Source organism: Somniosus microcephalus, chromosome 14 (genome assembly GCF_052327205.1).
Source record: "Somniosus microcephalus isolate GS21.2 chromosome 14, FLI_Smic_1.0, whole genome shotgun sequence".
NCBI classification, from domain to species: domain Eukaryota; kingdom Metazoa; phylum Chordata; class Chondrichthyes; order Squaliformes; family Somniosidae; genus Somniosus; species Somniosus microcephalus.
In genome coordinates this window covers 64,384,348-64,528,526 of record NC_141000.1, presented here as the reverse complement: position 1 = coordinate 64,528,526, position 144,179 = coordinate 64,384,348, and the positions used below count along the sequence as shown (strand labels likewise).

At 44.2% G+C, this 144,179-nt stretch overlaps 2 protein-coding genes across 5 annotated transcripts in view; one reads left to right on the top strand and one right to left on the bottom strand.

Annotated features, from left to right (window-relative positions):
- Window positions 1–38,475: 38,475 nt before the first annotated feature.
- On the top strand, window positions 38,476–88,972 carry LOC147107514 (T-cell immunoreceptor with Ig and ITIM domains-like). Its single transcript, XM_086006590.1, has 4 exons — window positions 38,476–38,600; window positions 58,257–58,586; window positions 83,832–83,944; window positions 87,148–88,972. The coding sequence occupies exons 1-4, from the start codon at window positions 38,561–38,563 to the stop codon at window positions 87,325–87,327; spliced, it is 663 nt and encodes a 220-aa protein (XP_085862716.1). The 5' UTR covers window positions 38,476–38,560; the 3' UTR covers window positions 87,328–88,972.
- Window positions 88,973–129,680: 40,708 nt separating this feature from the next.
- zbtb20 (zinc finger and BTB domain containing 20) overlaps window positions 129,681–144,179 on the bottom strand; it is a 374,550-nt gene continuing 360,051 nt past the window's right edge. For all 4 annotated transcript variants that reach the window (XM_086006585.1, XM_086006588.1, XM_086006587.1 and 1 more), the window contains one exon: window positions 129,681–144,179. This exon is cut by the window's right edge and continues 662 nt beyond it. The gene's annotated coding sequence lies outside the window, so the exon portion shown is untranslated.

The window sequence follows — 144,179 nt, the reverse complement described above, 5'->3', positions numbered from 1 at the left end:
AGGTCGTGGTTCACATTGGGACCAATGACATGGGTAGGAAGAGGGATGAGGTCCTGCAGCAAGAATTTAGGGAGCTAGGTAGCAGATTAAAGAGCAGGACCTCAAAGGTTGTAATCTCTGGATTACTCCCGGTGCCACGTGCTAGTGAGTATAGGAATAGGAGGGTAGAGCAGATGAATGCGTGGCTAAAGAGTTGGTGCAGGAGGGAGGGCTTTAGTTTCCTGGATCACTGGGCCTGCTTCTGGGGAAGGTGGGACTTGTACAAGTCGGACGGGTGGCACCTGAACCAGAGCGGGACAAATATCCTTGCGGGGAGGTTTGCTAGCACTGTTCGGGGGGGTTTAAACTAAAATGGCAGGGGGTTGGGAACCTGAGCAGGGAGACAGAGGAAAGGGAAACAGGGATAAAAGCAAAAGATAGGAAGGAGAAAAACAAAAGTGGCAGTCAGAGAAATCAATGGTTTAAATCAAACGTGGCCACAGTAAATAATAATTCTAATAGGTCTAAGAGCGTTAAAAAAACAAGCCTGAAGGCTTTGTGTCGCAATGCGAGGAGCATTTGTAATAAGGTGTACGAATTGGCTGCACAAATAGAGGTAAACAAATATGATTTGGTTGGGATTACGGAAACGTGGCTCAAGGATGGCCAAGACTGGGAACTCAACATCCAGGGGTATTCGATATTCAGGAAAGATAGGCAAAAAGGAAAGGGAGGTGGGGTAGCATTACTGGTTAAAGAAGGGATTAATACAATTGTAATGAAGGATATTAGCTCTGATGAGGTGGAATCTGTATGGGTAGAATTGAGAAATACTAAGGGGAAAAAAACATTAGTGGGAGTGGTATATAGACCTCCCAACAGTAAGGCGGAGGTTGGGGATGGCATGAAAAGGGAAATTAAAGAAGTGTGCAATAAGGGCACAGCAGTCATCATGGGTGACTTTAATCTACATATAGATTGGGCCAACCAAATTAGTAACAATACTGTGGAGGAGGAATTCCTGGAGAGTTTACGGGATGGTTTCCTGGACCAATATGTCGAGGAACCAACCAGAGATCAGGCCATCTTAGACTGGGTATTATGTAATGAGAAAGGATTAATTAGCAATCTTGTTGTACGAGGCCCCTTGGGTCTGAGCGATCATAATATGATCGAATTCTTCATTAAGATGGAGAATGAAGTAGTTGACTCAGAGACTAGGGTCCTCAATTTAAATAAAGGAAACTACGATGGTCTGAGGAGCGAGTTGGGTAGGATTGATTGGGGAATGGCACTCAAAGGGTTGACGGTGGATAGGCAATGGCAAACATTCAAAGACCGAATGGATGAGCTACAGAATTTGTTCATCTCGGTTTGGCATAAAAATAAAACAAAACCGTGGCTAACAAGGGAAATTAGGGATAGCATAAGATCCAAGGAGACGACATATAAATTGGCCAGAAAAAGCAATAATCCTGAGGATTGGGAGCAGTTTAGGATTCAACAAAGGAGGACAAAGGGATTAATTAATAAAGGGAAAATAGAATATGAGAATAAGCTTGCAGGGAACATAAAAACTGACTGTAAAAGCTTTTATAGATATGTGAAGAGAAAAAGATTGGTGAAGTCAAGCGTAGGTCCCTTGCAGTCAGAATCAGGGGAATTTATAATGGGAAACAGAAATGGCAGACCAACTAAATTCATACTTTGGTTCTGTCTTCACAAAGGAGGACACAAATAACCTCCCAGAGATGCCGGGGAACATAGGGCCTGATGAAAGGGTGGAACTGAAAGAAATCAGTATTTGTAGGGAAATGGTGTTAGGAAAATTGATGGGACTGAAGGCCGATAAATCCCCAGGGCCTGATAATCTACATCCCAGGGTACTTAAGGAAGTGGCCCTAGAAATAGTAGATGCATTGCTGGTCATCTTCCAGAACTCGATAGACCCTGGAACAGTGCCCATGGATTGGAGGGTAGCTAATGTTACTCCACTATTCAAAAAAGGTGGTAGAGAAAAAGCGGGGAATTATAGACCGGTAAGCCTGACATCAGTAGTGGGGAAAATGCTAGAATCTATTGTAAAAGATGTAATAGCAGAGCACTTGGTAAGCAGTGACAGGATCGGACAAAGTCAACATGGATTTACAAAAGGTAAATCATGCTTGACTAATCTACTGGAATTTTTTGAGGATGTAACTGGTAAAATAGATAAGGGAGAACCAGTGGATGTGGTGTATTTGGACGACACAAAGCTGGGTGGGAGGGTAAGCTGTGAGGAGGATGTCGAGAAACTCCAGTACGATTTGGACAGATTGGGTGATTGGGCAGAAACATGGCAAATGCACTATAATGTGGATAAATGTGAGGTTATCCACTTTGGTGGCAAAAAAAGGCAGATTATTATTTGAATGGCAATTGATTAGGAGAAGGGGAAGTGCAAAGAGACCTGGGTGTTCTTGTGCACCAGTCGCTGAAGGTAAGCATGCAGGTGCAGCAGGCGATTAAGGAGGCAAATGGTATGTTGGCCTTCGTAGCAAGAGGGTTTGAGTACAGGAACAAGGATGTCTTGCTACAGTTGTACAGGGCCTTGGTGAGACCGCACCTTGAGTATTGTGTGCAGTTTTGGTCGCCTTACCTGAGGAAGGACGTTCTTGCCATGGAAGGAGTGCAGCGAAGATTCACCAGGCTGATACCTGGGATGGCAGGAATGACGTATGAGGAGAGATTGTGTTGATTGGGCTTATACTCACTGGAGTTTAAAAGATTGAGAGGGGATCTCATCGAAACCTATAAAATTCTGTCAGGCCTGGACAGACTAGATGCAGGAAGGATGTTTATGATGGCCGGGGAGTCCAGAACCAGGGGTCATAGTCTAAGGATAAGGGGTAAGCCATTTAGGACTGAAATGAGGAGGAATTTCTTTACCCAGAGAGTGGTGAACCTGTGGAATTCTCTGCCACAGAGGGCGGTGGAGGCCAGTTCATTAAATATATTCAAGAAAGAGTTGGATATATTTCTTGAGGCTAAAGGGATCAAGGGATATGGGGAGAAGGCAGGGACCGGGTACTGAATTTGGATGATCAGCCATGATCTCATTGAATGGCGGAGCAGGCTCGAAGGGTCGAATGGCCTACTCCTGCTCCTATCTTCTATGTTTCTATGAGTGACTGATATGGCATCTCATGTTCATACAGATTGAGTTTTGATCATCTGCACAATGGGATGTGTCTGCTATGTTAATATCACATGTCTAACTCATGCCTTTACTCCCCCACAGGACCATCAACAGCCCCCCTCCCCACTGTCCATGAGGAAGACTCCTCTGAAGGTGCAGTGTCAGCAGAATTGAGCGCACCCAGCACCAGCGCAGAGCCGCACACCTCTGTGGGTAATTCGCAAGATAGAGTAAGTAGTGTTGTCACCTGGTGTATCACAACTCACAAGTGAACATCGGCAGATGGTGAAGACAGGGACAGCAGTGGAGAGTCCTCGTCGGAGGCTGCAGGGCGCTCCCACCTCTGCTCAGCTGCATGTGGACCCTGTGCCTCTAGGGCCATCCAGAAAGAGAGCGGTGCTGGAACTCCAGGAACAAGTGCAGGAGTCTCTGACAGGTTTTGCATCCAGAGTAACTGCGAGTGTGCATAGAATTAAGGAGTCCATCTCAAACATAAGCCATGTTGGAGGCAATGGCGCATGAACGTTCCGCCATGGAGGACATAAGTCACCAGACTAACAAAAACATGGTCACTCTTCAAAATAGATTGTCTGCTATGGAGGAGAGATGGGCATCAATTGAGGAGAGACACCAGAGCTTGTTATGAGGACTGTCAGTACAGAGACGGGTCCTCATGGCACCCCTGGTGTGCAGCAAGGTGCTGTCCAGCCACTTGCTAGCACTGAAGTGCGGCTGACCCATGAGAGGGATGTTGGTGGCAGGCAACAAGGATGTGTGGGCTCCTCTCCAAGCACTCACACTCCCATGCCACTGCGGAGCCCTAGGTCAGAGCCCCACTAGATTCCACACCCAACTCAGATGGCCGCCTCAGCCCCTGCACAGCCGCAGGAGGAGCAGACTGTTGCCAAGCCCTCCCAGGCTCGCAAACCCAGAGGATGCCTGCCAAAGGTGTCGAAGCAGGAGCAGCATGAAAGTGAGCAAGGTGCCTCCACATCTGCTGAAGCCACAGGGGAAGCACCGCATAGAAGCACGCGTAAGAGAAAGTTAACACACAAATAGTCACAAGGGTAGTCACTTGGGTGTTTTGATGTATTACATATTTAAGATTATGATTGGCATTTCAATTGTAATAAAGAAATGCGATGGCAAACATTCAAAGAGTTGGCCTATGTGTGCCCAGAAATGGAAGTGTCACAGTGAGGTGTCAGGGCGCCTTTCATCTGTAATAATGGTGGTGAGTGTGATAGGAACCCACAGTTTATTGTACAGATTGTGTATGGTGTGTTAACAAGGTGGCAGCCACATGTGTTTGCTTCGTTAACTTAAGCGAATCTGGCATGGATTAGTGCATCCCTTGCATCACGGCCAGCAATGTGCTCACGTGCTGGTGGAACTGGCGCATGCGCCTCCACAAGGTCCTCCTCTGAGGAGGAGGAGGAGGCTGTGCGCTGAGCCACTTGTTCCTCAGGCAGCGGTAAGCCATGCTGCTGTGTGATGTTGTGTAGGGCACAGCAGACCACGATGATTCTGGAGACCCTGGCTGGTGCATACTGTAGGGCTCCACCTGATCTGTCGAGGCATCGGAATCGCATTTTGAGCTAGCCGATGGTTTGCTCGATGATGGCTCTGGTGGAAATGTAGCGCTCCTCAGCTTCGTTTCATGGCCCCCTCATCGGTGTCATTAGCCACGTCTTCAGGGGATAGCCCTCGTCTCCAAGGAGCCATCCAGAAAGTTGGGTTGGCGGATTGAAGAGCTGAGGCACAGTAGACTGCTGCAGGATGAACGAGTCATGGCAACCGCCAGGGAACTTGCCGCAAACATGCATAATGTTCTTCCTGTGGTTACACACCAGCTGGACGTTAAGGGAGTGGAAGACAATGCAGTTCACAAATATAGCTGGGTTGTGATGGGGTGCCCTAATGGCCACATATGTGCAGTCTATGATGCCCTGCACCCTTGGCAAGCCTGCCATATTTGCAAATCCAACCGCACGCACGGTTACACTTGCCTCATCCGTGGAGAAGTGGATGTAATTGTGCACCTTTGCAAAGAGGGTATCGGTAATGCGTGATGCAGGTGTGTGCAGCCGACTGGGAGATGCCGCTGATGTCTGCTGCTGATCCCTGGAAGGACCCCAAAGCAAAAACATTAAGGGCAGTGGTGACTTTGACAGCCACTGGTAAGGAATGTCCACTCGCTCCTCTGGGCTCCAGGTGTTGGTGCAGCATTGTGCAGATGTCAGCGACTACGTCTCTTGAAAGTCTCAGCCTCCTTTGGCACTGCTGCTCAGTCATGTTGAGGAAGCTCATCCTTGGCCTGTAAACCCGGTGTTGAGGGGTATCTCCTGCGGTGAGGTGCAGGCCTGCACTGATGCCTTCTGTCCTGTGCAGCATCAGGTGGGTGAGCAGCAGGTTGGCGCTCCTGTTGTTGCTGCTGCTGTTGTGCCTGGTTCTGCTGCTGCTGCGGCTGCTCTTCCTCCGAATCTGAGGACCAGGATGAGAGGATATAAATGGTTCCCATCCTGCTGGTATATATCTCAGTTGAGAACAAGAAGTTATAAGCATTCAGTCAATGTGGGGAAAGGGTTTTCCAAGGAGGTCTCAGTGGATATGGATCTCAGCTTCACCACTTACAAGCTCAGTGGACCTGCAAGAAGTGTTCCAACACCTCAGAAAACAAAGTTCTGTCATCTGAAAGTCAGCCATGTCAGAGGTCTGCTTTTATGCTGCAGCTGCAACTGTCAAGAATTCAGTTACTTGCTGAACCCGGCACAATCAGCTGACGTATTTTGCGAACGGCGTGGAACACGCTGAAAATGTACTAAAATGTCAAGAGCCTGCTGCAAGCTGTTAACTGCCTTAAGTGCCTCTTCTGCCGCTTGTGGTGGGTCCGATCGGGACTCCCAGAGCCGGCACTTGGCAAAGTTGCGTGGAGGCAGGGTCAGAATCCTCCGTCAATCAAAATGAATTTAACCTCTGACCTGCCTCCAAACCCGCCCTCTGAGCGCCGGTAAAATCGCAGCCCATATATGGGCTCCTGGCTTTCTGAACAAAAAAGGTTTGCCAAACATTTTTTCACCATCACTGTGCCCCTTTAAATGGTATGTTATATCGGTCAAACAAACTGGTACAGAAACATTGAACAATGGTCACTCGTATGCAGCTTCCTGGCAAAAGCCACACAGTGGTTTATGAAACAGGTCAGGAAACAATGTTTCAGAGGTTGTGACGTACGAGGCTGAGCTCAGTTGATAACCGCAAAGACAACGGGCTACAGGAAATTAGCAAACTAGTATAGGACATTTTTTAACCAATGATTGCATCAAAATAACCTTATTTGTTCCTTAAGCTATATAAAATACAGCCACAATCTGGAAAACCACCATGTACAAAAGCTATGGCATTTTCAAAGGCCCTTCTGAAGACAATCAGCATTTTGAATAGTTCCCTCACTCACATGCATCATGCACAGACTTCATTCTAGAGGTTACCTGAAAAGCGACGGGATAACATTCTTATACGCTATGTTTTCATCTTCATCACTTTAGTTCATTCCTCCAAGAACAGGCAAGAGCAAAAGGAAGAAAATGTTAGTGTTGATTGAGCTGAGGCAAATGGCACTTTAGGCTCAAAAAGACGAATCACAAAAGAAGTAGCAGCCGAGTATGGTGTCAGGGAGAGCTCCGTTTCAGACTGGAAGCAAACACACCCAAAATCCAGGGTTATGTAGTAAAATTAACTTAAATGATGTACGCATCTCGGGGAATCTGTGAATGCCCAATAAGAATGCATAGCTTGACAAGCCACTCTTCCTGTTGTTTACAGCAGGAAAGGTGCATTCCCAATAGTGACTGCTACTTTTACCAATGTACCAACAGTTGGTTCCATCAGCAATTAGTCAAATAGCTGGCTCGCTTTAAAACTTCAAACTAAATTCAGCTAAAATTTTCTCTCTAAGTAAATAGAATTTGGGTATTCTCAATTCAGTTCCTAATGGGTATGAGTCCACAATGCAAAACATACTGTAAAATGGTAATCTCACGTAGAAAGACTACAGAGGACTGCTATTACAAAATGGAAATATCGTTGCTGCAGTGTGAGATGCTCATCTCAGACTACAGTACAGTACAGCTCACCCAAGCTATTACCTGGAAGCATTTCATTTGCACTAAAAATAAGTGTTCCATTTCCCAGCACTAACATCCCTCAAGCTGATGACTACAAAAGACACCAAAGGGGGGAAAAAATCAGTTTGAAGATTACAAAGTAATTGTTGTGAAAATGGTAACCGGTTTGCGCAACATTACTGCTATTAAGGCCATTTAAAATATTGCACTTTGGAATCTAGTTGTTCAGTGGATTGGTTTGGAGATTCTAAAAGATGGTGATGAGCTTCCATACATGTCTCCTAGTAAAATTGAAGTCAATGGGAATCAAGGGGAAAACTCTCGACTGGCTGGAGTTGTAACGTCCGTGTGTAATTGAGACACGAACTGCAGAAGTTGGTTATAACAGGTGTTTACTGAATGGAGACAAAACTGGAACTACTATACAAAGTTACTGCACAGGCTTATATACAGGGGTGGTCACTACTGGTACTGCAGTATACAGGGGCTGCAGAATATAGTTCCTTCTTCAAGGTACATACACTACAATTCCTCCCCTTTTAGCTAAACAGTACATAACATTCAATTAATAATTAAATAACATATTTACAATTACAGTTGCTATATACATTAGCTGAAGTTAATCAATTATAAATTCAGTCTTTGAGGAGGCTTCCTGATTCTGTCCGGATAACGCCTCTTTGGGGTATCAGGTTCTTCTGGCAAAGTTGATTTGGGATCAACGTCGTTGTTTGGTTCGTCTGCTTCCAATATCACCGATTCTGAGGTAGATGCAATTGGTACTTCGGTTTCATCACCAGGTGTATAGGATCGTGGTGTAGATTTGACGTTTTCCAGTGACTCTAGAATCTGGTCAGCATGGCGTCTTACAATGCTCTCTCCAACGTCCACGATATACATTAGAGGTCCTTGCCGTGTGCAGATCGTTCCTGGCTGCCATTTCTCTGTGCGGTAGTCCCGGGGCAAAACTGGTTGACCTATCTTAAAACTCCTGGTTGGCCTTTCATTCATATTCTGAAACTGCCTGTTCTCCACATCTCTTCTGATGTTTGGCTTAACCAAATCCAAGCGGCATCTTAGTCTTCGATTGAAGAACATCATGGCTGGAGTTTGGTTGGTAACCGCATGTGTCGCATTCCGGTAAGCAAACAAGAAGTTATCCACCTTGTGTTGTAGGGGCATGTCTTCATTACACATTACCTTGATAGCCTTCTTGAATGTTTGAACGAACCTCTCAGCCAATCCATTGGTGGCTGGATGTTATGGGGCGGATGTGTAATGCTTAACACCATTGTTCTTTAAGAACCTCCGTGTTGTGTATGTAACCTGTTCCACCTTAAGAGAGCTTAAGCCTGTTCCACCTTAAGAGATGTACTACTTTCTCAGGCTGCTGTAGACGTAATACCGGGGGTGAACACACCGGTATATAAGCACTGTGCAGTAATCTTGTATTCAGAATAGTCCCTACCTCCAACCAGTAAAGACCTGTTTTTGATTGTTATTAATTAGTCTGTGTCTTAATTAACTAGATAACTCACAGATTTAACACTGGCGACGAGTCTGATTCGGACCCTGCGGCAGTCACTCCATGGCAGCTTCGTCCACAGCCAGGACGTTGCAGAGAGGTTTCCACCCTCTCCACCCCACTGGAAGACATCCTGACCTCGGAGCCTCCATCGGCGACCGTCAGCTTCTTCTCCAGCTTGGTGGTGGGTAAGCCGTTGTCTGAGCCGGGCAGCGACGCGACAGGCAGTCGACCGCGTTGGCCGCACGAACGGGGCTGGGGGAGCCGGAGGAGTAGGGCGCGAGAGCCGCTTCGAGCGGGAGGTGTTTCAACAGAGCGATCGCATCTCCTGATAAGGGCCGAGAGCCGCGAGAGCGATCGCATCTCCAGATAAGGGCCGAGAGCCGCTTCGGTCGGGAGCCACTTCGCAATCCAGTGATCGCATCCGCTGATAAGGGCCGCACTCGGGCGATCGCGGCGAAGATAAGGGCCGCACTCGGGGGCTGAAGGGAGACGGCGTCGGGGGACGGGTGAAGACCGCCAAGCGCGGGAAAACCGCCATTTTGTGGGCGGAGGACGACGGCAAGAGTGGGAAGCCGCCATCTTGGATAGCAGTAAAAAAAAAAAATCTGAGAAATTGCAAATCTGATAAAGTACTACAATGCCTAAACACGGGAATATTAGCAACTTTGATAGTGACATCGAAGATTGGGCCATATATGTTGAACGAGTTAAAAATTATTGTAAGGCCAATAAAATTCGTGAGGCTGATAAAGCACTAACATTATTAAATTTAATGGGTGCGAAGACATACGGGCAATTGAAACACTTGTTATCACCAGATGAACCGGCGGATAAGACGTTCGATGAGATTGTTACTGTCCTGAAAGATCATCTAAACCCCACGCCGCTGATGCTAGCGGAACGATTTAAATTTTACGACAGAAGGCAGCTACAGCATGAAAGCAATGCTGAATATTTGCTGGAATTGCGTAAATTAGCGAAATATTGCCAGTTTGGAACGGGACTGACAGATGCACTACGAGACAAATTTGTGTGTGGTTTATTTAAACAGGATACACAAAAGCGACTGCTCGAGGAGAATGAGCTGACGCTTGAGAAGGCGGTCACTATGGCAGCAGCACACGAAGCCGCAGCGAGAGGCACGGCAGTAATGCAGCTACGGTCACCGGAGCTCAGTGCACACAAATTGGGTGTGAGTTCTGGCAAATGTTATCGTTGTGGAAAGACAACGCATGATCAGAACCAGTGTTGGTTTAAAAACCAAGAATGTAGAACTTGTGGTAGGCTTGGACATATAGCTAGAGTATGCAGGTCAGCGAAGAAGACCAGCAACAAGAAGTCACCGCAAGGGAAATACACAAAGGTACACAAGGTGGCTGAACAGGAGTCCGATTCAGACGCAAGCAGTATTGAACTGGCTAGCTTAAGGGTACTCAACGTTGGTAAGGGTGCAGACCTCCAGACAATTTGGGTTACTCTTCAGATAGAAGGAGTCCAAGTAAAAATGGAATTGGACACTGGATCGGCATTGTCGGTCATGAATAAGAAAGATTACAGAAGGTTATTCCAACATATTCCCCTACAGGATACGGAGATTATATTGACAACCTACACGGGGCAGAGAGTGTACCCCATCGGGACAATAAAGGTTGCAGTGGCCAACAAGGGCGAAGGAAGTCAAATAATGGACTTATATGTGCTACCGGAGGGAGGTCCACCACTACTAGGCCGGGAGTGGTTTAGAAACATAAATATGGACTGGCATTCGCTAAAAGCCATAAAGAGTGAGAACTCGGTGCAGATAATCAGCCCAGACTCTAGAACTGATGATGGTAAGACCAACCCATGTGCAAAAGACAAAGTTTCAGCACAGAATTCCACTGAACAACAACAACATAGTTTAACAGAGAATTCTGAGTCTGTCAAGTCTACTGATATGCACATTTTTGAGGGACACTGGGCTCGAACTCAACTCCATTTCAAACTACAACAGCAATTAGAACAAATGATTCGCCGTTTTGAGCAAGAGATGAATGAAATAAAAAAGTTCTTTGTTACAGAGTGGGAGAATCTGGAAAGGCAACAGAAGCAACTGATGGAGAAAATGGAGCAGGAGCACACCAACCATCTGCGCGAGGAGGCCGAACGAATCAAAGCTGATTCAGGTTCTGAAGGTGCGTGCCATAATCTGGTGTCAGAAGAGTTAACAGTCAGCCAACTCCTTCATATGCTGAGGGACAAGACTCTGAAATGGGAAAAACTTGAACACGAGCTGCGATCTTCAAAGGAAAAGGGTTCGGAGCTCTCAAAAGTCATTGAGATGGCTGATGTGATGACACAGACTGAAACGACTGCAACAGAGCAGCCATTGGATGCCAAAAGTACGCTGACTCACGTCAATGTAGAACAACAGACCGCTGAAACAGCTGCTCCGGTAGAGGGATTGCATAGTCCGATCAATCAATCTCCAAAGGAAGTTGAAGTATTAAAATCACAAATGAGGTCACTAGTAAACGACTTGCTGAAAGCCCAGAAAAAGCTGGAGGCAGAGGTACACATGAAGAAGTCTCTTCAGGAAAGATGTCTGGATTTGGAACAAGAGCTGGCTAACGTCCAGCTGGGTATGGAGGAAATAGACAACCCTCTCGCTGACCTGTCGGACGACTCCGAATATTACTATGTCCTGTCCTGCCCAACTTGTAACTTCGACTCCCACCATACAGAAATCATGGAGGAGCACCGAAAGTCTACGGAACATCAGGAGAAGGTGGCTCTACTACAAAAAAAGGAGGAAGAGAAGGAGGAACTGCGCATGCAGCTGGCAGCTGTGGCAGCTGACAATGGAGCCCAGAGAGCCTCCAAGAAGCAGAAAAGGAAAAGTAAAAACAGAAGATGACCCATCTGAACCATTATCACCTCTACCAGATCACACACGTGGTCCCTCCGAACGGAGCCAAATCAGTTCGGAAGTTCAAGCTGTTAAATCCATGAAAGGACTATTGAATGAGTAACGTGAACCGACTACACCACAGAGATTGAATCTGTGAACTGTTTTCCGCAGAGACTGAATCTGTGATATGTTACGTTAAACATGAAGTTATATATGTATATATGTTATTACGTTATGTTAAATGGGGGGGATGACTATAAAGCTAAGAAGGGAGGAGTGTTGTGTATGTAACCTGTTCCACCTTAAGAGAGCTTAAGCCTGTTCCACCTTAAGAGATGTACTACTTTCTCAGGCTGCTGTAGACGTAATACCGGGGGTGAACACACCGGTATATAAGCACTGTGCAGTAATCTTGTATTCAGAATAGTCCCTACCTCCAACCAGTAAAGACCTGTTTTTGATTGTTATTAATTAGTCTGTGTCTTAATTAACTAGATAACTCACAGATTTAACACTCCGGAACTCTTCAGACACAAACTGTGGTCCATTGTCGGAGCAAATCTGTTCAGGCAGCCCATTTCTGGCAAATATGGTTCGTAAGACTGTGATAGTTTTTTCTGTGGTGGTTGAGGACATTTTTATTACCTCTGGCCACTTTGAATGTGCATCCACCGCAATTAAAAACATCGAGTCCATAAATGGACCAGCAAAATCAATGTGTACCCTTTGCCATGGAGATGAGGGCCACTCCCATGGATGTAGAGGGGCTTGTGGTGGGGCGTTGTGGACCTTCTGGCATCCTGTACAGCTCTTGGTCATCTCTTCGATTTCTCTATCGATTCCCGGCCACCACACAAACGCTCTGGCTAAGTTCTTCATTTTTACCCCTCCCAGATGAACCTCATGAAGCTCATTGAGCACTCTATCCTTCAATTTGGGTGGAATTACTACTCTGGATCCACACATCAAGGTTCCTCGGCACACTGACAGCTGTTCTCTTCTCGGCGAGAATGCTGGCAACAGTGGTTCGCCATGTGCTGGCCATCCCTTCACCGTTAAATCATAGACCCTGGAGAGTGTCAGGTCATTTCGTGTTTCCTTTTCTATGTTTGCATTCGTCACAGGTAGACATTCGACTATGGTCGAGTGGAATATCTCCACAGGATCCACTGCAGGTGCTTCTTCCACCGTCGGCAACGGTAGGCGCGACAATCCATCAGCATTCCCATGCTGTTTAGTTCCTTTTGTACTCGATGTCATATTGGTGTGCCCCTAGGAAAAGGGACCACCTCTGTAGCTGTTGTGCTGTCATTATCGGGACGCCCTTCTTAGGGTTGAAAATGGAGACAAGAGGTTGATGATCAGTTAGTAGAGTAAATTTCTGTCTGTGCAGGTAGTGATTGAACTTCTTCACCCCCCACACCAGGCTGAGGGCCTCTCTGTCAACCTGGGCGTAGTTACGCTCGGCTGCAGTTAACGAGCATGATGCAAAAGCTATCGGCCTCTCTGAACCATCAAGGGATTTATGTGACAGTACCGCTCCAACGCCATAGAGAGACGCATCACACGCCAGTCTTATCGGTAGTGATGGGTTGTAGTGAGCCAATACTTCTCTTGAAGTGATCAGGCCTTTACACTTCTGAAAGGCCCGCTTACATTCATCGCTCCATTTCCATGCTTCTCCAGTTTGTAGCAGGGCGTTCAGTGGGTGCAGAATTGTGGACAAATTCGGCAAAAACTTATGGTAGTAATTCACCAATCCGAGGAATGACCTCAGTTGCGACACATTTTCAAGCGCTGGAGCCTTAACTACCGCTTCAATTTTGTCAGGGGACTTATGTAACCCCTCTTCATCAATCACGTGGCCACAATACGATATTTGTTTCTTAAAAAACTCGCACTTGGGGCGATTGGCTCATAGCCCATGTTCTCTTAGTCTAGTGAGCACCTGCTCTAGGTTGGCAAGGTGTTCACTGTCATTTTCACCCGTCACTAGGATGTCGTCCAAGTAACACTGAGTCCCCGGAATCCCTTGCAGGACTTGTTCCATCGCTCTTTGCCATATAGCCGGAGCTGATGCAACTCCGAATACCAGTCGATTATACTGGTAAAGACCTTTGCGAGTGTTTATCGTGAGATATTTCCTAAAGGATTCTTCAACCTCCATCTGCAAATATGCTTGCGCTAGGTCAATTTTTGTAAAACGTTTCCCTCCAGATAGTGAGGCGAAAATATCTTCTATCCTCGGAAGAGGATACTGTACTGTGTGAAGGACTGGGTTCACAGTGACCTTGAAGTCCCCACAGATGCGAACCTTCCTTGGCTCCTCAGACTTATTGTTTAACGTTTTCTTCATGACAGGAGCGATGGGTGTCGCCCACTCGCTCCAGTCTACCTTAGTTAACACGCCTGCATTCTCCAGCTCTGCCTCGACGGCTGGGCGAATTGCATACAGTACCGGTCTTGCTTTGAAAAACTTGGGAATTGCATTCTCTTCTATTTTTATCGAGGCGGTTATGCCTTTAAGAGTTCCCAGTTCTTGTTGAAATACCTCTTTAGCGTTAGCCAAGATTTCTGACAATCGTCCAGGTGTGACGTCGTCATCCTTTTTACCAGCCACCGTCAGTGCCTGAATGGAGTGCCAGTCTAAACTTATCTTTCTGATCCATTCACGTCCCAATAACGGTGGTCCACCATCTTCCAGTATGTACAGATACAATTTCTGTATTTCCTTGCCGTTGTATTCGACAGGCACCCTTATTTTCCCTCTGGGGTATACTTTCTGCCCCGTATATGTCTTCAAGACAATGGATGTGTCTTTCAAGGGTATGTGTGAGAATAGCCACTCGTAGTCTCGTCGATTCATGACGGTCAGGGCTGATCCTGTATCCAATTCCATTTTGACTTGGGACCCTGCTATCGTGAGAGTGACCCAAATGGTTCGGTGATCCTCTTTTGTGATTACGTTGTGTAGTTTGAGACAGCTTAGTCTCTTGTTCCCGGATTCACTATCGCTCTTCTGGTCTTCGGAACTACTGTCCGTCATCTTTTGTACTTTCCTGTACTTTTCCTTAGTAGTCTTTTTGTTGTCATTAGTCTTCTTCCTGGACCTGCAAACTCGTGCAATGTGTCCCATCTTTCCGCATTGCCTGCATGTTTTGTCCTTGGACCGGCAGTCCTTCTGGTCATGGGTTGTTCTGCCGCAGCGATAACATTTTTCAAATCCCCATGTCATTTCATGGGTGCCGTATTCCTGTGGCTTTTGCTGTATTTCCGCAGCTCCCCTTGCTGCTGCTTCGTACGATACTGCCATGCTGAAAGCCTTATCTAGCGTCAGCTCTTTCTCTGAGAGTAACCTCTTCTGGGTTCCTTCACTCAGGAGTCCACAGACAAATTTGTCCCGTAGGGTATCTGCCAGTCCTGCTCCGAACTGGCAGTGCTTTGATAGCTTGCGTAGTTCCGTAAGGTAATCAGCATTGCTCTCATCTTTATGCTGATTTCTCTTGTGGAATTTAAATCTTTCTGCTATCAGCAGCGGTGTAGGATTTAGGTGTTCCTGTAGGATATCAACAATTTCGTTAAAACTCTTCGCCATCAGTTTGACTGGAGTGATCAGGTTCCGCAATAGGCCATACGTTCTTGCGCCCATTAAGTTTAGTAGTACCGATGCCTTTTTCTCATCGGCTACTTCATTTGCCTTGCAATATACTTCGACTACTTCCACATACGTGGTCCAGTCTTCTATTGCATTATCGAAGGCAGTGATATTGCCAGTCTTCGGCATCTTGGAGCTCTAAGATGGCACCTCCCGCGCTTTGCCTTCTTCCCCGATTGAACAAAATGGTGCCTCCCGCGCTTTGCCTTCTTCCCCGCTGGATTAAGATGGCACCTCCCGCGCTTTGTCTTTTCCGCTGCTGCTAGCGCTGTTGCTGGTGTTTTTATGCCTTGATGGCGATGCCCTATGGTCTTCGCGCGCTTCCCCCCCGCGCTGCTGCCAACGCCGCTCTCCGCGGTCCCCGTGGCAAACTGCAGCTCCTCGCGGCTTTCTGCGCTTCTAATTTCTTTTATTTTAGTTACTGTTCCTGTCATCAGAGCAGACCCTATGGGACACTTTCCTCCCTCTTCTCGGGTCTGTACGCTGCCCGGCTTCGTAGCACCCTGTGTGCTCCACCCTCTCTCTCTCTCTCTCCTCTTCCTGACAACGCTGCTCGGCCCCGTTGAAAAGCCACCCGATCGAGCTCTAGCCCGCCGCAGCCCAGGAAGGATCAGTGTACTACCTGCCACCAGCCCGATTAGCTGGAACACCATAGACTGGATAACCAAGCCCAGCTCTCGACAGCCTCTCCTGCAAATCTTCGAATCCGATGAATCAGAGGGCGGTTGCCCACGGTCGACGCCCGTTTCTTCTGTTTGTTTTTTTTTTCTTTTTGGATTTCTCCCTTCTGGCCTCGACCTCTAACAACTTCGCTTCAGGGATGGATCCCCGTGAGGTGGTGCAGAACTGTAGGTAAGTTCGGATCTGTTCGTCGCCAGTGTAACGTCCGTGTGTAATTGAGACACGGACTGCAGAAATTGGTTATAACAGGTGTTTACTGAATGGAGACAAAACTGGAACTACTATACAAAGTTACTGCACAGGCTTATACACAGGGGTGGTCACTACTGGTACTGCAGTATACAGGGGCTGCAGAATATAGTTCCTTCTTTAAGGTACATACACTACAGGAGTCATACCTAACACAAAGGAAGATGGTTGTGGTGGTTGGAGGCCAATCATCTCAGCCTCAGTGCATCGTTGCAGGAGTTCCTCAGGGCAGTGTCCTAGGCCCAACCATCTTCAGCTGCTTCATCAATGACCTTCCCTCCATCATAAGGTCAGAAGTGGGGATGTTCGCTGATAATTGCACAGTGTTCAGTGCCATTCCCAACTCCTCAGGTAATGAGGCAGTCTGTGCCCACATGCAGCAAGTCCTGGACAAAATTCAGGCTTGGGCTCATAAGCAGCAAATAACATTAGTGGCACACAAGTGCCAGGCAATGACTATTTCCAACAAGAGAAAGTTTAACCACCTCCCTATGACATTCAACGGCATTACCATCATCAAATCTCCCACAACCAACATCCTGGGGGGGGTCACCATTGACCAGAAACTTAACTGGACCAGCCACATAAGTACTGTGGCTACAAAAGCAGGTTGAGGCTAGGTATATTGTGGTGAGTGTCTCACCTCCTGACTCACCAAAGCCTTTCCACCATCTACAAGGCACAAGTCAGGAGTGTGATGGAATATTCTCCACTTGCCTGGATGAGTGAAGCTCCAACAACACTCAAGAAGCTCAACACCATCCAGGACAAAGCAGCCCCATCCACCACCTTAAGCATTCACTCCCTCCACCATCGGTGCACTGTGGCTGAAGTGTGTACCATCTACAAGATGCACTGCAGCAACTCGCCAAGACTTCGTCAGCACCTCCCAAACCCTCGACCTCTACCACCTAGAAGGACAAGGGCAGCAGGCACATGGGAACATCACCACCTCAAGTTCCCCACCAAGTCACACACCATCCTGACTTGGAAATATATCACCATTCCTTCATTGTCACTGGGTCAAAATCCTGGAACTCCCTCCCTAACAGCACTGTGGGAGTACCTTCACCACATGGACAACAGCGGTTCAAGAAGGTGGCTCACCACCACCTTCTCAAGGGCAATTAGGGATGGGCAATAAATGCTGACCTTGCCAGCAATGCCCACATCCGATAAATGAATAATAAAAAAGAAAAACGGCCATTATATAAAGAGGAACGGAAGATAGATTTTTATGAATTAGAAGGGAGAAATAATCTAGAATCTTCAATACATTTGGTTCTGTTTGACTAAATTATCCAATTGTTTTGATTGTTTTCTCTCTCAAGATTTTGGTCACTTTATTTTTCTCCTCTTCTATTGGTTCCATTCTTTGCCTGAAAGGGAGGCCAGTCGCCATCTCCAGACTCCTGCCAATCCAACTCTTTAACTGGCCATTAAGAAATCTACAGAAATGAGTCACTGATTGTGGAAAAACACCCAATCTATGTTTTCTACCTTTCATGACAGCTTAGCTGAGATCAGGAATTCATCATATGGAGATATACAGGCATGAACATCACAGCACTACAAAACATGGTACTGTGGCGTACCGACCACAGAAAGGACACAATCCGCTTTTTGGTCCGTAGACTATAAATCAGGCGTCATGCCTTTAAGAAGGATCACACCTTTAAGAAACTCGATCTGCAACATAGTTAAGCCCAGAGCAGGGGAGGGGCAGTCGAAGCTGTGGACTGATGAAAGGCAGTTATGCTTGGTGTAGGCTCTGACGCCATTTTGTGTTCAACATGTAGTCTCAAGAATTAAACCTTTTCTGTTGAACCTCTCCGAGTTCAGTATTTTTTGCTAGGAGGACGTAGACTCCTACATTGGTGACCCCGACGCTCAGGACGACTCCTAAGCGTATCCATGGCTGACACAAACACAGTTTCTGTGAAGCTGCCGGAGTTCTGGGAGAACCTAGCCACCGCCTGGTTCCTTCAAGCCGAATCGCAATTCCGACTCTGCGGCATCACCGCCGACGCAACGATGTACGACTACCTCCTCGCCTCCCTGGGCAGCTCCACAATCACAAAAGTCTGGACAACACTACAAAACCCTTCGGAGGAAGGCAAGTACGCAGATCTCAAGGCCGCGCTCCTTAAAAAATTCACAGCCTCCCAATTTTTGCGCAACTGCCACCTCCTCGACCTCCCGGGCCTTGGTGACTCCACGCCATCAGACTTGCTCTCACACATGCTTGCTCTGACCGACGAGAAACCGCCCGGCTCCCTCTTCCGCACGCTCTTTATCCGCCAACTACCCCCCAGCATCCGCCCGGCGATCGTGGCGTCCAGCCTCACGGACCTCGAGGTCCTGGCCGATGAAGCCGATAAGCTCCTGTCCGCCGGCTCCAACCACGCCGTCACCCCCGACCTGGCCTCCGCAGCGTCGGCGCGCGCTCCACCCTCTATCGTGCGGCCACACAGCTCGGCCACGAGGCCCCCCAGGTCCCCCAAGCCCTCCGACCCAGGGCTACTGCTACTTCCATACCCGGTTCGGCGCACGGGCACACCGCTGCAGCCATCCCTGCACGTTTCCAACCGCCCCCACACCGGCCTACATGATGGCCGTGGGGCAAGCAGGCATGCTGCTGTACGTTACGGACAGCGCCTCCGGACGCCGTTTCATATGCGACACGGGCGCGCAGCGCAGCATCATCCCCGCGTCCGCCCTCGAGATCCAGTGAGGCGGCCGCGGCCCTGCGCTGGCTGCCGCCAACGGCACCAACATCCGGACGTACGGCACCCGCACCGTCGCCATTGACCTCGCAGGCCGCCGCTACCACTGGGAGTTTATCACCGCCAAGGTGCTCTCCCCGCTCCTCGGTGCGGATTTCCTGTGCGCCCACAGCCTGTTGGTCGACATGCCTCGGCGCCGCCTCGTGGACATGAACACCATGTCACCTATCCCGGGCGCCAGGGCACCCCCGAACCCGCCGAAATGGCATGGCAGTGCCGCGCCCGCTCAACGGACGACTACTCAGCACTCCTGGCTGAGTTCCCAGCCCTCACCAACCCGGCCCTCTCCGCGAAAGTTGCTAAGCACGGGGTAGAACACTTCATCCCCACCACAGGCCCACCGGTGTATGCCCACGCCCGCAGGCTGGACCCGGCCAAGCTGGAGATTGCGTGGGCCGAGTTCGCCACAATGGAACAGCTCGGCATCATCCGCCACTCCAACAGCCCCTGGGCCTCCCCACTCCACATCGTCACCAAACCCGACAGGGGATGGCGCCCCTGTGGGGACAACCGGCGCCTAAACGACGCCACCACGCCGGATCGGTACCCCATACCGCACATTCAAGACTTCTCGGCTAGACTGGCCGGCCGCTCAGTCTTCTCCAAAGTCGACCTGGTGCGCGGTTACCATCAGGTGCCAGTCCACCCCACGGACGTTCCCAAGACGGCCATAATCACCCCTTTTGGGCTATTCGAGTTCCTCCGATTGCCCTTTGGCCTCAAAAACGCAGCCCAGGCCTTCCAGCGGCTCATGGACTCGGTCCTCCGGGACCTGAAGTTACTCTTTGTCTACCTGGATGACATCTTGGTAGCTAGTTCCTCCAAGCAGGAACACATCGAGCACCTCCGCACCCTGTTCCAGCGGCTCAGTGAGCACGGGCTCATCATCAGCCCAGCCAAGTGCCAATTCGGCCTCAGCAGGATCGAATTCCTCGGCCACCACATCACGCAGGACTGAGCCATTCCCCTGCCCGCCAAGGTGCAAGCCGTCCAGCAGTTCCCCCGGCCTACCACCATCAAAGGCCTCCAGGAGTTCTTGGGGATGATCAACTTTTACAACCGCTTCATTCCCGGAGCGGCCTCCCTCATGCGGCCCCTATATGAAGCCCTCCGGGGTAAGAAAGACAGAATGGCGATCGAGTGGTCGGCGGACATGTTGACCGCTTTCGACTCGACCAAAAAGGCGCTCGCCGACGCCACCATGCTCGCTCACCCACAGCCCAACGCCAGGGTGGCCCTCACCACGGATGCCTCTGACCACGCGGTCGGCACCGTGTACGAACAGTGGGTCGACGGGGCCTGGCAACCGCTGGCCTTTTTCAGCCGCCAACTGCGCCCCCCGGAGGCCAAATACAGCGCCTTTGACCGCGAGCTCCTCACACTGTACCTGGCAGTCCGCCATTTTAGATTTCTTCTGGAGGGCCGCCACTTCACCGCGTTTGTCGACCACAAACCCCTGACATTCGCGATGGTGAAATCTGCGGACCCGTGGTCAGCCAGGCAACAACGCCAGCTCACCGCGGTGTCCGAATTCACCACGGACATCCGGCACGTCTCCGGTCGAGACAACGTGGTGGCCGACTGCCTATCCCGCCCCGCCGTCCACGGCGCCCACCTGTCAGTGGACTATGCTCAACTGGCAGCGGAGCAACGCACCGACCCCGATCTGCTCTCCGCGCCCACAACCCTCCCAGGGCTGCGACTGACTGACGTCGCCTGCGGCCCGTCCGCCGTCACAGTCAAATGCGACACCTCCTTGGCGCAACCCCGCCCCGTAGTCCCGGCGTCCTGGCGAAAACAGGTGTTCGGCATCGTCCACGGCCTCTCACACCCCAGCACCCGCGCGTCCATTAGGCTGGTGGCCAACTGATTTGTCTGGCGCGGCCTGCGCAAAGATGTGCGCGTCTGGTCCAGATCCTGCATAGCTTGCCAGCATGCCAAAATCCACCAGCACATCCAAGCCCCACTCGAGGAGTTCACCGTGCCAGAAAGAAGGTTGGACCACGTCCACATCGACCTCGTCGGCCCCCTGCCGCCATCACAAGGTCACACGCACCTGCTGACAATCGTGGACCGTACCACCCGCTGGCCCGAGGCCATTCCACTGACATCCACCACCACCGCCGACATCGTGAGGGCGTTCATCGGTACCTGGGTCGCTCGGTTCGGCGTCCCCTCCAACATGACGTCGGATAGAGGCCCGCAGTTCACCTCTGATCTGTGGGCCGCCATCGCCCGAAACCTCGGGGTGGCCATTCACCGCACCACGGCTTACCACCCCCAAGCCAACGGACTGTGCGAGCGATTCCACAGGTCCATGAAGGCGTCCCTCCATGCCAGCCTCGAGGACGAGGCTTGGATCGACCGCCTCCCGTGGGTGCTACTTGGCCTACGCTCCGCAGTCAAGGAAGACCTGCAAGCCTCGGCGGCGGAACTCGTGTACGGCCAGCCGCTGCGCGTACCTGGAGAGATCCTGCCCACCGCCACGACCCCCTGGTCGGCTGACCAGCAACGCCGTGCTTTCGCCAACCGAGCACAACAGTTCGCTCCGGTACCCACCGGCCGGCACGGCGAACCAGCAACCCGCGTACCACCTAGCCTGCACATGGCCAAATTTGTTTTCGTGCACCATGACGCCCACCGAGGACCTCTACGGCCCCCATACGACGGACCCTACAAGGTACCCCAGACGGGGAACAAGTTCTTCCTCCTCAAAGTGGGCGGCAGAACTGACAAGGTGTCGGTCGACCGGCTCAAGCTGGCGCACCTAGAGCCCGACGAACCCATTCAAGTGGGCCAACCCCCACCGCGGGGCAGACCGCCTAAGAGCCCGACGCGTCCGACCGCCCCGCTCCTGACACCAACCGCCAAGAGCCGTTCTGGCCGTGCCATCAAGCCGCCATGCCGGTTCGTACACTCCCTACTAGCGGATTCTGGGGGGAGCTGTGTGGCGTACCGACCACAGAAAGGACACAATCCGCTTTTCGGTCCGTAGACTATAAATCAGGCGTCATGCCTTTAAGAAGGATCACACCTTTAAGAAACTCGATCTGCAACATAGTTAAGCCCAGAGCGGGGGAGGGGCAGTCGAAGCTGTGGACTGATGAAAGGCAGTCATGCTTGGTGTAGGCTCTGACGCCATTTTGTGTTCAACATGCAGTCTCAAGAATTAAACCTTTTCTGTTGAACCTCTCAGAGTTCAGTATTTTTTGCTAGGAGTACGTAGACTCCTACAGTACTTTGATAAGCCATCAGTCTGGCTTTCCAGTCAAACTGTGGGTAAAATACTCCCGCTCAATAATTATTAGCAAAAAAGACATCAGAAGTACCATGACAATTTTGTCCACTAAAATTTTTGCTGTGAAGGAAGGGGAACCATTTTTTTCTTTGGAAGAATTTCACTCCAATGTTATTTAATTGTTTTTTTAACACCCATGATGTTTTATGGCAGACCCAACTTGAGGAATAACAATGAAAATATAGATAATCTCAGTTCAGTCTTTGCCTGAGATGGAAGCCAGTCCCTGCTCCCAGACTCAGCTTTGTAACTGTCCATTAAGAGTAACCATTTCAACTTGTGAAATCTCACAAGGCTGAGATCACTTTGATGCAACAGTTTCAGTTAACTGTGGCCACATGAACATAGGTGTGGGCTGCTGTTTGCATATGTGTACAAGTATCACCATCCCATGAGGAAGTGGAACACTTGCCTCTGGCAATTCTCACACTCATATCCTCTGAGTAAGTGACCCATTAGTTAACAAAGATATAAAATTAAGAGCCAAAGTGGCATTTCTCATGATTTTCAACAATTAAAGCTTTTGAATTATATTTGTCCTATTAGATATTTTCAACTGTTCAAGCAGTGAAGCCCCGATCTTAATTTGTTAATAGCATGGGGGAATTGCAGAGATGAGTATTCAATTTGAACCGAACCCGTCCGGTTCGGCTCGGACATTTGTTGAAGTTAATGGAGAGTAAAATGAGATCGGGTGTTGATGTAAAAAGACTACTGAGCACTTGGTTTGAGTATAAAACAAGGCAAGGCTTTAATCAACTGTTTCACAACCATGAGATTTCTAGTTACATCACTAGTTCCTGGTTACAGAAACATCCTGAGCAAGCTGGGCCCACGCCCGAGTATTTATACTCCTTGGACGGCGCCACCAGCTGGCCACCCAGTGTAACTTCATGAGTCATGATAAAATTCATGGCAGGTGTTAAATGGCAACAAAACCAAAGCCCTCTCATTCCCACTGTGCGGGTTAGGTTAAAATCAGGGCTGGTATGTCAACAGCCCAACTCACCACCACAAATACATAAACATGCACATTTTTCCAAAATCATAGCAAACGCCACTCTTTAAGTTACCAGAGACTTTCTAGAAGTTATATTCGCAATGTAGTAAGGGTAGCTTAGAATGGGAACTATCAGGCACAACCTGTTGTCAAGATCTTGAGCACAGAGTTGAGAGAACACAAAGGGAGTGGATCGCAAGCAGAGTGGAGGAATTTGGTGAGCGCAGGAATTCGACGGGAAGGAGGAAGGCGGGTGAGACGTCTAACTGAAAAGGAGGAGTGGAGCCACGGAACCCAAGGTCTCTAAGTTAATAGACACAAGAGCGGACCTGCAGGAGAGAGAGAGGAGCGGCCGCAGATAAAGGTAGGCCCAAGAGCCCAGAGCCAGGAGGGGGCACGAGCATCAGGGATCGAGGGAAGGAGCTGATTGGCGAGTAGCTGGTGATTTTTTTTTTCAAATCTTATATTTATTTTTGTTAAGTTACTTAATAGTTTATTAAGTAGAGGCATGGCAGGGCACCTCAGTCCTGTGGAATGAACATCTTGTGCCATGTGGGAACTCCAGGATGTTTCCCGTGTGTAAGAGCCATGAAAGCTTAAGAAAATACTTTAAAATAGTGGTTAAATGGCATAATACAGTTAATTTACCTGACCGACTTATTGTATTAAGAAACCCCCTATTTTCTTGCTCCAGTAGTATAGTCCGAGACACCCCCTTCATTCTTGCCACAATGGTACAGTCCCTAAGCCACACATGGTGTGCAGCCTTTTTACAGTTTAAACTGCACGTGGCTGAAGGAGGCAGAAGTTGTGAGGTTTGGAGCAATACAGTTTTTGACCGTGTTCGTTTATACGTGTTTGCTTTGTAATTCCATTTGTTAAGTGTTATAGTAAACAGTTTAAAAGACAAAGCTACGTTTGGGAACGTTTTATTTCGACACGCGTCTACTCGTTGTTAAAAGCCCCACAGCTCAGTGGCAGCCTGTTTGGAAACTAAGAAGCGCCACTACATTAGTCAAAAACTAGCTCCCTAAGAAGGAAAGGACGGAATCGTCGGCGAACGTATACATGAATGGTCACGGAGCCAGACGACAATATAAGAAAGCGAAGGTACAGTGACTGTTACTTGCTTTGTTCATTCTATTGAGAAGCTAAATAAGAGCTGCTGGTAAAATGGCCGTGGCCTTACGGAGCCAGGAGCTTCCATCAGCCAGAAGGATTGCTGGCCAAAAGAGGGAAATAAAGCTCACCCCAAAGGCAATGGAAGAGAAGTTACATAGAAGCATAGGTGCAAGGAAGGCTAAATTAGCTCAGATAACTGGAAAAATGAAGATAATTGATCGTCTCATGGAAGATAATGCTAATATTAAGAAAGCTGAAGACATAATGTATTACGATTTCTCCAAGCTGCATGAAGAATTTAATGTACACAATGAAGATGTATTAGCACTTCTGTCTGAAGAAGAGGGAAACGCTGATCAGCACAACTGGTTTGATCTTAAATCAACCAGCATTAAGGACTATATCAAGGTCACAGAACAGTGGATGTTAAAGATTCGTCAAGATGCTGATACAGCAGAGAAAGATAAAGTTGACGATGAAGTCGGACCAGACGATAGCATTTCAGAGACTTCCGCCAGACCGAGCAAAAATCGAAAAGAAGGTAGCTCTGTTTCTGGACGCAGGTCAGTCGCTTCTACCACAAGCTCGTCGCAACGCATGAGAGCGGAGGTTGAACGGGCGGCGTTGATGGCGCACGCAGCATCTTTAGCGGAGAAGCAAGCTCTTGAACGGGAAGAGGCCCAACTGCAGGTCCAAGAGGCCCAACTGCAGGCCCAACAGGCCCAATTGCAGGCCCAAGTGCAGGCCCAACAGGCCCAGGTGCAGGCAAAGAAAGAACAGCTGGAGATAAAAACAGCTATAGCGGTCTCAGACGCCCGGTTGAGTGCGTACAAAGATTATGAAGGCTCACGGGACGGCGGGAGCGAATACTGCCAGTCAATGTTGTCACATAAGAGTTGGATCCAGGGCACCTTCAAGAGTTACAAGAGAGCCCGAAGGCAATCCCCTGGCATTACAGCGTGGAAAAGTGGCCTCTCCACTAACAGGAGCACGTGATGCTACCCCAGACGTCAGACGGTCTAGACTAGACCCTGCTGATGACCACCAGAGGCCTGAAGACACAGGGAGAAGCCTATACTGAGTGATGCAACGTCAGAACGAAATTACAGAGATGCTTGTAAAACAACAGAATCTGTTTCGACTCCCTCAAAGAGACATACCAGTGTTCCAAGGCGACCCACTCAAGTATAAGCCCTTCATCAGATCCTTTGAACAAGCCATTGACTCGAAAACAGAGAGCAGCAGTGACAAGTTGTACTACCTGGGGCAGTACACCAGTGGTAAACCACAAGACCTGGTCAGAAGCTGTGAACACAAGACCGGACCGGGGATACATAGAAGCCAGGAAGTTGCTGCAGGAGCACTATGGTAATGAGCTGAAGATAGCCACTGCATATATTGAAAAGGCTACCAAGTGACCACAGATCAGATCGGAGGACGGAGAGGCATTGAACGCATATGTTCTTTTCCTCATAGGATGTCGCAACACCATGGAGGATGTTGAATTCATGGAAGAGATGGACAATCCTACGACTATGAGAATCATCATCTCTAAGCTTCCTTACAGGATGAGAGAACAATGGAGAAGAACAGCCTTTGAGATAATGGAGAGACGGAAAAGTAGAGCCAGGTTTGCAGACTTAGTGAATTTCATAGACAAACAGGCTAAAATTGCTAGGGACCCATTGTTTGGAAACATCCAGGATGTCAGCCCGACCTCCGATGGAAGAGTGAAAGCCAAGCCTGTTGAATCAAAGACTCTCAGGAAAGGTGGTCCCAGGGGAAGCAGCTTTGCAACTATCGTCACTCAGGCCGAGGAAGAAAGGCCCCAGAACTCATCTCCCAAAAGGAGCAGCACAGTGACGTCTGCTAATGCCTTTCAGAAGCCATGCTTATTCTGCCAGAAGAATCATACATTGGATTTCTGCAGCGACATCAAAGCACAGCCACATAAGGACAGAATCGAATTCCTGAAGTACAACGGCCTATGTTTTGGACGTCTCTCTGAGGGGCACCTGAGTAGAAACTGTAAGCAAAGAACAACATGCAGAGAGTGCACTCGGAAACATCCCAGTCTGCTGCATATCCATAAAGAAGAACAAGTCTCTAAGAAGAGTGAAGAAAACAATACCGACGAGAAGGTTGTTTCAAGTGCTCTGGTGTCGCTAGAACCAGAGACTTGTGGACTCACTGGGGCCGGTGACAGTGACTGTATTCTTGCCATCGTACCAGTAAAGATCAAGTCTAAGAGGAGTGAGAAGCTTGTGGAGACTTACGCCTTCATGGATCCAGGTAGCTCAGCAACGTTCTGCACAGAATCACTCATGCGACAGCTGAACGTTAGAGGCAGAAGAACAGAAATCCTATTACGCACCATGGGTCATGAGAAGTCAATGCAAAGTTATATCCTGTCAGACTTAGAAGTGTGTGGACTTGAAGAGAAGGACTTCATAGACCTGCCTAATGTTTTCACACAGAGGGAGATTCCTGTTAGAATAGGGAACTTAGCCCTGCAGAAGGACGTGGATAGATGGCCTTACCTAGAAAAGGTGCGTCTCCCATACATTGAAGCAGAAATTGGCCTATTAATTGGAACCAATGCCTACAAAACTATGGAGCCATGGCAGGTGATAAACAGCAAGGATGACGGACCCTACGCCGTCAGGACAGCCCTTGGATGGGTAGTCAATGGACCGGTAAGGAGAGATGATGGCAACAAGTCGAACAAGGAGGAACGACAAAATGTCACAGTTAATCGCATCTCTATCGCAAGCATTGAAGAGCTGCTGATACAGCAGTTCAACGCAGACTTCTCAGAACGCAGCTGTGAGGAAAAGACAGAGATGTCACAAGAAGACCATCAGTTCATGGATTTGATGACAAGGTCTACACAGTTCATTGATGGCCACTATCACATTGGTTTGCCACTGAGAAGACAGACCGCGAAGATGCCGAACAATCGCTGCATAGCAGAGCAACGCGCCATCAGTCTAAAGAGAAAGCTGAACAAGAACCCCGACTTTCACGAAGACTACAAAGGCTTCATGAGAAACATCATAGCGAAAGGCTATGCTGTAAAAGTGCCCGAGGAACAGTTGAACAGAGACGATGGAAGGGTCTGGTACATTCCTCATCACGGTGTGTATCACCCAAAGAAGAAAAAGATCCGTGTAGTGTTTGACTGCGCCGCCTCATTCAGAGGAACTTCACTGAATGACCAGCTGCTTCAAGGTCCTGATCTTACTAATACCCTCATTGGCGTCTTGACTAGGTTTAGACAAGAGCTCGTTGCCATGATGGCAGACATAGAATCAATGTTCTACCAAGTCAGAATCCCTGATGAAGATGCTGATCTTCTGCGTTTCCTTTGGTGGCCAGATGGCGACGTTAGTCAAGCGATGGTGGAATGTAGAATGGCCGTACACTTGTTCGGAGCCACATCATCTCCCAGCTGTGCAAGCTACGCTCTCAGAAAAACTGCAGAAGATGGCAAAGGCAAAGCACCATCAGAGGCCGTGGAGACAATCTTCAGAAACTTTTATGTCGATGACTGTCTGAAGTCCGTGTCAACAGAAGACGATGCCATCGCACTGTCAAGAGATCTTAGAACTCTGTGTTCGAATGGAGGATTCCATCTGACTAAGTGGATAAGCAACAGCAGAGCAGTTCTAGCTTCTATCCCAGAAAAGGAAAGAGCCACTGAAGTCAAAGACCTGGACCTGAGCCACGATGTCCTTCCTATCGAGAGAGCTCTTGGTGTACAATGGTGCATTGAGTCAGACACGTTCAACTTCAGGATAATGGTGAACGAAAGACCATCCACAAGACGAGGGATTCTCTCCGTGGTCAGTTCCATCTACGACCCTCTTGGATTCCTGGCACCACTCATTCTGCCGGTGAAGCTGATGCTACGAGAGCTGTGTAGAGACAAGAGAGGATGGGATGAAGATATCCCAGAAGGTCAAGCTCAGAGATGGCATAGATGGCTGACAGATTTGCAACAACTTTCTAGCTTCAACGTCAGTAGATGCATCAAGCCCGCGAGTTTTGGAGTTACAAAGACGGCTCAACTACATCATTTCTCGGACGCCAGTGAGGACGGCTATGGCACGGCTACTTACCTCTTGCTGACAAATCAACAGGGCCAGAAACATTGTGCCTCCCTCATGGGGAAATCCAGGGTGGCTCCGCTGAAGCAGGTCACCATCCCGAGACTGGAATTGACGGCAGCGGTTGTTGCAGTTAAAGTTGACCAGGTGATGCGGAAAGAGTTACAGCTCCCATTAGAAGAATCTGTCTTCTGGACGGATAGCACGACGGTGCTGAAGTATATAGAGAATGAGAAGATACGCTTCAAGACCTTCGTAGCAAACAGAATCTCATCCATTAGAGAAGCTACACAACCATCTCAATGGAGGTATGTAAACACCTCATTAAACCCAGCAGATCAAGCCTCACGGGGATTGAAGGCTGAAAACTTCATGAGGAGTGAAACTTGGATACAAGGCCCAAGTTATCTGCTGGAAACAGAGAGATCATGGCCAGAAAGACCAGATATGCCAAGTCAGAGTGCTGAAGACGACGTCGAAGTCAAGAGATCAGTCACAGTAAATCTCATAACTACGAAAGAGAACTTTGACACAGTGAACAAGCTTGTTAACCATTTCTCAGGATGGCACCAGTTGAGGAAAGCAGTTGCATGGTTTCTAAGGTTGAAAGAGTTGCTGCTACACCTGAGCGGTAAGAGAAAAGAGTACCGAGCCACTATCAGTCAGTCTGAAAGTAACCCTGATAAGCAGAGAATGCTTCTACAGCAGTATACGCATCAGCACAAGACCACATTGGGCAAGAATTCATTGACCGTGGAGGATTTGGCCAAGGCTGAGAAGGAGATAGTTTGCTTCAGTCAAAGACAAAGATACCCAGAAGAAATCGAAGCTCTACAGCGAAATACTCCAATCAATAAAGGTAGTCATATCTACAAGCTGGACCCTACACTGCAAGATGGAGTACTGAGGGTGGGAGGGAGACTAAACAAATCTGCTATGCCAGAGGAGGCCAAGCATCCTGCTATCCTTTCTAAGGACCTCCGGGTTGCTACTCTCATTCTTCAGCATATACACCAGAGTATTGGACACAGTGGGAGGAATCACGTGCTTGCGAAGCTAAGACAAAGATACTGGATTCCAGGAGCTAACTCCGTAATAAGAAAAATACTCTCTGAATGCATTGTTTGCAGACGGTTACACGCTAGAGCTGGGGAGCAGAAAATGGCAGACCATGCCAGACTCCAGAGGCGACGTTCGTCGCGTTTGTTTGCAAACCAAGACCAGTACCCTGGAAAGACCGATCACAAAGCTCTGCCTGCTACAAGAAGCAGCGTGAAAGGTTCCTGAACGAAAAAAGTGGACACTTATATTGTAAATATGTTGAACTCATTAGTTTATGACTCTTAATGTTTGAGTAATTGATATGCTTCATGTGCCTAGTCAATTAGGGGCCGGAATGTAAGAGCCATGAAAGCTTAAGAAAATACTTTAAAATAGTGGTTAAATGGCATAATACAATTAATTTACCTGACCGACTTATTGTATTAAGAAACCCCCTATTTTCTTGCTCCAGTAGTATAGTCCGAGACATCCCCTTCATTCTTGCCACAATGGTACAGTCCCTAAGCCACACATGGTGTGCAGCCATTTTACAGTTTAAACTGTATGTGGCTGAAGGAGGCAGAAGTTGTGAGGTTTGGAGCAATACAGTTTTTGACCGTGTTCGTTTATACGTGTTTGCTTTGTAATTCCGTTTGTTAAGTGTTATAGTAAACAGTTTAAAAGACAAAGCTACGTTTGGGAACGTTTTATTTCGACACGCGTCTACTCATTGTTAAAAGCCCCACAGCTCAGTGGCAGCCTGTTTGGAAACTAAGAAGCGCCACTACACCGTGTCCTGAACAACCACATGTGCAGGAAGTGGTGTCAGCTGGAGAAGCTCAAGCATCACTGTGGTGCATCTGTAAGGCTGAGAGCTACGTGGATAGCATGTTTCAGGAGGTGGTCACCCCGCAGCATAAGAGTGTGCAGGCAGAGAGGGAATGGGTGACCGGCAGACAGACAAGGAGGACCAGGCAGGTAGTGCAGGAGTCCCCTGAGTGCATCTCACTCTCTAACCAGTATTCAGGATTGAATACTGGTGAGGGCGATAGTTCCTCTGGGGAGTACAGCCAGAACCAAGTCCACAGCAACACGGGTGACTCAGCTGTACAGAGGGGGAGGAGGAAGATCAGAAAAGCAATAGTGATAGGAGATGCAATAGTTAGGGGAACAGACAGGCGTTTCTGTGGCTGCAGAGATGATTCCAGGATGGTATGTTGCCTTCCTGGTGCCAGGGTCAAGGATGTCACTGAGCGGCTGCTGAACACTCTGAAGGGGGAGGGTGAACAGCCAGAGGTCATGGTCCCTATCAGTATCACCGACAGAGGTAGAAAGAGGGATGAGGTCCTGCAGGCAGATTTTAGAGAGCGAGGAAAGAGATTAAAAAGCAGGACCTCAAAGGTAGTAATCTCCAGATTACTCCCGGTGCCATGAGCTAGTGAGTATAGAAATAGGAGGATAGAGCAGATGAATGAATGGCTGGAGAGATGGCGCAGGAAGGAGGGCTTCAGATTCCCGGGACATTGGGACCGGTTCTGGGGGAGGTGGGGCCTGTACAGGCCGGATGGGTGGCACCTCAACAGAGCTGGGACCAATGTTCTTGCCGGGAGGGGGGGGGGGGGGGGGGGGGGGGGAGGGGGTTGCTTGTGCTGTTGGGGAGGGAGAATGAGGAGAGGCAATATAAACTAAAGGGTACAATTTAAAGGGTGCGCATGGACAGAGAGAACTGGGGGTATATGTGCACAAATCATTGAAGGTGACGGGGCAGGTTGAGAAATCGGTTAAAAAAGCATACAGGATCCTGGGCTTCATAAATAGAGGCATAGAGTACAAAAGGAAGGAAGTTATGATGAACCTTTATAAAACATTGGTTCAGCTTCAACTGGAGTATTGTGTCCAATTCTGGGCACCGCACTTTAGGAAGGATGTGCAGGCCTTAGAGAGGGTGCAGAAAAGATTTACGAGAATGATTTTAGGGACGAGGGACTTCAGTTACATGGATAGACTGGAGAAGCTGGGGTTGTTCTCCTTGGAGCAGAGAATTTTGAGAGGAGATTTGATAGAGGTGTTCAAAATCATGAGGGGTCTAGACAGAGTAGATAGAGAGAAACTGTTCCCATTGGCGGAAGGGTCAAGAACCAGAGGACACAGATTTAAGGTGATTGGCAGAAGAACCAAATTTGACATGAGGAAAAACTTTTTTACGCAGCGAGTGGTTAGGATCTGGAATGCACTGCCTGAAAGGGTGGTGGAGGCAGATTCAATCGTGGCTTCCAAAAGGGAATTGGATAAGTACCTGAAGGAAAAAACTTTGCAGGGCTACGGGGAAAGGGCAAGGGAGTGGGACTGGCTTAAGGGCTCTTGCAGAGAGCCAGCACAGGCTCGACGGACTGAAAGGCCTCCTTCGGTGCTGTAACCATTCTATGATTCTATCTGGAGGAAGAGAGAAAGTTTTGATCCTGATGACTGCCAAAACTTTTGTCTGCCAATTAGCGGAGTTTGAAGCCAATTTTTCAGCAATTTACTTTTTAAACTTTGTCCCTAGACAGCACTGGTTTGACTGCTGAGAGGACCATAAGATCCCTGGGAAATGTTGGTCCCCAACCACAGTGAGAGCTTCTTAGGGACACATATGAGTTTACCAATGGGCACACCTTTGTTTGCCATTATGTTGGAAGAGGATGAGGAGGAGCAGGAGAAGATTGAAGCAAGGCAGCATTTAAGGAGGATGCATCTTTCAAGATATCACACTTCTCCAAAAGATATAGGAGCAACATAGATTCTATGATGAGCTTAGTGAGGAGCTCTGTGTTAGGTGAGTGCACTCCACTAAAGAGGCAATAGGGGAGCTGTACCAGCTTTTGCATTAGGACCTCCAGCCACAATCTTCTGCCAAGACAGAAGACTATAGAGGTCACAGCCTCAAATCAATCTTTATGGCACCTGATCATTTCAGGCAGCCAAGGGGTGTCTGAGCAATATCAGCTGGGCTATCATCTGGGCATATTTCTTTCTGGAGTTCGTCCAGCGTCATGGAGCAGAAAATCCATGGAACACAATCACAGTTGCCCAAGGCCCAATATTGAGTATGCCTCAGGCTTATCCGTTCTGTAAAGGGATCATTTCCAGCATCCAGACCAGTGCATTCCCATTTCTAGGCCTGTCCGTCTAGGTGCTGCTGGGCTCAGACTGCGCTACTGGGCACATATTGTACTTCTGCACTTTACAACACCAGCTCTCAGCTGGCCTTCTATCTCCAAATCCATGTGAAGACTGAATGGCAGTTTGCTGAAGAAGCTGTCTCATCTCGCTCTCAGCAAACACATTCATCTTTGTGAGGAACAAAAATAACCCAAACATTTTTTTTTGCCAGTAGCCCTACATCTGCGACCAACAGAAAACAAAATCCATTGTTCCACTTTTTATTGACAGGAAGTTTTTACTCTTTCTGGGTGAAATCGCACCTCCTATGAGCTTACAGTTATGTTAATGCGTTCATATGTTAATATCATGCAGTGTGATTTTATCTCATTTGAATTATACTATGTAAAAGAATACATTGCTTTCTACATCTAAACTGTAGTAGACAGATTCTACAAGGAGGCAGTGGAAAAGTTTTAGTCTTCACGACACAGTGTGGCATATCAAACTTAAAGCAGGATTGGATGGCACTGTACCAGGAGGGGATACTCACCACCCTCCCCAACCCCCACATCCCCTGCACTCCCCCACACATCCCAGAGACAGCATGATTCCCAGAAATATCAGGGGTTTGTCTGTGGGTCTCCATGAAAGGTAAAAGAAATGTAGGGAATATAACACTTACAGAAAGATAGAGAGAGGTAGTGACTGACAAGCAGACAGAATGCCAGACAGACAGAAAGAAAGAGGAAAAGAAGGACAGGGAGAGACAGAGATACAGGAGTATAAATTTGTTTGGGGGGGGGGGGGGGGTTAGCACAAGCCGGGCACTGGCGAATCAGTAGCCCATTTTGCACACTTCCCAATTTTCTTTTCCATTAAGTTCAAGACAAATTTATACCCCATAGAGAGAAAGACAAATGTTTAAGAAAGAGCAGAGATATTTACAGTCCTTTAAAAAAAGACGTGTTTATTCACAACACCAAAAGCTCTGATTGGTCCCCTTGGATGACAAATTCTGATTACTGCTTGGTCCCCTTGGAAGACAAGACACACCCAGCAGTTTCTCTGGAATGTGTAATTAGATCCTCCCTGCCTACGTAATCAGTTACTTTGCAAAGTGTAATTCGAGCCATTCTGACTGCCTACTCCATGTAGTGTATGTACCTTTAAGAGAGAACTACTTTTACAGCTCCTATATACTGTAGTACCGGCAGTGACCACACCTGTATATAAGCCTTGAGCATGCCTCTGTACTGTCAGTCTTTAGACTACCCTCCTCCAGTAAACACCTGTTGATTGTTAAGTTACAGCCTCCGTGTAGCTATTGGAAAACATCATACTTTAAGAATCACGGATTCAACAGTGGCGACGAGGTCGATTCGAATCTACTTGCAACTCTGCATTTCCCTTCAAGGATTCGCTCCGGGAGGGCGGTAGAAGAAAGTCGAGGCCAGAAGCACGGGCGTCGACCATGAGCAACCGCCCAGTCATCCGGCAGAGAGTGAACATCGCAGGGGAGGCTGTTGAGAGCCGGGCTTGGTTCCCCAGCCACGACGATCCAGCAACAGACTGGCAACAGGTACAGCACAGACCCTTCCCGGACAGCGGCGGCTGGAGCCGACCGACGGCAGAGAAAAAGCCAAGCAGCGTCGATGGGGTAAGAGAGAGGGTGAAGCGCACAGGGCGCAGCCGGGGGTTGAAAACCGAGCAGCGTCGAGGAAAAACAAAGAGAGAGAGAGAGAGGGTAAAGCAGCAGCCGGGTTCAGGACCGAGCGACGGCAACGGGAAAGGCGCACAGGAGAACGCGCAGAGCACAGCCGGGGCTCAAGGGCTGAACCGCGTCCGCGGGGAGAAGAAGGGAGAGCGTGGGAGATGCCATTTTAGAAGCCGCAGCGGAGAAGAAGAGCGAGCGCGGGAAGAAAGGAAAGCACGGGAGACGCCATTTTGTGCCAGCGGAGAAGAAGGGAGAGCGTGAGAGATGCCATTTTAGACAGTTAAATCACACCCAGGGATGCCGAAGAGTGGCAGTATCACAGAATCACAGAAACCCCACAGTGCAGATAGAGGCCATTTCGGCCCATCGAGCCTGCACCGACACATATCCCACACGATCCCCGTAACCCCTACACCAACACATATCCCACCCTATCCCCGTAACCCCACGTATTTAATCCCCCTAACACTAAGGGTCAATTTATCATAGCCAATCAACCTAACCTGCACATCTTTGGACTGTGGGAGGAAACCGGAGCACCCGGAGTAAACCCACGCAAACACGGGGAGAATGTGCAAACTCCACACAGTCGCCCAAGGCCGGATTCGAACCCGGGTCCCTGGCGCTGTGAGGCAACCACTGCGTTCGACAATGAAGTCGAAGATTGGCCGACATATGTGGAACGCATTGAGGTGTACTGCAGGGCGAATGAAGTGCCAGATGCTAGGAAAGCACTGGTTTTGTTAAATTCCATGGGTGCAAAAACTTATGGCTTACTGCGAAACCTACTAACCCCAGAGAAGCCCGTGGATAAGAATCTCGAAAGCATAGTAGAAATCCTACAGGACCACTTAAACCCCACACCGCTGCTGATAGCAGAAAGATTTAAGTTCCACAAAAGGAACCAGCATAAAGACGAAAGTAATGCTGAGTACTTAACGGAACTGCGCAAGCTATCGAAACACTGCCAGTTTGGAGTGGGACTAGCACATATGTTAAGGGACAAATTTGTGTGTGGGCTTCAAAGTGAAGGAACCCAGAAATGGCTTCTATCAGAAAAGGATCTTAAGCTGGACAAGGCTTTCAGCATGGCAGTATCACACGAAGCAGCCGCAAGGGGCGCTGCAGAGATACAACGGAGACCGCAAGAATATGGCACCAATGAAATGTCATATGGAGCAGGGAAGTGTTATCGCTGCAGAAGAACAACACACGACCAGAAGGATTGTTGGTTCAAGGACCAAGTGTGCAGTGTGGAAAAGCAGGACACATAGCAAGAGTCTGCAGGTCAGGGAAGAAAACCAACAGCAAGAAATCTCCACAGGAGAAGTACAAAAAGGTACATAAGGTGATGGACAGTAGTTCAGATGAACAGAAAAGTGACACAGACTCCGGAAGCAAGGAGCTGGGCTGTCTGAAACTACATAAGGTAACCAAAATGGAGGATCACCAGACTATCTGGGTCACACTCAAAGATAGATGGAGTCCAAATGAAAATGGAATTGGACACAGGATCAGCCCTAACAGTCATAAACCAAAGGGACTACAAGCGGCTATTTTCACATATACCCTTGAAAGCTACAGAGATTGTCTTGAAGACGTACACGGGGCAAAAAGTCTACCCCAAAGGAAAAATAAGGGTGAAAGTGATATACAAAGGCCAGGAAATACCTAAAATGGACCTCTATGTATTGCCAGATGGAGGACCACCACTACTAGGACATGAATGGATCTGGAAGATACAATTAGATTGGCATTCCATACAGGCACTGAAGGTTGAGGCCAAAAAGGATGACGACATCACACCTGGACGACTGTCAAAAATGCTAACTGACGCACAAGAAGTGTTCCAGGTGGGATTCGGAACACTAAAAGGCATAACAGCAACGATTAAAATAGAGGAAAATGCAAGCCCAAAGTTTTTTTAAGGCCAGACCGGTGCCTTATGCGATCCGACCAGCCGTCGAAGCAGAGCTGGAAGGGTTGGAATGTTCAGGAGTACTGTCCAAAGTAGACTGGAGCAAGTGGGCTACACCCATCGTTCCTGTAATGAAGAGGTTCGTACAAACCTTTAAAAAGGCGATAAAGGCCATGTGCGATGATGAAATTCCACTACAGCATAAGGTGGACAATTTCCTGTTAGCCTACAGAAATGCGACACATGCAGTTACCAACCAGACCCCGGCCATGATGTTCTTTAACCGAAGGTTGAGATCTCGTCTGGATTTGCTCAGACCAAATGTGCGAAGGAATGTTGAGGAAAAACAATTCCAGCACATCAATGAGAAGCCGACAAGGAGCTTCAATGTAGGACAACCAGTCTTGGCCCGTGACTACCGAACAGAGAAATGGCAACCCGGAACGATATGCACACGGCAGGGGCCATTAATGTACACAGTGGATGTCGGGGAGAACATTGTGAGACGCCACGTCGACCAGATCTTAGCATCACAGGAACGAGTCAACCCCATGTCTCACGTCCCTGGGGATGAACCCGACATACCGGTAGCATCTACCTCAGAAACAGTAGCAGTGGAAACTGATGAAATAACCGACGAAAAGGGGCCAGAATCGCCTCTGCACCAAGAACAAGAACCTCAGGAAAGGCGCTATCCAGAAAGGATCAGGAAGCCGCCCAAAAGACTGAATCTATAAATAGACTATTTCAGTTTAATGTGCATGTTAAAGTGTTAATTGTTATTTGAACATTATGGGTACTGCTAATCTAAATGGGGAGGAATTGTAGTGTATGTACCTTTAAGAGAGAACTACTTTTACAGCTCCTGTATACTGTATGTAGTACCGGCAGTGACCACACCTGTACATGCACTGTCAGTCTTTAGACTACCCTCCTCCAGTAAACACCTGTTGATTGTTAAGTTACAGCCTCCGTGTAGTTATTGGAAAACATCATACTTTAAGAATCACGGATTCAACACTCCAGACAGAACGGAGCTCATTTGGAACAGACAGGGCTCACCCTCATGGGTTAAGATCTTCTCCCACCCCCAAAACAAGTTCCTGACCTCCTCCCACACCAGTTCCTGAGCTACTCCCCTCTGCCCAAGTTCCTGATCTACTCCCCCCCCCACCCCCCCAAGTTTCTGACCTTCTCCCCCTGCCCAAGTGCCTGACCTTCTCCCCGCCTGAATTCCTGACCTTCTCCCCCAACAAGTTCCTGCCTTACTCACCCCTGCCCAAGTTCCTGCCCTACTCCCCGCCCCCCCCCCCAAATTCCTGATCTTCGCCCCCCAACAAGTTCCTGATCTTCCCCCACCCCCATAGATGGGGCATTGTGTGTGGTTCACAGATTGTTAATAGGTTTATTGGGTATGAAGTGAATAGTGACAGTATTCGTCCGGATTTCATCCCGTCCAATGATGTGACTTGTCCGAGAAATCAACCAGGTCTAGGGGGAGGAGAAGGAGAACGTGGTGCGGGTGTACAGGGGTTGGGTAAATGGAATCTGTCTTCCCATCTGGATCACGTTCTCGCTCTCCCTCCCTCCCCCCGTTCTTCCCCCATCCCTACTGTGCTCTCAGTACTCCTTACAACCCCGCCCAGTTCCTGACCTCTCTCTCTCTCCTCACTCTTCTCCCCCCGGCTAGCACGGATCCAGTGACGGGCCTTCTCCCACGGAGCTGAACAAAGCCCGATCCGCGATGCCCTGTAGCCGCATCTGTAGGGTGCTGCGCTTTCGCGACCCCAGTGACAGCGCCCATTCACAGAAGGACACAAAAATGTTCGTGCAGATAATCACTGTTTAAAAATGTTGTTCGAGTAATAGCACATGAGCCCAATTAGTATGAATTATAGTTTAAAATAAATAGTAAGCTAGGCTTCAGCATATCAATTAAGGAAAAAATGAACTCAGTTAACTTTAGACAGAATGTACCGGTGTAAATGTTAAGTTAGGGTTATTTTGAACAGTCAACACGTGCAAAGCTGTGGTTTCCTTTTAATCACAACTTCCTGGTACGGTTATTGTTTTACCGATTAAATGCCCAAGTCCAACATTTTGCTGTCAGAATAATACTGAGACCGTTTTTCACAAACATCATGATAAAAACAGTTGTTGTCTACTTGCTGATTGTGACTGGTAAGTCTGTCATTCTTACTGTGGGGATATTATTTAAAGTGGCAGAGGAGTTACTTAGTACAAAACTGAAAAGCTGTTCAGTGAAACCAGTTAGGACAAAACCGTTTGAATTCAAGAACATCTCAGAGACAGAAATTAATAAGAAACATAAATCTGTTTTCAAGCTAAGATATGGTTTGCAGTACAAAGGCATTTGGAAATGTAGTAAGACCACTCTAAAACATCATCTTTGGAAACTACCTGAAAAGTGTGTTATTGAGAGGCAGGTTTATATGGTTTCTCTAAATAGTCATTAGTGTGTGTGGAATAAGAGATATCAGTAAATATAAGTATTTATGATATTAACAAATGTTATAATCAGGGCCCAGTGTACCAACTCCTGTTTGCCATGAGTTCCTAAGTTCTAAGAAATATCCTTTCAAAATTTGAAGGCTTGATTTGTTTGTAAGTTTTGATGACCCAGGACACGAAGTAACTCTTTTATTTAAATTAGGCAGCACTTTTTTGCTGGAGGTTACAGAATCAATTGCAATTTTTTTTTCTTTGCACAAAACTAGTGAGACTGATATTGGGAGGACAAAATAAGAAGTGATTGAAAACCTCTGGTAAACTTTTAATAGTGCCTTGAATTCTGAGTTGCAAAACGGGAAAAAGATCCATTGGTACTTTGTCCGTCAACCAGCATTTTTAATTCAATTAATTCATTATTGTCTCTCAAGTTATATAATCTTAGTACTCGAGATTCAACTGCATTGATGGCACAGGCAAGATCTTGGGGTTTTTGAAGGCTAAAAACACATGCTGGTTTTACAACAGAGATCATTTTCTGCATCAAGGTACAAACGGACCCTGAGATTTCAATACTGTATTTTAATGTTAATACATACATGTCATATATAATGTAGGAGCTCAGTGCATTATGTGATATTTATTATAGGAGATTTGTGTTTAAACAGAGTATCTGGGGGATCATTTTGACTTTGGGCGTTAGTGTAGCACGGGCGATATCGATTCAGCTGCCCATTGAAGCCGACGGCTCCCCAGAACACTGAATTGTGTTGTGACAATACCTGCCGGCAACACAGTGATCAGCAATAATAATATTTGTGTACCAATGCAAAACACATGGGCAAAAAATGTACTTTGTATCACTGCAAACTGTGAGCTTGAACATTTATCTTAAGTCTTCATTATGATCTATTCATTGTCTCATGTCTATCTGTATTGTTGAACAGAATGGGGCAATAAAGAAAAAAATAAAGCAGAATCAATACCTAGAAGCAAGATGTTTATTCAGTGCAATTTGGACAATGGTCTATCCAGGGACAAATGGATGCAATTCAGACAAGTGCCCATAGCTGTTATTGTATAACCACATTAGAATATATACGTGGACAAAATGGGTATATAAATGATACACTTTTTATTTTTTAAGTTTATATTTGATGGTAAGCAGATTATTATTTTTATCAAGACTGCCTAAAGTGTACATTCTCAAAGATGAATAAAATAGCCATCTGCATCAATGAACTAATTAAGCAAACTAATTATAACTTAATTAAGCAGATCAATATTGGCATGACTTGAATCCTAGAATTCTGAATTTCAAATCCTTTCAGTATACTGAAATTGTTAGCGTTATGGACTCACTCAGCTGCTATATTCCATTTTCAGGAAAATTCTAAGTTACAGATTTTTTTTAACCATCCATTTAAAAGATGACATTAGTCATTTAAGCTCCCTGAACAACCGGGGGGGGGGCAAAATTGGACCTACTTTCGGCTGCTTCTTGGGTGGGAAATGGGAACACAATGATCTAGTTTGGCGGAGCTGTGTACCGCCGCCACCAAGGGCGCACGAAATACATCCAATACCATATTGGCTTGGGCAATATTCAGGCGTCCCTGGCAGCCACTTTACAGACATCAGGCCTCTTGAATGTTCCAATGAGTGGCCTAATACCTACTTAAGGACCGCTCTCTGAAATTGGTCTGCAACTGAGCAGAGTTTGTCTGGCTACTTCTGGTTTCAAATCCAGGCTCGTTGCAGTCTCCTGCTGCAATTAATTCTTTCATAGATTTCAAAATTGTGGAACTGCTCACCTCCCTTAATTTTCCCTTTCCAAATTCTACCAGTCTATAAACCTTAAAATTGGAGCCATCTAATCTTTACTTAATGAGTTATTTTGTCTTCTCCCCATCTCTTTTAAATCTTGCTAATGTTCTGGACTATGATCCTTGGCCCGTCGCCTATTTTTCCAAAGTAAAAATTGGCTAATTATCACAATTATAGACATGTAAAACAAACTTTATGCAGTGCTTTATGTACACCAGCATATACATATGTGTGCATTCATATTTTTTTTTATTCGTTCATGGGATGTGGGTGTCACTGGCAAGGCTAGCATTTATTGCCCATCCCTAGTTGCTCTTGAGAAGTTGGTGGTGAGCCGCCTTCTTGAACCGCTGCAGTCCATGTGGTGAAGGTACTCCCACACTGCTATTAAGGAGGGAGTTCCAGGATTTAGGAACAGCGATATACTTTCAAGCCAGGACGTTGTGTGACTTGGAGGGGAACTTGGAGGTGGTGGTGTTCCCATGTGCCTGCTGCCCTTGTCCTTCTAGGTGGTAGAGGTCGCGGATTTGGGAGGTGCTGCCAAAGAAGCCTTGATGAGCTGCTGCAGTGCATCTTGTAGATGGTACACACTGCAGCCATGGTACGCCAGTGGTGGAGGGAGTGAATGTTTAAGATGGTGGATGGGGTGCCAATCAAGCAGGCTGCTTTGTCTTGGATGGTGTCGAGCTACTTGAGTGTCTTGGAGTTGCACTCATGCAGGTAAGTGGAGAGTATTCCATCACACTCCTGACTTGTGCCTTGTAGATGGTGGAAAGGCTTTGAGGAGTCAGGAGGTGAGACACTCGCCGCAGAATACCCAGCCTCTGACTTGCTCTTGTTGCCACAGTATTTATGTGGCTGGTCCAGTTGAGTTTCTGGTCAATGGTGACTCCCAGGATATTGTTGGTGGGGGATTCAGCAATAGTAATGCCGTTGAATGTCAAGGGGCGGTGGTTAGACTCTCGCTTGTTGGAGATAGTCATTGCCTGGCACTTGCCCAAGCCTGAATATCATACAGGTCTTCCTGCATGCAGGCATGGACTGCTTTATTATCTGAGGAGTTGCAAATGGCACTGAACGATTTTACTAGGGTTTCTTGATGCCACACTCGGTCAAATGCTGCCTTGATGTCAAGGGCAGTCACTCTCACCCCACCTTTGGAATTCAGCTCTTTTGTCCATGTTTGGACCAAGACTGTAATTACATCTGCAGCCGAGTGGTCCTTGCGGAACCCAAACTGAGCATCGGTGAGCAGGTTATTGGTGAGTAAGTGCTGCTTGATAGCACTGTCGATGACACCTTCCATCACTTTGCTGATGATTGAGAGTAGACTGATAGGGTGGTAATTGGCCAGATTGGATTTGTCCTGCTTTTTGTAGACAGGACATACCTGGGCAGTTTTCCACATTGTCAGATAGATGCCAGTGTTATAGCTGCACTGGAACAGCTTGGCTAGAGGCGCGGCCAGTTCTGGAGCACAAGTCTTCAGCATGACAGCCGGGATGTTGTCCGGACCCACAGCCTTTGCTGTATCCAGTGCGCTCAGCCGTTTCTTGATATCACGCGGAGTGAATTGAATTGGTTGAAGACTGGCTTCTCTGGTGGTGGGGACCTCAGGAGGAGGCCGTTAAGGATCATCCACTCGGCACATCTGGCTGAAGATGGTTGCAAACGCTTCATCCTTGTCCTTTGCACTCACGTGCTGGGCTCCACCATCATTGAGGATGGGGATATTCATGGAGCCTCCTCCTCCTGTTAGTTGTTGAATGGTCCACCACCATTCATGACTGGATGTGGCAGGACTGCAGAGCTTTGATCTGATCTGTTGATTGTGGGATCGCTTAGCTCTGTCTATAGCATGCTGCTTCCGCTTTTTAGCATGCAAGTAGTTCTGTGTTGCAGTTTCCCCAGGTTGGCACCTCATTTTTAGGTACGCCTGGTGCTGCTCTTCTACACCCCTTATTGAACCAGGGTTGGTCCCTTGGCTTGATGGTAGTGGTAGAGTGAGGGATATGCCAGGCCATGAGGTAACAGATTGTGGTGGATTACAATTCTGCTGCTGCTGATGGCCCACAGCGCCTCATGGATGCCCAGTTTTGAGCTGTTAGATCTGTTCTGAATCTATCCCATTTAGCACGGTGGTAGTGCCACACAACATGATGGAGGGTGTCCTCAGTGTGAAGACGGGACTTCGTCTCCACAATGACTGTGCGGTGGTCACTGCTACCAATGCTGTCATAAACAGTTGCATCTGCCACAGATAGATTGGTGTGGACAAGGTCAAGTAGGTTTTTCCCTCATGTTGGTTCTCTCACCACCTGTCACAGGCCCAGACTGGCAGCTATGTCCTTCAGGACTCGGCCAGATGTGGTGTTACTGAGCCACTCTTGATGATGGACGTTGAAGTCCCCCACCCAGAGTACATTCTGTGCCCTTGTTACTCTCAGTGCTTCTTCCAAGTGGTGTTCAACATGTACTGATTCATCAGCTGAGGGAGGATGGTAGGTGGTAATCAGCAGGAGGTTTCCTTGCCCATGCTTGACCTGAAGCCATGAGATTTCATGGGGTCCAGAGTCAATGTTGAGAACTCCCAGGACTACTCCTTCCCGACTTTATACCACTGTGAGTATGACTGTGTCAGGCTGTTGCTTGACTAGACTGTGGGACAGCTCTCCCAATTTTGGCACAAGTCCGCAGATGTTGGGGAGGAGGACTTTGCAGGGTCGTGTCCGTAGCCGGTGCCAAGGTCAATGCTGGGTGGTCCGTCCGTTTTTATTCTTATTGTTTTTCATAGCTTTTCTTTTACAACTGAGTGGCTTGCTAGGCCATTTCAGAGGGCAGTTAAGAGTCAACCGCACTGCTGTGGATCTGGAGTCACATATTGGCCAGACCGGGTAAGGACGGCAGATTTCCTTTCCTGAAGGGCATTAGTGAACCAGAGGGGTTTCTACAACAATCCAATAGTTTCATGGTTACCATTATTGATACTAGATTTTTATTCGAGATTTATTTAATTAACTGAATTTAAATTCCCCAGCTGCCGTGGTGGGATTTGAACTCACGTCGCCAGATCATTAGTCCAGGCCTCTGGATTACTAGTCATGTAACATAACCACTATGCTACCGTTCCCGTTATATGGTCATATACAGGCATGTATCTGCTTCGTGTACACATGTAGCCTTTCTATTTGTGCGTGTTGGAGTGTGCACTGCTTTGTTTTATGTATGGTGTTGTGTGTTTGTACAATATGATCCTTTTAAGACATAAACTGCTAACTCACAACTCTGCATTAGTCACAATCCACCTCATTGAAAAATGTGAGAAAACAAATTAAGCACATTCAAGACCAAATCTCAGTTAAGGGAGCATACCATCAAAACACAATATGGTGTTAATTTGCCTGTCTCAAAAGTGTGAAGAAAAAAATAAAGAACATACCAGATTTGCTTTAACCCATAACCCCTGATTTTAATTGGTTCCTAAAAGGTGCTAGTTAAAAGAAATTTACGGTACAGGTGTGTTTGTGCCTTTTTTACACATGTATGATTGTTTTCTGCATGCATAGTTTTGTTTCATTTGCGCATGTATGTCTGTGTATATATATATATATCTCATATATATATTTACATATATATGTCCATAGCCAAGTAATTGCCAATACTCAAGCCTAGTACTAAGAGAATGCTGTATTGTCTGTAACTTTCAGGTGAGCTGTTGAACAGAGGTCTGGTCTGCATATTCCGATATTTCAGGTGGACATTAACGATAAGAACATAGGGTCATTTAGTTCGCCTTCTACCATTGTGGTAGTCGCATGATAGAATTATAATGTAGTTGTTGACTAATTATAGCAATCAATCTCAATCATTTCATCTACAACAGACCCAGAAATGAGGCGAGGAAAACCCCAATGGTGGATAGCTTTGGGAACCATAGGTCTAAAGTCACTGTTCCTCACAAGCAAGCATTTCCTACCCAAGAAACCGGTGAAAGAATTTCCAATTTTGTTCCCTGGTTGTTTAGGCAGCTTAAATCACTAATGTCATCTTCTAAATAGATGGTAAAAAAAACAAACTTACCATACATCATAAAGAATCAAAGGAGAGCAACAAGTCTTCCCTCAATCAATACCAGCAAAAACAGCTTAACTAGTCAGTCAGCTCATTATTTACTGGACATTACTGGTGCAGAATGATTGCTGTGGCTGAACCTCAAAATAATGACTTGTGTGTGAAACACAAGATGTTTTGATACAATAAATGCAAGTATTATTATAAAAACAAAAGCAAGATACTGCGGATGCTGGAAATCTGAAATAAAAACAGAAAATGCAGGTCAGGCAGCATCTGTGGAAAGAGGATCTGATTTAACGTTTCAGGTCGATGCCCTTCTGTCAGAAGTTCTATATCAATAGCACAATCTTGAAAAAAAACTACTTTTCAAGAGTTGCTGATATGTTTACAGATAACGGATAATCTTCGAAAGGTGCAACCCCAGGATCCAAGCAACATCTACTTAACATAAATAAAATCCCTTCAATATCCAGCTCCGATCATCAGTTAAGATAAAATGAGAAAAATGATTCAGTGCAAGATATTGGAGGAGTGTCTGATTTTTTTTTTTTTTATAAAAAGGTTTGGATTTGTTGCTTTCCTTTAAACTGAATCTTTTCTTCTCTTAAAATACTAAATTGGTCCAGTATTTTGGAAAAGTACCATCAGAAATAGAGAAAATATGATTGTGTTTGTCCAATGACAATAGCTTATATTATAATCAATTTTAATAATTAAAAAAAATCACAGGAGTTGCCATCAAAATATAAATTAAAAAGTGTTAACATATTTGTTCAGAAATCTAACCAGTTTTGAATATAATAGATTTTTTTAAATATTAATTTATTAGTTAATATTATTTTAATAGAAAGTCTTAGAGTTCTTTCAGTGTTCCTGTAATTATTGTTTTTATTTTTAAAATGTGGCCAATGAGGCCACAATATAAAGACTTATCTGTGGCACAACCAGAAGAATTCAGAATTTATTCTATGTACATAAAATAATGACCCAATCAGAACAACTTTGCCACAAGCTGATGCTGGTTGATATAAATTCAAATAGTAGCACACTGGGGTTCATCAGCATCAAGTGCCAGCTGTAACCATAGCAACTCACACCTACCAACAGCCAGTGAGCTTTTTGTGGCATCAGTATCGCAGACAAAGCATATTGGTACCACACAGCTGACACAGTGCAACAATAAAAACACGCCGGCTCTCAGTACCTATAAGCATCTTGTCTGTCACTAAGACAACCATGGAAATAATTTATAACACTGTAATCCTCTCCATGAAATGAAATACACCATACAGGGCCAAAACTCGCATGGTAAAAGATAAGTTTATTTAACGTTTTTAACAAAGTAATGTGAAGCTGGAACACATACACTGTCTGTAGAATACTGCACTGGAAACTGCTCAATATCATGTTTATCACATTCATAAAGGAGATTTGTATAACACACTCAAGACTCCATTAGTAGTGAGTTACATTTTTTTCCCTTTTTGAATTTACCACCAGTCACCCACCTTAACTCCAGCAGGGGCCCAGCAGTACCCTCAGGGAAGTGCAGAGAGCTGGTTACAGAAGCCTCTGCTCCTTCCAGGAGTCTCCTTAGTGCCTTGTAAGGGTCATAACTTCCATCCAACCCTTACAAAGAGAGTGACTGGATGGGGCCAGTAGCAGGGACTCTGAGGCCGCGATTTTGCCAGCGTTCAGTGGACTCAATTAGTGGCAGGTCAGCTGTGAAACTTTAAATGATTGACAGCGGGTCGGGCACCTGCTGTCAAAACGCGAATACCTGCATTTCCTGATGTCGGGTCTGCCAGCGCTGAGCAGACCCGACAAGCAGTGGCGGGTGACCCAATTCAAATCATTAGTGGCTTGTTTACAGCCACTTAACAATGCTTTTTTCCCCAGCTTTTTAACTTTCACAGGTCTCCGACGATCAGCCCCAACACCAGCAGCACCAGGCACACCAGCAGCACCAACAACCACACCAACCTTCTCCGCAATCCCCTAATGCTGCACAGGACAGAGGGCATCAACACCCGACCACCTTGCTGCCTGGGACGTCAGGGATGGCCTCACCATGGCCACATTTACTTGATACTGCACACCCTAGTTGCCATATGATGTGCCAGGTTGGCACCACCCCACACCAACAACATAAAGCATCCCTACAATGCCCATGCCATTCCTTTCACACTCATCAGCATTGCGGTGCTGTCATTTCTCACCATTCACTGCAACTCACTAAGCCACTTCCAATGGCGCACGCAAATCTGTCCAAGAAAGCAAAGTGTTGAAAATAAAGATTTCAATATTTGACAGCACATTAACAGAAACGTCACATGAACATTGGCTAAAACACAGTGCCTACCCTTGTGTGTTGTTAGTTGGTATGATTGCACTAGGATGAGGGTGAGTGTGAGGGGCGGCTAGTGAGATGGGGATATGATAATGTAGATAGAGAGGGATGGGTGGAGGTGCAAAGTAAATGTAAGGATATACAGGAGCAGGGTAGGGAAGGCAGAGTGATGGGGATGTGATGAGTGGCACAGCAGGATGAGGTTGAGTGTGGCTTTGCAGTAATGTTTTGTGATCTACTGAGATCATTGAAAGGTTTGCGCCACTGCAGCCTGGTCCTCCTGACCACATCCCTGCTTGTGCCCTCCTCTGCAATGTGCAAACAGGCTGCGATGGTCTCCTGGGGAGGTTTCTTCCGCCCATTGGAAGGGAAGAGAACCTCCCTGCGTGCTGTGACTCCCTTCATAAGCATATGAAACTCCAGCCATGGGCTGGAGCTGGAGATATTTGCAACATCTCAGAGTTTGCCATCTACTGTTACGTAAGGGAGATCACTGAGGCTCTCTTTTCAAAGAGAAATAACTACATTTCATTCTCGCTTGCCAGAGACAAGCAGGTGGAGCGAGCACACGGCTTCGCTAGGATTGCAGGTTTTTCCCGGTGCAGGGTGCCATTGACTGCACGCACATCACTTTGCAGGCGCCGCATGTCATCTCTGTCCTATACCAGAACCGAAAGGGATTCCACCCCCTCAACGTCCAGCTGGTGTGTGATCATAGGCAGCGAATCATGCAGGTCAATGCCTGGCAACGATCCCACTAAGCTGCGCTTATAGGAAAAAAACACGCATGCGCGAACATTTGAATCGTCCACACAGCCAGTTAAAGGGACGGCGCGCAAAAAAAGGGAACATTGATGGCCGGTATCCTGGCAGCAGTCATGATGCCTTCATTCTGTGGCATTCCCTGTGCCAGCTGTATTTCAGCCACCACGGCAAACTAAAGGGCGGCTACTGGGCGACGAGGGCTATCCGCTGATAACATGGCCGATGACTCTGGTGCGCAACCCATGCACACGTGCCCAGCATGCATACAATAAAAGCCATGCTGCCACATGAAATGTGATAGAGCAGACCATTGGCGTGCTGAAATAATGCTTCCGCTGCCTCAGCCGTTCTGGAGCAGCCATGCAGTACTCGGCAGAGCGGGTGTGAAGTTTTGTGGTGGTCTGCTGCATACTGCACAACCTCGCCATCATGAAGGCTGTCCATGAGGAACTCATCAGAGTGTGATACCAGTAACTGCAACCCTAATTCCCCATTCCCCAACAGTCCCACACCTGACCTTTCCTCTGTCACAGCATCCACCTGGCCACAATGCAAAAATAAAAGCCAACACAAAATAAACATTCCAAACATTATAAATGAAATCATGCCATATTGCATAAGTTAACTAATCACCCTTGTGTATTCAATTAGTGCCCGTCTTCCGTATGCCTTTGCCTGTCCTAGTGCTCCTACGCAGTGCTACCCCAGTGGCTGCAGCATGGCTGGTGGAAGGCTACTGATTTTCAGTGGAGGAAACTGCAGATGGCCTTGGAGGACGACCTCAAGCAGCTCTGGGACGACCTCAAGCAGCTCTGGGCCTAGAAGGCCCGGTTGCGGACTGCACCATCTCAGTCTGGGCTGGATGGCTGACAAGAACCAGCAAGGGCACTGGCGGAGTGACAGGGGTGGGAGAACAAATGCTTTCTTCCTGAAAGAGGACAGCAGATTTGTGCTCCATGAAGTTACTGCCATTCACCTGGGGCTGCACCTCAGCAATCTTAGTAAACTGTTAGAGGACAGATTGCTGGACTGATGTGATACCCTGCAAGCCCCTTTCTACACTGTAATCTACAGCCATGATGGCAGCATTCTGTGCTTCCACTGCAGCACTCAGATGTTGGGTGACTTCTGCGTGTGCTGCAATAGAAGCTGCGACATCGGCCATCAGATGCTGCACCTTGGTTAGGTCCACAAGTGTGCTAATGGAGTTGGCCACCACTTCCATGCTGGGAAGGATGGGCTTCAAGCTCTGCGCTAAGCCCTGTGCAAAGTTCCTCCTTTGCTCCTCCATGCTTCTTGACATTGACCGGAGGTTTTCTGGCAGGCTTCCCAATGCACCAAGCATTTCATTGTGCATACCCATCAGTGTACTTCTGTAGGCTGCCCCGTCAAAGTCCTCATCTGAGTCTTCTGCAGTGGAACCCGTGTACGACCTGGCCCTCCGGCAAGCTGGCACCTGTGTTATCCTTGCCCACTGCCCTGGCTGCAGCGCACTCGTGCCTGGTGTCTCACCACACACAGATCCCGCCTCTAATCTATCCTCTAAATACGCAGTGTCAGTATCTGAGCTGGTGGCTGCGAGTGTGAAATCAAGTGATGGTGCTGTGTCTTCATCATCACTCACTTGGTGGTGTTCCTCCACTGCCTGGTCAGGATGCACCGCTTAGGTATCTGAAAGTAAAAAGGCACAAGTGTAAGGTTGTGGTGCTGGGAGGGGGGAAAGTAAGAGGTGCATGAGAAGAGATTATGGGAGAAGGGGGAAGTGGGATGTGAGAAGGAGGATTAGGTATGTGGATACCATCTTCTTCGATGGTTTCAGTCCTGCCGCTGGCCATGGCCTCAGCAATGCCCATCCCAATAATGGCCAGCACCATCACCTCCATGGTGGTTAGGACATGCAGGCGCACCTGTCCCCCTCCAGTTAGCTCCTGTTGCCTCCGGTTGTGCGCCACCTTGTCCTGCAAGAGAGAGGGAAGTGTGTCAGTGAGTGTGGTGCAATCCGTTTGGCTGATCTGAATGTCATGGTTGAATAGCTGGCAGTGTGTGCAAGCTGCGAGATGTGGGTTTGAGGCTTGCAGCAGTGCTATGGGTGTGAGGGTGAGGTGAAGCATATGAATGTTCGGTATGAGGCCTGATTGATAGAGATTGCTGGTAGGTGTGGTGTGGTGATTTTAGCAGTGGCTGAGGCTACTGGTGCATTTGGTGGGATATGGCATTTAAAGATGCATTCACTGACCTTGACCACTCGTGTGAGATCATTAAACTTCTTGCGGCACTGCATCCAGGTCCTCGGGGCTAGACTCCTGGCATTGAGATCTACTGCACTGCCTTTTAACCTTGTGTCTGGAGGGCCTCCTTTCCCTCAGTGGATACAGCACATCTCTCCTCCTTTCCACCTCCTCCACCATGACCTCCAGTGCAGCGTCCAAAAACCTTGGAGCACGCTCTCTCTCCTGTTGTGCCATTTCTCAATCTTTCCCAGATCAGAATCGCTTAAACCACTACTCCCAGCACCTGCTCCAGCCACAATGCACCTCCCCTTTAAGGGTGCAGGCTAGCTTTATGTGGTGCTAGGCTCTCATAATATTGGTCGCCTGCTGATGTGTCCAGCCACTGAACAGTGCAGTTAGCGCTGGCTGGACGCACAGATCATTTAAATGAGGAGGCAGCATAAAGTTGTCATGCTGTCTGCATTGCAAACAACGGGCGCTGGTTAATCGCTCATCACGATCTCCATGCCCATTTTCAGGCGCTATCCAATTCAGCCCCCTTAGCGTCCATAAGGCATTCAGCCCTGAGAAGCATGACATGAATTCCCCACTTGGCCTCACCTGATATCTATATGTGTGCACTTTGCAGCTGGAATCACAAGTTAGTGATCAGAAGTGTTGATGTTTTCCCTCCCTAGCCCTAGCGTGCTGAGGTAAATTTTAGTACAGTACCCCAATTGTTCCTTAACTTTGACCAATTAAATCAGCACACAGTGGGTATTGAAATTGGGACTTTCTTGATCAGTACCATGCTTTTACCAATGGAACCATTGCGAGCGCTCACTGACTGATGAGGTACATGGTCACATTCACGCATGAAATAAATATTGCATTCCACAATTTCCAATACTATATCCTCTATATAGTCATCTACTCTCTAAGTATTAACCTGGCTCAGTGGTAGCACGTTTGCCTCTCTGTCACAAGGTTATAGGTTGAAGTCCCAGGACTTCAGAGGACATAATCTAGGCTGAAATTTCAGTGGAGTATTGAGGGAGTGCTGCACTGTTGAAGGTGCTATATTCTGAATGAGGTATTAACCTGAGGCCCCATGTTTGATGTGAAAAATCCAGTGGTAGTTTTTCCAAAGAGCAGTAAATTATCCTGGTGTTTTGGACAACATTCATTGCACAGCCAAAACTTTTTTCATCTCATTACTATTTGTGGAAACTTTGGGCTGAATTTTGCCGGCGCTCAGAGGGCGGGTTTGGAGGCGGGTCCGCTGTCAAAATCAAAAAGCTTGACAACGGGCTGGTATCCTGCTCTGAACCCGCCTCCTTGTCAGTTTCCCAAGTGTCGTTTCTGCCTGTGCTTTGCAGACACGGCACTGAGCGGTGGGTCATTCAATTGTGCTTGTTAGGAGGGTGTTTAAAGTAATTAAATCCCCATTTTCCCAGCTCCAAAGCATTTTGCCAAGTTTTCCATGAGGTTCCTGTCGCTCGGGGATCATGGCAGGTAAGTATGTCGGGTTCTAAACAACTCTCTATTTCTTTCAATAGGTGACAGCTGCAAAAATGGTTTAAAACCTGCCATTTTACAGCTGGTCACTTTCCAATCTCAGAAGCATCAGCCTTCAGTATTTAGAATCTGTTGTGTCTGTGTGTTGATAGAGACACTGAAGACAGGAGTTGGTTTCATAGGTGTTTACTAAACAAAATCTGGAGGGGAACTAACTGATACAACACAATATACAGGCTTATATAGCCCGAGTGGCCATTACCGGCATTACAGTACACATGGGGCTCTTAAAGGCACATACACTACAATTCCTCCCCTTTTAGCCAACCAGTACATAATATTTTAAGTAATTATTAATTACATGTTACAAGAAAAATAATCTACACATTGCTGCAGTTAATTAATTATAAGTCAGTCTCTCTGGAGGCTTCCTGACTCGGTCCGGATAACGCCTCGGTGGTGTAGTAGTTTCTGGTGGTGTAGTAGGTTCTTTTGGCAAGGCTGATTCGGCTTGAATGCCAGTGTCGGGTTCATCGGGTTCCAGTATCACCGGATCGGAGGTAGATATGGGTATCTCTACTTCATCGTTAGGCGTATAGAGTTGTGGTGTAGGTTGTCCCTTTTCAGATGACTATGATTTGGTCAGCATGGCACCTTATTATGCTTTCTCCGATGTCCACGGTATACATCAGCGGTCCTAGTCGTGTGCAGATAGTTCCAGGCTGCCATTTCTCAGTACGGTAGTCCCGGGCCAAAACTTGTTGACCTATCTGGAAGGTTCTAGTTGGCCTTTCATTCATGCCTTGAAATTGCCGGTTCTCCACGTCCCTTCTGATGTTGGGCTTGATCAAATCCAGCCGGCATCTTAGGCTTCTATTGAAGAACATCATGGCGGGAGTTTGGTTTGTAACCATATGTGTTGCATTCCTGTATGCGAACAAGAAGTTATCCACCTTGTGCTGAAGTTTTATGTCTTCATTACCCATGGCCTTTATGGCCTTCTTGAAGGTCTGGACAAACCTTTCAGCCAATCCATTGGTGGCGGGATGGTATGGGGCGGACATGTAGTGCTTAACCCCATTGTTTTTTTTAAGAACCTCCTGAATTCTTCGGACACAAATTGTGGTCCATTATCAGAACAGATCTGTTCCAGCAGCCCATTCCTGGCAAATATGGTCCTTAATACTGTGATGTTTTTTTCCGTGGTGGTGGAGGACATCTTTATTACCTCCGGCCACTTGGAGTGTGCATCAACCGCGATTAAGAACATCGAGTCCATAAATGGACCAGCAAAGTCAATGTGTACCCTTTGCCAGGGAGATGAGGGCCACTCCCATGGATGTAGAGGGGCTTGGGGTGGAGCGTTTTGGACCTTCTGGCATCCTAGGCAGCTCTTGGTCATTTCTTCGATGTCTCCATCGATACCTGGCCACCCTACAAACGCCCTGGCTAGGTTCTTCATTTTCACTCCGCCCAGATGCCCCTCGTGAAGCTCCTTTAGAACTTTATCGTGGAGTTTGGGTGGAATCACCACTCTGGATCCACACATCAAGGTTCCTCGGCACACTGACAGCTGTTCTCTTCTTTGCGAGAATGCTGGCAACAGTGGTTCGCCATGTGCTGGCCATCCCTTCACTGTTAAATCGTAGACTCGTGAGAGAGTCGGGTCATTTCTAGTTTCCCTTTCAATGGCAGAATTTGTTACTGGTAGACATTCGACTATGGTAGAGTAGAAAATCTCCACTGGGTCTACGGTAGGTGCTTCTTCTACCGTTGGCAACGGTAGGCGCGATAACCCGTCAGCATTCCCATGCTGTTTTGATCCTTTGTATTCTATGTTGTATTGGTGTGCCCCTAGAAAAAGGGACCACCTCTGTAGCCTTTGCGCTGTCATAATGGGAACACCCTTTTTAGCGTTCAATATGGAGATGAGGGGTTGATGGTCAGTCAACAAGGTAAATTTTTGTCCGTGTAGGTAATGGTTGAATTTCTTCACTCCCCATACCAGGCTGAGTGCTTCCCTGTCAATTTGGGCATAGTTACGCTCAGCTGAGTTCAATGAGCGTGACGCAAAAGCTATTGGCCGTTCCGAGCCATCAGGGAATTTATGCGATAATACTGCTCCTACGCCGTAGAGGCATGCATCGCACACCAGTCTGATTGGCAGTGATGGGTTGTAATGAGCCAAAACTTCTTTGGACGTGATTAAGTCTTTGCATTTATGGAAGGCACGTTAACAGTTTTCGCTCCATTTCCAAATTACTCCTGTTTGCAGCAGTTCATTAAGAGGGTGTAGAAGAGTTGATAAGTTCGGTAAAAATTTATGATAGTAATTTATTAATCCCAGGAACGACCTTAATTGTGAAACATTTTCAGGTGCTGGGGCTTTTGTGACTGCTTCAATTTTTTCAGGTGACTTATGCAACCCTTCCTTATTAATTATGTGGCCACAATATATTTCATTTTGGAAAAATTCGCACTTGGGGCGATTTGCTCATAGGCCCCATTCTCTCAGCCTAGTGAGCACCTGCTCCAAATTGGCAAGGTGCTCGTTGTCATTTTCTCCTGTTACAAGGATGTCGTCTAGGTAGCATGGAGTCCCCGGAATCCCTTGGAGGACTTGCTCCATAGCTCTTTGCCAGATAGCTGGAGCGGATGCTACTCCGAAAACCAGTCGATTGTACTGGTACAGACCTTTGTGTGTATTTATCGTGAGATATTTTTTAGAGGCCTCTTCAACCTCCATCTGTAGATATGCCTGTGCCAAGTCAATTTTGGTGAAACGTTTCCCTCCGGATAGTGAGGCGAAAATATCTTCTATCCTCGGAAGAGGATACTGTACCGTGTGAAGGACCGGGTTTACAGTCACCTTGAAGTCTCCACAGATGCGAATTTTTCTCTGTTCTTCAGATTTATCATTATTCAATGCTTTCTTCATGACTGGAACGATGGGTGTTGCCCACTCACTCCAAATTCTCCAGCTCTGCCTCGACTGCTGGACGAATTGCGTATGGCACTGGTCTTGCCTTAAAAAACTTGGGAATTGCTGCATCTTCCACTTTTATTGAGGCGGTGATGCCTTTCAAGGTTCCTAGTTTCTCTTGAAACACTTCTTTGGCGTTGGCCAAGATGTCTTTTAATCGTTCAGGTATGACGTCATCATCGTTTTTTCTCTTACTGGTCACAGTCAGTGCCTGAATGGAGTGCCAGTCTAAACGTATTTTCCTGATCCATTCACGTCCCAACAGCGGTGGACCACCATCTTGTAGAATGTATAAATACAACTTTTGTATTTCCTTGCCGTTGTTCCAACAGGCACCCTTATTTTTCCTTTGGGGTATACTTTCTGCCCCGTATATGTTTTCAAGATAATGGATGTGTCTTTTAAAGGTATATGCGGAAATAGCCGCTCGTAATCCCGTTGATTTATGACGGTCAGAGCTGATCCTGTATCTTGCTCCATTTTAACTGGGGACCCTGCTATCGTGAGGGTAACCCTAATGGTCTGGTAATCAGCTTTGGCAATTACATTATGTAATTTGAAACAGCTTAGTCTCTTTTTTTCGGAGTCGCTATCGCTCTTCTGGTCTTCGGAGCTACTGTCCGTCATCATTTGTACCTTTCTGTACTTTATTGATTTTTTTTTCCCTGTCTGTGGATTTTTTTTGTCCAGATCGGCATACCCGTGCAATGTGTCCAATCTTTCCGCATTGCCTGCATGCTTTGTCCTTGAACCAGCAGTCCCTCTGGTCATGGGTGGATCTGCCGCAGCGATAACATCTCTCGAAACCCTGTGTCATTTCATGGGTGCCGAAGTCCTGTGTCTTTTGTTGTATCTCTGCAGCTCCTCTTGCAGCTGCTTTGTATGATACAGCCATACTGAAAGCCTTGTCCAGTGTTAAATCTTTTTCAGAAAGCAGGCTTTTCTGTGTTCCTTCACTTAAGAGACCGCAGACGAATTTGTCTCGAAGTTAATCTACTAGTCCTGCCCCGAATTGGCAGTGTTTTGATGGCTTTCTTAATTCGGTGAGGTAATCAGCGTTACTTTCATTCTTGTGTTGATTTCTCTTGAAGAATTTGAATCGTTCCGCTATCAGCAGCGGTGTTGGGTTTAAGTGCTCCTGTAGGGTATCAACAATTTCTTTAAAATTCTTGTCCTTTGGTTTGGCTGGAGTGATTAAATTTCGTAACAGCCCGTATGTCTTTGCGCCCATTAGATTTAGCAGTACTGAAGCTTTTTTCTCATCTTCTATTCCATTTGCGGTGCAATATACCTCCACTCTTTCCACATATGTGGTCCAATCCTCTATCTCGTTATCAAAAGCATCAATATTGCCAGACTTAGGCATCCTAGAAATAAAATGGCGCTTCCCGCGCAGAAAAGATATGGCGCTGCTGCCGATGACAACGCTGTTTCCCGCTGTTTCCGTTATTTTTATTTATTTATTTACAGTTGGAGACTCGTTCCCGCCGGACTCTCTCTCTAGGTCTGAACGCCGACTTGCTTGCAGCGCTGGCCGTCTCCCGAGTGCTCCCTCCCCGTCTGTTACTGCTTGCCTCCGCTTTTGCTGCTTGGCCCAGCTGTAGAGCCAGCCGCTGGAGCCCCAGCCCGACGCCCAGGAAGGATTATTGCAGTACCTGCCACCAGCTTGGCTAGCTGGTGAAACCACAGCTTTTTCTTTTTCTTGATTTTTCTTCAACTTTGGACGCCAGAGGAATCGATGTCCTTGAGGTGCTGCCGAATTGCAGGTAAGTCCGTTTCCAATTCGTCACCACTGTTGTGTCTGTGTGTTGATAGAGACACTGAAGACAGGAGTTGGTTTCATAGGTGTTTACTAAACAAAGTCTGGAGGGGAACTAACTGATACAACACAATATACAGGCTTATATAGCCCGAGTGGCCATTACCGGCATTACAGTACACATGGGGCTCGTAAAGGCACATACACTACAGAATCCACTTTTGAGTTTTATGCACTTTTGAACTGCTTGGAGTAATCTCTCTATCCACTGTCACCTCCTTGGAACAACCTATCTCAACATTGACAGATTACTTCTGTCACATCAACCTCACCTGCCATCTATTCCATCAGCATCGGTGCCCTTGAAAAAATCTCACCTTGGTCCTCAGAATCCCAAAACAATCAGCCCCAACACCAGCATTACCGGCCACACCAGCAGCACCAACATCCACACCAACCTTCTCCGCAATCAACTGATGCTGCACTGGACACAGGGCATCATCACCCGTGCACATTGCTGCCCGGGACACCAGCGATGGCCTCACCATGTCCAGATTTACTTCACTTAACACGGTACACCCTGGCTGCCACATGATGCACCAGGTTGGCACCACCTCACACCAGCACCATAAAGTATCCCTACAATGTCCAAGTCATTCCTTTCACACTCATCACCATTGGGGGTGATGTTATGTCTCACCATACACTGAATCTCATTAAGCTACTTTCAAAGGTGCGCATAAGTCTATCCAAGAAGGCAAAGTGGTGACAATAAGGATTTCAATGCTTGACAACACATTAACAGAAAGTTTACACAACCATTGGCTAAAACACCCAAGTGCCTACCCTTGTGTGTTGTTAGTTGTTATGATTGGACTAGGATAAGGGTAAGTGTGAGGGGTGGCTAATGAGATGGGGAAATGATAATGTAGATAGAGAGGGATGGGTGGAGGTGCAAGGTAAGTTGGTGTGAGTAAGGATGTGCAGGAGTAGGGTAGGGAAGGCAGAGTGATGGGGATGTGATGAGTGGCACAGCAGGATGAGTGTGGCTTTGCAGTAGCATTTCGTGATCTACTGAGATAATTGAAACGTTTGCACCACTGCAGCCTGGTCCTCCTGACGACATCCCTGCTTGTGTCCTCCTGTGCAAGGTGCAACCAGGCTGCGTTGATCTCCTGGGAAGGTCTCTTCTAGCCATCAGAAGGGATGAGAACTGTCCTGTTTGCTGCGACTCCCTCCAGAATCATGGGAGAGCCTGGGTGCAGCTGTGCACTTCTGTGCAGTGCTTGTCAGTGTTTGCAGCACCTTAATGCTGCAGAACACTGACAGCACAACTGTCTAAATGAATTTGGACATGGTCCCTTTAAGGAAACCGGCTGAAGACATCATCAAACCCACTTCCTTTTAATTGGCCAGGAACTTTGCAGGCGGGCTTAACAAGCCCAATCTGGACAAAATCACTTGGAGGAGGCGGGATGAAGACGGCCACGGCTTGCAAAATTGCGGCCTTTGTGTAGAAATTGGCTGCTGCATTTACCTAGGCCAGGAATTTCCTTGGAGCTGCTTCTAGTCCACTGTCGTAACTTTGCTGGAAGTACAGCAGAAACCCTGTTCACACAAATAAACAGGGTTTACAGCAATATTGCTACAACAGATTAGGAGCGGTCCGGAGGAAATTTGCGGCCATACAAAACAGCAGTGATTACACTTCAAAAGTAGTTCACTGGCTATAAAGCACTGTGGGACATCCTGATGATGTGAGAGGTGCTAGATATAAATGCTACGTTGGTACTTACTGTATTTGTAGTATTGTATCTGGTTATTATAAAAGTTATTACAAAGTGAATTTATAATATCTTAATTCTCTTTCTTTTCTACCTAGGTGTCCAAACAACAGAACTTAAAACTACTGGGAATGTAACCGTTGTGAAGGGTGCTTCAGTTACCTTACAATGCAGCTCTATTGGTGAAGGTTACAAGATGGTATCAGTTGAATGGAAGAAATCCAGTAACAAAACAAAACTTGCTGTGTACAGTGCATCCACAAACAATACATTTCTACACAACCAGAGAGTAACAATGGAAGTCAATGGACAATGTTCCACAATCACAATCGAAGAAGCTCTCAAATCGGACAGAGGCTGGTATTCCTGCATATTTCATACCTTTCCAAATGGAAAACTGGAGGGCAAAATATATTTGGATGTAAAAGGTAAAGATAGTTTTAGAAAATATCCTACATTAACAAACAGCTCTGAATGACAGAAACTAATACAATGCTGAAACTTAAAGATTTTTTTTTATTGTGATGAACAAAAAGTTGTATAACTGGCTTATTTTTTGGGGGTCAGTTAACTCACAAAAAAGATTTTTAAAAAGCTAGTCTGGATAAATTGCTTTAATATTCAAATAAATTTAGTTTGTACTCTTCCACTCCTAACCTGTGTGTCCTATGAGGTTGCATTTACTAGGCATTAAAAGAGAAAGATATCCAGGCTCTCAATTCTGGGTTTTCATTGGATGCTAATTTGCAGGAGTCTGGCAGTCCTAGTAAAAACAAAACCTGAAGCCATGTAGAAGAGGATGCAATTGTGCTGCCTTTTGCCTGGGGGGCAGGAATTAGGGGCAGGTTCCGAATCCACAGGTAATCTGGGAAAAAAGGGAGAAGGCGGGCATTGCACGGGAGGCCATATCCACAGCAGGCCTTCATGGAACAATTCTCATACCTGAACTTCACTAAGGAGCAATATGTGAGGTGCATTCGCTTCACCAAGGAAGCTGTCATCGAGCTATGTCTCCTGCTGCAGCCACAAGTGGAGCCCTAAACCAGGGCATGGGCGACACTGCATGTGGCTGTCAAGGTCACCGCGGCCCTTAACTTTTATACCACTGGGTTGTTCCAGGCTACAGCAGGTAACATCAAAGACATAGGGCAGTTTGCTTTGCACCACTGTATCAGTGATGTCACTGACGCTCTCTACGCCAGAGGAACATATACATCACCTCGTCCATGGACAGAGAAAAGAACGATGAGAAAACACTTGGCTTCACCAGCATTGCAGTCTTTCTCACCATCCAAGGTGCCATAGCTCCATCCACATTGCCTTGCATGCTCCCCATCACCAACCTGGCATCTTTCTCTATAGAAAGGGACACCACTCCTGAATATATAGCTTGTTTGTGACCACAGGCAGCACGTCATGCAGGTTGCTGGCAACAGTCACGATTCATTCGTCCTGTGGTAGCGGTTTGAAGGTAAGTCTGGGGGCAGGGGTGGCGGGGGCAGGGGTGGCTGGGGCAGGGTTGGGGCTGGTGGGGGGTGAGTGGGGGTTGAAGTTGCAACAGATTGCAAGGATTGTGGAGCTGGGAGAGCACTTCTGCTCCTCCTGGCTCCACAGAAACATTTTTACCTTTTGGTGGCGGTCGCTGATTAGGCCGCAGCAACTGCTGCAGAATCACGAGTGGAGCAAGCCTGGCTCCTGCTACACTCATCAAAACCAATTTCTGCAAGGGGGCTGAAAACAGGTACGATAGCAAAATACTGCGGATGCTGGAAATCCGAAATAACAACAGAAAATGCTGGAAAAACTCAGCAGTTCCTGACGAAGGGTTTCGACCTGAAACGTTGACTCTATTTCTCTCTCCATGGATGTTGCCTGGCCTGCTGAGTTTTTCCAGCATTTTCTGTTGTTTGGCTGAAAACAGGTGTTAGCCCCTCATTTACATATGTGAGGAGTCTGACCTGTTTTAGTTGGCCACACGGGGTGCCTGCAAAGCTACCTTTACCAATATGGCAGCATCTATAATGCAGGAGCAGATCAGGCGTGCGACGTTTCACCCCCAATTTTGTCCCTTTTGGCCCCCAAGAAAAATATGCAATGAGAACCAATTTCTAGGATTTAATGGCAAATGAAATCTCAAATCCACAGAGACCCAAATTAAGTGCTTCACAGTTTACTATAAAAATATCAAACTTGGCTAATTGAGTCTGTTCAGATATGGAAGCTCCCATCACCAACACAGAAGAACAAATCATTCCTTGTTACAGCATATAGTTATTTTCTGTGTCGCACCACCACTACATGTATGCATAGGGCTTGATGGCTGGCGTGGACACGATGGGCCGAAGGGCCTCTTTCTGTGCTGTATAAATCTATGACTCTATTGATGCACAAAGAAACATTTTGTGTGGCTTATGCAGTTCGCTTCCATATTTTACCCTTAGCTTCCTGTTTTCACAGCTGGGAGTCACACGACTGTAGCTACAACCACAGCAACAGACCTAAAGGCTAGTTTCTCTATTCTCTTTTAAAAGAGTCGCAGTTGCGGTGAAATTAGTCATTGAAGTCCATGGAAAAGAAGATCAGACAGAGTGTAAAATGGTCTGTCGTGCCACTATCGCCCATTTTGTGCAACCGCCCAAAACCAGTTGCACCTCCAGTTTAAGAGCCAGGATTAAATTTCAAAATATTTCCCCAATAACACTATTTTTCCCAAATTTCTCCAATTTTAAATGAAATCAATACTTGTAGCTTCTTGTCAACTGCCACTGGGAATGGTAGCATAGTGGTAATGTCACTGGGCTAGTAATCCAGAGGCCCGGACTAATGATCCAGAGACGGGAGTTCAAATTTAAATTAAATAAATCTGCAATAAAAAGTTAATATCAGTAATGGTAACCATGAAACTATCAGATTGTCATAAAAATCCATCTGGTTCACTAATCTGATTTAGGGAAAGAAATCTGCCATCCTTTCCAATATGGTCTGGCCTATCTGTGACCCAGACCCACAGCAATGTGTTTGACTCAATGTGGTGGCCCTCTGAAATGGCCTAGCAAGCCACTCAGTTGTAACAAAAACACAATACAAAACACAACAATAAGAATGAAACTGGACAGACCACCTGGCATCGACCTCGGCACTGGCTATGGACACGGCAATGGCACACCCAGCCCAGTCAACCCTACAAAGTCCTCCTCACCAACATCTGGGGAGAGCTGTCCCACAGACTAGTCAAGCAAAAGCCTGACATAGCCATACTCACAGAATCATACCTTTCAGCCAATGTCCCAAACTCCTCCATCACCATCCCTGGGTATGTCCTGTCCCACCGGCAGGACAGACCCTCCAGGGGTGGTGGCACAGTGGTATACAGTCAGGAAGGAGTGGCGCTGGGAGTCCCATGACTTCAGGTCAAGCATGGGCAAGGAAACCTCCTGCTGATTACCACCTACCGCCCTCCCTCAGCTGATGAATCAGTACTCCTCCATGTTGAACACCACCTGGAAGAAGCACTGAGAGTAGCAAGGGCACAGAATGAACTCTTGGTAGGGGACTTCAATGTCCATCACCAAAAGTGCCTCGGTAGCACCACTGCTGGCCGAGTCCTGAAGGACATAGCTGCCAGTCTGGGCCTGCGACAGGTGGTGAGAGAACCAACACGAAGGAAAAACCTACTTGACCTCGGCCTCACCAATCTGCCTGTCGCAGATGCATCTGTCCATGACAGCATTGGTAGCAGTGACCACCGCACAGTCATTGTGGAGATCAAGTCCTGTCTTCACACTGAGGACACCCTCCATCGTGTTGTGTGGCACTATCACCGTGCTAAATGGGATAGATTCAGAACAGATCTAGCAGCTCAAAACTGGGCATCCATGAGGCGCTGTGGGCCATCAGCAGCAGCAGAATTGTATTCCACCACAATCTGTAACCTCATGGCCCAGCATATCCCTCACTCTACACTCTACCATTACTATCAAGCCAGCGGGCCAACCCTGGTTCAATAAGGAGTGTAGGAGAGCATGCCAGGAGCAGCACCAGGCGTACCTAAAATTGAGGTGCCAATCTGGGGAAGCTGCAACACAGGACGACATGCATGCCAAAAAGCAGAAGGAGTATGCTATAGACAGGGCTAAGCGATCCCACAATCAACAGATCAGATCAAAGCTCTGCAGTCCTGCCACATCCAGTCGTAAATGGTGGTGGACCATTAAACAACGAACGGGAGGAGGAGGCTCCATGAATATTCCCATCCTTTATGATGGTGGAGCTCAGTATGTGAGTGCAAAAGACAAGGCTGAAGCATTTGCAACCATCTTCAGGCAGAAGTGCCAAGTCGATGATCCATATAGGCCTACTCCTGAGGTCCCCACCATCACAGAAGCCAGTCTTCAGCCAACTCGATTCACTCCACATGATATCAAGAAACAGCTGAGCGCACTGGATACAGCAAAGGCTATGAGCCCCGACAACATCCCGGTTATCGTGCTGAAGACTTGTGCTCCAGAACTAGTCGTGCCTCTAGCCAAGCTGTTCCAGTACAGCTACAACACTGGCAATGTGGAAAACTGCCCAGGTATGTCATGTCCACAAAAAGCAGGACAAATCCAATCAGACCAATTACCGCCCCATCAGTCTACTTTCAATCATGAGCAAAGTGATGGAAGGTGTCATCGACAGTGCTATCAAGCGGCACTTACTCACCAATAACCTGCTCACTGGTGCCCAGTTTGGGTTCTGCCAAGACCACTCGGCTCCCGACCTCATTACAGCCTTGATCTAAACAGGGACAAAGGAGTTGAATTCCAGAGGTGAGGTGAGAGTGACTGCCTTAGACATGAATGCAGCATTTGACCGAGTGTGCCATCAAGGAGCCCTAGTAAAACTGAAGTCAATGGGAATCGGGGGGAAAACGCTTCACTGGCTGGAGTCATACCTAGCCCAAAGGAAGATGGTTGTGGTGGTTGAAGGTCAATCATCACAGCCCCAGGACATCGCTGCTGGAGTTCCTCAGGGCAGTGTCCTAGGCCCAACCATCTTCAGCTGCTTCATCAATGGCCTTCCCTCCAACATAAGGCCAGAAATGGGGATGTTCGCTGATGACTGCACAGTGTTCAGTGCCATTCACAATTCCTCAGATAATGAAGCAGTCTATGCCTGCATGCAACAAGACCTGGACGACGTTCATGCTTGGGCTGATAAGTGGCAGGTAACATTTGTGCCACAGAAGTGCCAGGCAATGACTATCTCCAACAAGCGAGAGTCTAACCACCTCCCCTTGACATTCAATGGCATTACCATCGCCGAATCCCCCACCATCAACATCCTGGGGGTCATCATTAACCAGAGCCTTAACTGGACTAGCCACATAAATATTGTGGCAATAACAGCAGGTCAGAGGCTAGGTATTCTGCAGCAAGTGTCTCACCTCCTGACTCCCCAAAGCCTTTCCACCATCTACAAGACTCAAATAAGGAATGTGATGGAACACTCTCCACTTGCCTGGATGAGTGCAGCTGCAACAACACTCAAGAAGCTCGACACCATCCAGGACAAAGCAGCCTGCTTGATTGGCACACCATCCACCACCTTAAACATTCACTCCCTCCACCACCGGTGTACCGTGGCTGCAGTGTGCACCATCTACAAGATGCACTGCAGCAACTCGTCAAGGCTTCTTCGGCAGCACCTCCCAAATACGCGATCTCTTCCTCCTGGAAGGACAAGGACAGCAGGCACATGGGAACACCACCACCTCCAAGTTCCCCTCCAAGTCACACACCATCCTGACTTAGAAGTATATCGTCGATCCTTCATCGTCGCTGGGTCAAAATCCTGGAACTCCCTGCCTAGCAGCACTGTGGGAGTACCTTCACCACACGGACTGCAGCGGTTCCAGAAGGCGGCTCACCACCACCTTCTCAAAGGCAATTAGGGCTGGGCAATAAATGCTGGCCTGGTCAGCGATGCCCACATCCCATTAACGAATAAAAACAATTTTTAAAAATCTGAAGGTCACCAAGACATAATAGGGTGAACTTCTTCACTGTTCTTAGTGCATTGTGTACATGGCGCAGTAAAAGTGTTGAGAGGGGAAATTCGGGTGGAAGTTGTTTCTGCTGTTGGTGTGCCTTTAAAACACTTCTCCCAAGTTTCCTTGTGCTTCTTGAGCTTTCCCAGTGAGTCCCCACTGGCCTTATCTGCATATGTTCGCGTGAAAGCCAGTGGTGTAGTGGCTGCGGGTTTCCTGGGTTTGCACCGCTGATACATTCTGGGTAACGTAGACTGAGACTTGAGAGAAGTAGCAGAGCCAAGTGAATGCCCACAAGCTGCAGGGGTTGAGATGTTTAAAAGGTGGAGATATGTAGAGATTAGATTATCTCTGGTACGTCAAATAATCAGGATCGAGTGCAAACCCATATAGTGGGTATATTGTGTTTAATCGGAGATTAGGACACAATATAACACACTAGTTATACAGCAAAATCATACAACCGTGACAAGCAGCTGGTACCGGACCCGACTGTACTTATTCGTTCTCCTCTCTCTCTCCTTGAACTACCCAAGAGTGTTAGACTAGGGTCAGCATGGGTCCACTCTCAGAAGAATGTTAGACCATAAATCTAATCTTGGGAGCCCTTCGCTCCACTGTCTAAGCTAAGGGCTCTTTAGGTCTTCCCTTTATTCTCTTTTTAGGGATGGGCCTGGGGTGGAATATGGACAGGACCATTTAACCTATAGAGGTTCCCCTTAAAACATGTGCCCAATGGCATGTCAAATTCTTTGTCTAAACTTCCAGATGAAGACACTCCTTCAAGGAGGTCCTATGTTTTCCCCTCACATGTCTTTCTTGTTTTTACATTTTGAAGGCCAATCCATCTGATTTCCTCTTATCTCATCCATCCTGTCCTCCCTGGTGCCACCAGTACATGTACCAGGCACAGCTTTGGGCCATTAAATCAGAGGCCTAAGCTAGAGCTGTCTGCTCAACCAGCCACTATCCAAACTATCTGCCCTTAAATTAACAGACTATTCCATCCTGAGATGATACCTTGACTCCCATAATTTACTTCTATTCTATGTCCTTTATAATAATTAATTTTTACATATCTTCACAAGCAGTTCTGTTAAACGAACTCTAATTCCTACCTCAGCATTATAATATGGTTATTAGTAAGAGTGGAAGAAACATAGGTTAAGTCTTCATTGGCCAAATTAAAGATACATTAAACAAATTCAAAATCCTAACTTACAAACAACAGACAGCTAGCCTGGGAGGCAAAGCTATGCTGTGAAGCCCCTGTGTGGAATGCTATGCATCATCTAATCTAACTGAAGACACCTTTGTCTCAAACTCTAATACAAGTTTCCAGGAAACCAAAACACAAAGCAGTTCCAGTAAAACACAACTTATACATTAACTCCTTACTTGTCTCGAGCTCGAATACAGTCATTTATGCACAGTATTATTTGCATCACAATTTCATTCACATAGCCATATATATTTTAGGTACCTAGGTACCCCTAATTTCTAACAGATGCCACCTCCGATGGCCTGTCTCTGGCAGGTATTCTGTTCTAATTTGTGCTGTAAAAAGATAGTGTGTGTGAGAGTAAGGCTAGCAGTTGAAGAGTGTGTGCCAAGTGGCATGGGAGAGTTCAGAGATGTGGAGTATGAAGGCGTTAAAGTGGAGGAAGGGGTTTTAAAGCTGTACATGTAAATAATTGCTGTGAGGGGAGCGGGGTAGCCATAGTGCAAGATGCTGAGCTGGAGCTGTCCTTGACCAGAGTGTAGTGTGAACGGTTAGTTGTAGAAGTGTTGCTTTAAGCGGGTGAAGATTGTACTGGTGCCCAGAATGAGCAAGGAAGAAAAGTGCCCAGTATGTTACCTTGCCAGCCCAGGTTAGGTCCTTAAACTTATTGCAGCACTGTTCTGCAGGCCTGGGGGTGAGGAAGTTGACATTCAGTGCCAATAACACCTCCCTCCAGATGGATGAGTTATTGGGTAGCTTGGTGGTACCCACACCCAGGATTCTGTGCCTCCTGCCTTTGGTTTCCTTGAGGAGAACTTGGAGGTCTCAATTAGTAAAGTTCAGCATTCTTCTTTGGTTTGGTGCCACACCCTCATCTAGATAGTGTCATAATTCCCTACAAGTATTAAAAAAATATTGGTAATACATATGACGTGAAAGGGCCAATTATTGTTTCTCTCTTACGTCTTTGTCGCCTAGTCTGCTGCTGAAGAGTGCAGGTTGAACTGTCCTTTTAAAGGCTGTTCAGAAGTCTCCTTATACCGGTTTTACACCATTGACTGCTCCAATGGGAATACAATTGACCTGAACCAGGAAATCCACATTTATCTCCTGCTCCAGGCCACCGGTGGGCACAAATCTTGTTGTACAGGTGTAACTCTTTTCAAAGAAAGTCTAGGCTTAGGTTTGGATACGTAGTGCAACATTCAATAACATATGGCAGGTACCAGTATGAAAAACCAATAGAATTTAATTTATCCAGCACAATTGGGAGCATTTTTTTCATGTTCCGAACAATGGTGCTACACATATGCATCTTCCACATTTTTCCATGAAAGGGCGTTTTCCAATCACACTGGGAAATGGAATACTGACATCTTTCAATGTTGCTGCTTGGACATGTCATGCTCCTGGGTGCATCAAGTGCAGAAAACCTGATAAACTATCACGAAGTAGAAAAGCAAAATATTGAGGATGCTGGAAATCTGAAATAAAAACAGAAAATGCTGGAAATACTCAGCACGTCGGTTCTGATGAAGGGTCATCGACCTGAAACGTTAACTCTGTTTCTCTTTCCACAGATGCTGCCTGACCAGCTGAGTATTTCCAGCATTTTCTGCTTTTATATCACTAAGTAGAACTACTACAAAAGTAAAAATTACAGTCTGATTGGATGATTAGACTCTAGACTCTGGACTGAGTGTATCTCTCATTCCTGAAGTCTACTCTCCATAAAATAGCCCCTCTTTTTCCATTATTTGGTAATTTTAGAAACAGTAGATAATATAGGAGCTGACTTAGAGACAGTAAATAGTGACAGTATCAGGACTGCATGACAGCCATAGCAAATAATTGACTAATGGTGAGGTGCACTGACAGGGATATGGGACAGCAGACTAGTGCAGGAGAAGTACTGGTGGGTATATGAGATAACGACTAGCAACTCAGTGCAATACCAGTGAATAGCCCAGGTTAGGAAGCTGTATAGAAAACAGCAGACCAGTATTGATGGGTATAGCATGTAATAGCCTACTTTAACTTGTTAAATTGTTGATGCACAGAATTATTCAGAAACTCAGATCACTGATTTGAGCTTGATTAAAATTTTTGGCATGAGCCGAAAAACCGCATCAAGGAACTAGTCTCACTCTGGTTAGGCTTACTGGTTTCGGTATTACGCATAGAATCATACAGCACAGAAAAAGGTCATTCAGCCCATCGTGCCTGTGCCATCGCTTTGAAAGAGCTATCACTTAGTCCCATTCCCCTGCTCTTTCCTCATAGCCCTGCAATTTTTTCCCCTTCAACTATTTATCCAATTCCCTTTTGAAAGTTACTGTTGAATCTGCTTCCACCACCCTTTCAGGCAGTGCATTCCAGATCATAACAACTCGCTGCATGCACTACAGCAACACTTTGTAGGATCCTGCTTTGGACAAAATGGCTACAATGTCTGCTTATGTAACCGTCACTGCACTTCAAAGTAGTTCATTTGATATGATGCCCTTTGAGATGTTTCTGAGACTGGGTAAATTGCTGTATAAATGCAAGTTATTTCTTGTGTTCCAGTGCAGAGATATCTTTTTAAATTTTATTTTAAGATCCTAGTTGGTCGACTGGACAACCTTTATATTTTTAATGTTAATAATGAAATGGCAACATGTTTGGCTTTTTATTAACAAACATGTTCGCTAGCATTCTAAACTTTGCATGAATTCAAGTAAACAACCACAGAACAGAGCTTTTCCCCAGGACTGAGCAATGCAGAGCTACCTAAAGCAGGTCAAACAAACAATACAAGGACACATTAGTTTCATTTCTCTGTACAGCTATTCCTTTACTGGTATTATCTTACTGACAAGAACACTTATCACATAAAGATCCAAACAGGATAAAATTGAATAAGATGGTCTCCTAGCCTCTGATGACCGTGTCTCTTTTCTCCAGTTCAGCTCATGTATGAGTTCGGCACCTTAACAACAAATGATTATTCAGAGTAGACTGTTTTCACCTTCTTAAATCAATTGGACAATGATCTCTTCCCAAATTGGAATGATTTTTAGTAGACATACTTGTATTTATATGGAATGAAAACTAATATTTTTGAAATGCACTTTAGTCAGTCAGAGCAGTTAACGACACTGAGGGAATTTGTAAATAATGTCTTGTGACATTGGCGAACACAAAATGTGAGTTTGTGATTCAAGTCATTTAAGCTATCAATCACATTGCTTTTACTGTTCTGTGTAAGCAGTGACATATTACTCATTAGGCAAATAATATATATTTAGGGCATCGAGTAGTCATGATCTCATTGAATGGCGGAGCAGGCTCGAGGGGCCAAATGGCCGACCCCTGCTCCTATTTCTTATGTTCTTATTACAAGACAGTAACAATGGAGGCGGTTAATGTTTTAAGTGTCTAAAATAGAACAGTTTAGAAATGTAACCTAGTCCCCTAGTTTAAATTAAGTCTTGTTATTTTACATGCTACAATTGAAGATTGTATCAGGGCATGTTAAATTGTGATCTAACGAAACAGGTAATCTGATCAAGCTTTCTGCAGTCACGTTGGCAGATGTTGAATGGGCCAGAAATTCCAGGCCAGAAGCGTGAGTACGGTCGGGTTACTCACGCATCTGGCCGTTGGAAATGCCGGCGTTCAGCAGGAACAGCGCATGCGGGGAACGCAGGCATTTCCAGACCCGAGGTCTATTCACAGCGCGTGCGACTGCACAGGCAGCGCTTGCGCAGTGAACTTTGTAGATTTCACTGATGGATTCAGTGAGGGTAAGTCCCTAGAACTTGCACTTAAAAAAAGCAAGTGTAAAGTTGTTCATTGGCTGGGGAAGGAGATATATTTTATGGAGGAGCTTATGAAATGCAATATTTAGGTTTGGGAAAGGGAGGGAAGTTATTTTAAGAAATTTTAACTAAGTTTTAAACTTTAATTTTTTTTTTTTTTTAAACGGGTTTTCAGAACGGTAGGTAGAAGGAGCAATTGTGGCTGTGTGAATGGAATGTGAGAATGAGTTATGTATGTATGTCCACATATATTCCTTTACGTATATGTATGTATGTTTTATATTCCTTTACTAATGTGTATGAATGTATATTTTTAATTATGATTTTCCAATAAGTTACTTTCTCTGAAAGTCATAATTAAATAATACATTCATACACATAAGTAAAGGAATATATACATAACACGCAAAGGAATATATACAGACATACATACTTTCAGAAGCTCCACGAAAATAAATATCTTCCTCCGCAGCCTCTGGAGCAACTGTACCCATGCTTTTTTCATGTGTAAGTTGTAATGACTGGACCTCACTGAAAGCATTAATGAAAGCGGCGAATTATACTGCGCACGCGCTGCCTGTGCAGTCGCACGCATTCTGCCTCTGAACCCCTTCGTTCAGAGGACAGGAAATGCCGGTTTTCCCCACATGCACTGTGCATGCTGAAAACCGGCATTTCATCCGGCCAGATGCGTAAGTACCCCGACCGTACTAGCGCATTTGGAAGGGAATTACTGGGCCAACATTTTACATGTCAATAAAATAAAAAATTTAACAATTGCACAACTTGCCCCCTCGCATCTGCGACTGAGGGTCCAAGGAGGTGCATTGCGCAAGAGGTCATCATCGTATGTATCCTCACACTGTTCCCTTTGGGGAACTGTATGAAGTGGTGGAAGGATTTATGGCCGTGATTAACGCTCATTCCGTGACCGTAACCATCTTTGAACCAGCCATTAGGGTGGTTAGTCCTATGGCGGGCGGGTTTTACGGGCTCCCACAACCCATCTGAGGGGGGGGGGGGGCCACCAACACCCACGGACGCAAGCATCCCGCTGGATGTCCACCCAGAATTTAAAGTTGGAACTCCGACTCCACTTGCCGGGACTGTCTGGAGTGGGGTTCAAAACCCTACTCCTTCTGGCCCAGCGGTGGGGGTGCTTACTGCTACGCAAAAGGCCCACTCCGCACAAAAGGTGACACCCATACGTTTCCTGCGCCTTTTCCCTCCCCGTGACTGGAGCCCTATGCTGCCATTTCACGTTGCTAATTGGATTGGGCCTTTGTCATAGCGGTAGGATCCCCGCCGCTGGGCCAGATCAGGGTAGGGTTTCGAACCCCGCTCCAGACAGTCCCGGCAAGTGGAGTCGGAGCTCCAGCTCTAAATTCTGGGTTGACATCCAGTGGGATATTTGCGTCCGTGGGTGTGGGTGGCCCCCCCCTCCTTGTATAGCTTGTGGGAGCCCGTAAAACCCTCCCGCCATAGGACTAACCGCCCTAATGGCTGGTTCAAAGATGGTTACGGTCACGGAATGAGCGTTAATCATGGCCATAAATCCTTCCACCACTTCATACAGTTCCCCAAAGGGAACAGTGTGAAGACACGTATGACGACGACATTGCTAAATAAATAAATGGAATTAAAAAAATTCTTTTAGGGCTTTTAAAAGTCTTTAAATTGCTTTAATTCTCTTTAAAACTACTTCAGATTACTCAAAATAATGTAAACATTTAAAAAAGTTTATGAAAGTTACCAAAATCTTCAAAAAACTTCCAAAAACCTATTTAAACTGCTGCTTTGCATGTAAAAATGGTTAGCAGCTTGACAGAAACATTGGGGGCGTGTCCAGTGAAACTGAGACCTCAAGGGGCATGTCTCACTTGCACTGCACGCTCCTGACTTCGCGCTGGCTGCACTCCTGGGCAGCGTGACGTCATACGCTGCCCGGGATTCTTCTTCTGGAAACACCAATTCCAGGCGTCCCTGGAGCTGATCGGCAGTAGCGCGGGGTAAGTGTAAATACGGGGCTTGCACGCGCTGCAAGCCCCGTTCTGGAAATTCTGGGCCAATATATATTTCCAGTATATATTGTGTGCATTCTGTAATTGTCACATTTGCTTCTTGTAACACTTTCACTGTCATACTTTGTTGATGAAACCTAAGGGGCTCAGTGGTAACACTCTTGCCTCTGAGTCAGAAGGTTGTGGGTTAAAGTCCCACTCCAGAGACCTTAGACATAATCTTGGCTGACACTTCAGTGCAATACTGAGTGAGTGCTGCACTGTCGGAGGTGCCATCTTTGGGTAAGACGTTAAGCTGAGGCTCCATCTGCCATCTCAACTGGACATAAAAGATCCCATGGCACTATTTGAAGAAGAGGAGAGGAGTTTTCCCCAGTGTTCCGGCAAATACTTATTTCTCAACTAAATCACTAAAACAGATTATCTGGTCAACAGCTGTTTGTGGGATCTTACTGTGTGCATATTGGCTACCATGTTTCTTACAATATAACAGTTACTACACTTCAAAACTATTTGATTGGCTGTAAAGTGCTTTGGGACGTCCTGAGGTCATGAAAGGTGCTATATAAATTAAAGTTTTTTTCTTTCTTTCACATTGTTATAAAACAGAATATTCTCCAGGTCACCATGAACAGTGCTATGGGAGATCTGCTAATGCCTAAATTTGAAAATAATTTATTTGGGTTTGAGTAATGTCTAATGTGTCTACTGCTCTGTATGGAGAGATTTACAGAGAAGTGCAGTTGTGTTAGGGAAACTGCAGATGACTTCTTTTCATTAATAAAATTAAAAAGTATTGCATTATGAAAATAAATAAAACACATTTTGTGAGGAAAGTAAACTGCAATAAGGTGAGATTTTATGGGGTTTTTGTAGTTTAATACTGCACTTTACAACAATGATTCCAATTTTAGCTGCAGATGCTAATCATCACATGATATGTTACTGATTTCTTGCAAAGTAGAATCTTTTCCTCACTTCTGTCTCCAACCAAAATCTAAGCTACCCCTCCTGTGGAGGAACGTGAGATGGTTCATGCTGTGGACAATGCTATACATGTTGTCAATGCTGCTCCTTGGTTGGCCCATTAGGAGATTGCAATCTGGGACTGGGAGGAAAGTGGCAGAAGGAGCTCACTTCCCTCATTGCATTTTTGCTTCCGAGATGACTCATGTGAGCAGGTAAAGTTCACCTCAAGGGTGAGCCTGGGTCAAAATGGCAGTTGATTCCTATGGCAATTATGTGAAAATTTTGATTTTGCAGTTCATTCAAAAGGAGATCTATTCTATAAATGTGGCTTAACTAAATCCTTCTTAATTAAAAGTATTGTTAAAATGTTTATTCATAGATGTTTACAGAGGGGCATTTCAGCTCATTGTGTCTTTGCCAGCTCTTTGCTCGAGCAATCCAATACTAAGCCCACCGTACTGTTCTGGGTTTTTATTTGTTCTCAGGATGTGGGTGGTCAGGCCATGGCCAAATTATTGCCCAGAGAAGGTGATGGTTTGACTTGCTAGTGTGAGACTGAAGTCACATGTTGGCCAGGCTGGTCTGCAGGGCATTAATGAACTAGTTGGGTTTTTCCAACAAACCAGCAGCTTTCTTGACCATTTATTGAATTCAATTTCACAATTTGCCTTGGTGTGATATGATGTCAGAGCGGGACTTTAATTCACAACCTCTGGGATTATTAGCCACTACACTACTTGTATCCCAACATCTTGTTTCAGCCTCACTGTCAGCAGCAGTCATTGTGATGTATAACAACTTTAAAAAACACATTTAAAAAAAAAAATTAAACGTGTAACTTGCTGAAGCACAACGACGAGTGATTGGACAGTTCTTTGGGACACTGGTTTTCAAATATATGTTTCAAATACTAGTATTTCCTGCTTATGTGACAGAACGAGCAAGTGTATATAGCTACAGTTTAAAAAAAACTAAAACATTTTTGTTATATTAACATAAATCGGATTTAGGAAATGGTCTTAGCTAGCTATAGGTGAAAAGTAATTCCATAATATCTGTATCAGAGAAATGGCAAGTATATAAATCTGACCAGATTCGTCATTTTCAATGAGTCAACTAACCGTCTTTGTGGATGTCACTGCCTAGTGTCAGGAATTAATTTGAGTAAAGTTTGTTTGGTGGCTGGGCAGTTTCTCTTTGAATTGTTAATATATATGAATCTACAAAAGTAATCAAATTCATTGGCGCAGATTTTGCTGCCAAAATAGCAGCAAGTTTAATGGTGCTCTCCATTATTAATATGTAAATTGTCCAGCAACTAGTGGCGAGGAAGAGATACCCCATGAAATGCGAATCGTCACAAGTTAGTTACTGTCAGCCTCGCAAAAACGGCAGCTCATCTTCAAACTCCCCATTAATTTCATGAAATTGCTGCATTTGTGAATTAATTGCCAATTAAACTCACTGCAGAAAGTTAGGGCTGCTACTTAACAGCGTAAGTACCTTTTCAATGTTCCTGCAATGTTGCTCAACCTTTCTGGCCCAGAAAGGGAACAGTTGAAACTGACTTTTAGTTTTAGCCTGAACATAATGTTCTAATAGTGTAGTATTCACTGCCTTTGGGCGTAGTACATGATCTCTATTGTAATATAGTATAGGTATGGGTTAATTTCTAGTCCTATGGCACACGGTTCTAGTCATGGCTTACAAAAGTGTGCATGTGTGGCGGAACCACTAGAGGATTACGGACAATTGTATATAATTCCTTTTACAGCAATGTAGTACAGCTGGGGGCTGCACCTTTAATGTATCTGTTAACTGTACTAGGGCTTCTTTCCTGTACTCTGCGTGATGACGTCATGCCGTCCATCATGTGATCTCTCAACGGCGGGAAGAACGTGATGACATCATGACGTCAGAGCTCAGAACCTTCTAGCAGTAGAGCTCGGAACCTGCTAGCAGTTGAGCTCGGAACCTTCTAGCAGTTTCCAGAGAGACTTTCAAGCAGACCAGACCTATTTGCATTGTATCCTACAGTTTCCTGTACAGCTTCGTTTGTTCATAAAATTTTATTGTTTTTGATGTTCTGAGTCGATCTCAATTCTTTGGCTAGGAACCCCAGTTCCTACATTGGTGACCCCGATTTCTTCGAACAATTTTCGCTGAAGTTACATCATGGACACGAACGCCGTCACCCTCAAATTGCCGCAATTTTGGGAGCAACAACCGGCCACGTGGTTTTTCCAGGCGGAAGCCCAATTTGCAATCCGGGGAGTAGCAGCGGATTCGACCCGTTATTACGTGGTCTCCACCCGCGACAGCACCACGGCCTCGCGGGTCGTCAGCCTCCTCGAGAGTCCACCGAACGATGGCAAGTACGAAGCTTTAAAAGCACGTTTACTGCAGATTTTCGGTCTGTCCAAGTCGGAACGTGTTCGCAGACTTATCTCCATGCCCCGCCTCGGGGACTCAAAACCCTCAGAGCTCATGAGCCAAATGCTCATGCTTTTGGGCTCGGAATCGCAATGTTTTCTGTTCCGCGAGCTGTTTCTCTGTCAACTACCAGAGCCAGTACAGACGGCCTTGGCCAATTCCGCGATCACGGATTGTGCTGAACTTGCCGCGGAAGCGGATAAAATAGTCACCGTCTCACAACAATCTTGTGCAGCCACGAGGCGCCCATCCCCCACAAGAGTGAATCCGACAACTCCTCCTGCAGGCTGGTGTGCATACCACGCTCGTTTTGGTGCGAAGGCCAGAAATTGCCGTCCGCCCTGCAGTTTCTCACCAAAAAAAAACCTACCTCAAACCAGCGGTTTCTGAGAAGATCAATAAGGCCTAAGGGACGCGCCGGAGTTGCGATGGCCGTTGGGTCCGCAGGGAAACTCCTATACATTACAGACTCCCTGTCAGGGTGACGTTTTCTCTGTGATACTGGCTTCCAGTGCAGTATCCTACCAGCATCGAAGCTAGATCTTCAATCCGGCGGTCAAGGTCCCCCCCTCCAGGCAGCCAATGGTGCGGCCATTCGCACGTTCGGAAAGCGTAGGGTCCAGTTGCGTTTTGGCGGCCAACGTTTTGTTTGGGAGTTCATCACGGCGAAAGTCTCACAGGCCATCCTGGGGCAGATTTCTTCTGCGCAAACGGGTTTCTTGTCGACGTCTGACACTGCCGGCTAATCAGTGCCTTCACTTTTCACTCGGTCCCCTGCCACCGAAGCACCGCAATGTCTTGGTCAGTTGTGCAGTCCCATCTCCAAATGAGTTCTCTCGCCTTCTCAGTGAGTTCCCTGAGCTCACCAGGCCCACATTTTCTTCTTCAGTCGCGAGGCACGGTGTGGTGCACCACATTACCACGACAGGATCCCCCGTTTATGCGAGAGCGCGAAAGCTGGAACCCGGTAAACTCGCGGCCGCCAAGGCAGAGTTCCATACAATGGAACGCCTGGGTGTTATTCGATGTTCGAATAGTCCTTGGTCCTCGCCATTACACATTGTTCCTAAGCCAGGCGGCGGATGGCGACCATGCGGCGACTACAGACGCCTGAATGAGGCTACCACACCGGATTGGTACCCAATTCCTCACATTCAGGATTTTTTGGCCCATCTGGCAGGGAATTCCATCTTTTCCAAAGTAGACCTCGTCCGAGGCTATCATCAAGTGCCCGTGCATCCTCAGGACGTCCCCAAAACTGCTGTCATCACACCTTTCGGGCTCTTTGAGTTCCTTCGTATGCCGTTTGGGCTGAAGAATGAAGCACAAGCCTTCCAACGTCTCATGGATTCCGTGTTGCGCGATCTGCCGTTCATCTTCGTCTACCGAGACGACATCCTTATTGCCAGTAACAGCACGAAAGAACACATTACACTTTTTTCTCGTCTCAGCCAACATGGCCTTATCATCAACCCGGCCAAGTGCCAGTTTGGGTTGCACAGCATTGATTTCCTGGGACACAGAATCACCTCAGAAGGCGCTGTCCCGCTGGCCACGAAGGTGGAAGCAGTCACCTCGTTCCCTCTTCCTCAGACCCCCCCAGGAATTTCTGGGAATGGTCAATTTTTATCATCAGTTCGTCCCCAAGGCGGCATTGTTGATGCAACCTTTGTACGAGGCCCTCAGAGGTAAATTGGGCAAAGACCCGATCGATTGGACACCCCAGACGGACCAGGCTTTCCTCGACACTAAGAACGCTTTGGCTGCTGCGACCATGTTGGCACATCCCCTTCCGGTGCAACCATTGCCCTTACCACCAACACATCTGATTATGCCATCGGGGCAGTACAGGAGCAGTGGGTCGACGGCACATGGCAACCACTGGCTTTCTTCAGCCGCCAATTGCGGAAGAATGAATGCAAGTATAGTACTTTTGACAGGGAGTTGTTGGCATTGTTTCTGGCCATCTGCCATTTTCGCTTCCTACTGGAAGGACGCCCATTCACGGCTTTTGTAGACCACAAGCCACTTACTTTTGCGATGGCCAAGACAGCGGAACCATGGTCGGCACGGCAACAACATCATCTTACGTACATATCTGAATTTACAACCGACATACAACATGTCTTGGGCAAAGACAACTTGGTGGCGGATTGTCTCTCCCGCGCCCAGCCCCACGCAGTACACCTGGGAGTCGACTATTTTGGTTTGGCAAAAGAACAGAAGGCAGACCCTGAAGTGCAGGCATACCGGACCGCAACTTCTAGCTTACAAGTGGCTGATGTCAGTTTCCAGGCTGCAGGGACCACACTCCTGTGTGACATCTCGATGGGCGTCCCACGTCCAATTGTTCCAGTCGAAAGGCACAGGAGAATTTTCGACACTATTCACGGGTTGTCACACCCTGGCATGAGAGCGTCACAACGACTCATGGCAAAGAAATTCATCTGGAAGGGCATGCATCCCGACATCCGTGACTGGACCAATACCTGTGTGAGTTGCCAGAAGTCCAAGGTACAATGCCATGTTAAGACCCCAGTCGCCACTTTTCCGGTTCCGGAGCGTCGATTCGACCATGTGCACGTGGACCTGGTTGGTCCTCTCCCTTCCTCTCGTGGGTACACTCACCTTCTCACCGTGGTAGACCGCACCACCAGGTGGCCAGAGGCAATTCCTTTGGTTGCCACCACAGACGTCTCCAGAGCCTTCATCTCGTCGTGGGTAGCTCGGTTCGGGGTACCAGCTGACATCTCCTCCGACCGGGAGCCTCAATTTACCTCTGAGCTTTGGAACGCCGTAGCTCAAGGTTTGGGCACCAAGCTTCATCGTACCACCGCCTACCATCCACAGGCGAACGGTCTGTGTGAAAGATTCCACAGGTCCTTTAAAGCCGCACTGCGTGCTAGTCTCCGTGGACCTAGTTGGGTGGACAGGCTCCCTTGGGTGCCGCTAGGTCTTCGCACGGCACCTAAGGACAACCTGCATTCTTCTTCAGCAGAGCTGGTTTACGGCCAACCACTCAGAGTGCCTGGCGATTTTCTTCCTCCTCACACGGAACCCTGGTCCCCAGCTCAGCAGCTCGTCAGCCACCAGGAAGCGGCTAGGAATTTCATCCCAGTGCCTACGTCGCATCATGACCTGCAGTGCTCCCATGTCCCGGTGGATCTTAAGAGCACAGAATACGTGTTCATTCGGCAGGATGCTCGCAAACACTCGCTCAAACCGCCTTACACAGGTCCGTTATGCGTCATGTCATCAGGTGGCAAGTCCTTCACAGTCGACGTCGGCGGTAAGCCTGACCACATCTCCATCGACCGGTTGAAACCGGTGCATCTGGATCTGAGCGAACCAGTCGTCACCGCTCAGCCGCCTCGTCGTGGTCAGCCACCATCGACTGCCGGTCTAGTACAGCCACAGTCATCCGCCGAGTCGCCAGTGCCCGCCTCACCGGGTCGACCACAGCCGGCCTCCTCTTCTCCTCCGCCTGCGGCGTCATCCCAACCACAGCCAACGGCCAGTTCATCTTCTAGCGCTCCGTTCCAGCTGCCGGGGTATCGCAGTCGGTCGGACAGACTCGTCAGACCCCCTTCTCGCCTTACCTTCTCTGTTAAAAGCAATTCTGGGGGGGCGCATGTGGCGGAACCACCAGAGGATTACGGACAATTGTATATAATTCCTTTTACAGCAATGTAGTACAGCTGGGGGCTCTACCTTTAATGTATCTGTTAACTGTACTCCGCGTGATGACGTCATGCCATCCATCACGTGATCTCTCAACGGCGGGAAGAATGTGATGACGTCAGAGCTCGGAACCTTCTAGCAGTAGAGCTCGGAACCTGCTAGCAGTTGAGCTCGGAACCTGCTAGCAGTTGAGCTCGGAACCTGCTAGCAGTTTCCAGAGAGGCTTTCAAGCAGACCAGACCTATTTGCATTGTATCCTACAGTTTCCTGTACAGCTTCGTTTGTTCATTAAATTTTATTGTTTTTGATTTTCTGTGTCGATCTCAATTCTTCGGCTAGGAACCCCAGTTCCTACACATGTTTCAGTTCCTCGGAGACGTGGTCTGCTTTTGCTTTTGATTTTTAGCCATTTGTATTAATCAAAATCATTATACATCTCTTCATCTACTGTTTAATGAGAACTGACAAGAAAATGATAATGAATGTTCAACCTGAACGTCTGTAGAACAAATAAATTGTAGCAAGCAGGATTTTTTAAAAAAAAGTAACGTGATCATGTCAAAAATTAATGAAATCTACTGGAAAAAGAATTTGAACTTAAGTAACAAAAAGCATAAAGTGACAAAAAGTGAATAATTGGTTGTACTGCATGGCTCCCTCACCACTAGGTTCATCACTTATGAAAACACTGAAACCACACATTGCCCCATCTTCTGCTTCCTTGGATAAAAACACAATTCAGATTATTGAAAATATTCTCTGATGGAAATTGGAGGATGTGGTAAACTTTAGATATAGAATCATAGAATGATACAGCAAAGAAGGAAGCCATTTGGCCCATCATGCCTGTGTTGGCTCTTTGGTAGAGCTATCCAATTTATCCCACTCCCCTGTCCTCCCATAGCGATGTAATTTTTTTTCCCTTCAAGCATTTAGCCAATTCCCTTTTGAAAATTACTAGTGAATCTGCTTCCACAACTCTTTCAGGCAGTGCATTCCAGATTACAACTCACTGCATAATTTTTCCCCCCCTTATGTCGCCTTTGGTTCTTTTGCCAATCACCTTAAATCTGTGTCCTCTGGTTTCTCCTTAACTACTTTATTAAAATCGGTCATGATTTTGAAATCTCTTAACCTTCTCTGCTCTAAGGAGAACAACCCCAGTTTTTCCAGTCTCTCCACATAACTGAAGTCCCTCATCCCTGGTACCATTCTAGTAAATCTCTTCTGCACCCTCTCTAAGGCGCTGACATCCTTCCTGAAGTGTGGTGCCCAGAATTGGACACAATACTCCAGCTGGGGCCTAACCAGTGTTTTATAAAGGTTTAGCATAGCTTCCTTGCTATTGTACTCTATTCCTCTAGTAATAAAACCAAGGATCCCGCATGCTTTTTTTAACAGCCTTCTCAACTTGCGCTGCCACCTTCAAAGATTTGTGTTTCTCCCTGTTCCTGAACCCCCTTTAAAATTGTACCATTTAGTTTATATTTTCTCTCCTCATTCTTCCTATCAAAATGCATCACTTCACACGTCTCTGCATTAAATTTAATCTGCCATTGTTTACTATATTTCTGAGTTTTGTGTCCTCTGTAAACTTTGAAATTGTGTCCTGTATACCCAAGTCCAGGTCATTAATATATATCAAAAAAAGTAAGCAAGCAATAGTACAATAAGATTAAGTTATACAGCTCTCTTACATGTTGATGATAGCTTGAGATTTTTACTACATTTTGGCCCTGATATTAATCTTCCCAGTGGGGTTGGGGGGGGGGGGGGGGGTCGAATTGCATGGGAGAAACCCAGAAGTCAACTCAGTGGGTCGGAATCTGTGATCTCAACTCAATTGAAACAATTAATTTTGACTTCCGGGTTTCATGGTGGACGTTCACATAACACGATCTCAGCTGTATCTAAAGGGACAATGTACAGATGGAAATTGGAGGTATTCAGAATGGATGGTGGACATAGAGCAAGGGCAGCACCCAGATTCAATGATGCATCACTGGAATTACTGCTGGATGGAGTTAGGACATACTTTCCTCAGCTATGGGAGGAACAAGGCGGCGTGGTTGGAGGTAGTGTGCCCAGGTCTTGGATGAAATGTATGAAGCGGTTTAATGATCTAACCAAATCAGGAAACTTTGAGTACATTTGCTGATTCAACTACATCCTGTGGTTTAAACCCCCCACCCCATTTCATTCTGTCTTGCTAAAGCATACTACATCACATCACTCCTCCCCCCCATCTCAACTTTCAGCAGCACCCAGCCTTCACTTTCTATGCACTGTATCACCTCCCCATTTATCAATCCGCTGTTGCCACTCACCCCAACCCTTATGCAATTTGATGCATCTGCCTCATAGTCGCCCTCCCCGACTGCACTGCATCCATCGGGTAATTACCTGATCTTCACTCACTCACCAGGTCTGTTTCTCGCCCGTTGTAGGAGAGCGCAAAACGCAAGAGAGAGGGAGCGGCCTGGGGTGGCCCACCACAAATAGTCCAGCTAACTGATGCAGAGAAGGATGCCCTGGAGTTAAGTGTCACATCTGCTTCCCTCTCAGTCAGAGATGGAGAGACAGGAAACTCGCAGATAGCTGGTGACAGAATAACAAATATCTTTGACACACATATGCTGAAACACATCACATGTAGCACCTGAACACAACGCTACAATCAACAACAACTTGCATTTATATAGCACCTTTAACATAGTAAAATATCTCAAGGCGCTTCACAGGAGTGCTATCAAACAAAATTTGACATCAAGCCACACAATGATATTGGGACCGGTGACCAAAATCTTGGTCAATGAGGTAGGTTTTAAGGAACGTCTTAAAGGAGAAGAGAGAGATGGAGAAGTTTAGGGGTGGAATTTGAGTTTAGGGCCTAGGCAGCTGAAGGCACGCCCGGAAATGGTGGAGCGATGAAAATCAAAGATGCAAGGGGCCAGAACTGGAGGAGCACAGACTTACACAAAGTGCTACTGAGCTGATTACAGTCTGCACTAATCTTGCAGAGTTTCCTAAAGGAAGTTGAGTGCAGTGATACTGTAGCAAATTATAACTGGACTTTGCCTGTTGCTGTAGGACCCACTTAATCACAGATGTGTATGTTCAAACTTAAATCTTTGCCCCACTAACTATAAGTATAATAACCATAACAGGTTGCAATTGGTGAATGGAAACTGCAAGAGGAAAAAATACTATTTTTGGCAAATACAGAAAAGTATGTAATATACTTTTATCAGTAGAGGTAGCAGCTGTAAAACCAATTATAAAGTCTTGAAATTTATAGGAGCTCTTGTGTCCTCATACAAGTCCAAACACAATGGAATATATTATCGTTTTTACCACCTGCAAGTTAAACCTGAGTGGAGTGGAGAGAGGAAAATCTTGTGGGGGGGAAGCACATGCACATAATAGAACCTACCTGATTTTCTTCCCATTTAAATTAATAGTAGTAAAATCTAGCAGGTTCTGTAATTTGTTCCCAATGAAAGGGGTCAAACCAATTAATTTAAATACAAGTACCCTGTGTGTTTTCTAAAGTACACATTTGATTGGCAGCTTTATTGCTTTATTTGAGCTTGAGAAATCCAATTTTAACTTTCTTTGTTCTATTCTGTCTTCAAAAGATTTGAAAGTATATCTCGGGTCAATTATCTCCAAATCAGCAGCTACTCTCGCCTCTCCTCTGGCATTCAGCTCTTGCACTCACGTGTAGGATCAAGGCTGTTATGAGGTCTGGAGCCCAGTGGTTCTGACAAAATCCAAACTGAGCATTGGTGAGAAGGGTTATGTGAGTAGGTGTTGCTTTGTGGCACTATTGGTGACTCCTTCCCATCACTTCACTGATAATTGAGAGGTGGTTGATAATGGCAGTAATTGGCCAGGTTCATTTTGTCCTAATTTTTGTGGATAGGACATAGATGCCAGTGTCAGAGCTGTACTGGAGCAGTTTGGCTAAGCGAGTGGCTAATTCTGGTACACAGCTCTTTCGCATTATTGCTGGGGTGTTATCAGGAACCATAGCATTTGCTGTGTCCATTGCACTCAGCTGCTTCTTAATACCATGTGAAGTGATACAAATTCTGCTGCTAAAGTGGAGCTATGTTTTTGTTTTAAAGCCACAAAATCCAATTGTTTCAAGTATATCTTGAGATCAGTTAAAGGCTAATTACTGTTGCTGGGAGATGTTTGGCTGTATTTGGTGCTGCTTATAAATCCTCAGCTGCTGCTGCTTGGGATAGGTTAATGTCAAGTTTAAAAGAAGCCAGCAGGAAATGGCTGGTTTTCCTTCTCTATTTTAATACCCTTTTAAAAAAAGTTACTTCTTCAATAGACCAATTCAGTTGTGACTTGTTATAATGTGATAATGGGCCGGATTTTCCAACCCCCCACGGATGTGTACGCACCCGTAAGAGCCTCGCAAGTGCCGGTTTCAGGCATGCGAAGCTCATGCGTTGAAAACCGGCGCTTCTGATCTGTCAAGAATTCTCTTGACAGATCCTCCACCTGCCCGGGAGAAGGGCCTCTGTGGGCAGAGAGTTTCCGCTTTCTGCACAACCTCCGCCCGCTGAAAACTTTAAAAAATCTTACGCCTGGTAAAAGCAAGCGTAAGGCCTGCTTTTACCAACAAAAGATTTTAAAAATGTAAAAAAAGTTTTCACTCATTTATAATTTAAAAAATACTTTTAAAAAAGGTAAGTTTATTTTTAGCCCTGTAAAAAAACTTTAATTATTTTTTTCAAAAAATTAATTTGTTTAAAATATTTAATTTAATGTAATTTTAACTAATTTTAAATGTGTTTTTTTTTAAACTAATTTTAAATGTGTTTTTTTAATTATTTAATATCTTAGTGTGTTTTTTGAGTGATCCCCATTCATACTTTTGATAGGTCTATCCGGAGAGACCTGTCAAAAGTGTGGAGATTTCCTTCTTTGATTGGTTCCCCATGGCCCACGTGATCCCAGAGACGCTTGCGAACCGCATGCGCCCCTGGGATACCTGGGCCTCTGCGCGCGGACCAGGAGAGGCCCAGGAGCGGAAGTGTCGGGACCTACGGAGCCAGCAGGTAAGTTCGTAGATTTTTCAGATCGGAGGCATCCGTACGCAGGAAGCCTCCGATCGGAAAATCCGGCCCACTGAAACTAATCAGTTGCAAATATGACAAATTTTTCATTTGTAGTACTTTCAGGTTGATGAATACGTTACATGTGAGATTTGTATAGATATAAATAGATGAATATATACATCATTTGATTTAACTTTGACAATTTGCTTCTGCATGACCCACCACAGAATTAGAACCTCACATCATAGTGTTGCAAGTGAATACAACTTAGTCTTGGATTTTCAGAAGTTTTATCAGAAAATAAGCTATTTATATCTAAACTTAAATTCGATTAGTTGTGCAAATTCGTAACAATGTGTTATACTGTATGCAAACCTGGAATTGCTTAATTTGATAGCTATTTCCAATGTAAAAAGAAATGCTTTGTTTTTCTAGATGAAGCAGTCAGCTCTCCAAACTTCTCCAATCTAGCTGCATATATTAGCATTGGTGTGGTTCTAGCAATGATAGCCATTGGAATCATGTTTATATTGCTACACTATCTTCATGTAAGTAACAAAAATGCTATATTTAAACATTATTAAGACTACAATAAATCAGCAATTTAATAAACATACTATAATAGATACACTTTCTTTAACTTGTTGCCCTCACAGAATTTTCACATTTGCCCAATTAATGTGTAGTTGTTGAACTGAATTATGGCTATTCACACATGTTTACTTGTGCACTCCATTCTTCTCATGCTGGTTTATTCGTAAGCTCATTATTTAAAAAGGACAAACTTTTAAAATGAGATTACCATTTGGAGATTGAAAGAGCCCAGAATAGACATGCAATTCAATGTGATGACTTTTATTACAACATGATGTTTTTCAATGCAAGATACACTATCCCATCATACCTTATTGGGGGGGGGGGGGGATAGGAACATAGAAATAGGAGTAGGCCATTCAGCTCCTCGAGCCTGTTCCACTATTCAATTAAATCATGTCTGTAATTCTCTTGGTTTCTCTCTCCCACCCTTCTTAAATAATGGAGAGGCGTTTGCAATGTTCCAAATCAACAGCACAATTTATGAATCAAGAGAGCTTTGGAAGATTATTATTACTATGGTGTACTTTCCATTCAGCTTATCCGGGACAATTGGGCCCCTTTAAAACAAATCCAACCAGCAACAAAACAAATAGCAGCAACAATTTAGGACATTGATCAACAAAACCCACTGCAAAGTCTGCAAAATTCAAAGTAACATTTGAAGTAATCTTTACTTTCTATCTTAAATGTGAATTACATAGAATTACATAGACCCTGATAGTCACTGGGGCGGGGTTTCGGTGTTGGGGAGTAGTAGTTATGGTCAGGAAACCCAGAATGGCAGGTCTCCCTGAACACTGGAGTTTTAACTCCACGGCGGCACGTTTTAAAAAACTGATTCCCGGCCCAGAAGACAGCCCGATTGACAGTTCTCCAGAAAAGACCGCAGCTGAGGATCAGGTAATTTTTGTAGTTGTTGGGTATAGTGTGGTTGGGGGGGGGGGGGGGTGTGGTTGGGGGGGGGGTGTGGCTGGGGGGGGGGGGGAGGGGTCGGGGTTGATCGTGGAGGCGTCGGTGGTGATTGGGGGTTGGTGATCACGGGGTGGGTCTTTTGGGGGAGGGGGGAGATTGTGGAGGTGGGGGAGGAGTGGTTACAGGGTAGCTTGTTGGGCCTGGAGGAAACACTCCTAGACATAAGACGTAGGAGCAGAAGGAGGTCATTTGGCCCCTCGAGCCTGCTCCGCCATTCAATAAGATCATGGCTGATCTGATCTTGGCCTCAACTCCACTTCCTTGCCTGCTCCCCATAACCTTTGACTCCCTTACCTTTCAAAAATCTGTCTATCTCCACCTTAAATATATTCAATGACCCAACCCCCACAGCTCTCTGGGGAAGAGAATTCCAAAGATTCACGACCCTCAGAGAAGAAATTTCTCCTCATTTCTGATTTAAATGGGTGCCCCCTTATTCTGAAATTATGCCCCCTAGTTCTAGATTCCCGCACAAGGGGAAACATCCTCTCGACATCTACCCTGTCAAGTCCCCTCAGAATCTTATATGTTTCAATAGGATCCCCTCTCATTCTTCTAAACTGCAATGAGTATAGGCCCAACCTGCTCAACCTTTCTTCATAAGACAACCCCTCATCTCCGGAATCAACCTCGTGAACCTTCTCTGAACTGCATCCAATGCAAGTATATCCTTCCTTAAGTAAGGAGACCAAAACTGTACGCAGTACTCCAGGTGTGGTCTCACCAACGCCATGTACAGTTGTAACAGAACTTCCCTACTTTTATACTCCATTCCCTTTGCAATAAAGGCCAGCATTCCATTTGCCTTCCTAATTACTTGCTGTACCTGCATGCTAACTTTTTGTGATTCATGTACAAGGACCCCCTGATCCCTCTGTACCTCAGCATTTTGTAATCTCTCCCCATTTAAATAATAATTTGCTTTTTTATTTTTCCTATCAAAGTGGATAACCTCGCATTTTCCCACATTAAACTTCATCCGCCAGATTTTTGCCCACTCACTTAGCCTATCTTTATCTCTTTGGAAATTCTTTGCGTCCTCCACACAATTTGCTTTTCCACCTATCTTTGTATCATCAGCAAATTTGGCTACATTACACTTGGTCCCTTCATCAAAGTCATTAATATAGATTGTAAATATTTGAGACCCCAGCACTAATCCCTGCGGCACCCCACTAGTTACAGTTTGCCAACCTGAAAATGATCCATTTATCATGACTCCTGCTCCTCCTGGCCCACAAGCAATGCTGTCAAGGCACTTACCTGTTGGATCCAGCCATTCCCGCCTCCTTTTACCTGCCGGGTTTCCCGAGGTCCGGGAAACCAGGTCAACAGGTTTAAAAATAGAAGCACGCAGCCTCCTTAAGGTTTCAATGGTCAACCCGCCTCCTGAGAGCGGCTTGGTCGCCTGCCCCTCATCCTGCCTCTGTTAAACCAGAAGTGGGCAGGTTTGAGGAGGGTTGGGTCCGTTTCATATTTTTAACATTTTAACCTCCCGCCCGACCCAAACTCACCTGTTTCTTGGGGTTAAAATTACTCCCAGAGTCTACAACAAAGAGATAGGCATTCGACCCAACTGGTCTATGCTGGTGCTTATTGCTCTACATGAACCTCCTCTCATCCACTTTCTCTAATCCTATCAGCATATCCTTCTATTCCTTTCTCCCTCATGTGCTTATTTAGCTTCCCCTAAAATGCATCTGTGCTATTCGCCTCAACTACTCCTTATGGTAGTGAGTTCCACATTCTAACCAATCTTTGGGTAAAGATGTTTCTCCTGAATTCCCTATTGGATTTATTAGTGACTATCATATATTTAAGACCTCTTTCGGACTCCCTCACAAGTGGAAACATTTTCTCTATGTCTATCTAATCAAACCCTTTCATGATCCTAAAGACCTCTATCAGGTAGCCTCTCAGCCTTCTCTTTACTCGAGAAAAGAGCCCCAGCACGTTCAGCCTTTTCTGATAAGTATATCCTCTCAGTTCTGGTATAATCCTTGTGAATCTTTTTAGCGCTTTCTCCAGTGCCTCTATGAATCCTTTATTTTCTCCCTGTTTTTCCACTTTCTTAATGTTCCTTTTGTAGCAAGGAGACTTCTCATATCAGAAAACCTTGGATAAAACATCAATTCATATTTTCCTTGACTGAATTTCCTTCCATATTTAAATTGTTTTGCAGCAAAGAAATTCTAGAGTCAGCATACCAAACCAGATCAATATAATCCTGAAAAACAGATCTGACACTGATAACCAGGACAACAAACAGCAGCCAAACAGGCCAATGGTAACCAACAATGATTGTGAAGACACAGTCGATGAATATTTGAACGTCACATTAAGGGGATCGTTTTCGGATTAGCCCGCAGACTAAAAATTCACGGTCTGTGAAAAGACTGGGTCATTTTTGCATGGTTTTTCCACTGGTGAAGACATATGCCTAATATTAGTGAAGAGAAATATTCAAGAAAGAAAAAAAACATGAAAGCTCAACACTTGTTGCTACCAATTGTACTTCGATTTCTAAAGATGTCATTGTGCTAAAAATAAGTCGGCTGATATTCTTTTGTGTTTAAGTTTTCAAAATATTTTGTGGTTCTGCAGTATTATTTGTGATATTTTTACATGTAAAAACATTGCAGCTGAGTTAAAAACCTGTTGTGAAAATGTTCCACCACCATGGAGGTATTTCTAGGTAATTTCCAGAATAATGTACACCATGCACGGATGCAAATGCTCAATTGGCAGGGAAATTATTTGCAATAAATTAACCTGTTTTGATAAACAAAGAATATGCAAAATATATTAAAGATTAAACTTTTATTAATTCTGTTTCTTCAGAAAATAGACAAATGTGGAAAAAATTAACATTTCATCTGGAAATGTAATACATAGAACCATTGTGTTTTACTGGATTTTTTTTTTTTTTTTTTTTTAAAAAGAGGTGCTGTTATTTAGTTCCATAGTTTTCAATTTTCCCACCTCTCTTGAAGGCACAAGGGCAAGTTTTCCTAACCCCCTCTGCCCTAGTGCTGGACTTTCTTGGGCCATTAATATCTAGCCCAGTCGCAACCCTTCCCCAACCCCGACAAGACCTTGCACTGGCATAGGGGAAAGGCACATTAAACATGGCTGCAGGTTTGAGGGGTCAGGTGTAACATGCAATCATACAGTATATTTAATACAGGTACAGATTAACGCACAGGCCTATGCCCAGGTGCCTCAACCAAATATGGGGCCCGAGGTAAAAAAAAAATAACCATAATGCAGAAAAACTGCATAAAACCAATGCATCAGTTTAATTTAAGAGTAGTATATTGTGATATGATTAACGTTATTATTAATGCAGTGTGTAAACATTTTAAGTGTCTATTTCTTCATGAATTTTACTACACCGTTCTGTTTTAATGAATCAGGGATGGGAGGGCTGTGGAGGGAGAGAATGTTCTTGATGTCCGGGGCCCCAACAATTCTGAATCTGGCTCGGATTTGATAAATATATCTAGTTTCTTAGTCAGTGGAAAGGAGTCTAGTTCTTGCTAAACAACTGCTCACCTGTGTGACCATGAAACCTTCCGTTTATGCATTCTTGCTGTTAGAAAAATAGCATTTTTTGAAAGTTTTCAGTGGCTATAGCAAAATATATTATTATAGCTTGATAAGTTCCAATGACTACCTAAGATGTAAGAATTTCTTAAGCTTTCACTGTGTTGTCTTTTGCCTTGCTCTATGTTTGGGTAAGCTAAAGACTGACGAGGATCACAGTATACACCCTTCAGCACAGTTCGAGTTCCCATAGATGTTTAAATTGGTGAAATGTTTGTGTGCTTTTTAATTGGTAATGTTTCCAGGTGATCATTTGGAGTCTGGTGTGCTTGGATGGCAACCATATGAATTGATTGCTGTGCTGTACTCATTGCTATTTAATAAATAGACAAGATTAGCATTGTATTCAGCTAATATTGTGTAAATTAAATCATTCTAATACAATTTCAGATTAAAAAGACTGTGGGTCTACTTTATTTAGCACTTTCCAGATGAATTAACCGTTTTAAACTCCTGTTACACGCTTTCTGCTGCTGAGAGAGTTGCTTCAACAGGCAAACAAACAATAAAAAGTGAAACCAATGCACAGCCCTTTCAAGAGAAAACAAATCAGCAAAACAAAATGGAAACCATTTTACAATGACATACAAAACATTTGGAAGATGGAAAGACAGCTTTACAGAGACAACTTAAATAAATATTACAAAATCTGTAGCTTAAATAGTGACATACAACAACATAGCAATGATTACATAATCTCTGCCACAACTAGCAACTGAAACCCTGTAAAATATGACAGCTTGTCCTGTTCCACTCTCCTGAGCCAATATTGAAATTAGCTGCTACCAGCTATCCCTCTGGGGCTCTGTAGATAATCCCCAGATTGGAACTGGAGTGATTTCTTAAGTAAGAAGGGCGAGTCAGAGATTGTGCTGTTTGCCGATTCAGTTTTCTATTTGAGTTAACCTGCATCTGAATTTGCTAGATGAGTTTCCTGGAGGAGGTTACATCATAGTTCAATTGATTGATGCTATGGCTCACTTCACTAGAATCTGAATCCCATACATTTTCCAAGATATTTTCTTAATCTGTTAGCCTGCATCATGCCACAACCAAAAAACAACAGTGAAGATATCCAGCCATCTGTTAAATGTAGGCTTTGTACTAAAATGGTGCTGGTTATGTGAATGTGACCTTGGATGTCTATTGATGTGTAAAGAGTCATTGTATTGTTTGTCCTTGTACTGTTCAGTTTTCTATAGGCAATAAAGGTATTAATTAACAAATAAAAGCCATGGAGGAGGATATCCTTCTCAAACTTTAAGTCCCTTCTATGTGAGACAGAGACAGAAGTGGTCTCCATCTTTTCAAACATTCAGGTTCAACATGATGTAACCTGGGGAAAGTCTATAAAATTAGTTATGTTTAAAAGCATAGTTAGGTTTTGTTTGTCAAGGCAATCAGAATTTCCCAGGTATGTGGGGAGTACTACGGCAACAGGAGGGTAGAAAATGAGGAGTGCAGCAGCTCTTATGCTGGCCATTTTGCTTGGTGCCTGCCTGTTCTGGCACAAAGAAGATATCTGGAGCAAGTAAGAGAACTGACACTCACCGATTGAAAGTCTGGATGTGCTGTAGGAAGAGAGGTAGTTGTTAAGGAGAAGCCCTTCAACCAAGGTCATGTGAAGGAAGCATGGAAAGAGGTGGCCAGCCCTGTTAATGCAGTCTCCCATGTACATAGGTCATGGGAGTAAATGAGAAAGAAGTTCTTTGATCTGAAGAAGATCCTCAAGGTTGGGCTGGCTGAACTTTGCCCACTCAAAGGAAAGGAAAGCCTGTACTACTCAAAGCATGATGCCACATCAGCAATGCAGTCTGAAAAACACTGTTTCCACCATCGGCAACTTGCTGGCTGCCAAAGGAAAAGGCTTCCTTTGCCTCAGTTGACTGATGCATGTTGTGTTACAGGCTCCTATGACTCCTCAAACTGCTCTGTGGCCATCCTCTCACATCAGGTGGAATGTAGGCTGGTTATTGGGGTGCATCTCATGTTACATCCTAAAGCTGAAAGTATTTTTTTCCAGAATTTAAAGGAGAAGGTTGCCCACATCCATTGAGAGAGCACCTGCAGTGGTGGTATACCTGCTCCACTGTGCCACCTCACCCATCATGAGGAGCTCACCCTCCAAATTATTGACATTAAGGCCATAGAGGAATTGGGTGAGGGGGAGCTTGGTAGCTTTGTGGCTGTTCCAAAGGTTAAACCATTTGCACACTGATGAAAGATATGTTCCATAAAGGCCCTATACTTTAAAGGAAAATGGTCACCTAGTAAAAGAGGTGGTGCTCTCTTATGCTGTCATCTCCTTTTCATGTGAAAAGTGACAAGAGCGTTACTCCTGGGAAACAAGGCTTTTTTGGCCTGTTTGATGCACTGGTGGGCTGAAGTCTGACTAATATAGCACATGTCATCAGTGGTGGATTAAAAGTATGCGGTGACTTAAAAGTACAATGCTGTAGTGACTTTCAAATGAATGGTGAGGGCTATTTTAGTTGTAGATTTTTTTTTGGAGGTCAAGTTTCAGTAGACAGCAGAACTCATGTTGCGCAGTGTGGTTAGAGTGGAGTTAACAACTGGTGGCAGAACCAATGCTGTGGCTGAAAGTGTGAAGAAAAGGTGTTCTGTACTGCAGAAAACAGGAGAAAGAGCAATAATACTGAAACTATTGTACAACAAGTCCAAACAGCCCCCAAGAGAACAACATGGAAGCTGCCTGTTTCAAATGGGTGAGCAGTGAAAGCAGGGTTGTTAGGCCAGAAAAGGCAGGGACTGTAATGATCAGTAACATGTCATTCTAGAATGGTACACTAGGTGGAGCTGTATGTTTAGTAGTGGGCTACCCACAAGGCAGTAGTCAAGATGGATGCTGTATACTAGTCCACATGGTTGAATAAATGACTAGCTCAAGCTAGCTGTTCATAATGAAAACGTCTATTTATTTATAGTGGCATAGTGGTTAGCACTGTTGCCTCACAGCGCCAGGGACCCGGGTTCGAATCCGGCCTCGGGTGACTGTCTGTGTGGAGTTTGCACATTCTCCCCGTGTTTGCGTGGGATTCCTCCGGGTGCTCCGGTTTCCTCCCACAGTCCAAAGATGTGCAGGTTAGGTTGATTGACTATGATAAATTGACCCTTAGTGTTAGGGGGATTAAAATGTGTGGGGTTACGGAGATAGGGTGGGATATGTGTTGGTGTAGGGGTTACGGGGATCGGGTGGGATATGTGTCGGTGCAGGCTCGATGGGCCGAAATGGCCTCTATCTGCACTGTGGGGTTTCTGTGATTCTGTGATAACATGGTACCAGGATTGGTAATATTTGCTGAATATTGCGAAACGCGACATGGAGAATTTGAAGTCACCGGAGGGTTTGAAACTCACGGGGAATGTCGACTGCAATTGGCGGACTTTCAAACAACAATTCGAACTCTATATTGCTGCCATCGGGTTCGGTACGATGCCAGACGCAAGGAAAATAGCGTTACTGCTCACGGTTGCAGGCCCGCAGGTGATAGAGGTATTTAGTACATTTGTATTTGATCAAGAGGAGGACAGAGAAAAGATGGACGTCGTGCTAAAGAAGCTTCATACACATTGTTCTCCCAAAAAGAACGAGACCTATGAGAGGTATGTGTTCCATTCACGGACACAGCAGCAAAATGAGACTTTAGATAGCTTTGTGACCGATCTGAAACTGAAAGCACAGACATGTAATTTCTCTGAACTGAAATCATCCATGATTCATGACCAGATTGTGTTTGGCATTCCTGATAAAAGTGTCAGGGAACGTTTGTTGAGAGAAACCGAACTAACATTGGAGGATACTGTGAAAATATGCCATGCCAGTGAGCTAGCTCAGCAGCATGCAAAGACTTTCAGTGAAATTAATAGTGATGCGACTGTCGGTGCTGTGTCCTACAAGGGGAAGAAACGTGGGCAGAACAGAAATGTAAAGCAATCGGAGGATGGAACTTTTAATTGTAAACGCTGTGGTTACCAGCACCAGTCAAGACAATGCCCAGCGTTTGGCAAAATGTGCACAAAATTTAATGGAAAGAATCACTTTGCCAAACAATGCTTTTCAAAAGTAAAAACAAAGACAGGGCAACAAGTCAATGTGATTGTGGACACTGATTTAAGTGAGACATTTTTTGTAGGAATGGCGTCATGTGACAATATAGAAAAGGATACAGAAAATGTGCAGCCCTCATGAATGGACAATGCTGAACATAAAGTTAATGCAGTAAAAGAGGACAAATGGATGATGCCACTGCAGGTAAATGGAGCATTAGTTACATTGAAGCTCGACACTGGGGCAAAAGCAAACTTAATCAGTATGAGTGACATTGAAAATATGAAAGAAAAGCCCAAAATACAGAAAAAGTCAGTACTACTGAAGAACTATAATGGGCAGAAAATAGATAGCTTAGGTGTATGTAGACTTAAAGTGACAGTCAAAGACAAAGTGCATCATCTCATGTTTTCTGTTGTGGCTGAAGGACTTGATTCACTACTGGGTGACAAAGCTTGTGAGGACTTACAACTGGTCAAGAGAGTCTACCGTATAAACTGTGCCATAAGCAGACCAGATGACTCAGTGGATTCTGTAGTGAATAATTTCCAGGATGTGTTCAAAGGATTTGGAGTTCTACCATTCACCTACAAGATCCAGCTAAAGGAGGATGCTCAGCCAGTGGTACATGCTCCACGGAGAGTTCCAGCACCCCTGCGTGACCGGCTCAAGAAAGAACTGGACAGAATGACCACACTAGGAGTCATCAGGAAAGTCAAAGAGCCAACAGACTGGGTTAACTCCATGGTATGTGTAAAGAAAAAGAACAATGATCCAAGAATATGCATGGATCCAAAGGACTTAATGCAAACATAAAACGTGAACACTACCAGATTCCCAAGCAAGAAGAAATCACCAGTGAAATGTCAGGTGCCAGATACTTTACAAAGCTCGATGCCTCACAAGGATTTTGGCAACTAAAACTGGATGAAGAGAGCACCAAATACTGTACCTTCAACACACCATTTGGCAGCTATTGTTTCCTCAGAATGCCTTTTGGGATAATATCTGCATCTGAAATCTTTCATAGAGCGATGGAACACATAATTGAAGGTCTGGAAGGAGTTCGGGTCTACGTTGATGACATCATCATCTGGGGCTCCACACTGAAAGAACACAATGAGAGACTGACTAAAGTGCTACAGAGCATACGCTGGAATGGACTGAAGCTCAACAAAGCCAAGTGTCAGTTTGGCGTCCAGGAAGTCACTTTCCTAGCAGATAATCTATCTGGTAAAGGAATAGAGCCAGATATGGAAAAAGTAAACGCCATACTCAACATGCCCCAACCCACTGACAAAAAAGGAGTGCTACGCATCATGGGGATGATAAACTTCATAGGAAAGTTAATTCCTAACTTATCAGCCAAGACAGCCTGTCTGCGAGACCTGCTACATAAAACAAATGAGTTCGCATGAACAAGAGTGGATGAGCCTCAAAACAGTGCTGACAACCACACCTGTACTCACCTTCTTTGACCCAACAAAGAGAATCAAAGTGTCAACGGATGCATCAAAAGATGGCCTAGGCGCGGTCCTGCTACAAGCAGAGGGTGAAGATTGGAAGCCTGTTGCCTATGCCTCCAGGTCTATGACTGATTCTGAGTGTCGATACGCCCAGATTGAAAAGGAATGTCTGGCTTGGTAGTTGGACTAGAAAAGTTCCATGGCTACATATATGGATTTCCCACCTTCACAGTAGAGACAGACCACTGCCCACTGGTTGCCATCAGAAAAAAAAACCTGAATGAGATGTCTCCAAGGATTCAACGACTCATGATGAAGCTGCAAAGATATGACTTTGAACTGATCTACACACCAGGCAAACACATAGTGTTAGCAGATGCACTATCCCAAGCACCCACAATGAGTCATGTGAGCTCTACTGAGGAAGACGTGGATGTTCATGCGAGTATGGTCACTGCTGCGCTGCCCGTATCAGATACAAAATCAAAGCAAATAGCAGAAGAAACAGTAAAAGATAGTGTTACAAACAGTAATAGAGAACATTCATCATGGTTGGCCGAAAGGTTCCTGTCCAAAGTACTATCACATTAGGTCAGAGTTGAGTGTCGCAAGTGGACTATTACTAAAACAGAACAGAATAGTCATTCCACAGGCTCTACATCGAGACATGCTCAAAAGGATTCATGAGGGACACCTCGGAATTGAAAAATGCAAAAGGAGAGCAAGAGACACTGTTTATTGGCCAGGCATAAGTAAGGACATTGAGAACATGATAGGCAAATGTGAGACATGTCAGAAACACCAAAACAAACAAGCAAAGGAGCCAATGATAGTAGCTGACGTACCAACAGCACCATGGCAAAAGGTTGGTATGGACCTTTTTCATTTGAATGGTAAAGAAGATCTATTAGTGATTGACTACTATTCTAACTATCCTGAGATGGCACTGCTCTCAAGCACATCAGCAAGCAGTGTCATAATGCATGTTAAATCCATCTTCGCCAGACATGGAATTCCCAGGATTGCCATTAGCGACAATGGTCCGTGCTTCAACTGTAAGGAGTGGCAACAGTTTGCAGCACATTATGACTTTCAGCACATCACATCCAGTCCTCTGTATGCTCAGTCGAATGGTAAGGCAGAGAAAGGTGTTCAAGTTCTCAAGCAGCTACTGAAGAAAGCAACAGAAAGCAAGTCTGATCCTTATCTCGCCCTGCTGAGCTACTGAGCCTTCCCTTTAGACTGTGGTTCTTCACCTGCTGAGCTCCTAATGGGTCGCAAGTTGCGCACCATGCTACCCTGCTGTGCAAAAGAAAAGCAGAGTAAGGAACTGAGACAGAGACTTCAACTGTTAAAGCTGAAACAGAAATCATACTATGACAAGTCATCCAAAACTCTGAAACCATTGACAAGGGATGATGTTGTCAGGATTGAGGATCCAGATGCATGGAACAGGAAAGCTAGAGTTCTTGAGGAAGTAGGACCAAGGTCATACACTGTTAGAACTGAGGAAGGACAGATTCTCAGGAGGAACCACCGTTCCCTCCTGAAAACACAAGAAACTATCCAAGAGCAAATCGATGACAATGCCGCAACTGAATCTTGTCACTCATCACCAGAACAATCTAACACAAACACACATACAGGCTCTCATGAAAACACATCAGACTTACCTGTGCTGAGAAGATCCACACGTGAAGTAAAAAAGCCTGATAGGCTTAATCTTTGAGTACAAAGAAAACTATAATAAAAGAATGAAAAGCTTAGAGTTCATTAAGTAAAGCTTTGAAAATGTGTTGACTGTTGTGAAGATGTTTATGTCGTTATGATTGATTGATATTGATTGATATTGATTTTGTTTAACCTCAAAGAAAGGGGGATGTAATGATCGGTAACATGTCATTCTAGAATGGTACACTAGGTGGAGCTGTATGTTTAGTAGTGGGCTACCCACAAGGCAGTAGTCAAGATGGATGCTGTATACTGGTCCACATGGCTGAATAAATGACTAGCTCAAGCTAGCTGTTCGTAATGAAAACGTCTATTTATTTATGAACATAACAGGGACTTCATCTTCTGACCTATTTTTATTAATTGTGATAAGTTTCAGGCTATAAGGAGGTCTGCGCATTGCCTCAAAACAAACCAAAACTTTCTCTGTCCTGCCGAATTGTGAGTATAGCACTGTTGGCACTCAACCTGAATCTGCTGCACACACACTGCAAAATACTGCTCCCCAAGTACACTGGTGAGTTAGTTCTTATATTTTTCTATGGTTCAGCTTTAGGTCTTTTTCATGATAAGTGGTGCTGTCAAAACTTTGTTTTTAAACTTGGTTTTATTAAAGCAGGCAAACTGTGGAGGAACCAATTAAGTGCGGAAGTGCACAGGAGACAGCATTTTTGTTGAGTCCATATGGCCTATTCCTGCTCTTATTTCTTATGTTCTTATACCTCAAGAAGAAACCAGTATGCTTGAATTGATAGCATTAATAAAAATGGTCTGTATTCCAATTGTGACAGCAAGCTTATTAGACAACTATCCACAAGTAGTCAATGTAAGCAGTGTATAGGACATTTAATCATGGACATGTAGCCATTATGTATTGCATTTCAGCCTGCCATGATGATATTTATATTTGAGACAGTCCGTTCTTTGAAAGAACAAACAAATGGGTCAGAGTCAGTAATTCTGCTGGTTGCAAGTTTTCTAATAAGTATGATGAATACACAACTTTGTTTTTCTGAATAAAAGTTATTTTTAATCAAGTAAATTCTCCAAATTAATAATTCAGTGACATGGACATTTGGAAAAGAATACATGACTGTATTTCCAATCATGCTCATTTACACATATTTGACAAAGTCTGCACAGTATTTATGAAATATTAAAGATTCACACAAATGAGATTCAGTTCAGCCAAAATGTATTTTCTTTGATTCTGTACTTTCAATAACTAAGTATGAATTCTTAATTGTTTTATCCCATGAAAAATGTAAGAGACAGAGTGAATTATCATGTTTTACGATGAACCAGCCATAGACTCCAGTCTTCATTCACTACATACTTCTAGAAATGTCAGACGTGGCTGCTTGTACTTAGCCAAGTTATGCAAGGTAACTAGAATTTTAATGAAACACTGCACATCGGAGCATGACTTGTTGGTAGGAATATGTTGTATAACATGAATATATTATTAACGCCTCTTTTTTGTAAAGTGAGGATATATTTTTTTCAGTTTGCTAATTTTAGTAAAGAAGTAGACATATAAAGCAGGGAACAACACTTTATACTGGCATCTACTTTTTTGCCAAAATTAGTGAATGGAGAAAATAGATATCCCCTAATAGGTGAGAAATTAGCTTGGTTTAAGATTTCTACAAGAGGATCCAGATTGTAAAAGTTTATATGATTTAATACAGTAATATAACGCAGTCAAGAACAATTAGCAGCTTAAAATTTTTTTTAAATGCCATAGAAATAATAGTCATCTGGCTTTATTTTTTGTTACCTCTTAATTTTGTCCTCTTGTACCACACATTATCTAGGGATGGGAAAGTGCATGATCTGGACTGTGGGCTTTTCTATTTCGAAAGGTGTGATTCATGTAAGATGAGAGCTCTAGTGTCAGGTTCTTTCTCCTTGTAGCACTTTATCTATTTGAGAACTGATGCGAGAAGGATTCACAACCTACTGGCTGCGAATGAAGTGCTCAACTGCATGAGCAACTGGACCGCAGGCTTGGTTAACCAGCGTCTTGTTATAATTACAGGCCGAGGCCATAGTGAGTGAGTTGCAATAAGTATTGTCTACAGACAGTGGCACTTCTTTTGCTCTGAAAATGCTTAGGTATATACAAAGTGGGTTCATGCTGGTAATTCCAAAAGCTCGTTTCTGTGGTACTCCATTTGTCCAGTTGTTGTGTTGAAGATAAATCTCTTTATTTAACTTTTCTGAGGATTCCTTCTGCGTCAGGAGGAGCTGGAGTGCTTCCCTAGGCCTTTTAAGGGGTCCTTGGGCCTCCCCAGCACCAGCCTTGCCTTGGCCTCCCAAAGTCGGCATCTCCTGTCAACCACCAGCCCCCCCCCCCACCCCAGCACTAACTTCATGCTAGGGACCCCAGCGTCGTCAGGCTTCTATTGCCAACCCTGATGTCACTCCCGCTGGTTTTGAGGAGGCGACTATGTCACATGCTAATGAGACCCAGGAGTTAAAATGGCCTGAGCTTCACATTCAACTCTCTGCAGGAGATTCCCTCCCCTAACGTGCCCGGAGTTAAAAATCGATCCCAAAATGTCTGAAATATACAACAGGACAGTCAGTATCTGTGGAGAGAGAAGATAGGTTAATGCTTCAGGCTGAACCCTTTCTTAGACTAGCATGTAAGTAAATATAGGTGTGTTTCTGTAGAAGAGAAACAGGACAGTGGGGAATCTTTATTTCCTCCTTTGAAGTTACTCCACATAAAACATGTTGAGTCTGAGTGTCCCAGATATGCTTATTCTAAATCACTGGACACAGACAACAAGAATAACTTAAACAGGTCTTTACTAATCGAAGGTCAGGGCTGAACTGCTTAGCAAATTACTACACAGAGTTTATATACCGGTGTGGTCACCACCGGTACTACAATATACAGTAGCCAAGAGAAAGTAGTCCATCTCTTAAGGTAGTCTCTTAAGGTGGTACAGGTTACATACACCACAAAACACACAAAAGGTGAACTCATCAGGACCGAAGAGAAGATTTAAATGATCGAAATTTAGAGAGGAACAATAGCTGGGAAATTCCTGGGTCGCGGACGCAGCGATCTAAATGCAGCGGAGCGGCACTTCTGAAAACTGAAATTGGAGGAGGCGGACCCGGTCAGAAAAGCAGGATGAGCTCATTGAAATCATTCTGGCAGGGCAAGGCCAGGAGTCCTGTCAGCAGAGGGCAGCGTTTGCCGAATGCACAGAGCCACATACAGTTCGGGACCATCACACATTTCTGGATACATTGGTCCTGGGTTTGGGGGAGGGTGTAAATTGGAATTACTGAACCCCCCTCTATCTCTGCCGCACTGATCTCCGACCCCCGCGATCACCCCCCGACCCTCTCAACCACGCTCTACCCAATCCTTGCTCCCCCCACCATCTCTACCCCCCAACAACCACTAAAGCTACCTGACCCTGGGCTGGGGCCTTGTGCCACAGGATTTCCCCGCCCGACTGTCAGGCTCGCTTTCAGCAGGGAATCTGTTTAAAAAGAAACACACACACCATGGAGTTAAACATGGGCTTCCGGCTTTCCCCACCATAACTCCTCCCCGCCCCAGTGATTATCGGGGCCACAGTTTCAATGAAGCTCAATGCAAGCTCGAAGAACAGCACTTCTTTCTACCAGGCACTTTGCAGCCCTCTAGCCTAAACATTAAAATATTAGGGGGTTGATTTTCCTATCACTAGCACCGGGAAACACTTATACCCTGGGCGCTAATGACAGCAAAAGAAATTACTTACATTTATATAGCGCCTTTCATGGCCTCAGAATGCCGCAAAGCACTTTTTCAGCCAATGACGTACTTTTGAACTGTTGTAGGAAATGTGGCAACCAATTTGTGCACAACAAAGTCCCACAAACAGCAATAAGATACATGACCAGATAATCTATTTTACTGAAGATGGTTGAGGAATAAATGTTGGTCAAGACACTGGGAAGAACTCCCTTGTCCTTACTTGAATAGTGGCGTGGGATCTTCTACGTCCACCTGAGCGGGTAGACGGGGCCTCAGTTTAATATCCCATCCGAAAGACGGCACCTCTGACAGTGCAGCACTTCCTCAGTACTGCACTGGAATGTCAGCCTAGATTATGTGCTCAAGTCTCTGGAGTGGGGCTTGAACCCACCACCTTCTAAATTCAGAGGTAAGAACACTACCACTGAGCCAAGGCTGGCACAAGGGGCTGAATTTTTACCTTTGAGTCGGGTCGGGTGCGTGGGGGCCACGTAGCCATCACAAACATTTCATCAGTGCGGTCTCCACTGTGCGTTTAACTGAATTAAGTCAATTGAATTAGTCAGGCGGGATTCCCGGCCAATTAACTGGACCGAGTCTGATGATGTCAACGATGACTTGCCTTCAGCTCAGACATCTAAAGGAGCCTTGCACACATCACAGTTGAAGGTTGTTGTAGGAGGCTCAGAGGTGGTTGGCAGAGGTGCCTATGCTTATCCATCCAAGACTTTGACTGTGAGGGTGCAAGGAAGGATGCAGTCTCAGTGCCAGAAGGCTGCGCTCAGATTTTTGGATTCCCCCCTGAAAATCCTGCTCCAGAGAGTTAGAGCACAGATTTTCCTCTGTAATTGCTGGGCAGTTGGTGGGCAATTAGCCCAACACTACGCCAGCAAATAACGATTTCCCTGTCGGTGTGGATCATCTGTCAAGTCGGAAACTGGACAGATCACAAGTTCGGGATTTAGCGCATGCAAATCCTAAACTTTCTGTCCATTTCAAAGGCGGTATGATGGTGTACTCCGAGAGTATGCCGTCATACCGACCGCCAAATCTGGGCCATTATGTTGTGCCATTGCATACTGGTTCCTAAGTTTCAGGGAGCTGTAATCACTGATAATGGGTGCAAGGACAACAGTTACTCTTGCAAAAAAAAACTAGCTAAATATCATTTTAATTGGAGTTTCTGTAGAATGGGTGAATTAGCTAGTGTCGAATGGTACAGAATCAAAGACAAAGGCCCCGATACTTACTCAGGGCTGTGAAGAGAGTTGTGGGGGGAGAATTCCTGGACATCCTGTTGGAATTAACCACAGGAACTCTTAAATTTTTCAGCAGTGGGAAACAGCCAGGGAGCAGATGGCAGGTAAGTAGGTAATCGCAGGGAGGGTGGGGGAGTCGGAGATTGGGGAGATCGAGTGTGGGGAGTCGGAGATCGGTGGGGGGGGGTGGGGAACCGGAGTTGGGGGGAGGGGGCATTCGGAGATCGGTGGGCAGTCGGAGATCAGTGGGGAGTCGCAGATCGGGCAGGGCGGAGGGGAGTTGGAGATTGCAGGAGATCGGCCGATGGCGAGTGTGTAAAGAGGTTAACTTGTTGGGCCGGGAGAAAACACATCTGCTCCTCCTGGCCTACAAGCAGTGCAATAAAGGCACGAACCTCATGGATCTGGCCCTTCTTGTTTAATTTTACCTGCCGGAATTCCTGAGGCCTCGGAAACCCAGCCTTCAGGGATTAAAAATAAAAATCCTGTTAAAATGTAGGCACACGACCACCTTAAAAGATTTTACTGACCGACCCACCTCCTGACAGCGGATTGGCTGCCCGCCCCCGACCGGCCTCCGTTAAAACTGGAAATGTGTGGGTTGGAGGCGAGTTGGAGTCAGGTTTGAGATTTAAATTTTCTTTTACCTCCTACCTGCCCCCGACCCACGCATCCTTGGGGGTTAAAATTTTTCCCACACTGAAAATGAAAGGTTTAACTTGATGGAATCGCAATTATTTGTAACAAGCAAAGTTATTGCTAAGATAACAAAGTAAGAGAGTTATACTAAACTTGTTAGCCCAACAGTAAAAGAGCTTGTTAGTAAAGAAATCAGCTTATTTACTGAAATTCTTCATAAAGTGCAAGTCCAATTAGATGCTCCTTACATGAAGTTAACTTTTGGTATAATCATGTAACACAGAAACGTGCGAATTGTCACATAGTCGGGGTGAGATAAATGTATAAAAAGTGACAGTTTGTAATGAGCATTTGGATTTAAAAAGGTTTGAACGGCCTGAAATACTGAGCTCAGAACTGTAACGGTTGAATCCCCAACCATCATGGTTATCAGTACTATCTTTTAAATCTATGTTTAAGTACTATTACATGTACTGTATGTAACCCCTTCACGGTTCTCTAGATATATGTGAGATGTGGTCTCTGTTGTAGACAATATTCTATAGTCCAGTAAGGAGATCACTACTACAATGGCTTAATTCTAATTATCTTACTTTATAGTTTTAACGTCAGACAGTATCAGAAGATTACGGGTCAATGACCTAAATTAGACATTTGCATACATTAGAATGAATCTAGACATAATAAACATACATTCTCCATTTATATGGATTCAAAGGAGAATCTGTCCCTGTGTCCAAATTCGAGTGCACTCTTTCGTTGGCGCACTTAAGTTGGAGCTCATGGTATGTATAATGTCTGCAAGACTTACGACTCCGAACCCCTTCGTTGAATTCTCTTCACGATCACTGAATCCCACTTTGAGTTCCGGATGCAGAGCTACTAATACGAAGGGCGGCGGCCGAGTTTGGAAGCCCGGGACGGGATGCGGCAGCCATTTGCCTCCTGAGCCCTCTTTTCAGAGCTCCTGCCCTCTTTTCTTCCAGTCGCTCCCGTTTCCCGCTCGAAAAAACCCAACTCCACCCCTTCCTCCTGGGGTTTCTGCCTGGAGACTGCGCAGCCTCACTGTCTGCAACAGTTGATACTGGTGCAGAATTATGGAAAGTCTGCTCTTAGTCACATTGTGTCCTTAAAAGTTCTTGCCGTACCTTCACATGGGCAACTTTAACCCAGGGATTTATAACAATGATAATAGTGTCTAAGTTAAAGATTGATAACCATACTTAGCATACATAACATTTCCAGTGGGTATTACATGTATGCTTAAAAACTGTATGAACACTTGGCCTTATTTTTTCAAGAGCCTTATTGATTTTAAGGAATAGATAGAACACCTAATCATAAATAAAAAATTCTTTAACAGTCCACTATTTTAATGAATGCATGTAACCATCTTTAATAGCCCTTAGGGAGAAGTATTTGTAGTGTGGAAGATAAGGGGAGATGCTGATCCTTGATCTCTTTTAGCATTGTCGATTCAGGACCACCACTTGCAATCCTTAAAGAGTTTATCTATTTTGATGAAATGCAACATCGAAGACTGTTTCAAATAGGATGATGCAGGAGAAAAATGAAATGGAAAATGATAAGAATCAAATCAAGTAAAATAGTAAAGATGAGAAACATGGGTCTTAACAAAAATGCTTTAAAAAATTTAAAAAGCACATGGCAGCAGGAATTATCTTACTGATAAAGTACAATACCTATTCTAAAATAAGCAGCATGAAGAACGCAATACTGGACCTTGACGATTACGTATAGACTGACAAAATGGATATCAATCAGTTTCACAGTAACATGGCAAAAGTCTAAAGTGCACAAGTTAATTTCACAAAATTGTGATGCTGAAAAGGCACGGAAAATAAATTGAGGGGAGCTGTAGCACTGCAGTAAGGAAGAATCGCTCAATTAGCAAGAGAGTTGATTTAACAAGCTGACAAATGGGAGTTGCATTTAGTTTTGGTACAAACCTGTGACATCAAGGGAAGAAAATGAATAATTTGCATTTGCTTGAAACCAGCAAGACAAACTCACATGGGATTATTTCATCAAATGAGTTAAGTAATGAAAGGGAGGGTGCAATTTTAATTCCTTGACTGAACATCTTAAAGTTCAATTTTGAATTGGGGTGGGGGAAGAGATAAACTCAAAGCTTTAAAGGCTACTTTTTGACACAGCATGTTAACGCTTAGATTACCAGGTCATGCAGATTTCATTCTCCTTACACCAGCCTTATAAAAAATGTTTTCAGCTTATGGACTGACACTGAAATAAACACATGTAACAGTACTAAAGCTACTCAAATATTAGGAGCAACTTTATTACTGTAGTATTAACCTCCAACCATCTCTCATATTTCATAATTTTAACTTTACTTTTATTACCTAAAATATAATGTATTCTTACATTCCCAGGCTTTTTCTTTAAAATACTTTATTTAACATTTTTGAATCTCTTTTTTCAAACAGTTGAGGTGTGAAGATTGATTTGATTTTCTTGTGTCGAACAGAGACCTGCAACCATAGGACAAATTTTGTCTGTGGTGCCGATACCATATTTATAGTGAGCTGATTTAAAGTCAATAAGAGAAGAAATGGGGAGAGCACTTTAAGAAATAATGCCAGAGAGAAAAACACAAGCTGAAGATTGAATCTTGGGAAGAATGGAAATGTTAAATATTATATATAAATAATCGTGTTAATATCAAAAACTGAGACCTAAACAATGAAATAGAGAAACTACAACAGGCAAAAAGTGATAAAGGGTTAAGGTTAAAAAAAAAGGAAAAGTAAATTATAGTGGGCTTTAAATTAAAAAAAGAGGAAATGGTTTGTTACATTTTAACAAGTAAAATGTTAAAGTCTATGGCCACGATTTTATCGGCACTGAGAGGGCGGGTTTGGAGGCAGTTCAAAGGGTAAAATCATTTTGATTGACGGCGGGTTGCGATCCCGCCTCCAGACAATTTCCCCAGGTGTCGGGTCCCCGATTTGCGCATGGACCTGACACCTAGCAGCGGGAAGAGGATTAAAGCCAATTACCTGCCTGTTAATGGATATGATAGTGGTTAATCCACGTTCAAGCAGAAAATAACTGTTCATAATGAGTGTCATTATGAAACTAGATAACCTGAAGATTGATGAAGCAATGCACCCTCAATAAATACTTCAATGATACTTTATTGCGATACTACTGGAGCTCATATTTATCTCACATGTATAAAACTCATTTGAATAATGGGGACAGCACATTCTCCAGTAATCCTTCTTATGAAGGTGGTGAAGCAAAACCTGAATGGGTACATAACCACCACACAACTCATGTGCACTTTATCGCTTCATGCTGACCTGACAGAAATGATATTATAAACAGACTTCACTCACTCTCCGGCTGCTGAAAATTACAGCAAGGCCCCCTATATGTATTTGTCGACTTTTGGTGCATTCGCATCCAAGGGAGTTAAGTGAACTCCAAGAACAGGTCAACATTGGCCCGGATTTTGTGGTCAGTGGCGAAAGAATTGCTGTTCATTATGCTGATAGCTGCCCGCAGAGTTTTTGCGGGCTTTTGAGTGGCAACTTGCTGTCATTGGGTGTCTGATCCAGTGCGGTGCCCTCTACAGGGTTTCTATGGCTTGAGAGAGCAGGTAAAGCAACTGCTGGCTCTTCAACCAATCAGATTGAAGAAACCTCACTAAGACATGCAGGCCTAGAAATTGGGGAATGCTGGAAACCTGCCGGTAACATTGGCGGCCAAGTATAATGGCCACAGGCTGAGAGAGCACAGGTAGTGCCAGCATTTTGGTACTGCCTGCTGATTATCATCAGCGTGGCAGTAACTTGCTAGTGCAATGTGCTTTTAGCAGTGTTAATCTCAGAAGGAGGCCAAAGGTTGTCTCTGTCTCCCGCTCGCAGCGTAGGGGAGCGGGGAAGAAAGGAGCGACCCGAACAATTGCCGTACGTACTCCAAAAATATTAGCTATCACCCGATGTTTGTCGATTTTTTGTTTGTTTATGACATGAATGCAGATAAAAGAGATCTGATCACAGATCAGCTTCAATCGTTGCAATGAATTTCACCCATTGATTTACTGACCCACAAACACTGGAAGCCTCCTGGAAAGCTGCCAGAAAATGCAACACCGCCCCCCCCCCCCCCCCACTGCCCCCCACCAGCCACTGATGGGCAAAAAATGAAGTTTAAAAGAAGAACCTTGGCAAAGGAGGTGTTGAAAATTCTGGCGTCCATCCTCATAAGTCCTGCCAGACGCCTCGTTGCCGTTAATGCTGCTGAAAGACCGGTTAGCAGCAGCAAATACTGGCGTGAATTAGGTTGGGCGGCAATGCGAGCGGAGAACTCCAAAATGAATGAGCTGGTGTCAACTCGGCATTGCAAGCCGATTGATGTCACACTCCACCTCATTAAAATACTCTTGCCGATAGCAGTTACCACCAGAGCCGACGACCTGCCAAAAATGGCAGCCGCCGCGGTACCCGCCACCAGCTGGTGGACGAGCGCCGGCCGCCGCTTTCTCGACATATCGCCGTGCTAACGGGTGGCACAAACCACCCGAATTTCTAGGCCACGGAGTTTAAACCAGGAAGTGTAAACTAGGAAATATAAATTAGATTTTATTCATTGTAAAATTATGTACGGAAAGCAAAATAAAGAGAGGGGAAGAAAGATGGGATTAAGAAAGAGGTAAAAGAGACAAAGTAAAAATTAAAAAAAAAATTATTTTAACTTTTTAAAAAATCTCCAACACTAATTAAATTCTGAACAAACGAGACTCCACGCTTGTAAAATGAAATTTTCGGTGCCAGAGAGGTTGTTTGGCAGTAATTACAAATTCACTTACAAGTGAAAAGTACTCCTAGCACTTTATGCCAGCATGTCAACCCATATACAGGACATGAGAGAATCTATCAGTTATTAAATACAACCTGCAAGATCTTAGGCAGAGATTTGCCTGTTATCCTGCCCAAAAATTCAGTCTTATCATTCCTCCATATTGTTTCATTTGTTAGTGATGGTTCCATTAATTACATTGCTATAATCATATAAAATACCAGGTGAAATATTTAGTAGGCTGTTTTACAATTGAAGATCTGTTCATACGATTTGACACAAACAGCAGGAATATGATGGTTAGTCTCACTATTGTGAAGGGGAAAATCACTCAGGGTTCCTGTTTCTGATTATTATCCAGTGACCCTTGTCAGAAAGAGCACATATGAGCATCAGGTGAGGGCAGAATCAGACTCATGTGTGGAAAATCTTTCCCAGTTGTCTCCCCATCTCTCCTGAAAGCAGTGATTCATGTTGAGTTAGGTTCCATGGTTACTGGCACCTCTCCACTAACTAAACCTTGTTACATTTCTTCATGTGCATGTCTCAACAGTGCGCATCAGCAGGTTGTTGGCATATGGAGATCGGTTAATTCAGCTTCTGAAAGGTGTTCCTGTTTCGATCATTTAATATACGGGAAAAAAGGTGGTTGGCATCATTAGAGAGAGAGCGTGAGAGAGAGAGTGGGAGATATAGATTTCACTTAGCAACAGCCAAGATTGTTGTCAGGCCTTTGGATGTTTATAGTATTGCCATACTGTAAACATCCCACCACATACAACTGCAACCTTCGCAAGGGGATGTTGATGTACAGATGGGTTGAAGGGCAGTACATTGAATGTAAACTAACAAACGTTGATGTACGAGAAATGTAAACTTGTGTGCATCAGCTGAAGGACAGTGCATTTAACCAGAGACTACCAAATAAGGCCAGGCCACTTCCAGTTTGATAAAGAAAATAGTGCATAAAAAAAGAAGCTTTTGTGTTAAGTTTAGAAAAAAGAGAGAAACCTGTCTTGGGTGCATGTCTACACTCAGAACTGCTGATGAAACTCCGTTTGAAAACTGCATTATACTCTGAAGTTATACTCTGCTTTTAGATTGTTTCTTATGTGAAAGTAGGAAAAATAAACTGATTATAACCGTAAGACTGAATTCTTTACTACTCAATGGAACAACAGAGGACTGTTTAAATACAACACAGGTTACTTCAATTGACAGATATCACAGCTGAGCCTGATCATATCCTGACCCTATTTCTACTCACACACACTCCAGCAGGTATCACTGAAGAGCTATCAAGAGCAGAAAACATGGCTGCTTTATCCCCTTCCTTATACAGTAAGGGTAATTTCACACCGTACAGTGCAATTACTTATGTTAAGCGAACTCTTGAGCGTGAACATTACCAGCAAGATTCTTTACTTCCTTCATTCCCAATCTCCCTTCATGCATTAGCCTCTAATCATCATACTGCTTCTTGAACTGGGAGAGTAGAATTGTCTTCATTGAAGACTACTCTATGACTCTATAATCAATCAACAGGCCTATAGGATACAATACCAGCAGAATGAGTTCCATCATCTCTCAACCACCCAACTCCCCCAAAACACACACACATACACACACACACACACACACACACACACAGAGTTATGTATTAGCATGATTGAGAGCTTATAAAACTTACTCCAGTAGTGGCAGGTGGACTTGTCCTGCAACCTAAACCTGGCCCTCTGCTAGGAAAGTAGGTGTTCTACTGACAATGCTATTAGGCCTCCCTCAATGAGAAAACTTTCAACCAACTTTACATCCTAATTGGTGTTCAGTCCATTTTTACAGCCAGTTGTTGTGCAAGACATCACCATATGCTCCAGATAGTTTATTTCCGGTATGTATATGACCAGGGGACCCATTGAACAACAGCTGCTGCAAAATGCAGCAATAAGAACTGTTTTGACTAGAGGAAAAAAAGCAAACAGATGTTAGTTCAAATGTACCACACAACCCCAATTAATACTCGACATAAGCAAACACTACATCTGGTATACAGAGCAACAACATTCCCTTGATAATAACTGTAGAAACGCACAAAGGACCAGTAAGACCAAAAAACACACTTATTAGTCAAAAGGAAAAAAATAAACACTATACTCGAACACATGATACAAATAAAGTACAAAATATATGGAAACATATGATGACAGGCCAGAAAATTTTACATATTACATTCACAATAAAAGCAATTAACTATAGGGTATCCCGATCTAACTGCAGAAGTAAAACGGATAAAATGAAGCAAAATACAAATGTACCCCGAAAGACACAGAAGAACGAGCACAATGGCAGAGTAAGGGATTACAGATTACTACCCATAATTAACTAGAAAAACAAGCAATGCTCATAAGGAGACCCTGTGTAAGGAATGTTGATAAAGGAGGAACTGGAAATTATTCAAAAAGCTGTTGAAATGCAATGGGAAGTAAAGTACACACATACATGCAAATATAATGACGAACTGAAAAATGTGTTGCTGCAACTGAAGATGTATTTTACTATCTTTTGATATTTTCATATTAACCTCTCATTGTGCTACTAAAGCCGAGTGTAAATTTATTGGCCGGATATTCCGATCCCTACGGGTGTGTACGAGCTGTGTACACACCTGTAGGGACCTCGCAAATGCCGGTTTCAGGCATGCGAAGCGCATGCGCTAAAACCCGGCACTTCCGATCTGTCAAGAATCCTCTTGACAGATCATCCGCCTGCCCGGGAGAAGGGCCTCCGCGGGCAGAGTGTTCTGCTTTCTGCACAACCTCCGCCCGCTGAAAACCTTTAAAAGCTTTTACCAGCATAAGTTTAAAAAAAGTTTTAAAATTTTTTTTCCCCACTCATTTATAATTTAAAAAATACTTTTAGAAAAGCTACGTTTATTTTTAGCCCCATAAAAAACTTTAATTATTTTCAAAAAATTAAACTTTTGTTTAATATATTTAATTTAATGTAATTTTAGCTAATTTTAAATAAGTGATTTAAAAAAAAATTATTTAATGTTTAAATTTTTTGAGTGATCCCCATTCATACTTTTGACAGATCTGTGTGTAGACCTTTGATTGGTTCCCCATGGCCTACGTGATCCCAGGGGCGCTTGCAAACTGCTTGCGCCCCTGGGATACCTGGGCCTCTGCCCACGCGGACCAGGAGAGGCCCAGGATCAGAAATCTCAGGACCAAGGAGCCAGCAGGTAAGTGCGTAGATTTTTCCCAATCGGAGGCATCCGCACGCAGGAAGTCTCCAATCAGAAAATCCAGCCCAATTGTTTTATCTTTGGTGTTACTGATAACAAATATTCATTATGTTAGGGTGCTGCATACTGAAAAAGCCTTTGGAGCAACTCTATAATGTAAATGGATGAATATACATGCCGCTAGAGGCAAGGTGCCAGTGAGCAGCAAAGATAGATGGGTAACACTTGGGACTGTTCGCCATTGGTTCTGACTGCAGGTGGGTTGAACTCCCAGCTGCCTCCACATGCCAGCAGTGCACTTGCCTGTACAGACTCTGCCCTGACATCATCCGGCAGGTCAATGGGATGGGAAAGTCACAAACGCAACTTTAGAACAGCTGCACGTGTACAGGTTCGCAATTGTTCCAGTGTTCAAATCTGCCCTTAGCATAAATAGGCACCATAGGAACTGGTTCATTTTTTGGAACTCACTTCCTTTTCCACAATGCAGGTGGGTAAAAAATGATAAGATTTAAGAACATAAGAACATGAGAAATAGGAGCAGGAGTAGGCCATTTGGCCCTTTGAGCCTGCTCTGCCATTCAATGAGATCATGGCTGCTCTTCTTCCTCATCTCCACTTTCCTGCACTATCCCCATATCCCTTGATTCCCTTAATATTCAAAAATCTATCGATCTCTGTCTTGAATATACTCAACGACTGAGCCTCCACAGCCCTCTGGGGTAGAGAATTCCAAAGATTCACCACCCTCTGAGTGAAGAAATTTCTCCTCATCTCAGTCCTAAATTTGTTGTTGTGCATATGGGATCGGGAGTAGAATATTACCATGGTTAAAGGAAAGTTGAATGGCTTTATAATTATATATAAAGTATCTGCCCTTCTACACGTGATTCAAATCACATTAATATTGGCTTTATGCCTGATAACAGATTTTTTATGTTAGTTATTTTACACTCGGTTCATATAAAAGAACCACGGTGTAGATAAAAACGGCTTTGATTGCTGTTAATTTAAGGGGGGGGGGCGGCTTGAGGCAGCTGCCTAGCAATTGTAATATACTTTTTCCACCAGCGATATCCTTTTCTTTCTCCTTTTGCTAAAACTACCCTGCAGCACAAAAGAGGCAGTTCTAACAGAAGGAAAGAAACGGAATAGTCACACTCACTTTTCAAAGCTGTGCTGCACTAACAAGGGTCACAACTGACCTATTTTTAGAAACATAGAGCAGGGGGAAGGGGCAACAGTTTCCAGAATTGGGAAGGATAAAGATTCAGTTGAGAGAAATGTAATGGTCTAGTTCTGATCACCACAAATCTCAATGGGATACCCAGGAGGAAGGAATCCTTTGCATCTTTCACTGGTTTCTCTTTTTCCCTGGTCAATCTCCATCCCTCTTCTCCTGAAGGCATTGACTTGTTAATGATCCATGGTCACATTTCAGTACCTTGCCTAATTGTTCATGCCATGATACTGAATGCTGGCAAGCTACTTTCTTACAAAAAGCATCACAAGCAAGTGCAATCTGCCCTTACCCAATAACCATCCAGTCACATTTCCAGCAAGAGGCATTTCATAGCAATCAGAAGTGGTTTCCTCCTGACTAATTCTTCCTCACCTAACTTAGGGAATTAATGTCCCTACCACCACTGATTACTCCCAAGTTAACTCTGCACAGACCAGAGATTGAACATGGAGCCTTCCTGATCTGTGTCTCTTAGATGCTCATTGTGTAAACCCACTGAACCATTGGACAGGTACTTCTGTAACAAATCAATCAAATAAAATTATCAAATTTCATAAAAATCAAACATGTTTTTTGCTATTAGCATAAAACTTGACTGGTTATGTATAGGTTATTTGGAAAAAGAGATATGTAGACTGTTGCCTATATATCAGTTTAGTAAATATTCTAGTGTATAATAATGTCACTTTATGACGTTTGTTTGTTATACTTTGTCATTACATTTTGTTATGGTAATACATTTAATAGCTTGAGATTGTCCACATGATTGTCTACACTTTTGGAATGTGGATGGAGGAGAGGAGAAGACATGGGTCAGAATGAAAAAGAAAGCCAGGAGAAAATAGCACTGATCACTAATGTGGCAAAAAGAATATAAATTCAGAAACACAGAAGAATAAGGAAAACCTAACCAAAATGTTGCACATTTACAAGCTGGTCTTACAGTATTGGAGGGTAGGTTCTTTCTTATATGATGCATTAACAATTTTATTAATTACAATTAATAATTTTTATTAAAATTGAGTAAAAAATCTTTCAAAGTTTAAAGACATGTACTTAAATATGTGTTACTCAGACCCCATGTTACATGCCATTAATTTCACTAAAACCATGATGAGACCACATCAAAGTAAAATAGCAACCACTTAGATGAGGGAAGACAGGAAAATGGAAGCAGATAAAACAGCTCACGAAACTGTACAAGAATTGCACAAGACAGAGCGGCTGGGTTTGAACTGCCCTCAATCCATAATCAACATGCTGTGGTTCATTTTAACACAAGGGTACAATGTAGCAACACATCTTCAAAGTGGAGCCATACAAAACTGAAGGACAAGTATCCAAAAACCTCAAAGCACAGTACATAAAGAAATCTAGCCTCAAACCATAAAAACTAAAAAACACATTCTTTATAAAACTGTTAGAAAATAAAAAGGCAACAATGGCACATATAGAATATCTGTGACCCGAGTAGCCCTTTCATTCTTCCCCGCTCCTTCTCCTCAGAAACTGTTCTCGGACATATTGTCTCATTGGCATAATTAATAGCATGCAAAAATCCTAAAAAGGTTTTCAATCAATGTTTTTAAGTAATACATGAGTTGTTCAATATTATTATTGGCAATAATAAACAGATAAACACATGTAGCTTGGCATGCACCCTAAGCTATTGAAAGAAGTCAGAGGCTCTGACCACAATTTTTCAATCGTCCTTAAATTTGAAGATTGTGCTGTGGGACTTGACGGTAGCCAATGTAACACAAGGGAAGCGAAAGATAAACCAAGTAACTAAGACCAGTTAGTTCCACGTTAGTTTTTGAAAAACTCTTAATATCCATAATTCGAGATAAAATTAGTGAGCATTTAGAAATACAGGAAACTCTTTGGTATCCAGCACCGACGGGACCGGGATGGTGCCGGTTGATTAAAAATTCCGGATGATGGAAAGGGTTATCTACCAAGGCTATTTTTAACAAACAAAAATAAAAAAATAAAGAAATGTGCAGTATACAGTAATTGGGTACTCGCCCACAGAATGTTGTGTTAAATGGATGGTGGAAAATGCTTGATTAAGTACAGTACTGCCAGTTGACAGTAAAACAAAACTTATACAGTAAACAACTGTATACAGCGCGGGAAAGTCAGACTCCTGTTATTGAGGTGTTCGGACTTCCGACAGCGCCAAGAAGCCGAGTAGTGTCAGTTTGGAGAACTACCCCCACTGACTAACTTGGCCACCGCGGGAGGCTTGGACTCGGCAACATTTCCAGTTATTGAGGTGTTGTTTTCGGAGTATGAATTTTGCCGGTTAATAGAGAATTCCGGATATTTAGGTGCCGTTTAAACGAGAGCTTCCTGTACATGGGTTAATTAACGACAACCAGCACAAACTTGTTCAAGGCAAATTAGTCCAAATTTTAACTTGGAGCGGGATTCGAGCGGGCAGAGGGAGGCGTGGCAAGTGACAAGACCTCATGGCATCACCAGTGAGAGGCCCGGGGGATTTTATCGGCCAAGCCTCATTTTAATATGATTAACGGAGTGCCCACCCGATCATGTTGGAAAACAGGCAGACCACCCATTTTCATGATACAATTTCCAACAGGCCGCCTGGTGCCTATTTAATTTAAAGTAGGAATGCACCTCTTAAAGCAAGGTTGCATCCCTTCATGACAGATTTTGCAGTTAATACTGCTAAAAGAAGGATCATTAGGAGAATGAGTCACAGGACTTCCCCCAGGGAGGTCCTCCTGGAGCAGCTCAGGGCAAGGAGGGAGGTACAGTTTTCTAGCACACACAGGAGCATACAAATGGTGACCATCCAGTAGGCCTAGACAGAGGTCGCTGAGGGTCAGTGCCAGCAGTACCACCCCAGGGATGGGGTTCAGTGCATGACAAGGTTTACTGATCTCAGAAGAGCAGAAAGGGTGAGTGCAACACCTCAATTTTCCATCTCTCTTAACAACACCAGCCAACACTCCTTTCACCTCCTCCCCCAACATGCTCAACAATTCCACTGCATCACATCCTTCAGCGTATAATATATAAATATACCAAGACTTGGAGAAGAGTACCTAACATCATAGCCCTCACCCAAGTGGAGCAGGAAACCCTGGAGACTGTAGGTCTGGAGAAAGCCATGAGCAGATATTGGCACTCTGCATGCATTAGATAGTAAGCCAGAGGGGTTTGCACATGGTGAAACACCCAGCCCGAGGGAGCAGCATCAAGTACCGGTAGCAGGGACAGCCCAGGTGAGAGCTCACCAGAGGGTGAGGTCCTTTCCCAGCTCTGCTGAGCAGGACAGAGATGAGGACTTCAGGGACCCAGGAATAAAAAGAAAGGCTTGCTAAGGAGTTTCAGCACAATAGCTGAACGTATGCAGGAGTCTGCTTCCAGACTGTGTGGTGCCCTCTGCCGTCTAGTTTAAAGAGTTGGGCCACTGCAGCCGGGTCCTCACAACAGGAACCAGTCACCAGCTTTGATGGAAGCTCAAATGGCTACCATTAAGCTCTGGCCTCTACCTTAAGAGACTGGTGTCCATCTTGGACATAGTGGTGGACTGAACAGATAAGGGCTTTCAAGGAGTCCAATCCAGTTGACATTGACATCTCCAGATAATCCACTAAGAACCATCTTCCTTCATTCAGTGCTTCCACATTGAGTTGACTGACTTGCCTGAATGAAGTGGGGAAAGGTTTGCAGAAGCTTCTGCAGCTTGGAAGGCCGAGAGGATATTTGGTTGACCCAATGTTGCAGCTGCCACCTTCTCCAGGCTGCCCTGCAAGGAGTTAAACCCCTCTTGGATCTAGGCACATTGTAGACCAGTGGACTCCACCTCTATCCCAGCCATTTTCTACACATCTTGAGAGGCCATATGTGTCTGATGTTCTGCCAGCATCCTTCTCTTCAGAGCAGGAATCCCAGAGTTCATCATATGCGTGCTCCACATCCAGGAGCTGACATATCTCAGGCCTCAACTAAATCAGGCTGCACTTCCACATTTGCAACCTCTGCGCTGTGTCGCACATGTCAATTCCTCATCTACACTACCTGTAAACCCTTGAGTGGGTGCCTCTGGGCTGCTGAGTGCAAAGGAGAGGATGACTGACAGGGTGTGGGAATGACCACCGCTATTACCTGAGGTGGAGGGGACTGAAAGGTCTTGCTCTTCAGCAATGTTCTCCACTATGCCCTGGCATGCAACCTCTGGAGGAAAAAACAGCACCATTAACTTTGGTCTGCTTGAGCAGCATCCTTACTTAATCAGCTAATTTGTGGATTTCTTACGAGTAAAGTAGCAGATGGTGGAGAGATTGAAGAATATATAAAAACATTAACTAAGGAAAGACAGAGTCCCACTTCTCCACCCCCAACTACCCGCCAGAGTTGAAACCAATGATTGCCATGTGCTGTTAAATGTTGGATTTGTGAATTTCCTCCTCCAGTGGCCTGACGTTCCCTGCCATTGTGTTCTGGGAATGGGCCTGTGTTTGACAAATAGCATTTAACTTGGATATATATAGGGTGTGGGAGGGGGTTAAATTGTCCGTGTCCACTTACCGGCCCGAAGCTGCACCTTTCTCGCCTTGCGATATTTTATCTTCAGTGACTCTGAAGTTGGCCGAGGCTCCTACTTCAGGCAGATGGCGGGCGGCCTATTTTAAAGCTAAAAATTTAAAGTAGGCCACCCAATATCATCATCATCATGACGGCATTTTAACTTTGGCATTCGAGAGTCCCACATGGGACCAACCTCGACAGCTGAACCATGGTGGGAGTCACAAAGTGGCAAAAGAATCGCGGAGGTACTGGCCATAATCTTCCAATCCTCCATAGATACGGGGGTGGTGCCAGAGGACTGGAGAATTACAAATGTTACACCCTTGTTCAAAAAAGGGTGTAAGGATAAACCCAGCAACTACAGGCCAGTCAGTTTAACCTCCGTAATGGGGAAGCTTTTAGAAAAGATAATGCGGGACAAAATTACAGTCACTTGGACAAGTGTGGATTAATTAAGGAAAGCCAGCACGAATTTGTTAAAGGCAAATCGTGTTTAACCAATTTGATTGAGTTTTTTGATGAGGTAACGGAGAGGGTTGATGAGGGCAATGCAGTTGACATGGTGTACATGGACTTCCAAAAGGCGTTTGATAAAGTGCCACATAATAGGCTTGCCAGCAAAGTTGACGCCCATGGAATAAAAGGGACAATGGCAGCATGGATACGAAGTAGGCTAAGTGACAGGAAACAGAGTAGTGGTGAACGGTTGTTTTTCGGACTGGAGGAAGGTATACAGTGGTGTTCCCCAGGGATCAGTATTAGGACTACTGCTTTTCTCTGATATATATTAATGACTTGGACTTAGGTGTACAGGGCACTATTTCAAAATTTGCAGATGACACAAAACTTGGAAGTATAGTGAACAGTGAGGAGGATAGGGATAGGCTTCAAGAGGACATAGGCAGGCGGGTGGAATGGGCGGACATGTGGCAGATGAAGTTTAATGCAGAAAAGTGTGAAGTGATACATTTTGGTAGGAAGAACAAGGAGAGGCAATATAAACTACAGCGGGGAGAGAGGTAAAAAGTAATCAGTGTGTGACGTCACCAGGGAGCAGGTAGGTGATTGGTTGGTGAGTATTTCTCTTTTTTCAATACAAGCTTGAATTCTGTGGTGTTAAATTTCTGTGGTGTAGTGGGGATAGTTGGTAAATAAAGCGCCCTAGAGCATACCTGTAACTGGGGTATTGAATAAATTTTTAAAGTAATTAAAGGGGTAAGTCATGGCAGGAGAGTTCAGACCCGTGCTCTGCTCCTCCTGCTCTATGTGGGAAGTCAGGGATGCTGCCAGTGTCCCTGATGACCATGTGTGCGGGAAATGCATCCAGCTGCAGCTACTTGTAGACCGCATTGCGGCGCTCGAGCTGCGGGTGGATGAATTTTGGAGCATGCGCGATGCTGAAAGGCTCGTGGATAACACGTTTAGCGAGTTGTGCACGCCTCAGGGTAGGGCAGCACAGGGGGTGACCATCAGGCGGAGCAACAAAGGCAGGCAGGTAGTGCAGGGAACCCCTGCGGACATCCCCCTTTCAAACAAGTATACCGCTTTGGATACTGTTGAGGGGGATGACTCACCAGGGGAAGGCAGCAGCGGCCAACTTCCTGGCACTGGGGGTGCTCCTGCTGCCCAGGAAGGGGGGAAAAAGAGTGGGAGAGCAATAGTGGTAGGGGATTCTATAGTAAGGGGAACAGATAGGCGTTTCTGTGGCCATAGACGTGAATCCAGGATGGTTTGTTGCCTCCCTGGTGCCAGGGTCAAGGATGTCACTGAGCGGCTGCAGGGCATTCTGGAGGGGGAGGGAGAACAGCCAGTGGTCGTGGTCCACATTGGTACCAACGACATAGGTAAAAAGAGGGATGAGGTCCTGCAGCAAGAATTTAGGGATCTAGGTGAAGGATTAAGGAGCAGGACCTCAAAGGTTGTAATCTCTGGATTACTCCCGGTGCCACGTGCTAGTAAGTATAGGAATAGGAAGATAGAACAGATGAATGCGTGGCTAAAGGGATGGTGCAGGGGGGAGGGCTTTAGTTTCCTGGATCACTGGGTCTGCTTCTGGGAAAGGTGGGACTTGTACAAGTCGGACGGTTTACACCTGAACCAGGGGGGAACCAATATCCTTGCGGGGAGGTTTGCTAGCACTGCTGGGGAGGGTTTAAACTAACTTGGCAGGGGGTTGGGGTACAGAGTGGAGCTATAGTAGGGGGTGATTTACGGCCAAATACAGAGGGAAAAACAAGTCAGCTGGGAAGGCAGAGCAAATATGTGAAGGCAAAAGAGAATATGGCAGGGCTGGAAGGCATTTATTTTAATGCAAGGAGTCTTGCAAATAAGGTGGATGAACTGAAGTTGTTGTTGAACACATGGGAGTACGATATTGTTGCTATCACGGAGACATGGTTGAGGGAGGGTCAGGACTGGCAGCTCAATATTCCGGGGTATAGAATCTTCAGGCGAGACAGAGGGGGGTGTAAAAGGGGAGGGGGTGTTGCAATATTAATTAAGGAGTCAATTACTGCTGTAAGGAGGGATGATATATTAGCGGGTTCCTCTAATGAGGCCATATGGGTAGAACTTAAAAACAAAAAGGGGGCAAGCACTTTGCTGGGAGTGTACTATAGGCCCCCAAACAGTCAGGGGGAGATAGAGGAACAGATATGTAGGCAAATCTCAGAGAAGTGCGAAAATAATAGGGTAATAATAGTGGGGGATTTCAACTTCCCCAATATAAATTGGGACAGTCAGAGTGTGAAAGGCTTAGAGGGTGCAGAATTCTTAAAGTGCATCCAGGAGAGCTTTTTGAGCCAACATGTAGAAAGTCCTACAAGAGAGGGGGCGGTACTGGACCTAATTCTGGGGAATGTAGCCGGGCAAGTGGTGGAAGTGTCAGTAGGAGAGCATTTTGGCGACAGTGACCATAATTCGGTGAGATTTAAGGTGGTCATGGAAAAAGACAAAGACGGCCCGGAAATAAGGGTTCTAAATTGGGGGAAGGCCGATTTTAATATGATAAGGCAGGATCTGGCCAAAGTGGACTGGGAGCAGCTGCTTATAGGAAAATCCACATCAAAACAGTGGGAGACTTTCAGAAGGGAAATAGAGAGAGTACAACGCCAACATGTTCCTGTAAAGGTCAAGGGTGGGACCAACAAGCAAAGGGAACCTTGGATGACAAGGGATATACAAAAATGCATTAGAAATAAAAGGGGGGCTTTTGGCAGTTACAAAAGACTAAAGACAGAAGAAGCCCTAGAGGAGTATAAAAAGTGCAGGGGCATACTTAAAAAAGAAATTAGGAGGGCGAGGAGGGGCCATGAAATAACACTGGCGAGCAAAATAAAGGAAAATCCTAAGATGTTTTATAAGTATATTAAGGGCAAGAGGATAACCAGGGAAAGGGTAGGGCCCATTAGGGACCAAAGTGGCAATCTGTGTGTAGAGCCAGAGGATGTAGGCGGGGTTTTAAATGAATTTTTTGCATCTGTGTTCACTATGGAGAAAGACGATGCAGACATAGAAATCGGGCAAGGGGACTGTGACATACTTGAACATATTAGCATCGAGAGGGAGGAGGTGCTAGCGGTTTTAGCGGGCCAAAAAATGGATAAATCCCCAGGCCCGGACGAGATGTATCCCAGGCTGCTGTGGGAGGCAAGGGAGGAGATTGCAGGGGCTCTGACACTAATTTTCAGAACCTCTCTGGCCACAGGGGATGTACCAGAGGACTGGAGAACAGCTAACGTAGTACCATTATTCAAGAAGGGTAGCAGGGATAAACCAGGGAATTACAGGCCAGTGAGTCTAACATCTGTGGTGGGGAAATTATTGGAAAAAATTCTGAGGGACAAAATTAATCTCCACTTGGAGAGGCAAGGATTAATCGGGGATAGTCAGCATGGCTTTGTCAAGGGTAAATCATGTCTAACAAATCTGATCGAATTTTTCGAGGGGGTGACTAGTGGGGTGGATGAGGGAAATGCTGTGGATGTGGTTTACATGGACTTCAGTAAAGCTTTTGACAAAGTCCCACATAGGAGACTGGTCAAGAAGGTAAGAGCCCATGGGATCCAGGGTGCCTTGGCGCGTTGGATCCTAAACTGGCTGAGTGGCAGGAGGCAGAGGGTGATGGTCGAAGGTTGCTTTTGTGACTGGAAGCCTGTGTCCAGTGGGGTACCTCAGGGATCGGTGGTGCTGGGTCCCTTATTGTTTGTGATCTACATAAATGATTTGGATGAGAATGTAAAAGGTATGATCAGTAAGTTCGCAGATGACACGAAAATTGGTGGGGTGGTAAATTGCGAGGAGGAAAGCCTCCGGCTACAGGACGATATAGACGGGTTGGTCAGATGGGCGGAAAAGTGGCAAATGGAATTTAACCCTGAAAAGTGCGAGGTGATGCATTTTGGACGGACAAATAAGGCAAGGGAATACACAATGAGTGGTAGGACCCTAGGAAGTACAGAGGGTCAGAGGGACCTTGGTGTACATGTACATAGATCCCTGAAGGCAGCGGAGCAGGTAGATAAGGTGGTTAAAAAGGCATATGGGATACTTGCCTTCATTAGCCGAGGCATAGAATATAAGAGCAGGGAGGTTATGATGGAGCTGTACAAAACGCTGGTGAGGCCACAGCTGGAGTACTGTGTGCAGTTCTGGTCGCCTCACTATAGGAAGGATGTGATTGCTTTGGAGAGGGTGCAGAGAAGATTCACCAGGATGTTACCTGGGATGGAACGCCTCAGCTATGAAGAGAGGCTGGACAGGCTGGAGTTGTTTTCCTTGGAGCAGAGAAGGCTGAGGGGGGACCTGATTGAGGTGTACAAAATAATGAGGGGCATAGATAGGGTAGATAAAGAGGAACTTTTCCCCTTAGTGGGGGGGTCAATAACAAGGGGGCATAGATTCAGGGTAAGGGGCAGGAGATTTAGAGGGGATTTGAGGAGGAACTTTTTCACCCAGAGGGTGGTTGGAATGTGGAACTCAATGCCTGAAAGGGTGGTGGAGGCAGGAACCCTCACAACATTCAAGAAGCATTTGGATGAGCACTTGAAATGCCATTGCATACAAGGCTATGGACCAAATGCTGGAAAATGGGATTAGACTGGACAGGGATGGATGGGCGGCGCAGACACGATGGGCCGAAGGGCCTCTTTCTGTGCTGTAAAACTCTATGACTCTATGACTATGACTAAAGGGTACAATTCTAAAGGGGGTGCACGAACAGAGAGACCTGGGGGTATATGTAGACAAATCTTTGAAGGTGGCAGGACAGGTGAGAAAGAGATTAAAAAAGCATACGGGATCCTGGGATTTATAAACAAAGGCATAGAGTACAAAAGCAAGGAAGTTATGATGAACTTTTATAAAACACTGGTTTGGCCACAACTGGAATATTGTGTCCATTTCTAGGCACCGCACTTTAGGAAGGACGTGAAGGCTTTAGAGTGGGTGCAGAAATGATTTACAAGAATGGTTCCAGGGATGAGGGACTTCAGTTATGTGGATAGACTGGAGAAACTGGGGTTGTTCTCCTTCGAGCAGAGAAGTTTGAGAGGAGATTTGATAGAGTTATTCAAAATCATGAGGGGTCTAGACAGAGTAGAGAGAAACTGTTCCCATTGGTGGAAGGGTCGAGAACCAGAGGACACAGATTTAAGGTGATTGGCAGAAGGTCCAAAGGCGACATGAGGAAAAACATTTTTACGCAGCGAGTGGTTAGGATCTGGAATGCACTGCCTGAAAGGGTGGTGCAGACAGATTCAATTGTGGCTTTCAAAAAGGAATTAGATAAGTACCTGAAAGATAACATTTGCAGGGCTATGGGGAAAGGGTGGGGGGGGGGGCGTGGCACTAGCTGAAGTGCTCTTGCAGAGAGCTGCCACAGACTCGACAGGCCAAATGGCCTCCTTCTGTGCTGTAACCATTTTAACAGGCCAAGGTAAGTTAAAAAAAATGTACTTTCATATGGAATTTTTGTGAGCCAGGAGAAGCAGAAGTGCAGCCCTGGGCCCTGCAAGGAGTCTTTGAACCTCTGCAGCCCTGACTTAGCCTCTCCCTCCCCCAACCGGAATTGATTCGTCAATTGCCCCCCCCCCCGGGGAGTCCGGCTCCCGCCCCAATTCCTGCTCCTGGCAACCAGCTCTGATGTCACTCCCACAGGATTCGGTGGGAGGCTGATTGAAAAAAAAAAGAGGACCGGCTGTTAGAATCGGCTGGGTCTCGCATCCTTCTTGACTTCGAGGTGTGCCGCTTGCTTTGGGCCCCAACCCACCAATCCCATCACAAGTTAAAATCGACTCCAATTGTCAGGATTTGTGGAATGGAGCAAGGACCTAGGATGAGAGACTTCAATGTGCTAGCATGCATTACAGGATGGAAAAAGAAATGAAAGACTTGCATTTATATAGCGCCTTTCACCACCATTGGAAGTCCCAAAGTGCTTTACAGCCAATGAAGTACTTTTTGAAGTGTAGTCACAGTTGTACTGTAGGAAATGCAGCAGCCAATTTGCGCACAGCAAGCTCCTGCAAACAGCAACGTGATAATGACCAGATAATCTGTTTTAATGATGCTGATTGAGGGATAAATATTGGGCAAGACACCAGGGATAACTCCCCTGCTCTTCTTCAAAATAGTGCCATGGGATCTTTTACGTCCACCTGAGAGAGCAGAGAGGGCGAGTGTCAGCCTAGATTTTTGTGCACCAAACTCTGTAGTGGGACATGAACCCACTCTGACTCAGAGGTGAGAGTGCTACCCACTGAGCCACAGCTGACACAGATCTGAAACGTTAACTCAGTTTCTCTCTCTACAGATGCTGCCTGATCTGCTGAGTATTTCCAGCAATTTCTGTTTTTATTACAGGATATGAGTCTTTTAACACAAGTCCTGTCAAGTGACTTTGCATCTGGGACAAGGAATATGTTGTCATGCAGTACCCCAAAGGGGTATTGTTCTAGTGAATATCCATGTGCTTTTCTGTGACTCCATTATCTGTCTTGTTATTCATCTGAAAACACTTATCTTTGCTGACCTAGTGATAGAAAGAGCTTGCATTTATATAGTGCCTTTCGCAACCTCAGGATGTCCTAAAGTGCTTTACAGCCAATGAAGTACTTTTGAAATCTTTTCACTGTTGTAATGTAGGTAATGTGGCAGCTAACTTGCACACAGCAAGGTTCCACAAGCAATGAAATAAATGACAAATAATTTTTTTTTGGCGTTTGATGAATAAATATTGGTTGGTTCTTTGAATAGTACCATGGAATCTTTTACACCCACTCGAGAGTGGAGATGGGGCCCTGGTTTAAGGTCTCATGTGAAGGATCATTAAACTGTATTGAAGACCTTGGGGAAAGCCCAAGTTTAGCTAAAGATCTCCCAGGCATGTAGCTTTGCTCCTGTTGACGATACCAATGGACAGACCTGCACCAGGAGAACCTCCAATGCAAGCAAATGGGCCAAGCTAGGGAAATGTGGCTAATATTTGCTCTCATTAGGTGCAGTACACCTGTAGTATGCCGTACCTGCTGGGTTCCCAGTGGTAGTCCAGAGAGGAGAAGTGGTCCCATTAAGCTCCCATTATTGTCCAAACCTAGGCCACCTCTCTGTTAAAGCTATTATAACTTATCCCTCTATAGTTATAATGCTTATAATTCTATTTTGTTTTGATCACTTTGTGCATTCATATATAGTCAATGCAGATTCCAATTTTTTGTGGTGTTAACTCTTATTTTTTTCCCTGTATTCTTCTATTTAACAGTTTAATATCCTCTTTCCCCCTCGATAATAATGCTTTTATTGTTCATTATCTCAAAGCCGCTTTCTTTCCATTTTTCATCTAGTAATATTTTCTCACTACTTATTTTAGCTAAACTGTGTATTCTATTTTAACATCTTTATTAATTCTGCTATCCCTCAAACCAAGACTTTCCCCACCCCTAACGTATTAGTTTAAATCCTCCCCATCTGCTCTATTTACTCTTTTCAAAAGGACATTTATGCCATTTCAGTTCAGACTGTCTCTTCAGTATAGCTTTGCTTTGTTCCAAAACTAGGCCCAAGAATACAAACCATTCCCTCCTGCACCAGTCCTGTAGTCACAACTTGAACTCCCTAATCTTCCTCTCCTTAATTGGTCCAGCACATGTCACAAGAAACAATCTGGAGATTAGTGTGCAACTCATTAAACTCCCTATGCAATATCTGAAACATACTTCTATCTATGTCATTGGTTCGAACACAAACCCTTTTTTGGCTGCCCTGCCTCCCTTTTAACTGAGTGTCAGTGATCATGAATGTGTATTACATGTTGCAGTTTTTAAAGCCTTTGGCAGGCATTTGAGTGGACATGCTGACCCAACTATGTTGCAGCAACACAGTGCTTAGGTCAGTGCTGAACAGTGTAACTGTAGTCACTCTCCCTGTATAAGTGTAAAATTCCAATTTGTGCTTTTGTTTCTTAGTATACTAATGGTCTTGTTATTTTTGTCGACTTTATTTTGTCTAATTGGGGGCTGTTTTGCACTAATTCATTGTAAAAAGCATATAGATAAATATTAAAACCAAGAGATAAGGCAAAACCATCGATATTTTCCTTTTCTGCACTACATCACAGAAATCACAGAAACCCCACAGTGCAGATAGAGGCCATTTCGGCCCATCTGAGCCTGCACCGACACATATCCCACCCGATCCCCGTAACCCCTACACCAACACATATCCCACCCTATCCCCGTAACCCCACGTATTTAATCCCCCTAACACTAAGGGTCAATTTATCATAGCCAATCATCCTAACCCGCACATCTTTGGACTGTGGGAGGAAACCGGAGCACCCGGAGGAAACCCATGCAAACACGGGGAGAATGTGCAAACTCCACACAGACAGTCACCCGAGGCCGGATTCGAACCCGGGTCCCTGGCGCTGTGAGGCAACAGTGCTAACCACTATGCCACCGTGCTGATTTCTCCTCACATCCCCCCACCACCAAAAATGGGAGCGTGAATTTGGTAGCAACACTTCTTTGAAAAAATTGATGCTGCTCAGTAAGGCCCTGTTAATGATCATTCAAAGAAAATCAGGCTACATATTCCCAGTCAGAATGGAGATGATTGGGTAATTCCTCCGTCAATCGCTCCGACAATTTGCTGGAGAAATAATCATTTTGCAATATGTAACTATCCTCCACTCACTCCATTTTGCTGGAGAAATCACTGTGCACTTGAGAAATTGCTGAGCTCTGTTTGCTGCTGCAGTTCGAAGAGACTCTTTTGTAAACAGACTCTGTTTGCTGGAAGATATACTGTTTGGTTGCAAGTCCTGCCATAAGTCCCACCCCACCTCCAAACCATTGGCTGACACAGTGGTGTCAATACACTCCAAGAAAATGATGGTTGTTTTCCACTGGGAGAAATTAGCTGACCCGCTGAGCTAAAGTTCATTTAACAGTGAAGCAGCTAAACTCTTTGGTGCAAATTTTATGCAAATTGCCATTAACTGTTTTAGTGTCAACACGTGTGGTACAAAGCTGTCTGGGAGCACAGTCTCCACCAGAGACTTAAGCATCCATCCAGTCGACGACCTTCAAGGCTTTTAAATAGTTTATCGTGCTGTGCACATCGTCGTTTTAATCAGCTGAGCAGCGCTCCACCCACGGGCACTTTAAACAGATGAACAGTAAACTGTTTAAAAGCCCTGACGGGCTACTCAGCTGCACATTTAATTTTCCCTCATGGGAAATCAAAAATTTCAGTTTGATTGTTTAAATAAATCATTACAAATACAAAAGAGGCCAGAACCATTAACGTAAATATAATTTTCAACAGAGAATACACACTAATTTATAACTTAAATTGTGGCATCAGATTTCAAAACTTGATTACAAACACAAGAGCAAATACTTTGGTTCTAATGTCATAGGTCAATAAACTAGTTTTCCAAAATACAGAAATGGCCGTGCCAGTAAATCGGGCTGTACATATTCTCTGCTGTTTAATTTCAGAGATTCTTGCTCTCTGGATATGGGTCAATGTACTTGGCCATTAGTTGACTAGTTAAGTGGCTATTAAGCCACTTGAGAAATGCAAAATACTCATCATTATAGGTGAGTCCTGATTGGCCAAGGTTCCTGCCAGTAAGGCTAAATAAATCCACCAGCACAAAGCTAAAGTAATTAGTATGTCTATTTGTTGCTTCTGAAGTAAATATGGTGAGATTAAAAACTTTAGTTTCAAGAACAGAAAAAATATATCCTATATGGTTAGTGAGCATGTAATTGGCCAGCAATTATCTTATGATCTAAACAGCATAGCTTTGGGTTTTATCTTGCGGGACCTGTGGCTAGGCTGCTAGTGTCAATGTTATTTTGCTTTGTTTCTTGTCTACTTGCCCAAATAAGGAGACTCCTATATGTTGATATCTTCTTGAATTTAATGGAAAGGAAAATCTGGCGGGGTATCTAATGGGCGACTGTAATGTGTATGATGTAAAACCCTCGTCATGTTTCAGGATTTTTGACTATTTAGCTCGAGAGATTTCAGAATAATTTATATTAAGGTAATGCTATTTAAGTAGTTCTCAAGCTCACAATACATAAAAGCCACACAACACATTCTGCTTCTGCGAATGTAGATTAGATCCAGATGAACTGGCTGGAGAACTACTATTTCTACAACAGCTTGAAACAATGGAGGTTTATTAAGATAATCCAGTAAACCTTCATACATAATTTGTTAGAAAGACTTAATTCATGTGATCCCATCAAGGAGTAGTTTCCAGAAATCCTCCCTAATAAGGCTGTAGCCTGTTTAACTGGCAGCTGAAGTGGCCAATCTGTGGTCATGGAAGAGCTGGGAAAGGGTCATATGTAAAGTCTTTGGTTCCCATCTAGTTGGAATACAGCTCAGTCTGTAGAATTTAGAGTGAAGACCATCAGAAAGAATTTTATTCTTCCTAAGTTTAGAGCCAGTCAGTTCAAGAAATACTGACTTGTAAAAGTGAAACTAGGCCTGTATCCGGGCTAAGTTTGCACAATTTGTTACTTTTGATGTTACAAGGATTAGCTTGAATTTCGCAGAGAAGTGTGTTCTGTTCCTTCATATAAATAAAACAGTTTGGCCTCATCTCACTAGATTGCTCATCAGTCTACCTTCCATAAGATGGATAAAATGCACATGAAGACATATGCAAGATTACAGTATCCAATATACACAATGAGGGATTTCAATGTTATGACCCCCAGGTAAGGCAATGGTCTGTTTAGATATTGGGCAGTATAAGTGTTCTCCAGATTGTAGCCAATAGAATATCTAGCACAGACCCAAAATTTGTAACAATGCATGTTGGAGTTACAGTTGCATCGATCATTCAGGCACAAAATGCAGTAGAAAACTAGGCAGAATACAGAGAGGAAATTGAAAAAGAATACAAGAAGGGCAAAGAGAGAGTATAAAAAAAGATTAACAGGTAACATAAAAGGGAACCCAAAAATCTTTTATAAACATATAAAAAGTAAAAATATTTAAAAGGAATGGTGGGGCCAATTAGGGACAAAAAAGGAAATAATCTTGTGGAGGCAGAGGGCATAACTGAGGTACTGAATGAGTACTTTGCATCTGTCTTCACAAAAGATGAGGATGAAGTTAAATGTTGGAGTAGATATTGGACATGATAAAATTAGAAAGGTGGTGCTAAATAGGCTGGCATCACTCAAAGTTAACAAGTCACCCGGTCCAGATGGGATGCAACCTAGGTTGCTGAGGGAAGCTAGCATGGAGATAGCAGAAGATCTGACCACAATCTTTCAATCCTCCTTGGATATTGGAGTGGTGCCAGAGGACTGGAGGATTAAAAATGTTACACCCCTGTTCAAAAAAGGGATAAACCTGGTAACTACAGGCCAATCAGTCTAACATCAGTGGTGGGAAAACTACTAGAGACTATTCATAGTCAGAACGGCACAGAAGGAGGCCATTTGGCCCATTGAGTCCATGCCGGCTCTCTGTAGAGCAATCCAGTCAGTCCCATTCCCCTGCTCTATCCCCGCAGCCCTGCAAGTTTATTTCCCTCACGTGCCTATCCAGTCTCCCCTTGAAAACATTGTGTCTCCCCGCTTCCACCACTTCCGTCGGCAGCGAATTCCAGGTCACCACTCGCTGCGTAAAAAAGTTTTTCCTCACATCCCTCCTGTATCTCTTGCCCAAAACCTTAAATCTGTGTCTCCTAGCCCTTGACTAGAGGACTATTGTCAAGAACAAAATGAATTCTCACTTGGAGAAGCATGGGTTAATAAGGAACAGCCAGCACAAATTTATTAAAGGCAAATCGCATCTGACTAACCTGATTGAGTTCTTTGATGAAGTAACCGAGAGAGTTGATGAAGGTAGTGCAGTAGATGTTGAATATATGGCCTTTCAAAGGCATTTGATGAAGTATCTCATAACAAACTTATTTGGAAAATAGAAACACATGGTATTAAACGGACAGTGGTAACTTGGTACAAAATGAGTTAAGGGATAGGAGGCAGAGGGAAGTGGTGAACGGATGTTTTTCTGACCAGATAGAAGTATGCAGTGGGCCCCAGGAGCATTGCTTTTCTTGTTACATATAAATGACCTGGACTTGGGTATAGGAAGTACAATTTTGAAGTTTGCGGACAATAGAAACTTGGCAATGTAGTAAATAGTGAGCATGATAGTAGCAGACATCAGGAGGACATAGACAGACGGGTGAAATGGACAGACACATGGCAGATGCAATTTAATGCAGATAAGTGTTAAGTGATGCACTTTGGGAGAAACAACATGGAGAGGCAGTATAATCTAAATCGTACTGTTTTGAGGGGGGTGCAAGAGCAGAGGGACCTGGGGCTGCACATTCACAAATCCTTGAAGGTGGCTGGGCAAGTTGATAAGGCAGTTAAAAAAGTGTATGGGATACTTGGCTTTGTAAATAGGGGCATTGAATAAAAAAACTGGGAAGTCATGCTAAATCTTTACAAGTCACTGTTCAGGTCTCAGCTGGAATATTGTGTACAATTCTGGGCACCACACTTTAGGAAGGATGTCAAGGCCCTGGGTACAGGGTACAAAGGAGGTTTACCATGATGATACCAGGGATCAGGGAGTTCAGTTCTGTGGAGAGATTGGAGAAGCTGGGATTATTCTCCTTAGACAAGAGAAGGTTAATGGGAAACCTAATAGAAGTATTCAAAATCATGAGGGGTTTTGATAGAGCAACTGGGGAGACACTATTTCCTCTGGCAAGTGGGCTGGTAACCAGAGGTCATAGATTTAAAATAATTGGCAAAGGAACTAGAGGCGAAATTAGGAGAAATTTCTACACACAAAGGGTTGTTATGATCTGGGATGCACTACCTGAAAGCATGGTCGAATCAGATTCGATGGGAACTTTTAAAAGGCAATTGGACATGTACTTGAAGAGGACTAATTTATAGGGTTATGGACAAAAAGCAGGGATGTGGGACTAAGCACGACTGCTCTTTCAAAGAGCCAGCACAGGCATGATGGGCTGAATGGCCTCCTTCTGTGCTATAAGATTCCATGATTCTAAGGGGTAAAAATTGGGTAGCGCCCCCGTGGCCGATTTTCCCAGGTAGCGCCCCGAGAGAGAGGGGGGGCACTCGCATTGGAAGCGCCCTGTGTCCCTCTTGGGGCGCTGCGAGCCAATATCGCGGTGCTACAATATCCCTGGGCCACCAGGGATCGGGAGTGCCGGGCTCACGGAGAGCAGCCAGCACCCCGCGGGGGGGGGGGCTTCACGGAGGCCAGGGACAGCAACGGGGGCAGGTGCTGGCAGGCAGCCAGCAACAAAAATGGCTGCCCGCCGCAGCCCCAGCCACGGGTAGGCCCCCCTGACCCCGGTGGACATAGCGTCCGGCGGTAAGTCGGGGGGGGGGCGCCGCCCATTATTACAGCCGGGGTGCTGCGCACGGCGATGATGTCATCGCCGGCAGCGCTAACGGTTAGCACCGCTGCTAACCTCCCCGCTGAATTTCATGCGAGGTGTTAGCGGCGCTGCGCCCAGGCACTAGTTGATTTGTGCCCCGTTAGCGCCCTAAGTGGGCGCTAACGGGAGGCGCAAATCAACCGAATTTAGCCCCTAAGATTCTATGCAGTGTATGAAGGTAATCTGAAATTAAGGGAAATGTGCATCATCTTTGCAGCTATAAAAGAAAGTCCTAAATAGGATTATTAAATCAGCTTTATGATCATTTACCTTACAGTAAATGATCAGAGTTAAAAAAACAGTAAATACACCTTTTCAGTACAGGAAAGTACTAGAGTTTTTATTCCTTCATGTTCAAACTTCACTACAGCGTGAACTTTACAATAACTTGGAAAGTGAAACTTACAAAAAAGTGCTGGTAACATTAAAAAAAGAAATCTTCATCCCCAGAATGTCAATTATTCTTTCACACGAACAAATTTAAGGCTTAATACTTCAGTATAAAGTAAGTATGCAGATAAAACTTCACAGTATTCAAATGTCACAATAACATAATGAAGCATACAGCTAGTTAACAATACACATGTCACAGGTAATACATGAGAAATACAGTCTAATAAATGGCAAGTTAGGATACTGTTGCTTTAATAAATCTGGCAGGATTTAAAGCACTTGAAAATTGTACTTGAATTTATACCAACATACTGTACTATAGTAAATGGGGGAAAAGTTGGAGATCACCTCAAAAATGCTAGCCTGTTACTTGGAGGGTCAACTGAAAAGGCCAAAAAGCTACCCCATAAGTAGAACGCCTCAATTTAGTGGTAGTTGGTTTTGAACTCCTTTTGTTTCAGGTCACTTTGATAAACTGATACTTCATTTCAAACGTTAAGACTAGATTTTTCACTGCCAAGGCTAGTTTTAACCAGGAAATTTAAACATAAGAAATGGTCAGAAGTAAAAATATAATTTCACTGCAGTGAAAGCCTCTTGCCAAAGTCTTTTAAAATTAGTTTTCAACTAGTTTGTTTTCCTTTGTTGCATACTAAACTCCCCTTCATGCTTTAACATACACACTTGCATTCAGAGGGAAGAATAAGCAGTCATAAAACTATTTTAAACACTATACCCGGGGTAGTTTTGTAAATTTCTCATTTGACCCTTAATGCGAATTAGCAAATCCCTTAATATTAGATAAAGGGTTCATACACAAGGCAAAAAAGGCAGGATGCTATAAAAGGGAAAACAGGGTACGTGTTCCGTACCACAGGTAAGGTGCAGAACAGAAACAGTAAACTGTTGACATCTACAAAAATGGTCAACAAGCATAAGGTGCTTCACAATCTAACTTTTTGGAAATATAACAAGCCAACACTTCTAAAGTGATCCCTTACACCAAGACAAGTTTATTCAGCTGTTTGAAAAACCCAAAACGCTAGTTTTCACCTGTTGTACCAAGATGGCTCAACCATGGCAAGTAGACATTAAAATGAACACTGCATGGTTTAACTAATCTCCTTCAGCACAGACCACTGCAAATTTGTACTGACATAAGAGTCTCATTTCTAATACATAGTAGCAGCACTGATACTGGAAATATTTAATAAGCATCCTCTTAGGAGACTTTGGCAAAGAGTAGACCTACCCTGTGAAACACAGCTTTGAGTTAAACCATAGTTATTTCCTTAAATTTAGCACTGTTCATTAAGGGTATAGCTGACAGTGTGAGAAAATGGACCTTTTTAGATCAAATGTCAGCACTTAGTAGCACTGGACTGAGGATAGGGCCATACAAATCAATAAAGACTTGCCAAAGGTACCCATTATCTTATTCAGCAGAGAAGTAATAGAGTAAGAATCCAACTGCAAGGTACTAAATACATATGAGGAATGTTTATGCTTCTCACAGAAGTGATTTAAAGTTATCATTTAAAATTAAGAAACAGCATTCCTATAATATATATGGTTCCGAAGTGAAATCATTTCTACTTTAGTAACAGAGCAGATTTGATCTGGTGCAAAAATATGCTCTGATGGAGTAGATGTTACAGGATTATAGTGAAGTACCAAATTATACACTGTGAGAATACATTCACACATTTACTGAATACTTTACCAGTACATAATTCACCTTTGAGCAACATCAGGATATGCATTTTTAAGCCGAATTCTCTATCTTCTGCTTTGTCTGTAAAAGTTATATTTGTAAGTAAGTGAGAAGATGGCTTGAAAGGTACACATTCTGATGGCACTTCAATCCAAGGTGCTATGATTCAAAATAAAGCTGTGTTTATTTCAGGTGTTAACCAATTATGGCCAAGTTGATTAGGTACATATTCAACCAGTGAACTAGAAACATGTGCAAAGAATGTGAAAGTTACAATTTTTGTACTACTGTACTTTTGGCCTACAAATAAGTAGATTAACTAGTGCATAACGCACAATATCTGTAGAATTTTGTGCTGACTTCTACAGACATGTTGTGTTTGTTCGGAAGAGCACTATGACAATGAGTATAGAGCAGGCACACTAATGAAGACCTAAGAATATTACTTTTTATGATGCCGATGTAACTTTAGAAATCTGTTAGCCCAGATAGTTCCCAAATACAGTATGTCTACTACACTTGCACAACTGTGTTTTTACTAGTGTTGAGTGTTCAGAATGAATAGCAGCAAGTGTATACCAAAGGCAACATGGATGTTCTATCATAGAAATTCAGAAGTAAAATGCACTTTAATTCATTCAATAGAATTATGTCAACAAAAATAGGTTCAGCCTGTTATATCACACTATCAAACAAGGTAATATTTATATTTATTAAAAAGTGTACTCCTAATATGTGAAAAAGTATAAACTATAACTTTGGACATTAAAATCACAGTGGAATCTAAATTTATATAGACTCTTTATAAAGTTGCAAATGCAACAAAAATCTACAATTCAGTGCTTATATTGTAATGATATTTTCACAAGTCTGAATGCTGTTTTGTTGGAAGAAGGCTGGGCTCTAGAACAAGACAAACCTTTATTTGGAATGGTTTAAAAGCTCTTATTCTGATTTTCACCATTCAAATGTCAATATAATAGAAATAAAAACAGAAGGCACATAGACTTAATGTATATGTTATAGAAGTGGAAAGGCATATGTGCAACACTGAATACTCAGGGAATAACAATAAGCTTGCACCAGAATTTCTACAGAATTATAGGCACCTGTTTTATGTCACAGAGAATCAAGATCGAGCAGAAAGGGGCATATTCTATTAATTGTAGGTATTACAAATACATGTTTTTAGGTGCACTACTATCTGCATTTTATTGTGAGATTAAAAGCTTTATAAATTTGTATAATACTTATTAGGTGTGCAATTACATGTATGATTGGCGATATCATTTTTGAAGGATTTCTTTCATAACTTGTATAGATCTTTCTGACCCAAACAAGGAAAGCCAAGCAAAATCCTTAGTGCTCAGGAGAAGCTTGTAAAAAGCTAAAATAGAACATGTGCCACTAACAAGGAGCTTTAGTCTCCCCATACAGGTGTACATTAAATATCTCCAGTTTGTCCCTTTCATTACTCTGCCCAGTTTTCAAATCCATTTTATATTCAAGAGCAATGGCAGTGAAAAGGAACCGCTTGAGACAGTGCTGCTTTTTGTATCACAAAAATAGTCCTACACATTACAAAAGACTCACAATCCAGTGTGTTTGACAAATCAAAAAACGCCCTTAAAAACCCCTAATTAGTCATCAGAGGAACAGCAGTAAATACAAACTGTTGTAACAATAAACAGACAAAAACCAATTGAACACACATCAATAATTAGTTTCAAAACAGGTTACTGCAGCATTCTTAAGGGCAGACTTTGTTTTCATTTAATTCCTTCACCAAAACAGTCTTATACCAATAAATGTATCATTTTAAAAATATAAAATAGTACACAACAAAAAATATTTTCCTACCATTCAAAAGGATTATTCTCCACAAAACATAGAAAAATGCCACCTAGAGCTTTTTCTTTAAGTATAGGGCACATACATGTTTTTGCATAAAATATGGAAGATGCAAAACCATCCTAGTGTTTTATAATTAGGAATAAAAAACATTCAGCAAGCAATCAAAATCATTGTACATCACCTATTATTAAAGGAGATGTCAAACTTGTCCAGTGCTTTCCATAATAAAACAAAAAAACTATACACCATCTGTGATAAATTTTCATCTTAAATGGAGATAAACTGCTTACAAAAATAAAAAAAGCAGATTATAAAAAACAGTAGCTGCAAGAAAAAGAGTGAGAATGTAAGATAAAAGTCAAGAAATGGTTTTACCCACTAATCTACAATAAGCTGTGAGCAACCAAACCTCATCTTCCTTCATATTTTTGCAACTGCAGTCTCAAATTTTTCACTTTTTTATTTATGATACTCTCAGGACATCTTTTAAAGTTACTATATGCTTTTCCCATCATGAGTTTTAAAATAAATTAAATGGAATATGATTGGGTAAATAGTGAAATTAAAGTTTTTTTGGTCTACAGTAGTCACATTAAAACAAATATAAAATAATTATCATCACAACAGTGTTGGGCTAATATAGTAGAAAAGAAGGTGCACAACAGTAAAGTGTATGAATCTGATATACTGTACCTAAGAAAAACTACACTACTGCCTGTTCTTCCAACATAATGGTTGGCTGTTCCTTAAGTGTCTTAAGGCAATCAGATTCTACTTTTGAAACAAATCAGATTTTGGCAAAGGCTGGAATAGACATCTGCATTTTCAGTCATTACGACATAATTGTTTAGTTTTTCTTTTTGAATTAGAGATCAAACCATTTAAGTGACAGGTTAAGAAAGACAGAATTAATTTGTTACATGAACTGATGCCTCCCATTGCAATACGCCATGGTTTAATACAGGGTCAGGTAAAATTTGAAGCAGAGAAGATACTGCTGAAATTTGGAGAAATGATAGATGCTAGCACATTAAAACCAACAAATCTCGATATTTATAAGCCACAGACTAGGTTTGAGATCATTTATTCCAAAAACTGTAATCTCTCCATTAACTCTTATCCTTCCAATTGAACGAGAACTCTGCACCAATAGTGCAACAAATACTATTAGCCGAAGGTGACTTGGTCCTGGGTAGAGTTCCAAACTGAATGAGATAGGCAGTCCAATCATAAAGAACTCCCTTTAATGGTCCAAAGGTTCAATCATTGTGGAGACCAATGTTTTAGCCCGTTTACTTCATCAACTCCTGATTCACTGGCTAATAAGTTAGCTAAAATCAAATCCAATGAAAGTCTTCGTATGTAATAACACCAGGAGAACCATGTGCCTTTTTTCAGCCTATCCACAAAAAACTTTTGACCTTTTTCCCCTGGTAAAAGTTCATGGTAACAATGCCTTAGGAAATAGGTCTGAAAAGGAAAGATGATTTTGAAAAGTCTGAATAAAGTAGCTGAATTTAGGTAGGAGGAAGAAATCTTAATTTTTTTTTCTAAAATGCTATTCCTTTTTAAAATTAACTAACTGCCAGAAACAATAAAACCAAAAATGCAGATGTCAAGGCATAATAAATTCAGTAGATTTGTCACAAATGTTAACCGATTTAAATTTTTGGGTTAGTGTTCATTTACAGGGAAAGCAAAGTGCTGAATTAGTGTCATGTCAAATTATGTGTTACCAGCTAGTATCCTGTACTAGTGTTCCCACCTGTGGGTTCAATTTTACATTTTACATTAGGTGACTACTTTGAGCATTGACTGGATGTGACACTAACACTGGTTTGGTTCTATTCACATGCAGTAACTCCCTCCCCACCCCGCTCCCCCCACCTCACAAAAAAAGGTTAATTTTTAGCCCTTACGTGTGCAAATGTTTGTGTGTGAATGCTGGTCAGTAGTGGAAACCTTACATGCAGTGCAGTTATCTCAGTGCATAACACCACCAGTAACTTGCACACTAGGGTTGTGCTGACTTTACAAGACAGCAACAAAATAGTGTATTACCACTTGGACACTTTTAAAATCTTACATTGGCATCCAGAGAGTAGGAACATTATTAATTTTGCAACTCAAAGTGTAGAATTGTGAAATACAACAGGAGTGTACTACTGCCTATGCTGACTGGGTTTTATTTGCCCTTCTGTACAGTATGAACCTTAAAGCCACAAGTGATTTATAAAACAAAAACAAGTTGTAACACTACTGACAACCTGATAGTGCTTCATGCTTTTCAAGCCACTAAGGTTCCAGATAATACATTTTATTTAAAAGGACATACTGTAGTTCTGGGCTAAAACTGAATTTACTTGGTATGAGTCTTTGCAATCCGATTCTGAAATTCATTCATTACACATTAGTTTTGATGAAAAAAATGTTTAAAGTTTCAATTCAAACTGTATGTTTAGATATAATAGTAAAAAGGCTACAAAAAGCTTTGTTTCCTGCTCCATAAAAAAAGAACTGTACCCTAGAAAATCATACTGAAAAATTCCAAAAGAAGCAAAGAATCACAATGGAAACATGATTTAAAAGCTAAAAGAATGCACAACCACATAGGTGTACAGATTAAATGAAAAAAAATTGTAAAATACAAAGTACTGGATCTTTACCAAAGTTGTTTTTATACTGACCCAAATCATCTATTTACAGGTTAAGAAAAAAGGTGGCTAGCTGACTAAATTCAGTATCAATGGACTATTCCACTGGCATAGTCCGATTGCACACCTTAATCTGTTTCATCTTTTGTATACAACCCACTTGCTGTTGAGCACAAGAAAGAGGCAATTCTACTAGTTATTTAAACAAAATTAATACTGTACAGGCCTTTTTATCCCTGCATTTATCCCTGTTTATGTGTAATCCTAAATAGGGTATATTAAAGTCTTTCATTCTGTTATATTAAAATTACAGGCCAATTGAGGCAGGAATTGGTTTATGTGACTAGTAGTTTTGTACGTTAGTTGACCACTATATAATCACAATGCACAAATTTTGTTACAAGGCATAAGGGAACATGACATTGCTATCAACATATTTTAAACTTTTTAATATTCAGACATTTTAAAGTTTTAATTTTTTTAATCCAACAAAACAGCTACAATGTTTCTTTGTTGGCATAACCTTGGAAAGTAAAGGAAGGGCTCAATGGTGCTGAAGAATTTGTTTAAATGCCCCGGCCTCCAGCCTCTGTATTTGATCAGTACAGGCGCTTTTTATTTTGCCTTGCACACTCTTGACAAATGGAGGTTATCACTATACTCCAGCATAATTGAAATTTGTGCTTAAATATACTATAACCATCTCAAAAATATGCATTAAACTATCATCTTTCCATTCCAAGGCAGCAACAGTCCATGTCTGCATTTTCATCTTATTTAATATTAGAATAGCCAAATGCTGAAGGAAACAGTTTAAAGATAGTGTTTGCTCACTTTCTAAATATTGTCAAAAATTTCACACTAAAACCAAATTTTTTAAATAAAATACTTTCTAGTTTAAACATTATTGCTCAATCATCACATACAGTATATTATGTAGGAAAAAGTGCATGCCCTAATTTTAAAGGGGAGACTGATATTTGTATCCATCACAACCGGATCCATTAATGATGAATTATTATCCTATATTCATTTTCAGAGTTATTGCAAAACCTTTGGGCTATAAGAGCGCACATAGTGTGCCATTTTTCAAGAGCCCATTCATTGGATCTTAGATCTCATTTAGAAGTGAAAATGAACAGTAGTTTCTTTAACCCTTGAATTACATACACCCTTCTTAGTCTATTCTCTGCTTTGACTCTTCAGCTCTACTTGACTCAAGGACATTCAGCAAATCACCTTTCCATTAATAAGAGTACTACTGTCTTTGCTAGATGGCAGCAGACTGATTATAATATTTAGTTAAGCTGAAAAGATGCTGTTAAATTCTCAGACTTGTCCTGATAAATTTATCAATCGATTAATGATGTGATATCAGGTTTCTTTCTAACCGAATGTTGTCAGTACTGTAACATAAACCCAACATTTACTCTAATATATTAACATAACATCCTTACAGGAATAAAGGCCTTTACAGTTTTACAAATCTAAAGATTTCATGAAAAAAATATAAAATACCATCAATGTATTATAAGGTGCAATGTTTCTGCGTTGTGATTTGATTGGTTCAATTAACCACAAGGGCATGGGTTGTACCATAACTTACCATTGATTACATTTAGAGAATTAGCAACATAACAATAGAAAACTCATGTAACATCTTGGTCTATTAACAGGCTGTTAAGTTATATCTGTAAATAGTTTGTCAGTCTAGTTAGTTGCTTGATATAGGAATTCAGTGTTAAACAAATTATCTAATTTACGGTTGGGGGTAGTATATTATTCACATCTTCTTAAAAAGGTTGTGAGTGCTTCATGCTGTTGACCCAGCATTCAGCGTCAGAGTAGGGACTACCAATTCTACTCATTACAGCCACAGTTGGTAGCAGGGTAGGGATAGGAGGGCTTACTCCGAGTGGGCATTCCCAGGGTGGAGTGGTACTCACAGGTAGCATTAGTTGGGAAATCACGGGTCCACAGTGCCGCATTTTCTGTCCATTAATTTAAATGGTCAGAAAATCAGACTCTGGAGACCATTCATTTTCCAACCAGTGATCTGTGAGCCCACTCCACACTGGCAGCAACCGATCGTGAGAATCACCCTTATGACAGGCAGAGTCAAAGGGTTGATTCTTCACAACAGAGTAGGTGTAGGAAGTTTATTATCTCCCAGAAAGGTACACCAGTTAAAAAAAGTGTTTTACTTTACAAACTCATGGTCTTATCTGTTAAAAGCACTGTGCTACCTTTTACTCTATACACATAGTCTGTTGCAGTAGAGTATTATGTTCCTGGGAAGGAGGAAAAAGAGATGGCATAAACTTTTGCTAAAATATCAGTATAATACTGAAAATTAGAAATGAGTCAATTTAGAAATTGCTTACATTACATTAATGAATTACAGTTTTAAGTTGCATTAAATAATGAAAGTTTACAATTAACAATGGGACCATACTTGTAAAGGGGATGTGCCAGAGGACTGGAGAACAGCTAACGTAGTACCATTATTCAAGAAGGGTAGTCGGGATAAACCAGGGAATTACAGGCCAATGAGCCTAACATCAGTGGTAGGGAAATTATTGTAAAAAATTCTGAGGGACAGAATTGGTCTCCACTTGGAGAGGCAGGGATTAATTAGGGATAGCCAGCATGGCTTTGTCAAGGGAAGATCATGTCTGACAAATTTGATTGAATTTTTCGAGGGGGTGACTAGGTGTGTGGATGAGGGTAGTGCAGTGGATGTGGTTTACATGGATTTCAGTAAGGCTTCTGATAAAGTCCCGCATAGGAGACTGGTCACCCGTGGAATCCAGGGTGCCTTGGCACATTGGATCCAAAACTGGCTAGCGGCAGAAGGCAGAGGGTGATGGTGGAAGGTTGTTTTTGTGACTGGAAGCCTGTGGTACCGCAGGGATCGGTGCTGGGTCCCTTGCTGTTTGTGGTCTACATTAATGATTTGGATGTGAATGTAAAAGGTATGATCAGTAAGTTCGCAGATGACACGAAAATTGGTGGGGTGGTAAATAGCGAGGCGGGAAGCCTCAGGCTACAGGACGATATAGATGGGTTGGTCAGATGGGCGGAACAGTGGCAAATGGAATTTAACCCTGAAAAGTGTGAGGTGATGCATTTTGGGCGGACTAACAAGGCAAGGGAATACACAATGAATGGTAAGACCCTAGGAAAGACAGAGGATCAGAGGGACCTTGGTGTGCATGTACATAGATCCCTGAAGGCAGCAGAACAGGTGGATAAGGTGGTTAAAAAGGCATATGGGATACTTATATTCTATGCCTCGGCTAATGAAGGCAAGAGCAGGGAGGTTATGATGGAGCTGTACAAAATGCTGGTAAGGCCACAGCTGGAGTACTGTGTGCAGTTCTGGTCGCCACACTATAGGAAGGATGTGATTGCTTTGGAGAGGGTGCAGAGGAGATTTACCAGGATGTTACCTGGGCTGGAGCGCTTCAGCTATGAAGAAAGACGGGACAGGCTGGGGTTGTTTTCCTTGGAGCAGAGAAGGCGGAGGGGGGACCTGATTGAGGTATACAAAATTATGAGGGGCATAGATAGGGTGGATAGAAAGGAACTTTTCCCCTTAGTAGAGGGGTCAATAACAAGGGGGCATAGATTCAAGGTAAGGGGCAGGAGGTTTAGAGGGGATTTGAGGAAAAACTTTTTCACCCAGAGAGTGGTTGGAATCTGGAACTCACTGCCTGAAAGGGTGGTAGAGGCAGGAACCCTCACAACATTCAAGAAGCATTTGGATGAGCACTTGAAATGCCATAGCATACAAGGCTACGGACCAAATGCTGGAAAATGGGATTAGATTAGACAGGGCTTGATGGCCGACGCGGACGCGATGGGCCTCTTTCTGTGCTGTATAACTCTATGACTCTAAAACCCTATGGGAAACTTAGTTCTTTGCTTTTTCTTTAATATTGGGCCTGAAATATTATTTCTAATATCTTAATTTCTAAGGTTTGCAACTTGTATTGCAAATTATTCTTTGGTTTTTAATTGTGACATAAAATGCTCATAATTACAAGTTACAACTGTAAAACTGTCACAGAAAATTCTCAGTAGAGTTACTCTGTATGACACAAATCCATATTGTTCTATAGACATGGCACCTTTAACTTGAATTTACTTTAAGTTGAATCTTAATCAATCAATATATACAAGCAGAGATTTACATGATGTTTAAAATAGGGAGTTACTGCTGGAATTTTTAGAAGTCATCTCATTATGACAATGGAATAGAAAACTCAGGCCTAGGATTAATAGAAATCTAGGGCACAATTTGAAAGAGCTTTTCTTTCAAACTGTGTGTGCACATCAGTCAACCAACACTTTTAGTATTTTCTCCTTTCTTTAAAGAAAGTTGCTCTGGTTTTGTTGGATGTTTCCTCAGATATTTTCAACAGAGAATCCAAAAATATCACTGGGTGTCGGAACTTTAGGTGCAAACTTGAATACTACTACTCCACAATATAGCAAGTTAGAACACTAAATGACCCACTAGCCTACTCGACAATGTCTTCTTTAAAAAGCACCTGTATCTACCGCCCCCTTCAAAAAATGCCTACTCTTTTCCTGCACAAAATGGGGTTTTGTAAGATTGTTCACATTTATTATAGTTTAATATCAGGGTTCTGATATATGTTATTTAAAGGCACTGATCCACATTGTCCATATGGCAGATACTATATAGGTAACACAAACAAACTAAAAATTGTTCAGTCGTTTTTGAAGAAGGGTGATAAATAAGGTAAAATTCTAAACCATGCGATTCCACAAATGTTCAGGTTAGATTCAAGAGCAAACAATGCAAAATTATGTGTACAACCCAAAACTAGAGAGAGAAAATATAATTTCCATCATAAAATGGATTGATGGTATAAAATATGCCAATAAAACATGCAATAAACCATTGGTCACAATGATTAAAATGCGTGTTCATTTTTTTTTTAAACTTCTATTCATTGCCTCCAAGGTTCAGAATTTTAAGTCGCCAAAATGTAAAATAAAATACCCAAGGAGGTATTTTGGAGTGTGCTGTACATACACAGTGGGTTGTGCACACAGAAGACTAACTTCTACATTTCACAATTTCTGAACTGTTGAACTTCAGTAATCTAATACTGTCTTGTTAGTACACATTCCTATGTCTGACTGATGGGTTCTCTGAATAAAAAGGACAAATACTGCGGAAACCAAGAGTCACTGTGAATGCAGCGGGCTGGTGATACGCAAGTGATTCAAAGTGATTGCATTAAATATTGCAAGGCAGATCTATTTTGTAATAAAATGTAAATGTGTACTATTGTATAAACAAATACTGCATCGCAAAGTTAAGCTTGGTTAAATACTCCTTCCACAGGACACTATTCCAGTAAAACAGCCTAATATCATCACTTGTTGTGGCTAATGCCTAGCTTAAAGCCACAGCCACCCTTTCTTTCATATTTGCACCTTAAAATCTCAAGATCTAAACCTGTACTCCATAATGTTAAGCCAACAGGACTTCTTAAGACCCATTTGCCTCTAAAAGATTAACTAAATTTGTTGCCACATTTTTTGTAGAACTCAATCGTCAGTCAGTCAAAATACTGAAACAGTGAATTATTACACCTACAGAAAAGTTTTCAAAAACATAATGCTGACCAAGCTGTTTTCTAATTTTCTCAGATTAATTATTGAAGCTTGATATCAGCACTCATTTTAAAAGAACAGCATATAACATTGGTGTGATACTGCAACCACCTAACAATGAATAGAATAGTCACAATCACAAGATATGTGGTCATGATTTATCCAGACTGAAATGAAACATCCATAATATTGAACAAAATATTTACTGTATTACATAGTTAAGATGTTGAAAAGTGAAATTTTGTGAAGCAGCTAAAGAAAATGCCAATCACAGAAAAACAACAAATAAAAGTGTACACTATTTTTATCTGTGCATGAAAGATACAGTACTCTTATTTTAAGTCTGCCAAAATAGGACATTAAAAAAAAGGGAGTCGAGTCATCGCCACTACTTTTATTTGCTATATGGTTAGCTAAAACAGCCTGTTGATTTTTTTTTAAGTGCTGATAACATCATTGGTAGAACTGGCTTGGAGGAATAGTCAACCCCATAATGACAGGGAACTAAATTGACATTAGTAGAGGGAGTCATTAATCTAGGATGCACCAGTAATTATTTAATTACAACTATTATTTAAATTCAGCTCACTTGCACCATCAGATTTAATAACTCTCTACCTCCACAAGCCAGTTTATTTTCTGAGATCGTCAGTACTCAGGTTTAAACAAAAAAAAAATCCAAACAAATCAACAGAAATATACACAACTGACATTAGGTTTTAAAAAAGGTATAAAATGGAAAACTCTCTCAAGTGTGTGAAAATAATTTCTATGGGTGGAAATCAAACTAAAGGAGGGCAAAGTAAATTAAATGTGCAACAAAATGTAAGATGTAGAATTAAGCAAAGTGCATTATGGGAGAAGAGAGCAACAGATTAAATGAAAGATTGTGGCTATTCATTACCTAATCTGTGAATAAATGCAGGAAGTTTTATGTAATGGAAAAGTGTGAAAAGAATTAGGTGCATCTGCGTACTACATTCAGATTATCCATGATTAAACTAGCTGAGTGCTTTAACATTCGTTAAACAGGCTGTATTATGGACATCAAATGAGATATGTAATAAAGGAATATATAGGAAGCGGTATGGTGTTTCAGAATAAATGGGTTATGATAATAAGTATAATTCACTGTGTAGATATAGAAGTACTCCATTATGTACCCACAGGTAAGAACTTGCAGATAATACTGATGCAGTACAGACCAGTCTAATACACTGGCATCAAAATAGTAGACTAATAGAAAATGCACAATGTAAAAAGACTATAAAAAATGCTTGGCTATAGGCAAAGTTGTGTTGAATTTGTAGTCAGATGGCTACATATGTAAGTTGCTTTAAGTATTGATCCTAAAATATCCTAAAAAAAACAAAAAGTTATATATCTATAGGTGATATGTTTATGAGGCCTGGTCAACTGCGGAATAAAAAAAAGCTTAGAATCACTCGTGTTGCACTCATCTTGGTTGATGGGCCCTAATAAATGTCACTCATATGGTAATGATTTAAAGCTAATATATGCAGTATAATGTTTACTTCCAGCTAAAATTGTGTGCATATGAAAAATTTCAAGTATTTGTATCAGTCTTGTAAAGATACAGAAAAAACACAAAACTCTTACACTGCATCATTCCTCTGCAGTGGTTCATTTAAAAAAAAAATTAAGCAAGGACAAGTGATTTGAACATGATATCTTAGGAAATATATAATTCCACTGATCAAGACCTTCCTTTCTTAAACTTTATTCATAGTGCACAACTGAAGCTGTTCTCAACTTCATATTCATTATAATGACTGACTGACTGACTGATTTGGGGGCACTGCAATAGGTGCACCATGAAACTCTAATTATGTCTATGGCAACAGAAACTTAATCAAAATATTGTAATATTGATTGGAATAATCATCATTGACAGTCTGAAGATAAAATAAAAGACAAAAAAGGAGCAGCAATCAAAATGACAGCATGTCAAACAGACCACATTGATTATATGCTAATAATTTTGAATGTTATCAACCACACATTGTGGGGAAAAAAAACTTCCTTCAATTCAGCTCATCTGTCTGGAAGAGATCTTACAACCTTAACAGTCTTCTGAATATTAGTGGCAGTGTACGCAAAAGTTCCAAAAAGCCTCGCTTCTGCTCAAATACTGTTGTAAAAAAAAAAATGCACATCCATGTAGTAAACTTTACCGGAACCATCTGCAATTAGAAAAAAAACTCACTGCGCTTTTCCTCATATTGAAATAACATTGAGTTGTTTGCACATTTGAGAAATAAATTCTTGTACCTAACTGCAGTTGCACGGATGCTGCATTATATATTAAACCTCTTAATTTTCAAAATGAAACCCCTCTGTGTAAGTGACCTGTCCACAGCAGGTAAATAATAAATATCTGCCAGTGTCATTACAACCACTATACATACAAAGTCATCTTCGGTAAAAGGCAAATTTCGTGACCATAATACAGAAATGTCAATACATACCAAGTATTGTACTTCAAAAGATGTTGCATACCACAGTTTACCGGACTTCATG

Excerpts from the sequence above, each read along its gene's own strand:
- LOC147107514 (XM_086006590.1), top strand. The coding sequence starts at position 38,561 with ATGATAAAAACAGTTGTTGTCTACTTGCTGATTGTGACTG. Across the intron at positions 38,601-58,256 it reads CTACTTGCTGATTGTGACTG|GTGTCCAAACAACAGAACTT; the intron begins GTAAGTCTGTCA and ends TTTTCTACCTAG. Across the intron at positions 83,945-87,147 it reads TATTGCTACACTATCTTCAT|CAAAGAAATTCTAGAGTCAG; the intron begins GTAAGTAACAAA and ends ATTGTTTTGCAG.